General features: G+C 55.1%; 1 protein-coding gene across 2 annotated transcripts; it reads left to right on the top strand.

The window, feature by feature from the left end:
• Positions 1-41,062: 41,062 nt before the first annotated feature.
• LOC114508689 (mitochondrial intermediate peptidase) lies at positions 41,063-122,961 on the top strand. 2 transcript variants are annotated; one of them, XM_028526718.2, is made up of 19 exons: positions 41,063-41,345; positions 44,033-44,206; positions 47,264-47,352; positions 48,089-48,175; positions 51,842-51,905; positions 55,601-55,783; positions 56,332-56,488; positions 60,534-60,582; positions 62,504-62,564; positions 65,279-65,331; positions 71,740-71,893; positions 73,636-73,713; positions 75,158-75,362; positions 77,118-77,227; positions 87,820-87,894; positions 90,868-90,987; positions 107,133-107,254; positions 109,494-109,567; positions 122,702-122,961. In XM_028526718.2, the coding sequence occupies exons 1-19, from the start codon at positions 41,163-41,165 to the stop codon at positions 122,800-122,802; spliced, it is 2,139 nt and encodes a 712-aa protein (XP_028382519.1). In that variant the 5' UTR covers positions 41,063-41,162; the 3' UTR covers positions 122,803-122,961. The 2 variants fall into 2 exon arrangements, with proteins under 2 accessions (XP_028382519.1, XP_035867097.1); XM_036011204.1 differs by lacking the exons at positions 107,133-107,254; positions 109,494-109,567 and having other exon boundaries at positions 41,070-41,345; positions 122,702-122,892.
• Positions 122,962-140,658: the final 17,697 nt, after the last annotated feature.

The raw sequence follows: 140,658 nt of genomic DNA, 5'->3' as shown, positions 1-140,658 counted from the left end.
TGATCACAGAGCCGCAGAGCCCGTGGTGGCCATCTAGGCGGGGGAGGGAGGCTCCTCAGAGGAAGAGACGTGCAGACTGAGCCCTGAAGGATGAGCACATGTTTGATAAACAGGTGAAGGGACAAAGGGTGCTTCTGGCAGAAGGCAAAGCAGGAACAGAGGACATGATGCGGGGTATCAGGGGAGTGCAGGTCCTCTCAGCAAGCGAGGTGCATGAAAGGGCGTGGTGAGGAGATGAGGGGGGAGAGTTTGACCACGGGGCAGTTGGCAGAGGCCCTCTCGGGGTGGCCCCAGGAAGAGGGGGGTTGACCGGTGTGAGTCACGTCGCCCCAGAGAACGGTTCGAAGAGAAGCAGCAGTGTGCTCCAATTTACATTTGCGTGCCTCCTAGAAGCTTTATAGGGGATCACGTTTGCAGAGGGGAGTCTCGGGTGGGAGAGAACCCCATGCGTGCGGGCAGACGGGGGCAGGGGCCTGAGCTGAGTCCACTGCCTGGAAGAGAGTCGGGGAAGGAAAGGAACGGCGTGACAGGTGCAGAGATGCTGGAACAGGGTCAAGGAGAGTGAGCCCTGGGGACGCTCCGCGGGTTTGGAAACTAGAGGGTCCTTAGTAAGCGGAACCCAAGCAGCGTTTTGTGCAGTTCTGGGGAGTGGAGGCTGGGGAAACGGCTGAAAGGGGAGGTGGGGGCAGCCAGCTCAGACAGCCCTGTCAGGGGGTTTGAGAAGGCAGGGGATGACGGGGAGTAATAGCGGGGTGGGGCCCGAGTCAGAGGTGGGGGTGGACTTGTTAGCAGGGCAGACATTTTTTACTTAGAGAATCCAGCAGAGAGGAAGGTTAAATAAGGAAGTCAGAACCCTAAATCCCTCTCTACATTTAGAAAGAGGAGGGGGTGGCATCCGAACCACACTTCCCAGATTTTAATGACATGCATATAAATCTGGGGCTCTTAAAATGCAGATCCTGATTCCGTGCGCACAGGACAGAACCCAGCGTTCCGCATTTCTAACAAGATCCACGTGATGTCGATGTTGCTGGTGCAAATAGCAAAACCTTAGTAAGTCAGGGGGCCCCTCAAGACACGAAAAAGGCACAAATGTATAAACTAGCACGACTTTAGAACAATTCCAACCAAAATCCCAACAGGGTTTTTGAATGAAACTTCATTCTAAAGTTCACTTAGAGTAAAAGGCGGAAAAGAGCCAAGAGAAATTTGAAGAAAATAAGTCACAATGAATTGCTTGCCCTCGGCGCCCAGCCGTACATCAGGGCTGCTCTGACGCTGTGAATGCTGGGGGGGGGGGGGGGGGGGGGGGGGGGCGGCGGGAAGGCTCACACACGCACCAATGCCCGGGGGACTCAGGCTCAGACAGTGGGCCCTCCCTGTGGACAGGGATGGACTTGTATTCGGACTGTCCACCACACGTGAGAGTCAGTGCACGTACAATGAAGAACAATTTTTTTAAAAAAATAAATGTTTAGAAGAAAATACAGTCGAATATTTTCACAAACTTATAGTAGGAGAAGGCTTCTTCTGCAAGATATAAAAGGGTAAAAACTCCTGAAGGAAAAGATTCTCGAATATTTAAAGCATTTCTACAACAGAAAATACCAATGTTAAAAGACCGGCCACCATGTGGAAAAATATACTTAAAATATATATAATGGCAATGGATTAATATCCAGATTATTTATATCCCAACCTCCTACCATAGGAATAGACAAAAAAAAAAAAAAAAAAACAGAAAGAAATATGTGAAGGAGGAATCTCAGCCACTCAGTGTACTTTTCTAAAAATGCTCATCCTGATTAATGATCAGGAAAATGCAAATTAATTCAACCCAAAACCTCCATCCCACATTGCACCATTAGAAGGTGGGAAGGGGGCTGCTAATAATAACAGCTGGGGAGCCTCCAGGGGCCATGTAGGACCAGCGAGTTTGGAGATCCAGTTCAGCCCAGTGGGTTTAAATGGGGGCATCTGCCATCACCCTGCAGTCCCACTCCTGGGCGTATACCCCAGAGACTTGAGCACATCAGCCCAAAGAGACAAAAAAATCGTCTTCGCAGCCCTGTTTGTAGTAACAACAAAGCAGACATTAGCGACCTGTTCTTCCCTGGGGCAACGAAGAAACCGACTGTGATTTCCACACAGTACAGTTTAAACGAGTCAATTAGATTTTTGTTCCATCCAGTATTCGCCTGAAAAGGGAAAGCATGAAAAAGAGCAAGTTTCAAAGTTATACAGACAGCCTGAATTTATTTATGTTAATTTTATGGAGCTGAAATGCATATAAATGATACATAGCAACTTCAAAATAGTCGTTGCTTCCGGAGAAGTGACAGAGGCCATACGATCTGCTTTAACAAAGAGAACGTCGGACAGGAAATCGGCCCGACGGGCAGTGGAAGAGGGACGAGAAGGCGAACCCCGCCCTGTCCCAGGAGCGGGGAACAGAGGACGAGATGGGGCAGGACAGCCCAGGCACCCGGAGCAGCTGCAGGTCTGGCCCCGGGTCTCCAGGCAGATTCACTGTCCGGCTGGTGGGGCTGCCTCAGGGACTCGGACCCCGAGAAAGCAGCGACGACTAAGGGGTGTTGTCTTGGAGGCGGAACAACGTTTCCAGGGGTGAGGGGACACCCGCGCCCTAAAATCAGCTGCCGGGCTCAGATGCACAGCCATTCTGTCACGGGGCAGGGTCCTGGCCCAGGGCGGGTCTGCCTAGGGCCGGCGGTAGTGCGTGGGCCCTTGCCTTTGTGCAGGAAAGATTTCACAGCACAAGCCCAGGTGGCCGGGAGGGCGCGTTTATTAAAGGTGGTGCCGGGTGGGGCGAGCAGGACCTGTAGCTGTGTTTAGCGCATGCTCAGTGGAGCAAAGGTCTGGGGGCGGGGGTGGCGGTGCGCCGCCTCCCCCGCCCCCCACCTGCCAACCCCGCGGGAACGCACAGGACAGTGTGGCGGACAGCCGGTGCTTATCTCGGAGAGCGACGTGACACAGCACGTGCCTGCTGGCACTGACGTCAGCGTGTGCCTGTCGGCACCGAGGAAAGCCGCACGTGCTCATCCAAAGAGAAACGCGTTCAGGAGACACGGTGCAAAAAATCATCCCCTCCGGGGCCTGGGTCCTCAGTCAGGGCCGCTGGGCCTGGCGGCGCCCACCTGGCTTTGCTGCTTGTCTGGGCCTGCGGCGGAGATACAGCAGAGGCCTGGGTGTCCTCTCCCGGGAGGCGACCTTCCGTGTCTGGATGTAAGTCGCCCGGCCGGCTGGCTGCAGTCTCCCTGTCCCACCTGTCCTGGCTCACCTGCCCATCTCCGTGCCTTTCAGAGAGGACTCGTGGACAGGGGCCTCAGTGGGGTGGGTCGGGGGAGGGTGGGGTATATATAGAGGGGTAAATGGTGATGAAAAAATACAATAAAAATAAAATTAAAAATAATAATAACCAAGTCCCTAAACTCCACACAGGCTTTTTCTTTAATTGCATGAGTATATACCCACAACCTGCATGGAGAACCAGCATTCTTAGTGATGTGTGCATCACGCCAAGATGCCGGCCTCGGATTGTTACTTTAAGCCGGTCTTGTAGACATCCAGCCGGCACCCGTCGACCTGGTTTTCACACCTCCTTCATGTGTAATATACTCATCTTACACCTCATAAGATGAGTATCTTATCCGTAAATATTATTTTGTGGACTAAATTAAATCTGGTGACCACTTTTGACCACTGAAAGGGCGCGTGTTAATATGATGCTTTTTCTAACCCACGATCAAGTTTCAAGTTCTTTATCTCTCCCCTACCTTCAGCGTAAGTTTTAAACATGCCGAAGTTATGGAGCTTTCATCTGCATTTTCCATTTGGTTTCATGTACTCATTTTCCTTCAGCTGAATCACAAGTTACAGGAAACTAATCTGTGTGCATCCAAAGTTTGCAAAAAGTTTCTGACACGCTGCTAGGTGGCTCGACGCTCTAATTAGAGTGCTCTCCGCCACACGGCCTCTGACGGCTTTCCATATTCTTTCCACGCTTTCTGCGGTACCTGGCAACTTTTCCACCTTTAGTTGCGTACCTTGGCACGGGGTTGGCAGTCCTTGCGTACCTATCTCAGCAACAAAACAGGACACCCTTTCATGTCCTTGTGCAGGGCCCCGCCCTCCCTGAGGTCCCAGGACACCTGTGAGGCTTGCTTCTCGGGAGAGCGTGGCAGCGTGGTCAGTGTGCCTCCGGCTGCGGAGTACCCCCTGCGCTGATATCCGATGCCCACGTGGCCGCTCCGTTTCCTTATCTGTTTGAGATCCCAGTGCGTCGTGTAGACGCTGATCAATGGAACGCAGTGATCACAGTACTCATGTAATCGTTACGGAGGCAGCCGAAGCAACAGCCACACCAACAACGTGTTTAACTCAGTCACGGTGACAATAGCATGGACAGCTGTGACCCAGTCCATTTGCGCGTTGATGGGCAATGACAACCACCTCACAGTCCCCACTTGGCCCAGGGCAATGGTAAAGTGCCATCGAGTCTGAACTACACGCTGTTTTTGAGATGCGTAGTGAATGATGTAGGTCCCAGAGCCCGTGAAGCGTGGCAGCGGGCGTGGAGAAGCAGCGCGTGTAACTCGGACTCGGAGGCTGTGAGTGAGTCCGCCCAAGGAGCCTGACGTAGGCCTGGATGATGATGGGGAGCCCGGAGGCGGACAGGCCGCCCGCCCAGCCGTGTGCCCCGTCTCTCCATTCCCACGTGTCCTTCCCTCTGAACGCACGGGCGGCACAAACACCTGCGTTCATCTGCGGAGCGGTCCTCGTGTTGCAGAATGCGTTGCCCGTGGTTCCCAGCATCGTATCTGCACGAGCCCTCACAGCACACATTTAACCTCCACCCCCACCCGACAGGGCCGCTGCCGTCATCATCCTCATTTTCTGAGAAAACAGGAGGACAGAGGGCTTAAGCAACTGGTCTAAGGTAAAAAGCAGCAGGACCAGACTCTAAAGCTGGGACATTGGCTCATCATGTTTCTCCTTGTCCCTTCCTGCTCCTGTTCCCTCCAGAGACTGAATTATTAGCCCCTGCCTTCTTTCCCTTCCTCTGCCAAGCTCCCCCTGGGGGTCCCGCAAGGAATGGAAAAACAGCAAGAGTTAATGTTACAATAGTACTTTCAACTTACAAAACACTTAGGTGCATCCTATAATGTCACCCTCGCCACAGCTGTGTGAAGGAGACGGGATTTCCTCCACCCGCAGATAAAGCTGTAGGTGGTGCAGCCAGTGCAGTTGAGACTGAGCTGCTACAACAAAGAGACAGAAATACCGTGGATTGAACGGGACAGGTGTTTGCTCCTCCGACACGGTACAGCACGGAGCGCCCAGGCCCATGCTGGCAGGGCAGTGCCGCGCCACGGAGTCCTCCTGAGACCCAGGATGCCCCAGCTGGCCGGCCTGCCCTCTCCTCGAGTCCTTGCCTCCACCTGCGCTGGGGAGGCCGGGTCCCCCCAGGTCCAGGATCCAGCCCACGGAAGGGGGAAGGAGAAGGAGCCAGAGCTCAGGTTGGACCATGCTGTCCCATGTCACCTCTCTTCACAGGAGGCCACAGCTCTGGAGGAGGCGAGGCGCGTGGTCTCTGGCTGCACAGCCAAGTGCCTGGCACGAAGGAAGGCACAGGTTTGGGAGGACAGCCAGGTAGCTCTCAGGCCTTTCCCAAGGGCACTCAGCTAAGGAACTCAACCCCTTCCAACTGCAACCCCCGGGCGGATTTTCCCACCTCGGGGCGTCTTCAGGGTGGAAAGGCCTGAGGCCCCTTCCGTGGCATCCCTACAGAGCAGACCAGGCAGCTCGGCGCAAAGCCAGGTCGTTCCGGCTTCGGGCCGGGTGGGCGGCCTGGGAGACAGGTCCAGTCTGAGTGGGCAGCAGTGGCCCCGAAGACCGGCCTCTCTCAGCGGTCCCAGCACAGCCGGCAGCCGACACAGCAGCCTCCAAACTGTATGGGAGCTGGTTCCATACCTTATCGCTGACTGATTCACGCTCTTCTCTTTTTCACACCATTCGGAGCGCCAGCTCGTCAACAACCATGTCTGGCTTCTCTGCTTGTCTGACGTTCTGGTAGAGATTTGGCAGAAGGCAGGACAGGAAAGGAACAGCTTAACTGAACAGCTGTTAGGGACAGCAGCACCTGAGAGTGTGCTGTGACATTTTGAGAGAGAGAGGGAGGGAGAGACGAGAGGGAGGGAGGGAGGGAGAGAGAGAAGGAGGGAGGGTGGAGTGAGACCAGAAGACCGTGAGCCCTCGGCCTAGCATGTAAAGAGCACGGATGTGAGGCTCACCAAGAACACGCACACGTGTCACGGTGCCTGACACACGGAGGCCAGTGAGCGCCGGGTAGGAGGCCCCGGGAGAGGCTCAGGAGAGCTCTGAGGACGGGACGGCGAGATGAGTGTGTCGTCCTGGTTACGACCCACAAGGAGAGGGGAAGGCAGCCCGTTCCACCTCCCCCAACACCTCGAGCAGAGGGCAGAGGGGGCGGATGTGACGGAGGCTTCAGACACCCCTGAGAGTCTTCCCCATCTGCCCGTTGCCCCTTCTGAAAACTCCCACGCTGAGGTTTCCATGTTCTCCTGATGCTTAAATCTTCCTTAGAAGACGCTCTCTTCCCTCTTAGACTTGGACCAACTCTCCGGCGGCCCTAATCCATCTCTGGTTCCTTCGTCTTTGCGTCTAACTGGGTCCTGCCCCTCCTGGCTCATTGCAGCTGCTCTGCCTGAGCCCATTCCCTCTCTCTCTCCCTCTCTCTCTCCCTCTCTCTCTCTCCCCTGCCCCTCCCCCTGGACTTCAGATCCCTGCTGCCTAGGACACTGACTGCGAATGTCCCCTGCCACCATCACAAAGACACTCCAAAGGAAAACGTCACCCTTTCCCACATGGCCGAGTGGTTTTGCACACATATTGTGTGTTCCAGGCAGCAGAGTGGGTAGAGTTCAGTGGGGCACTGGCCGGGTATCTGGCACAGACCTAGCCCTCTCCTTTCCCGGGGTCACCTCTGCTTTGGGATGTCTTCAAGGTCAGGAGCAGAACCTAGCAACCAACACCACTCCCCTCAGCCCACGGGTGGGCGAAGGAAGACCCAGGCCGGGGTGGCAGCGCCACTGAACTGAAGCCCTAGCGTGGGCAGTCCTGGGTGGTGCAGTTCACACTCCGATGCGCAGACGAATCAGCTGAGATTTCCGATTGTGCGGTCCTACTACGACGTTCCAGGGTTTGCTGCCTGGGTCCCTATAACTGGAGACTCTAGGGCTCACCTCTCTGTACCCCCCTTCTTAATCTGTTGAATAGATTCGTGGAATTCTGTATTTCAATTCTGTGACAAAATGCACTTTGGACGCATGAGGTGACCCATGAAGGGATGTACACAGGAAGCTAGCGTTTACCTTCCGGTGTCAGGCATCCGAAGTTCATCATTCACTCTGCTCTCCTCCACCACTCCGCGGGTGTTAGAAAGACCTTCTGGAAAGACCTATCAAAAACATTCTGACAATCCGAAGTTCACTTTCTTTCGTTGTCATTTGCCATCATTTTCCTTAGAAAACTCTTGCTCATATCGGTGAAAGCTTATTTTTAAATCTGGGGTTAAAAAAAAAAAAAACAAGAAGAGAAAAAAGAAAACTCCCTTCTAGGATGAATACTCCTAATTACGGTGTTGAGTTTTACAGCCACGTTCAGTCATGCTGATAATTTGCCGTGAGAAGCTAATTTCCTTTGATGGCCCCAGACGACGCACAGCACAGGGGTGTCTTACCTTCCGTTCAGTGCGCTGTCGCTTTGATCTTCTCAAGAGAAAGGACATTTTTCAGTGCCGGCGGGGGTGGGGGGGCAGCTGAGCAACCCCAACAGGTCTCCAAGAATGTCCCTTTGATAATCACAGAGCCTGCGCGGTGACCGCTTTCATAAAGCAAACCGCTACTTGGGACTTTAAATTATAAGTGCGGCTTTTCAGATCGCCTGCGGGTGATTTACAAATGGCCTTGCGAACACGTGACACATTTGTTAAGGTAGATTATCCCGAAAATGCGGCGTGATGCCCTCCCCACACCTTCCCCTACCCCTTCCGCTGGCTGCGTCTCAAAGGGGGATTGAAACAGCAGTTGCATTTCAGCGAAAGCCAAACCAGAAAGGTGTGTCCCATCCACAGTTTACAGTGGTTGCAGGGTAGCACGTAGTACAGGGTAGCACGTACTAACTTTCTCAGTTCAATGGGAATTAACTTTCTCGCCACTGGAAATACTCTGTATAATATCCCTTGGTTTCTTTAAAATTAAAAGCTTTTTCTTCCGAGCAATTTAATCGGCAGATTGTATTTGTTCTGCCCAATTTCAGCTCCTTTTCTATTTCTTCAAGTTTCGTAAGTCGTATCGTCTGTTACTGAGCTCCGTGCTACTAACCCTCTGGCGGCGGGAGGGACACTTCTCCGTCCTGCAGCACCACAGGGTGACATGTAACTACATGCAGGGTGACATGTAATTACATGCAGGGTGTATCTGAGTGCCCACCTCGGCGAAAAGATGTTGTTTAGATGCTGGGTAAATAAAGGTTGTTCATAACAACACACTTAAAATTGTGTTTGATTTCATGAAACAACGGCCAATCTGTTGCCTAGGTCAGTCACCCATTCACGCGGTGGACATTTTTTGAATGCCAGGGGCAGGCCCGGCATCACTTGGGATCCGAAGATAAACGGGGGATGATCTCTGCTGTCAAGAGGTTCACAGTCTACTGGAGAGTGAGACTAGTCATGACCATCATCCTTCCGTGTGGTGAGCGTCGTTGTAGAAGACCGCGGTGGTTCTCGGGGAGCGCGCAGGGGGAGCCTGGGCCTACGGAGGCCACGGCAGATCGCACAGAAGGGACCTGAGCTCGCTGAGCCGCAGCGAGCCAGTCCTAGAGAGGGAGGACAGGAAACGGCCTGCCTGGGCAGGGGAATGGCACTGGCCAAGGTCAAGGATTTACGAGGGCCATGAATACGAAGTTCGGGTACATCCAAGGAGCTGGCAGTGGAGAGTGAGAAGGAAGTAGAAGACATGTGCCTAGACAAGGGCTGGGAAGAGGATGGAGGAAGACTCAACCCCAGTCTTTCCAGCTCTGAACACCAGTGCTCCCACCCTACCAAGCTGTGCCGGGCATGTGTGCGCCACTCTGTGGGAGGCTGGAGGAGGCGGGGGTTGCTTCGGGTTAGGCCAATCAGGGATGGCTCCATAGAGGAGGAGGAACTTGTACTGGGTCCGGTTCACGTTGAACAGCTGGAGACTGATGTCACTGAGTGATCCTGTGTTACTTCTCTCCCTGTCCTGCTGGAGTACTGCCAAGTATGCATAATAATAGTGCTACCCGTCTTTAGAAAACCCTGCTCGACCCACACCCCGCACCCCCTCCCGCTCTACCTGATTTTCCTGATCCTCTTTTTATGCAATTTCCTGAAAAGGTCTTTTACCCCAGAGAGTGTCTACTTCCTTGCTTCCGGTTCTGTCCTCCGTCACTCAACTCCAGCGTCTCATCATCAGCCTCATGAAGTGTCTCTGGTCAAGGTTGCTGGTGCTGCCATGGTTACTCCAGCAGTCAGTAAGCATTCAAAACGGGGGCCACTCCTTCCCTCTTGAAAAACTCTTCTCCCTTGGCTTTGCCACATGCTCTCCTGCTTTTCCTCCCGTTTCCCTCCTTCTTCTCAGACACCTTCCCTCCCCAGCCTCTCCCCGGGAAGGGCCTGAAGGCTCAGTCCTAGGCTTGCTTCTCCGCTCTCTACTTTCCTTCCCTGGATAATCTCAGCAATTATTTTGGACTTAAGTGCATTGTTTTATCGACTCTGACATTTCTACCTCCTCTGAAATCCAGAGGCAAATATCTAAATTCCTACTTGACATCTTCACTTGCAATCCTCAGAGACAATTCAGATTAATACCCTCAAAGCAGAATTCATTCTCTCTCCCTTCTTCCCGCTGCCTGCAGTCTCACCCACCTCGTAAGTTATGCACTCCGGAAAACCATGGAGTAGTAAGAAGTAGCCAATTTACACAGGACCAAGAAAAGCTGGGATTAGAGTCTGCGTATCAGATAGATTGCCATTTAGGGATTCGATAACAAACAAGCCCTAAAATTCAAGCAGCTTAATGCAAGAGAGGTATATGGCACTGTCCACAGGGGTGTTTATGAACTGTCTTCATGCAGTGATTTAAAATAGGCACCTTCTGTCCTGTGGCTCTCCGGGCCCTTGGGGCCTCAGAGGTCCTTGAAGCTAGCCAGAGGTCCTGAGAAGGAAAAGCAGAAAATGCACAATCATTTCTTAAACCTCCAGCTCAGAAGAGAAGAGGCAGAACTTCTGCCGGCATGCTGTCAGGGAAAGCTCGTCCCCCCACCCCTTTGATTCCGGGGGGTCTGAGAAGCGTGGTTTCTGTCTCAGCAGCTGTCCACTGCGTCAGTGTGGGGCTGGTCATCTCTGCCACCGCCAGATGGGTCAGGGGAGCCGGGGCTGCAGCTTAGCCGACACATTTACATTACAAATTAAAAAAAAAAAAAAGGAAAAGAATTTTTTATGGGAAGGAAAAAAGAGAGAAAGGATTATAAGAGATTCCAGAGGGGAAAGGAGATGTTAAAGTACTACCCCCTTTGTATGAGAAGATTTCTTTTCCCGCACCTTCCCCCGTCACTCACCGGAAGCCCTGGCTGTGCAGACCCCTGTGGGCTCTGCCCCTTCGGGACAGGAAGGACAATCCCACCAGGTGACGACAAGGGAAGAAAACTGAAAATAGGATTTCTACTAACTCCTGCTGGTGTGTTTAAACAAATGCACTCACAGATGTGTCCTGGCGGTTGTAAGAAAAGGATAAATAATGAAGCTAATAGAAAAAAAATGTATTGCCAGTTAATTGCACTGTTCCCTGGGGTGTCTATTGCACACGAAGAGTTTAGTAAATGTGGCTTTCAAGGTGGCCTGACACCTTACCTAGAACTCGGTGGCGCTGTGCAATGAGCTGCCAGAGGATGGATGGCAGGCGGCGGCGACCGAGCGCCCCACCCCTCCCTCCCTCTGCTTCGACTTCACGTTGTTATTATGCAGAAGTGGGTCGTACATGTGAGGAGAACTTTATTCCAGGGCAGCAAGAGACAGCTGAAAAAGTACATTCCTGGCTAGAAGACAGAAAGTCACAAGGTCGTGATGAGGCATGCATCACAGGGGGCACATCAGGGTCGCAAGCAACGCCTGGGTTGGCAGTCACAAGCCCTTCTGCCTCTGAGACGTTCAGCTTTCCTGGAGAATCGGGGAACTGAGACGCTGGCCACACGGGAGAAGGGAACAGGGGCCTGAGGGGCAGGCGAGGCCGTGGCAGCTGGAGATCAGTAGGGTCCCCAGTGATGAAGTGTAAGGGTCTAAATCTTCTTCACGATGAAGATTTAGGGGATAATCTGGCTCTAATGAGATGTTCTTTGACTTGTTAGAAATGGAAAGTAAATAGCTGTTGTCAGTTGCCCACACTCCAAGGCAGTGTGCCCTCCCCCACTCTGCTGGCAGGAAGACTTCCGGCTAGGTTACCATGGAGACAGCCTAGAAATCAAAGGCCTGACTTAAATTAGTAAAACCTGCTAATTCAAGAAGGAGAGAGTCTGATCATGTGAATAATTTTCCACTGAGATGGATGATAGTCGTCTTAGGGCCAAAAGGAATATAAATATTTTTCTACATTGTGGATGAGCTGTGACATTAGATTTAACTTGCTATATTCATTATCAGGTAGGTTCCAGAACTTTTTATTGCATTGCAACTTCTGTAGCTTTGTGCTATCAATTCATCAGCGCACACGTGTATGATTTGTTATGTGTATGAGACCTACATAAAACAAATGTGTTAACCACCTTCTTAAATATTCTGTGTTCTATTTCAACACAGTGTTGAAAGATGGCATAAGAATCATTCATTGGCAGGAAAATCTGCCATCTGACTAACATTCAGTGCTCTCAGCGGTGGGGGGGGCTCCGCCCGCAGGGCCCCCCGTCTACCATGGATGAGAACAAGTCTACCAAGACAGGATCTGCTTGGGGAGGAAAGGTGGCTGATCTCTCAAAGGGGAAGGGTCAAGAGCCTTTTCCTCAATGGGCTTTTATTGGGTTCATTTTGCACAGGAATATAAGCAAAGCTCATTAATCATTGTCAGGCAGTGAGGATCAAACAATAGATAACATACCAAGAACTCTGAGGGCCTATTCTCAGTCAGGGGCTATTAGCTAAAGGGTTACAAAACTTTGGGAAACAAACTCATTTCCTGCTGGGACCCTTATTATTTAATTGAGAGCATTCTTAGCAAAGCAGGTTTCACAGGATTTTACATATTCTTTCTCAGGCCTGATCACCCAGGGAACCCACCCTTTCCAGCACAGGGCTGCACCGCCCTCTGTCATTGTTTCAGGCTTAAGTCAGGCAGGGGAAGCAAGGCAGCCAAGAGATTAGGAGACTTCTCACAGACAGAATGAGGACTCAGGCTTTGTCAAAGCCGAGGGGCAAGGGTCCATCACCCCCTTTTGCTATAGCCCCCCAGTCCTTCCTTGGGGACCTCCCATGTGATTGTGACTATCTTAGATCGGGAATCTTACCCGTCATTGGCTAACCAACCAAGCATTGGGGCCCAGGCAGGGTGAAGTAAAAGGAGCAGAAGTGGCGCCCCTGCCAGGGAAATAAGCTTTGTCTCCTTAGTGGCTTCTGGTCCAAAGGTCGCTTCTCAGCATTAGCCATGGGGGAGTTACAGCTTCTGAAACCAGGCAGGGCAGTTCCCAACATTCAGCAGCCTGTTAGTTAAATGTGGTCATGAATGCAGAACAGAAAACTTTGTATAGGAGGCCTCCCTGATGGAAGGCAACTCCCCAGGCATCTAGGGCATTCACATGGGGCCTGGGTAGCCAGTGTCACCAAAGCAAGCTCAAGGACAATGTCTCTGACACCCTTTGACACCCAGCCAAACACCCTTGTGTAAGCCAAGTAGATAATGTCCTGCATGGTGTGATGTGGTGCCTTCCCAAGCCCTGCCTTCCCAAGTCCCACCTCCCTAAAAGTTCCTGCTTCACGGTCTATTGAACTCTGTCTTTCTGAACAGCTCAGCTTGGCACCATCGGCCTCCAGTCCTTGTTCTGCTTAGGCAGCAGGTGTAGGGCCACGGCCTGCAGAGGAATGGGGGGATGGGAGACCAAACCCAGGGAAGCCACCTCGGTTGTTCACAGGGAAGACACAGGAGCACCACAAGGGCCCCGAGGATCAAAGCAAATTGTCACAAGACTCGTTAAGGACCAGGGGGCGCCCGGAAGGGCTCCTTTCAGGGAGGGAAGGCAGGGAAGGGGCCCAGTGTTCACAAAATCCTTACCTCTCAGGCCTTCTCTTCAAGAGATGGAAGGAGACCTTGCCAGCAGCGAGGATCCACTAATTCACTAAAGAGAAAGGGGACCCATCTCTCCAGCATCTGATTTCTGTCCTGGACCATGCCTTCATCCTTCCCCCGTTCCTTCTCCCCGATCCTCAGTCTATCCTTGTTCCTACGCACCAACTTCAACACAACCTAACCCTGGAAAAGGAAAATGTTACGAGTGGTAGAAATCTCCAATATCCATTCATCCTTCCCCCTCACAGAGGACACCCCGACTTGGTTTTGGAAGGCAAGATGACGGGTGAGAATTTCACCTCCCGTGGACGGACCGTGGAACCCACTTCCCACCAACGAGATCAGAGCAGAGCGGGAAGCTCTTGCTTCCCCAACAGAAAGGATAGGAACTACTTGGCGTAAAACTGTTACTCTTACCCTTCCTTTTTTTCCTGCTTCGATGGATGTATAAAGCTGTATTTGGCCGAAAGTTTAGAAGTTTGCCACCATCTTACAATCAAGAGTAGGGGTACGATGCCCTCAGGGTGGTCCTGGGAGGCTGGAGGCAGCCTTGGTCCTCGAAGCTGCCCTCAGGGACTGAGCCCGGACTGACTTTCAGACGACTTTTTACATGGAAACCAAAATGCCCTTTTTGACCAAGATGCTCCATCTGTTTCATGCTCCTGAAGGTGAGCTCGCGTGGTATGCCATGGCTGTCTTCACAGTGTGAGGATTTTCACAAGAGGGGAGAAATGATCAAATGTGAGGAAATAGTGTGAGTATAATGGTAGGAGAGACACTCAGAGATACATGTCTACACCAGTTCGAGAGCTGTGGCTAAGGGTTTGGCAGGATGGCCAGGGACGTGGAAGAGACAAAGCCACATAATCGGGGACTAGGTCTAGACAAGACGTGCGAGGAAAGACATTTCTGGGTGGGCACTGTGTGTAAAGGTATTATGTCCCGCGTGCATGCTCTGGGGGCGGGGAGGGCTGTTAACATTCGGGTGGCCGGGATGGCCCGTCCCTGGTTCGTCATCAGCCTCTTTCCCAGCCACCTCTGGTTGGGCCCAGGGGGCTCGTAAACCAGGGGGCCGTGGCACCAGGGATGGAAGTTCCTCACACACGCAGCAATGGGAACTCCCCCTCGCCGAGGCCAACCTTGCTGTGCCCACTGCCGGGCACCGAATCTTCCAGCAGCCGGCAGCTTGGAGGCAGCTCGGTCCACTGCAGTCGAGGCTTGAGCTGACTGTGGCCCCTGGCCAACAGCTCCCCTGCAACTTCGTGAGGGACCCTGAGTTGGAATCACCCAGTGAAGACACGTCCTAATTTCCGACCCACAGAGAAGCTCTAACCTACCAAATGCTTATTACCTTACACTGCTAAGCTTTGAGTAATTTGTGCCACAAAAAATAGACAGTATTCACCTAACGTGAAAGAGACCCTGGCCAGAGGGTTCCAGGGAACCCAGACGTGGCAATGGTGGGTGTCTCCCAGGGGTGTGCTCCCACCTTCTCTCTGCCCTTCTTCCACCTCGGGCCTTTCGCCAGTTCTCACACTGTGTGGCGAATAGAACTGTGCCTGGTGTTTATAGCTAAGTAGCCGGTTTCTAAAAGTTGCACCCTTGTTTTTACCCCTCCCCCCAGAAAATGACATCTGGACATTAATACTTCGGGGAAAGGGACAGTTACCCTCGATGCTTCCTGTCGTTCACTTGTCAGCTGAAGCACAGCCGCAGTGAGGAGGACGTGTAGAGGGGCAAAGGGGGGAGAGGGGGGTGACCCTGCAGGGACAGCTGCGGGGCGCCCCAACTCGGGGAGAGCCGTGGGAAAAGAACACTTACGGTGGATGTGATGGCTGACGTCGGTAGTTTATAACACTGCGACAAAACGGGGGCGAACAGGGACATCTCCACTTCTATTTTCTGCTTGTCCTGATGGGTTTGCCCTTTTCTGGGGACAGAGCTCGGACGCCTCTGAGTGGCCAGAGGGCTCGGCCCTGAGACCAGCTCCAGCTCCGACAGCTCTGGAGCCAGGAGCAGCTCCTCATTCTCGCCCCCCAACCCCCCCACACACACTAGCTGACACGCAGGAAGGGACCCCCGTCTCCTTCCTCAGGTTTATTTCCAGGGATAAATCTGTGCCTTCGTAATGGTGTCGTTGTTTTTCAGAGCAAGATCAATTCTGTGACCTTTCCATCTAATTTTCCTTTCTAATTTCCTAACAGAGAAAATAGGCTCTTGGAGAAACAATCGCTGGGAACACATTTCTTTCATGAGAAAGCTGTTCTCCTCTCCCCGCTATCTGGTCGGATACAGATCTCGCACCACGCCGGCTCCGGAACCAGAGCCCTTATCTCGAGTCCTAGAGACTGAAGCTGCCTCATCTTCTCCCTCCGCTCTGCAATTACTCCCTCCCAATCACTGCCACTAGTCCCTGGTCACCGTATCCGCTTCCAGAGAGCCAGAGGTCATGCTCCTTTTGACCTCCCTGTTGTCCTCCAGGAGTCGACTTTCATTTGACAACGAGGCCCCTCTCTGCACAGTGGCAGTTGTCACATCTTTGCAAAGGATGTATCAAATTACCCGTTGGCATGGTTTTGAGATTGAGTGGCACCAAGTTGCTGGTGAGCTCAAATCAATTTGCCAAGTAATGAGATCATCTTCTTTGCCCATTTCCCTAATTAGTATTTTCCGTATTTAATGGGAAGGCAGAGCTCACCGTCTTCCTCTAAGCAAGTGATTAAAGACAGAACCCTGACCTTGGGTCTCCAAGGCCCAGTTTTCTAAGTTCTTCAAACTTCATTCAAGGTCGTTGGACCTTGCTCTATCCACGGCCAACTGAGAGAGGCCCCATGGCCCTGCCACCTATGAAGGCAGCGTTACAGTTCCAACAGGAAAGGCAGCTGAGGGTGTTGCTTCAAAGCGCGGAGCAACGTCTGAGACAGGAACCACAGGAGAAGGGAGGCGTGTGAGAAGTGTGACTTTGTATAATTATATTTATCGTGGGCATATAGGGTGTACGAGTTTCCGGAGACGGCAGTAAAAAATTACCATAGAGTGTGTGACTGCAGACATTGTGCATTTGTTCTTTCACAATTCGGAGACCACAGCCTGAGACCTCGGTGTCGATGGGCAGGTAACTCTCTCAGGGGGTCCTACAGGGCATCCTCCCGCCTCACCCCGAGTGCTGGTCCCGGGCATTCCTCGACTGGAGCAAAACAGAAAAAGGACTCGGACAGCAGCGTGGTGATAGTGGGGTTGGGGGAGTGGGGGTGGAGGCAGAAGAGGGGAGAGGGGGGAATACAATAAAAATGCAAAAAAATAAAAATCAAGCTCATGGAAATCCAACCTAAAGAAAGTTTTAATTATGCAAATATTACATGCAGGCACATGAAATGCTCAGTTTCTTACACCCCACGAGACTGAGGGATGACAAGACCTCTTCCTTCTAGCTGACCCTCGATCTTTTTAGAGGGGATCGGTAGTGCTGCTGTCGGAAGTGGATGAAGGTGTTTCTCTCCCCGCCCCCAGCAGCCTGCGTCGGACAACCCTCCCTCCTGTTCACCCAGACTCCATGGAAACGGCCTCTCCAAAGTCCAAAGTCTCTTGGAGAGCAAAGCAGTTTCAAACGCGGAGTCAACCGTACCGGCGACACAGACGAAAACTGGCTGGCACTCCCGGTTTTCCTGCTCACTCCTGGGCTCAGGTGTGTGAAGTGTCACTCCTCTGCTGAGGTGTCACTGAAGCAGAAGGAGGCGTGGCCTGCCCTTTGGGGAGACCCCGGACCAGCAGTCAGAAGCTGTTGTATTTCTACTTTTTCAATTCCTCAAAGAAAACTTGCCTCATTTCCATGCGGACTTGGGCCTAGAATCAGATTCCTTCTCTCCGGCATTTCCAGCACGGAGGCCAAGGAAGAAGGTGGGAGGAGGGATGGGGTGGTTCCAGTTCACACTCGAGAGAGGGTTCGGGGATGCTGGTGTGAAGAGAGGTGGGGGAAGTTGCTCCACAGCCTCTGCCCACTGCTCAGGCCTTGAAGATGCATCACCCCCCGGCAGCTGGCCCCTTCCCAGCTGTTCTTTGAACCCCGGACGTGTAACTCCAAATCCCTCGCCTCTGCGTTTCTCTCCTTGCTCCTGTTCCCTCTTCCAGGAGCTCCGTCCCCTCCCTCCTGGTTTCCACCCCCACGCTGTGTGGAACAGAGAAGAACGGTCCACGCGACCTTCCAGCAGAAGCCCTGTCGCAGAGAGAAAGAGCTGCATCCTCTACGGGAGCGCCAGGATCCCTCCGCAGCAGCGTCAGGAAAGGAAAAGGCCTCACACCCTCGCTCCTGTGGAAGACCGAGCCCCCCGGAGGCCCGAGGATGGGAAGGAAGAAGACGCATCCGTGCTTTCCTTCGAGCTGCACAGGACACAAGCACAGCATGGAGGGACCACGGTTGGCCTGGTCCAGTAGCAAAAAAAAAATATCATCCTTTCAAAACATGGTGCCACGTTGGCGCCACAGAGGAAGCGCTCTCAAGCGTGGCTGGGACACTTGTCCGGGGCACAGGACCAGCCCACCGGCCCTCAGTCACCTTGTCGGTGGCCTGCTCGCAAGTTGGATAATGTGTTGCTCTGGAAACGTCCTGAGGACTTTTTAACGTTTGAGTTCCCGGCTGAGCTGCACTCGGACGTGGCGCGCACAGAGACACGAAGGGGTGCGAGAACATCGTTTTATTTCTGTTCCTGCGGCGAGGGACTACTGCGATTATCTCAGCTGGCACACGTCTCCCCTCTAGGTTCCCCCCTCTCCCCTGTCATCTAATGTGGGTGACAATACAGGGAATCAACTGCAAGCTGAAGCTAATAGCGGAGCTGGCGGGAGCATTGTCGACGGAATGCTGACGCAGCGAGCGCCGTTGCTTTGATTCACGATCTCCGCGCTCCTGGAGTGCTAGCGACATCGGACACGTGTAGTGTCGCCCCACTCACTAACGCTGAGGACTCCAGGGCCTCTGGGGGCCTGTGGCTGACTTCTCCTGTTAAAAGGGACACACGATCATAATGTTATCTGCAGCTGGATGTCCGTGACCATGATGCTTACGTCTATGATTACAGCAACAAAGTGAAGTCTGGACTAGGAAAATAAAATAATTTTTTTTCTTGTATGCAAATGGCTAGGTGCCAGATACTCCGCTGCCAGTCTGGTGTGCAATGCGCACGTTGGCCCCTAAACACACAGGGTGGCGCTGTGCTTACAGGAGATCCCCTGGGAAAGGTGTGGGCATGAGAGGTGAGGCCCATGGAGGGAATGGTAGTGCCCACCCAGACGAGGCCAGTGAGGGTTTTTAAAACACTGGTCATCCTCTTTGTTTCCAAGTGCCGAGGCATATGCGTCATCCAGCCTGTGTAACAAATTACCTTCAACTAGACAGCCCACAGAAGGATCTTCCTGCATTCGGCGAAATGCTCTCAATTTTTAAAAATGTACCTTTTTACTTCTGGGCGAGACAACGGAGTAGGTAAATGCTGTGCTTGTCTCCTCCCGTGACACATCAAAATTACCACTAAATTACAGAAAAGCCAACCCTCAGTGCAACCTGGAGACCCGCTGACCAGCAGTCCTATGACGAAGGACATAAAGAAGGAGGCAGGTTGCCCTGGCTGGTGTGGCTCAGTGGACTGAGTGCCGGCTGCGAACCAAAGGGTCGCCGGTTTGATTCTTGGTCAGGGCACATGCCTGGGTTGCAAGCCAGGTCCCCAGTAGCGGGTGTGTGAGGGGCAACCACACATTGATATTTCTCTCCCTCTCTTTCCCTCTAAAAATGAATAAGTAAAACCTTTAAAAAAAGAGAAGAAGGCGGCAAGCCAAGACTGGTAGGAGTGGCGGACATGGAGAATGGGCTGGTCAGATACCCACGTGTGACAGTTAAGAACCAGGAGGAACATCCTGGCTGCTGAGTTTCCCCTCAGGCGTGAGGGACCCCAGCCCCACCCTGGCCTCCCCAGCCCGGAGAACCCGTTCCGGGAAGAGGAGACCCCCACGACATCCGGCTGTGGCCATCAGCACAGGGACTCCATCTGGGTGACCCTGGGCTGCTGGACACCCAGGGGTCCCGGTAAAGAGCCTGCACACAGATTCACTCCTCCCGTAACTTGGCTCAAGCTCCGGGGATGGACAGCAGCCCCTAAAGACCCAGGGGTGCTTCGGGAGGACCTGAATTGTGTGGCCGCAGGGCCGGCTGTCTCCGGGAGGCTGCACCGCCCCTTTGCTGAGCCTCCCCCCACACAGCTGGCAGGTGCAGGCGGGCGCCTCATCTGAATCTCCATCCGCTCGACTAACACCACTCAACCTCGGCCAACATCTCTCAAAGGCCCACAAACCCCAGGCAAGCTGCCCCGGCCTCCCTGCACCCCGTGCTTCTTGCTAAGCAGCCCCCAAGCCCGGCACGAGCGGTAGCTGGCCTCGGTTCACAGTAGAAGAAACCGCAGGTGCCTCCAAGCCCATCACGGGTGGCTGCCGACCCCAGATAACTCGGCAGCTCCTGACAGGTGGCCCCAGGCTAGACACAGGTGGTGGCTGACCTTGGCCGGAACCAGAACCCCTCTAAGCTCCAGGTACCATCTCTGCCCACAGCACTGCCCGATGGGCCCCACAGAGGACGTGCCCAGACAAGGAAGCCGGTGGGCACCAAAGCCCCACTTCTGTGAGTCCCACCCCAAGGGGTCAGCCCCCACACTGCAGCCCCTCCGCTGAAATCATCGCGTAGTTCTAATCCTTAGTAACTCCAGCCTCTGCTCTTCACTCCGCGATACCCCTGGGACAATGTAGTTTATTTGCTCTCATTTGGTTAGTTAATCATTCTTTAGGTTAATTCTCTCTGCCAAAATACAGCAAGTGCTATGGATTCTACCTCCTGACTGATCGGCTCTTCGAGGAATCACGCAAATGCCCCAGGGAAGCGGTACAGCAGACACTGTACTTTGAAACATGACATTGAGATACAGCCGTGGGGATATGAGCCTGTCCTCACCCACGCTTAGGGTCATTCAAGGTCAGACAGCAAAATAAGCAGTTATGAAACGGGAAGAAATTATAAGCCCAAAGCCTTCAACGGGAAAAGGTAACACTGTGACCGATGAGGTGGTTGTTTGTGTTTTTAAACATCACACCAGACCCTTGGGGAGGCAGAATTCCGCCCAGAGCCGCCCGGGGGGTCGAAGGGCAGCGAGCCCCTCCCCCCCCCCTCAGGAAGAGGCTGGAGGGAAAGCCTGCCCAGCAGCCTGTCCCGTGGCAGCCCCTAGCTGCAGGCCAACTCTGCCCAGGCGTCCCTTGCGTGTGAAAGGTAGGAACCGTGCACCCGGCAATCAGAAGTAAAAACCTCGTGCTCAGCCACCCCGGGGATGACAGGCAGGCTGAAAACCACCCCGTGTCACCTCAAGGTTGACTATTGAAAAAATATGACCTGCCTCCTCAGCCAACAGCAAAGATTTCCATCAAATTAAGGAGCTAATATCCTGAACCAGCACGTATGGATTAAAGAAAAAAAATAAGTTCCGAAATGGGGTAGAAAAGGTAACTCTTATCCGAGTCCCCAAAAAGGCAGGGTGCAGAGAGTAACATATAAGGCTGACTGGTTTCAAGGTTATACTGCAGATGGACCCAACCCTCTGGTTGTGACCCTGGACACATGCTAATAAAGAACTTTCTAGTCTCTCTCCCTTCCTCTCTCTTACTGGCTATGCATCTCACACGCTGCTTTGTTTTTTTATTATTTTCATTCCTTAGATCTGGCTATGATTTACATGTGCATTTTTCTAAATATATTCTGGAGGGTACGAGGCATTGTTACCACAGCTACAAAGTGTACTCAGAGCTACGTCTTTCACCCAGTGTGTAAAAGAAAGACCATAAAACATGAGCAAAGTCGCTGACCCTTGTAAATCCAGAAGTCAAACAAACGGAATTTAGTGTGAGTTGAAAATAGAACGTTACATCAACCATATTAGGGAGTCATAAATATATCCACAGTAACTTCTAGAGAAGAACTATCATTTAAATTTTATTCTTCAAGTGCTTCTTTCGAAATTGCTGGGCTGACACTAAATCAGCTGTTCAACATGGTCAAGTGGTTCTTCGTTTGGGGTGAAATGTTGTCAGAAGACTTCAAGACACTGTTGTCAAATGTTATGAGTTGGATGAACCAGGCTTAAGTGGTAGAACTTGAGGGTGTTTTCAGAAGACCTCATTTGGATCAGGGGTTACTTCTAGAACCATCCGGAGCACCACTCCACCCCAGCCGCGTCAAGGAAAGAGCATCCGCTCAGGGAGGAGCGGCGAGGCCTCACCCTGCGCACCTTCTCGGGGGAAGAAAACGGCAAAAACGAGGAGCCTGGTTTTGGGAGGGAGACAGACTGAGCTGCCGGCTTGGACTAGGACTATTTACTTTATCCGTCTAACCTCAATGTGTTCATCCACCAAATGGGACTATCAGCAAATCCACCCTTCTAAGGGTACCAGGGATGTCCGTGTTACCAAATTAGGTGGCCAACTGTTCAGTCCCGGGCTCCTCAGCTCCATCCACGCAGCTGGGTCTGCCTCCTTGCGGAGCGACTGTCCCCGAGCTTTGCAGGAAGGAAGCCGCGCCCTTTCCCCATAGACCCACTGGGGTTCGCGGTGGGCGGGGCCAGCCCTTCCCGCGAGCACCTGCCTTCCACGGGGCCGCATTTAGTGCGAGGCAGGGGCGCTGTTGTAAAAGGTTATTGGTGCACGCCACAGTCCCCTGCTAGCTAAGGCGCTTCCCAGTGAAACTCTTCTCAGCGCTGGCGCCCATGAGTGAGGCTCCCCCCGGCCCCACCCCAACCCTCAGTAGGACCCCTGCACAGGAAGGGAGCCCACACATCCCTGGTCCTTCCTCTCTCTCTCTCTCTCTCTCCCTCCCTCCCTCCTCTCTCCACACATCCCTGGTCCTTCCTCTCTCCCTCCTACCTCCTGCCTTTGACCAAATGGATGGGGGGGGGGGGCTGTACTTTCTTTTTTTTTTTACAGTTGAAATATTTTTCTTCTTTTTTAAGATTTTATTTATTTATTTTTAGAGAGGGGGGAGAGAGAGAGAGAGAGAGAGATCAATGTGCGGTTGTTGGGGGTTATGGCCTGCAACCCAGGAATGTACCCTGGCTGGGAATCGAACCTGGGACACTTTAGTTCCCAGCCCGCACTCAATCCACTGAGCTACGCCAGCCAGGGCGGGGGAGCTGTACTTTCTGTGAGAGCCGCGAGTCGAGGGGGTGTTCTTGACTCCTGCCACGCTGCAGCCGATCAACACCCAGCTCTGCCCATTTTTTTTTTCAAACTAAAGCTTGACTCCGACCGCTTCTCTCTGTCACCGCAGTCAGCACCCTAGCTCGCCACCACCTCTCACGTGGGCCACGGCAACAGCTTCCACGGTGATTCGTCTCATACGCCAAAGTGGTGGGTGATGGTGCTCTCGGGCCGACGCCAGCGCGGATGTTGGTACTTTTTGTGGGAGAGAGCGCGTGAATCAGCCGACTCTGTGCCAAGCAGATGGTCCCCCCTAACGTGGGTGGGCCGCTGCAATCGATGGAAGGCCTTCAGAGAAAAGATTGAAGTCCCCCAACGGGAGAGGAATCTAGCCAATTTCCAGACGGCCTTTGGACTCAGAATTGTCACATCAGCTCCTGCTGGAATTTCAGCCTTGGGGCCTGTCCAGCAACTTTCAGCCTTGACAGCCCACAGAGTCGCAGACTTAATTCACTAAAATGAATCTCTCCCTCTCTGTCTCTCGCTCATCCTATGCTTGTGTGCGTAGAAACATAGACGGACGGACAGACATTGGGGTCTGCATCCCGTGGAGCCTGTTTCTCTAGAGCAGCAGTTTCAACCCTTTGCATCTCACGGCAAACGTACACTCATTACTGAAATCCCGTGGCACACCCAAAAATATATCTTTTGCTGATGTGACCAAAAATAAGGTATCATTTTAATTCATTCACACCGGAGAGTTATTATAGTGTTGGTTGTTGTCATTTTTCTTTTGTATTCAACCATCTAAAGGAAAGGAAGTCGGGGCCCCTGATGAAATTGTCAGGCACTGCACAGGTACTGCATGTTTTAAAACCTCTTGCGGCGCACCGGTGAACATCGCTGCTCTAGAGAATGCTCACTAGACTAACTCAGCCTCATGACGGTCTCCCCACCCCAGAGTTTTCCATTCTCGACAGGGCAGGCCAAAGGTTCTCTTTTTTTTAGATTTTATTTATTTATTTTTAGAGAGGGAAGGGAGGGTGATAGATAGATAGAGAAAGAGAGAGAGAGAGAGATCCTTATGTGGTTGCTGGGGGCCATGGCCTGCAACCCAGGTATGTACCCTGCCTGGGAATTGAACCTGTGATGCCTGGTTTGCAGCTCATGCTGCAAACCATCCACTGAGCTATGTCATCCAGGGCAAAAGGTTCTTCTTTAAAGCATATGTTGTATCAATGTCATTTTTCACTCGAACATGTGTCTGCAGCTTTCCACTGCACTTAGAATACAATTCAAAATCCTTCAAATGCTCTTCAAGTCCTGACCTAACCCGACCTCTGTTCCCCTCTGGAGCCCCATCCCAGCGCGTGTCACGCGGCGTGCTCCCGATGGGTCCTCCTCCTTTCCCTTCCTCGAATGTGCTGCACGCTGCTCATCTCAGAGGACGTAAGCTCGGGCAGAGTCTCCTCCTGCCGTCCTCCTGGGGCTAACTCCTTCTCAGCCTCCGTGGGCATTTCCTCAATCAAGCTCCCTCCCCGACCCCCAGGGACAATAACAATGATGAAAGGTTTTCTCTGGGCCAGTCTCTATGCTAATCGCTTTACATATATTAACTCATCTCACCCTCACAGCTCCATAAAGTAGGTATTATTATCCCATCTTCCAGATGAAAAAATGTCAAACACAGAAAGCTTGAGTAGTGTGCCCAAGACCACACAGCTGAGCTGGCGTTTGCATCCAGACATTGGGGATCCAGAGTCTGTGAACTTCACTGTTGAGTTGAAAGGTCCAACTAAAGACCCTCAGTAACTCTCTCAGGACCCACTTATTTTCCCTCCCAGTATGTACTGCAATTCAAAGCATACACGTATATGTTTGATTCCTTTCTAGCTCCCATCACGATCTCACCACATGGCGGGAGGACAGTACCTGTTGTGTTCAGCTGTGCACCTGGTTTGACGCCGGGTGTATTAGTTCTCAGTAAATACTCGTGGTTGTATATCCTTGTCCTCCCTTTCCCTAGGTCATCACTTTTAGCTACGAAATTCTCAAAACTCATCCATAGTGCCCTCACATTAGATAGAAATAGTAAGGAGAGTGTGAACGAAGAACTGGACTAATTAATACTCTCAATGTCTGAGCTTGTCCGTGCTTTTCTGTCACCTGTGTTTCTTGCATGGACCGGCCTCCTCAGAGATGCAGACATCCATGGGATGAGATGTGAGAATTCCCTTACTCCCCCAACGTCACACCTCCGTCTACTTGAAATCTAATCTTCCGAGATGCTACTCCTTCTAACCTCTCATTAGATTTCAAGAACCTTCCGGAAGCTGAGAGCTGGCAGTCTTCATTAGTTAATGCCTGAGCCAGGATCGGAGGACAGAGAGCCAGCCCCCTGGGAGAGCAATGCTGAGCAGGTGTCTGGGTCCCCGGGGCGGGGTCACCTGGGGGAGAGTGGGAAGGAGCTCTAAGTGCAGCCGAGAAGACCCACGCTGGTATTTCCTTCTCCACAGTGTCCGGGCGCTTCTGCCTTGGCCCTGCAAGGGCTGCCTTGAGAGATTTAAACAACTCATGGTTATTGTAGAAAATTTAATTTTTACTTTTGTCCAATGCTGTATCCATGCAACGAGAAAGCAGCCAATTTATAAAGTGAAAAATTTGGTTAACCAAGGAGTTCTTGTTCCTTCAAGACACCAGACTGGTTTGGCGGATTCTTCCCTGATTTAATGAAAAGTGCTGGGTCGTGTGGCTGTGATCCAGCAAAACCCTGTTTCTGCCCGCCTCCCCCAACCGGGGACGCTGAGAGACAACTCAGTCCAGGTTTAAACTGGGAAAATGTTGATGACAGTCATGGAAAAGATTTCAAAAGAAACTGGAATTCTCTTTCTACTTCTTAAATTTACACCCGCCTTTTACGGATGCTATGCTAGCATTTTAACATAAACACTTTTGTATTCAAATTGCTTATTTCAGGAAGGAAATACTGACCTTGCACTGACTGCATTAATTACCTTTTAGAAAAGGAAGAGAGCCCAACTGTTTTTGTAAGTGTCTGAGAGTACCTGACCCAAATCTGCTAATCCTGGAAACACAGTGGTTAAAGTTCTTTGAGGTTCAATTTAGGTGGTAAATTACATACAATCAGGTTGTACTTCCTGATGGGTAAAGTAGGGCAATTAGCTGTCTCTCAGAACCTTCTAGGAATGTCCTAGGAAAGGCCTCAACATTGTAGCAGTTTTGTTTTTAATTATAGGGACAACCCTTTAAAAAGTGGGACTGTTATTGCCTTTCATTAACACAACATCGTCGGTTAGGACAAAGAAGTCTAGACACGCAGTCAGGCCTGGCTTCTTGGCGTCTCCACAGTCATCGTTTTGGGTGGGTGACCTTGAAATCGTCACTGCGTTTATCCAAAGCATCATGCAGTCATTTAAAGAAATAGAGGGTGGTCAGCGTACACAATGATCGGACTGCCTCAGCAGGGCAGAACAAGGGAAATGATCCCGATTCTATTTCCACGAGCATCATTTCCAAGACAAAATACACTACACTGAGATTCCATCCAGGCGCCAAGTTCAGAGGCCACTTCGAAGAGAATAGCCTCAAACACAATCGCTCCTCAGAATCCTGCTGTTCACGTCACCTTCCTGACTGGACTCGCTGGCTATATCGACTCTCTCAACTCATCAACCCTTCTTTACTCTGTACACTTAATAATAATGATAATAATAATAATAATAAACAACTTTTCAAAATAATGTTTATGTTATTTCCTCATGACTTTCAGTTGCCTAACCATTCTCCCTGACTTCATCAGGTTATTGAGATCCTTCCTTCCTTCCTTCCCTTCTTCCTTCCTTCCCTTCTTCCTTCCTTCCTTTCTTCCTTTCTTTCTCCTTCCCTCCCTTCCTCCCTTCCTTCCTTCCACTAAACATTTATCGAATGCTTACTGTATAGCTGGCATAATGATAAGTACTTAGTTCTTTGCATGGATATTCTAAAGGAAAAGGGCTGTTATTTTCAATATACAATGCAGGACATTATGTTTAGTGGCTATAACACAAAGATGAAGTTTATTCAGAGTGAAGGAGAGTAAGAGATAATGTGTCCTGATTGTGGTTTTTTTCTAAGATTTCTTTAAACCATCCTCTATCAGTCTTTCTACTACTCGGGATTGAAGTTAAAGGGGAAAATTGTTTAAATATGCTGAACTCAGAAGAAGTCTTGGAACTTCATATGAACATTTTATGTGGCAAAAAACTCTTAGTCCAGTGGTAGGAGGTGAGATTCCACATTAAAATATATCAAGTGGCAGAAAAGAAGGGCTCCGAACAGTGGGAGCATTTATGTTACGGACGGGCTTTAAAACTCGAATGACTGCGCGTTCCTTGAAGTTCCCATCAGAGAGTTCCAGAAAGCTTCAGTGAAGTTTTCTGTTCACCAGGCAACTGAAGGTTTCAAAACAGAATTTGTTGTCTCCTCAATTTTCTCCGACAATCTTTTGACAAGCTGTTTTCAAACAGACGAACTAGTCATTTCACACACGGCAAATGGGGAGGCTGTGCGTACTTATGGGAAGGTTAGGAATGAAACAAACCTGCCAACGCAAAACATCCGTTTTCCCAAGTGTTTGATAAAGAATTTTGCTACTGATTGGACTGGGTTCACATATGTGGCAGTAGCCTCCAAGCTGTGTTGCGTGAAGTAGGGATATGACTGTCACTGAAGACTTTGACAGAAGCCAGCAAAGGTCACGTAAGAGAAGCCCTGTGTCCTAGAGAGCATCCTCACTTGTGTCCTGGTGCTGTAACGGGAAAAGACACCAGCGTTCGGGCTGCCTGTCACTGCCACATCCAATAAGCAATGACAGCGATTGAATCTTTTACGGGCCCGTTGTTCGGATGGCCGGCGATCCGGGAAGATGGCGGGTTCATACCCTAACAAACCATCTTGCCTTCTCTTTCCTGGCCAGATCTTTTATAAGGGGGTGGGGAGGACAAACAAGGTGCGGTGAGGGCTTTGAGGTTCAGAAGCTGCAACATTCCTGTCCTGGGCAGTTAGCTGTCTCCAAGGGGGAGGGGTGGTCGCCTGCTCTCCCTGGAACAAAGGTTTGGATGTCCCCAGGAGGTAATCTTCTACCAGTGCCCCAGGAGGTCGGCTGCTTTTCCCACGAGCCAGGATGGGCCTCATCTATAGTTTCTGAAACAAAAGTTTAACCTACACATCACTTGATACACTTACAGCTTTTTACCTTAAGCTAACATTTTCCAAGTCCTGAGTCCCCTATCAGTGCCTCTGTTTTGACATTGAAGCACATTATTTTTTCATTCTTTTCCGCTGAGCACATCCCATTTTTTCCTCTGAGTGAATGAGTCTCTGTACTTCTGTAGATCAACGTGGTAGATTTTCTTTTTATCCCCAAATATTTGCCGATCTTCCGGTGGGAGGACCTCGTTTCCTGTCCCAGGGACGTGAGCCGGGCTGCAGGCTTGCTTTGGCCGGATGAGGTGGGATGAAAACCATGGCACCGTTTCCACGTTAAAGCTTCAAGAGCGACTATGTGTTACCGCTCTCTCTCCTTTGCCCTCGCCACAAGCACAGCTGCGTCCCCAGTGGAAGCGCTCTCTGACCTTGACCCTGGAGAGAAGGAGCATCCAGCAGGGCCGCCAGTGTCATGAGTGGGGAGCAGAGCTTGCAGGGCCTAAGCCCCTGAAATTCGGGAGTCGTTAACCCAGAATCCCGTAGCCTATAATTGACTGATGTAATCAATGGTCTTCAAATGTTTTACTTCGTAACTCCTAAAATACTTTGAGAAACTAGGGATTGCCTTTACATTGTTGAAGTTGACAACTAAAAATTCTTATCTTATGTCTATAATTGTGCAAAAGTTGTCATGTGCAACAGATTTTAAATTTTAATTTTTTAAATAAAGTCATTCCATTGACTCTTTTAAATGTACCAAAAATAGATAAAATATTATATTATTATAAGACCTACCATCATATATTTTTAAAATAGATAAATAAGTTTTTATGGGGAATTGGAAAACTTATACCATTCCTTTGTGTTCTTGAACTTTTATTTCCATTTTATTTTCTCTACAAACTTTTGAATCCTGATTTTATGAGTTACCCTATAAGTCTGCTCAGAAAGGATACGTATGTAATTTTATATATGTCTATTATTTGAATTTGAATATTCTTATTTTCTTTTATTGTAAGTCTTCAAGTGTGAAATTTTTCAGCTGGACTAAATTATTATTATGACTTTTAATAGCCCAAAATTGATCAAAATACAAATGCGCTATAATTGTGATGTATTATTAAATATAAAAAGTAAATGTCATTGGCATTATACAAGTGGGGCTTTTTAACTAATTTATACAACTATGGATGAATATCCATACGGTCATGAGAGTAGCCCTCAGGGGGTCGGAGATAAGGCCTGCAGCTCTGCGGCCGGTGGGTGAGCCCCAGGAAGGAGGCAGAATAAAAAAAGCAGATCCGCAGCCTCACAAGGGTCTCGGGGCAGAAGGGGGCACTGCCCCGATTTCCCCACAAGTTCATGGGAAGGTTCACAGCAGCCGACGCAAGCAAGGCCTTTGGTGGGTAAACCGTGTTCTTTTGTTTTCTCTTCTTTCTGGCTCACGGTCTCACCAGTTCCTATCAAGTCCACCCACTCCAGCCTCCCTGGAACAGCGTTGTCCCAAGCCCTGCACGTTTCTTGCCTTCATGATGGTGACAGCCCCCCGACTAGCACGGCTTCCCTGCCGCTGCCCTGTCCCTGCCGCTGCCCGCCCTCCTCCGTACGACCTCTGGTGGCACTTCTCCACCAACACATGCAGCCCTGTCTCTCTGAGGCTTCGAGTTCTCTCCTGACTCTCCGTTCCTGACGGAGCAAACTCCACGCACCGTGACCTCGAGGCACTCACTGCGACCTACACGACCGTCCCCTGTCTCCGCCTCCCAGCGTTTCCAGCATCCGTTCTCGCACGGCCTTTCCCCCTGTTGTTGCGCGTATCCAAACGTAAAATAATTAGAAGCTTGTATCTTTTTCTCTTTGAACGCCAGATATTAAAAGTTCTCAAAGTAAGTGACCCTAATCATCTGGAAAGTGTTCTGCTAAGGACGAAGATGGAAACGGCGGGGGAGGGAGCGTGCGGACCGGTTCTCCTCCCCGGTGAGGGTTCTCGGGGCACCACCCCGATGGCCCGTGAGAGGGAAATCGCCCGTGGAGAGCAAGGCTGGGGGTGAAGGTGTTGGGGTCCCTGGAATTCATCGGGGGAGCCATGGGGTGGGGGAGGGACAACCCTACCCTCCAAAAAGTACCATATTTTTTGGCCTATAACACACACACACCCACATTTGGGGGCAATGGGGGTGCGTCTCATAGTCTGAATGCAGCTTACCTGGCTCGCTGTTGGGGGGGGGGGAGGGGGTGGCGGCCTATGTTATTTATGTTATTAAATATTTTACCACATTTTTTTGCTTCAAAATTTGTTTTCCTATTTTCCTCCTCTGAAACCTAGGTGTGCCTTCTGGTCCTGAAAATACGGTAAATGCACTACAACCCTTTGTGGTGCGAGAGCTGGAGGGGTGAAGAGCGGCCTGCCCTCTGGTAAGACACGGGAGATTGTTTCACAGGGAGCAGACCCCATACCAGCTCACAGGGCTCCTGGGGTGTCTGGTACCTTGGAAGACAGCTGGGTGGGCCGAAAAGAAAATGAGTATCCGCCCTGGCTGGCGTAGCTCAGTGGATTGAGTGCGGGCTGCGAACCAAAGCGTCGCAGGTTTGATTCCCAGTCAGGGCACATGCCTGGGTTGCAGGCCACGGCCCCCAGCAACCGCACATTGATGTTTCTCTCTTTCTCTCTTTCTCCTTCCCTTCCCTCTCTAACAATAAATAAATAAAATCTTTTAAAAAAAAGATGCATCCCAGTCTTAAAAAAATCACCTTAAAAAAAAAAAGAAAAGAAAGTGAGTATCCAAAGCCGTGTCCTGGGAAAGTCAGGCGTGGGACACCCTAACCCAAGCATGACTCGGGGACAGCGGCCACCTACCCTGCAGGCTGACCCCCAGGGGTTCCCAGTGGCTCCCACAGACAGGAGGAGCCTGAAGCAGATCTTCAGAACCTGTCGCAAGGACCAGTGCCCACAGGGACATCATGTGGCCGCAGGAAGTAATGGCCCATCTCCGGCTCCCCTTACTAACCTCAGCTTTGAAATCATGTCAATTCCTAGCGTTCCTGAAACATCAGGAGGACCCCGAAAAGGAAGATGCTAAATATCCTCCAAATCCGGGGTGCGAGAGTGCCAGTTGGTTTCATGGTGGTGGTTGCTCCAGTGGAAAGTGCGGGGTTTATAGCCACAACTGTCCTCTGGTTTACACAGAAATTCAAACTGCAAAAAAAAAAAAGAAAATACAACTCATACTGCCCAAAATGGGGCTTTTAATAAAAGCCCGGAAATCATTTTTATAGCAGAAAATGGACAGGAGACTTGCGAACACAAACTGTCAGACTGCTCCGGGGGATGTGGACGCTGGGGGCCCGGAGCCCCTCGGCTCAGACCGGCCCTGTGCTCGCCTGGCCCTGGGTAGCAGCCTCTGAGCCCTCACGATCCTGGGGCCCTGCATGATGTGATCACGTAAGAGAGAATTAGTCTTTGGCTGCCTTGGAAATGGGGTTATTAGAAAGTTCTTAAATTGAACACTTTCCTGTTGAAAAGGTTGTTTCATGCCAGGTTTTTTTTTCTCTCTCCAACTCAGCTTGGAAAAATTATTTTTTTTTAAATGAGCTTAAATTCTGTGGCGAGCTAGAAGATTTAAGCCTGTTGTAATGAAAAGTCATGTTTCTAAGCTAATACTTAGGAAAACTCTAAAAGATATTTTTTAACAGAAAAGTGCAGAGTGCCTGCTGGGATAAAAATGAAAAGAAGTTTTCAAAAAAATACGGTAGAAAACAATGTTTTATCACAAAATGTGGATAAATTTGAGCATGTTGTAATGAATATGCATTTTCAAGCTAGTTTTGAGGAACCGTCTGGGGAAAAATATATTTGAAATACAAATATTTGGAATTTAATCTCCTCGTGTTTTCCAAACTAGTTTTGAGAGAAACTGGAGTATAAATCACATTTTTTATCAGAAAAATCAAGTGCAGAATTTAAGCAATACAATTGCAACAAAGGACACAGACAAACCCGAGGGAAGAACTTTGAAACAGATGAAATTGCCCCAAATGTGCCTTTGTACCGCACCTTCCTCTCCACCTTCCGCAGCCTGTCCTAGTAACCAGGCGGGGGACGCAGACTGTCCCAAGGGGGCCACAGCTCCCCGGAAGGGCCAGCGCTGGGAGAGGCAGGCAGCCTGGGAAACCAGTACCTGGGTCCCCTTTGGGGGCTCCAGCCAAGGGCCTGGCACCGCCATTGGCGGAGGAGCATCTGCGATACATTCAGGGTATCTAGGAGGAGACGCGGACCCACTTAATGGAAAACTGGAAGTCCATCCCAGTTTAACATCTCACCAACTCAAGGACGGATGCCTTAACAAAGAGTCAAGTTCTCCACAAGGCGTTAAGGAAAGAGTGTTTGCAAACATTTGAACAAGGAAAAGGAAGGGAAGCTAAATGAAGTCATTGCATTCACTTGCACCACCTGGAACCCCTGACAAGTTTCCAGCCCACACGCTGTTGAAACGCAAGCGGGGGCTCTGGGTTGCAAAAGCGAGTGAAGTCGCAGCTTGGGAAAAGGCCCTGGACGGCCCTGGTGCGTTTGTGCGGGAGCTGGTACAGGATGTGCGTGAAATGCTGCCCGTTTCTGCATACGCACAGCCACAACTCCAAGTGCATGCTGAGCACGGTAAGAAGGTTTCATCACGTAACACACAACTGGGGTCAGGCAACCCCCCAGAATTCACTGCCCATCCCTCTCTTAGCCTGCAAATGCAAACCTGAGCACCCAGGAAACGCTTGGAAGGAAACTCCATGGCATTCAGTATTCACGATGAGTTCATCCTCCTCCCCATGTCAAGTCCAGCAAGGGGCTAGTCCGGAGAACCACTCTCCTTGGTCGGCAGAGGGATGCTGGAGCTTCGTCCTCTGGCAGGCGATGGTCCCTCTTCTATCTGCTCTTTGGGAAAGACACAAGAGCATGGGGGTGGGGTGCCCGACAAATTAGGGGATCCATGGGGCTTATTCATGTCAAAAAAATTATTCATTGTTGACCTGAAGTTAAAATTTAGCTAGATAGCCTGTGTTTTTACTTACTAACTCTTGCAGTTCTCTTTAAAAGGAACAGCAGGGCAGAGGGACAGGGGACGATGGCCACAAGTGAAGGCCACCAGGCTGGGGCTGCCTTGCGGGTGTTCATTCAAGATTTTAGTGACGAGGAGGAGATTCCAACAAGAGGTGCCCACCGAGCGGACAGTGGGGTGGGGGGAGGCTGGATGAGGGGTATCAGAAAAGACCAAAACTCCTTGGGAAGCTACAAGGGGTTCTTCCTGCAAAGAACTCGCCCACACATATGAAAGATCAGTGTGATGCTGAAATAAAACCAAAGAGGCAATATATATGGGTATGCGCTGTAATCAGTTTCTAAGAAAGACTGAGCACCTGCTGTATGCAAACCACTACCACTAAAATTATGGAGAGCATTCCCAGGACGTAGCCATAAAATGACAACCTATAACAATGCGTAGGTATTTTAATGTGCTCTGTGAATGCCTGATAAACAAAAGAAAGGTTGATGATATTTCTCCTCAAGGCACACACTTACTCAATTTTATAAGGGAAGGAGAGCAGTCAAGTTGCATAAAATTAAAATCCTAATTACTCAGCTCTGGGCTGTAGCTTATAAAAGAGGCTCACGAATGCAGCCCATGATCAGAGCCTCTACGAATCCTGAGAGAATATCAAACAGCAATGAGCAGCCTGAGGATGTTTCATACGGAATTAAAGATTACCCATTTCAGATTAATAAATAATTTATTTACAATCAAAGACTTCGTTAGAGAAAGCCTAAAGCATATTTGTAAAAATTTTAGTTTTTGTCTATGTACTCAGAAAAAAAAAAGAATCATTAGTGGAGAGACAGTACTTTATAAGACGAAAATCCAAAATGAATTCTTTCTTATTCTAACAATGAGGTAAAAAAAAAAAAAAAAGCCATACCCTGTATGTCCAGTCAATGAGCATCTGGAAAGTAGCCAACCCCAAAGAAAGGGAAAATCCTGCTTGGTGACAGCTCACCATTTAACTCCCCCGGGGGGGGGGGGGTTAGATGACGCAGTGTGGCAACTCTCGGCCAGGAAACGGGTCAGGTGAAAGCGATTCTTCCTTGAGAAGCACGGGCTGCCAGGAGAGGTAGGAAAAATGCGTGGGAAATTGCGATCATGCTTACAAAATTACCCTGGCCCGATTTTGCGGTTCTGTGCAAATTAGTTCCCTTCAAGGGCGTACGGGGACCGTGTCCACAGCCTTCGTAACAGATGTATAGGACCTGGCGAGAGAAGGGAGCAGCTTTACCTTTATTACGTATAATGCCATATATAAAATAAACCTAAAACTCATATATCATATAACACACTCTAGTCAAATCTTAAGCATGGAAGAGCCCTTAACACAAACAGCTCATGATGTCCTTCCACCAGGAGAGTTTCCACTTAAATTCCCTGGAAAATGTCTCTAGGACCCTCGTGTTAGCCCTTCAGTTCACGTGTCCCCACCATGGGCAGGACGCAAAACGGGCAGCATCCTGTTCTCATCCTCATACGCTAGCTGCTTCTCTGAGAGGCAAAATGAATGGGAGAGGAAGAAAACAAATCTAACCAAGGGCCAGATCATCTCCGTAGGATTTCGTATCTGAAGTTTTACCTCAGTCATGATTGTGCGAAGAAGGGAAATGTGAAGGTCATGGTACGGAGGTGTGAGCGTTCTGTGTCTCTGAGGGGGACCTGCCCCCACACCCCACTCGGCTGCTAAGAAGGTCCGTACTACCCAATAATTTAACATCTTTCATTCGCTTCTCTCCGAGCCTCAGCCACAAACGGAGCCCTCGCTTAGAAAACGCTCAGAAAAGGTTCGTCTGGAGTCCACACTGAGAAATAACCGGATTCTGCCTCCCCTGCAGCCGCATAGCCCCAAGCGGCCCCCGATGTCCTTTATCAGCAAGTGTGAGCGGGGCCCCACTTTCTTTGAGGGTCTTTGAGGCCCGTGTGACTGTCCCCAGCTTCCTCCATGCACGGGCTGAAACTTAGGGTGCGCTGTCCAGAGGACTTCCCGCTCCGTGCACTTCTCCGAGACGTTTGTCGCTGTGTCGGGTAACTGGTCACGGCAGAAAGGGGATTACATTTACAATGACTGGGGAAGGGGTGCTCACCAGGGGCCGAGGGGCGGAGCGATAATGCATGTGGTTCAAGGGCACAGCCTTACGTCTAGCAGTGTGCAGGTCCTAGGGGTCTAACGCCAAGTGTAGTGAGTGCAGACAACCGTAATGTGTCACAACGTTCAAACTTGCTAGGAGAGTGGAGCTTCATTACTCCGATCACAAAAAAGAAATGGTAATTATAGAAGGTGATAGAGGGGCTAACTCCTACCACAATGGTGACCACATCACAACATATAAATATATCCAATCAATATGTCATGTGCCCTGAATTAACACCGTGGTATATGTCAAATATATTTTAATTAAGAGATTATTGGAGTTTCTCCTGCCTCTGGGTTTGAAACTGCTTAGCCTAAACATTTCTTGGGATAAGCTCAGAGCGAAACCCACGGTTTCGTGGTTCTCCAGAGGGGCTCTGGCCCGGCAAGCCTGGGAAGGCAGGGAAAAAGGGAGGACGTAAATAATTTTTAAGCCTCTAAGTAACGAACACTTTCTGTTCTTGCTTTGTGTAACCTTCAGAGCAAGCCTGTGAGATCTGTGATGCAGTGCTATCGTCTCAAAGACGTGCTCCGACAAGGAAGCGGTTCTGAAGGTCAGGGCTTTGGTGCAAGGGCACGCAGTGAGGAGCTGGGTGGCAGGGCAGGACGGACTGTGTGTGCCCCCCGCACACCCCGGGCACGGCTGGGGAGGGGGAAAAGGGAACCACCTCCTATTTAAAACATCTGTTGTTCCTCACTCCACAGGTTTTCATCTCGCTTCCATGCTGCTTCCTGAGTTCCGTAGGAGTCCTCTTCTGCAGAGGGGCGGGGTTTCCATCGGAAACTACTTGGAGGGGCAAACATTGAAACGGTTTTCAAAAGCCGTGCATCAGCCCCCTGGGCTGTTTCCCAGCGGCCCTCCAGCAGCCCCACTTCAGAGGATTTGCCCGAGAGAACTGGAGACGGGAGCTGGAAGACCTGCGTGCCCTGGCACGGCCACGTCCCTGGAAGAGCCAAGCAGTGCCACACGCTGAACACCTGTGGACAGGTGAGCAGATGGAGAGAGCATGGTGGACACACACACAGCGAGAGAGAGTACTCGGCTTTTAAAAAGAAGGACCTCCTGCCATAGGCCACAAACTCATGATCCCTCAAGACACGGCACTCACACATTCTCGCCACCCACTCCTGTAGGGCAGGAGCTCGGGACAGACACACACGCTGTGTGGCCCTGAGCAGCTTCCGGGAGGAAAGGTCACCGAGGCGACAGACGTCTAGTTCTCTTGAGCCTGGTCGGCCCGAACTGGGAAATGCTAGGGGGACATGTTGTTTTCTGGCAGTCCCTCTCCGTCTAAAGTAACTAGACCCTTCGCTGAGACAGGACTTAGCCTCTTGTTTTAAGCTGAAAAGTTAATTGTCACAGCAAAACAAGTTAGTCCCCTGGAGCACGCGGTAGGTGGCAGGGCCCAGCCAAGCCTCCCCTCTCATATTGGTAAGAAATCAGATGCTCTGTCCTGGCTGGCGTAGCTCAGTGGATTGAGCATGGGCTGAGAACCAGGCATCGCAGGTTTGATTCCCAGTCAGGGCACATGCCTGGGTTGCAGGCCATGGCCCCCAGCAACCGCTCATTGATGTTTCTCTCTCTCTCTCTTTCTCCCTCCCTTCCCTCTCTAAAAATAAATAAATAAAATCTTTTAAAAAATTCTTAAAAAAAAAAAAAAAGAAATCAGATGCTCTGACATCAAACCCCAAAGCAGCAGCTGTCGGACCGCGGACAAAGCCGGGAGTAATGGAAGAGCAACAGCAGGAGTCCACGACCCGAAGAGCCCCGGCATTTCCAGAACTGGGTTCCCTTTCCTGGGTGGGAAGCCAGGCAGAACAATTCTGCTCCAAACGGGAAAGCTGTGTAGAATCTGGCGACAACCGTGACTGGTAACCCACAGAATCCTGTTGTCTTCCAGATGCTGCATCTTCCCGGAGCAGCTAGCCAGTCCTCCTCCCGGGACACCGACCTTGAACCCCGGCCTCTCGCAGGACCCAGCATTTCTGTGCTGCACACAGAGGAGAGCGGTCACGGCTGCTCTGGGGTTCCGTCCCAGTGGGGCTTCGTGATGGAAGGAGAGGCCAGGAATGACCTCTGGTCTCTCTTCCCTTCTGAAGAGCAATGAAATAACTTGGCCTGGCTGCCGACCTTTCTGGGGCCGGCCTCCCTTCTCGCCCCACAGTTTTAGCTGAGCCCCCTTATTTGTGAAGCAGAGCCCCTGTTTGTGAATACCGTCAGCCCCATGAGCTGGCATCCGCCCAGCCCTCTGTGGTTCTTGAAAACACGCCATGAGCATTACTGTTTGTTGGAACAAATAGAATCTCTCTTTGGCCCAGTGAGTGTTTTTTCCCCTCTAATTCCTGTCATTGCTTCCTCTGAAAAGACGATTTCTTGTAATCCTTCATATTAAAATATTGATACAATCAAGAGGGGGACCAAAACAACTCAGACCCACTGTGAAGATTCCTCTGGTGTGAGAGGAGTCAGCGGATGTTTGCACGAAGAGGAAGACAGGAGCACGGCTCTGAGGACCACTAGAGGACCCCGGGGGTGTGTTTCAAGCGTGTCAAGATGCTAAGAGATGTTTAAAGATGAAAGAAAACACGAACGTGTTTTTGTATACAGAGAGAAAACGCCCTTCCAGATACTGGGCGTTTCATTCTGCAGGTTCCTTAAAGGCGGGCAGAGCTCCAAAAGCTAGAATCTGTCCAACTGCAAGTCACAGAAGCTGTGATTCAGCTGTTCCAATGACGAAGGGAGTTTACTGGGTGACTTAAGAGGAAATCAATACACGCTTAACGGGGCTGCAGGCACAAGACAATCAGAGTCCCGCTGCTGTTTGCCCACAATTTGTTCATTCATTTGACTCTGATGTCTCTCCTGCATGCCCCAGGTTAGCTGGTCTGGCGCTTACACGAGGGCTCCCAGCCCGCGGCTGGGACCGCTGTTGACCTTGTGTCCTTCCTCCTGTGGGAAGGAGAGACCGTCTCTCCCTCTGTCGTGGAGGTGGCCTGCTTCTTGGGTCTCACTGTCCCATAAGGCAGCCACTAGCCACATGTGCTAACATCGATTCCGATTTTAAATAACTGAAATGCAAACCAATTCTAAAAATCAGCTTCTCAGCCGTACCAGCCACCTTTGGCCTTTGTGATGCAGGCAGGAAATCCAGGATGTCTTAAGGGTCCTGGTGGGTGAACCCAGGGGTTCTAGAACAGCCAGTTGTATTTCCTTAAGGCTTCTTGTGGAATGCATGGAATTCGTGCCCCTAGTGCACCCACCGTTCTCTAACCGGGGTCCTCGGCACAGGTGTAAGAGGGCTGAGGAACAGGTGTTCCATACCCGATTGGGATTTGGAAATCCTGGTCAAACCAAAGTGCACCGAGTGCTTCCTGCACGGTGGCAATGTCCACCTCCTGTGTCCCTCCTACACACCCCACTGACACCAGGTGGCCGCCGTCTGCCTCTCTCTGCCTGAGGGACTTATCCACAGCCCATGAGGCTGCTCAGCCAGTGGCAGGCTGGAAGTGCAGGAACCGGGGTGGTCCTCCGAGATGACGGAAGGATGTTGTTGTGTGAAGGCCCCCGCCACTCCGTCTGTCAGGTGGGACAGTGGTGAGGTGTGCCCTCCGCGTGGTCTCGCCAAGTCTCCCCTCAGGCGTAAGCCCTAATCAACCACAGCAATGGCTGGCCCGACAACATTCACTTTGTCCGCTTCCTTCCCATCCTTGGGTCACTTTCCCACTTCTCCTCCGTTCTCTCCTAGACCCCCCAGATAAATAACTTGCCCTTGAATCCCCATCGCAGGATCTGCTTGTCGGAAGACCCGAACTTGGACTCTCTATGTGACTTACTCACTTATCATTCCCCTTGTCCGCCTTCAGCAGAGGAAGAGCGAATGCAGTGGTTCCCAGACTTGTAAGAGTGGGCTCCCAGCTCTCGACCCTCCCGAGGAACCTGGGGGTTGCTGTAGACTAGAGCTTGAAGACGTCATTGTTCCCCCACCGCCGCTGCTGAGGCCTTGACCTTCTCTGGATTGTAAGTTCTCTGAAATCAGAATGGAAACAAAACAGAACTTTCTGCCGGCTTCGTTCAAGCCCTAATGCACTCACACGAGGAACTCTGTGTGACGTCCTGCTTTAAGAAGCACGTCCCGGCGCCCGGGGTCTGGAGAAGGTCAAGGTACTCCATGCAGGGAGCAGGAGGCCTGCGCGCCCCCCCTCTGTCCCCCGCAGGGCAGGTTAAAAAGTCAGGGCTTTCCAGTGAGGAGGACAAAAGAGATGCAAGTAATGAGCTAGAAGTGCATACATTCTAAGCATAAATGGGATGGGTGTCTTTGCTCCTTACATTTAAGAGCAGTACGTTTCAAGTGTAGCTTTTAATGCCTGAGAGAAATCAGTGGAAAGTGGAATGGAGACATTTATTGTTACCTCTGATCAGCAGTTCCTATAAGAATTGTGGATTTGTCTTCTATTTCCTACCTCAAGAGTTAAAAGCTGAATGTAAAAATAGAATGGAACCTATCAAAAAAGCCAAACAGAAACAAACTTATAGGCACAGAGAACATTCTGATGGCTGTCAGATGGGGGGTAATTAGAGGGGTGGGTGAAAAAAGGGGCAGGGATTAAAAAGAACAACGTTCCAGTTAGAAAAACAGACACAGGGATGTGAAGTACTGCATAAGGAATACAGATAATACAATACAGATAATACAATAATAATCCCTAGAGTCAAGGTAGTAACTGCGCATGGTGCCAGGTGGGTGGGCACTACACGTATGGGGGAGATTGCTTCGCAAATTATATAAATATCTAATTACTATGTTGTACACCTGAAACTAACCCAATATTGTATGCCGGCTCTAATTAAAGAGTAAAAAAATATTCTCAATAATTAAAGTTAAAACAATAGAAAATGAAAAGGTTAAGTAAACTCGCGGTTGCCAGACTCAATAGAGAAGCCGCATCAGGCGTGAAAACAGACCGGGGCGGAACAGGCACCCCGCTGAGCGCAGTCCTCCGTGTCCCTCGGGACCCAGCAAAGGCCTCGCTCCTTAAACCCCATCCATATTCCTGAGCATCCCACCTACCCGGCCCCGAAAGAACACTCTCTCGATCCCACTTCTTCCAGCCACCTCCCAATTTCTTCTCTCTTCGAAGTAAAATTCCTTGCAAGAGTCACTCAAAGCATTGCGTCTAGTCCTCCTCTCCCCTCCTCCACTGAGCCCACGGTGACCGGGCCTGCTCCCTCCTGCTCTGGCCGAGGCCACCTCCGCGGGGCCAGACCCAGTGTTTTCTCCGGGAACGTGCAGCGATCTTGGGTCAAAACTGGGGTAAAAATTGCACACATGGAAGAGGGTTGGATGAGCTCCGAGGACCCCCCCTTCGCAGGCCTTGTGCTGCAGCTGAGGCTCGGCGACCAGGCGTGGATGCGGAGGACAGGAGGCCAGGCTGAATGGCTTGTGTGCAGGTGCGGACGATGCCACCTCTCTCACGGGCTTCCTGCTGTTCAGCGGAATGACGGAGACGTGTAGCTTGGTGAAGACGCAATTAGGTGACTTTGCTGTATTAATTAACGCTCATTATTGTCATCGTCATGAAAAGGTGAGAACGTGGGAAAGTTATTTCTAAAACCATTTCTGGGTAACTTACTGTTTTTCTGAGAGTCAATGTTTAAATACCTGCATTATTTATTGCAATGCATTTGCAATTTTTTTATCATTTCCGTTATCTGAAGAATCCTCTGCATATGTGTTTCTTGCGGAAAGACACCTTTGATATCATTGTAGTGCTCAAAGAAGCCATCTTATGATTTATCTCTGGTCTGTATTTAGAGGACGTTAGGGAGAAGGAAAGGAAATGGTTATTTCTATTTAGTCACTGGGTGGGAAGGTAATCCTTGGTCATTCCTGACTCCAGGCGCAAGGGGGCGCAAGATCGCGGCGGCGGCCGAGCCAGAGGCGAGGCGACGCTCTTGCCCAGGGCACGCAGACGTGCCCACGTCCTGAGGGCTGCACTCTCCGATTGGAGCGTGAGGGCCTCACGTGACCGGCGTGGCCCGCTGCCTAGGAAACGTCCCGCGCCCGCTCCCCGCGCGGCACCCGTGTGGGGGCAGTAGTGCGGGGTGCGGGTTGCTGTGGGGTCACGATGTTGAGTCAGGGACTGTCCGGGGTCCTTGCCGCCCGGGCCGCGGCTCTGCTGCCCCGGCGCGCGTGCCTGGGACTCCTGGGCGCCGGGCTCCGAGGGGTCAGCACCAGCTGGTCTCCCGTGGGTGCCGCCTTCAATGTCAAGCCCCAGGGCAGCCGCCTGGACCTGTTTGGCGAGCGCCGGGTGAGCGGCGCGAGCACGGGCCCCGCTAGTTCACCCGGGAGAAGCTGGTCCCCTTCTCCGCGGGGCGGGGATGGGGGCAGACTTTGCGGGATCCGGAAGAAGATGGGCTGCGAACACGCGTTGCACAGCGGGGTGGTGTTAGCGCTCTGGGTGACCTCCTGGCCGATCACCTCTTTGAGGGGCTGGGTTAAAGGGAGCACAACGGTCTTTAGGGGTCCCCTCACCCCAGTTTGGGTCCTAGGACGTGTCTTCAGATGATCTCTCGCTCCACGGAAACTTTAAACTGCGCCTCTCCGAAGTGATTTGGTCTGCCCAGTCCCGCCTTCCCTTCGCAGGGTCCCGCCCTCCCTTCGCACGCAGCCCAGACCCTGCTCCAGTTCCCTGGGGCTCCAGCCCTTCGCGTGTGCCGAGGGGCCCGGCCCTGCGAGTTCACAGGGGGTGTCACGTGTTTTTGCAAAAACACACTTGCCTTAAGTGTTGCCATCAGTAATTCCATGATGCTCGAAATTGCATCAACTTGTTCAAAGCTTTGGGCTCTCTTGTATTTTGTTTTTTGTTTTTTTCTTAAATTAAAAAGATCTTTTGAGAAGAGGTTAGTTTCCTTCAGGTCCATGGAGTGGGTCACACTGAGTTCTGCCTGCAGGAAATGACTGGCTGAATTCCTCAGTTTCTACTCATTTCTGTATCCACACTGCTCAGCGTGGTGTCTGGCTTCAGACTTCAGTTAATAGCTTGCATTGAGTGGCCACATTAAAGGCGAAAGGAAGGCAGGCTCGAAAGGGACTCACCTGATACCCGTTCTCCTTTGCTTTTGTGGATGACGATCGTTTTAGGCTTCACTTTGACTTTTGCCTTTTTACGATTTTTTCATTATACCATTAACTTGCATATAAAGTAGCGTGTAGGATATGGTTGCAGTAAACTTAATAGTGGTTTTTTAAACTTTATCTCCATTAGCTTTGTCTGTTTCCAAGTGATTTTTGCCACACCATCTCCCATGCAGGTAAATAATGTTGGTGTTACTATAATTGGTGTGAAGAGGACACAATTTTAAGTTCCGAGCGGAGGGAGTGAAGAGTGAGCTTGATTTGGGGGTGGGTGAAGTAGAACTGATTTTAGATTCGCTGTCCTTGGACGCCTCGTGATTGTGGCTGCTGAACCCAGACTTTCCACTATGTGAATTGGTTTTTGACTGAACACAGGAAGGTTCGTGTAGTTCCCTAGTGTTGCCACGCCTCGAGGTCTGAGATCTGGAATTCCAGAGGGAAGCACCGGCAGGTGCCCTGGGGAGCGGGACTGGCCGGTACTTGACTCATGAAATCCGTGTGAAGATCAAGTTTATTTTTTGGTTCTGGTTCTGGTTCTGCTCTGCCCCCCACTGTCTTTATTTTCTTCAGCTTGTTAGTGTAGTTTGCAGAGAGGTGGACACCTTCGCTTCCCTTCTTGCGGAATCCGTGAGCTTTCTCAGGCCTGAAAGTTTCACCTCCTGGTATTCCCCAAAGCCGGTGTGTGAAGCACCTACAAAGGTAATTTGCCAACTTTGGCATCCGCTCCACTGATGCGATTGGTCCCACTTCCCTGTGTATCGGGCGCTCTGGGGCGCAGCTGGCTGAGTGAGGAAGGGCAGGGTTCTGCCTCCAGGGACTCGACCTCTCGGGAGAAGACAGACCGATGTCCGCAGAGAAGTATGGAGAGGGTGTGGGCTTCTGGGGTGTAGGGGGCCTGCTCAGGCTCTGACTTTGCAGAGGGTGATCCCGGACCTCAGCCTCTTCCTTCCCCCCGAAGCTGTTAACTAACCCGTGAGAGGTGAGCGGTGGTTCCTGCTCTGGGACCTCGGGGCTCAGGGGAGAAACCTGTGTACGGCACACAGCGCACTTGCCGGCTGGCGGCAGATGCGGCCTTTCCTGCCGCCCTGCTGGGCACCGGGGCAGGCGTGCTGCAGCCGGCCCAGGCGAAGGCCCCTCCCGTTGGATGAGTGGCTTTTGGCTTTATCAGGATGTGAAACGCTTCTGGAAAGGATAAAGTTTGCTGCCAGTTTCGGCCGGTGATTTGGTTTATCACGTTTATCCAGTCTTTCAGAACTTTTTGTGCTCGATAATCTGCTCATCGTCCCTGATGTACAGTTGTGGAACCGATCGGTGCTTTGTACTGGACTTCGCTGGGTGCTGGACGGTGTCTTAAGGACGTGACATGTATTTTCTAACCCAGCATTCATATGAGAGCTGGGACGTGTGTACTGGAATCCCCGCTGTGCTCAGTGAAAACACTGAGGCCTAGGCGGAGAGAGCGAGGGCCAGAGTCACTCAGCTGGTGGCGAGTGCAGCGAGCACCTGTCAGTCTCCTCTGGGCGCCGGCGCGTGGACTCGGTGGCGTTTGGTTCTCCAGCGCGTGTCTTCTCATTTAGGCTTTGTAAGTCAGCGCTGGAGTTAGGTTCTGTAGTAGTGCCGGCTTGGTTTGGAACCCTTATCGTTGCATTGTATTGGATTGTGTTTTTTATAAGACAATAAAAAATTGAAGAAAAATGACACTTTTAAAACATGGGCAATGTGAAAGTGGTATCTATGATCACAGGTGTTCAAATATATAATAAGCCGGCAAAACCCAAGATATTCTTTATGAAAAAAATATACATAGTTATAAAAGGTCATATTTTTAATAATAAATTGGGAATACTCATTGAATTTCAGGGTCTTTTTGGAGTTCCTGAGCTCAGCGCCCCAGAAGGGTTCCGCGTGGCGCAGGAAAACGCCCTGAGAAAGACGGACCAGCTGGTGGCGCGCGCGTGTTCCACGCCGCCGGGGCCGCAGACCGTGCGCATCTTCGACGAGCTCTCCGACGCCCTCTGCCGGGTGGCGGACTTGGTAAGGCTCGCCGGGACACGCGAAACGCCCTGTCCGCCGAACTGTGGGCAGTTGACCCGGTTTACGAGGTTTAATGTGAGACTGGCAGGTTAAAAATGTCTGCACTGTCTGAGAGCTGCTGGGTGTCATTTGTTACAGTGAAGTCCGTCACTAGCAATGGGAAAAACGTAGGAAAAGGTGATATTTAGAACTTGTGCTTTTAGATAGACATTTAATGAAATATATATGTAGTATGTCATAAAAGAACAATTAACAATTACTCATATGACGTTTTTCTGCATGACAAAGATACTTCATTTATGAAAACGTCTAACCAAAATTCTAAAGAATTATCTGTTCACTTACAATCAAATTAATCTTATAAAAACAGTTTTTATAAACAGGGTAGGGAATGTGTTGTGCAATTAAAAGTAAGATTTTAACATCAAACCAGTCATATTAAAGAGTTTTTTTCCTTAACATTTGGAAGTTGAAATAGAAACAGACCTGGGTCTCTTCACCCACTGGGAAACCCACTGCCGAGACAGAAGGCGGGACCTGCAGTTGACCCGGGAGGGTCCCACCCTGACCAGTCGTGTCAGCGAAGGGGCCCACCACGCAGGCTCGTGGTGATGCCTGCTGCTGCGCCGGGTGCTGGGCAGTGTGCAGCCCTCCCCTCACATTCCTCACGTCCGTTTGACCCCGGGCCCGGCCGTGTTCTCTGTGTGGGGCACGCAGGTGTGAGTAGGAGGGATGCGGGCTCTGACCTCCTGGAGCATCACAGCGTTAGCTGTCTGTTCGGTCTCGCCAGGCATGAACCCTGATAACCGCTCACCTAGATTAGTTGATTTGACCTTCTCACCGTGTCTGACTTTCAGATGAGCAAAGGAAGGCTCTGAGAGGCCAAGCGACATGTCTCAGGTCAGCCAGCCGTAGGCAGTGAAGCGGGGCGTGAGTCCAGGCAGCCCGGCTGCAGGCTACTGACCCGCCCGCTGGCCTGCACGCCCTCGAGGGGCGGCCAGCTGCTCGGGTCCGATGAGTCTTACCTGGGGAGGCTGGGGAGTTGGGTAGGCTCCCCGCCATCTAAAAAAGTTCTTACGTATTTTAAAAATACCACATGGTAAACTTGACTTGCAGAGTAGTAAGCTCTATGGATTTAGCTCGTTTTTCATGCAGCCACCACCACAGGCAGGATGCGTAAGCTCTCCGTCACTCCAAACCTTCTTTCATTCATTACCCCGCTTCTCACCTCTTCGCTCCGACCACCGCTGTTCTCTGTGGTTTGTCTCTTCTCAAGCGTCAGGTGTTTGGAATCGTTCACACCTTAGAGGTTGAAAACTTTTACCCTCCTTGCGTTCGTTTGTTTTTTGTTGTTCAGTCTTCTGTCTGCACACCCCCGGATCGGGCAGGGACACCTCGCAGACGGCCACACAGGCAGGGCGAGCTCCCTGGGGTGAGGGCGATGCTGGAGCCCCGGGAAGGGCTTCTCCGGGGTGCAGGGAGACGCACTGTGGGCTCCGGGGGTGGGGTCTGGGCTGTAAGGGGAGGGCGCCGGCTCTGACCCCCCAGGAAGTGTGTGCCAGTGCTTTGCAGGGTGGAGCGGACGTGGGGGGGCTGGCACCTCCTCTGCTTGGTCGTGTCACTGTGGCCTGAAGGGGGCGCTAGTCCGTGGTGGTCACTACGTGTGGTCCGCTCCCGCACTGGGAAACGCCAGGGCTCCCCGCCCAGCTGTGGTCTTGGCCTCGTTGCAGGGGAGCCCTGCAGTGCTCCGGGGCTGTTCCCACCGCTTGCCCTTGCTCTTTGCTGACAGATGGTACCTTCTCTGGCCCCAGTTTGTCCCGTTTTTGAAGGCTTTTATGTTTATGAAGTGTACTATCTCATTAAATACTAACATGTATGTAAATCTTTGGGTAAAAAAAAATTCAGAGGGCCTTTGTTTTTGAATTTTGAAGTTTTTACCTGCCAGTAAGTTTGATACCATTAGAAGTTATCAATTTTATAAACTGTATTTTCCAGTTGGTTTCTTTTCCAGTACAGTTGCTATGTAACAGTGTTGTTTTCCTTATCATTGTTGCAAGTGAGTTTTAAATGTATGCTAGTGTTTTAAATTTTAATATGGATTGTAAATTCTGCAACACTGTAAGTGGGTAATTTATACAGTACGTTGTAATGTTACATAGCTCATTTTTCAGGGGCTCTAGTACTAACATTATTGTTACATCAAAGGTTGTGTAAAACTGTATTGAAACATTTTTCATTAAAAACTATTTATTTGATAAAAAAAATAGGAAATTTCACCTGTAGTGATTTTATTTTATAAGTCATATATGTTTTCTTCTTACAGAATGAAGGGAAAAATGTGTAATATTTTGTAGTTTTCCTATGTTTTTCTTTTGCACTGTGCTGCCATTAAGATTAAAAGTAAACTCTGGTTTTTGCATTATTTCTTTAAAAAGAAAGAAGGAATTCCAGCTCGGCTGAGCCCCAGGCCAGCGCAGCAGCCTCCCCAGCACGGGCGGCTGTGTGCGTCTGGCTGGGACCAGGCGCTCCGGCTCCTCCAGGGGCTGTACAGAGAGAAAAGCGGGCCTTTGCTTTCCGCAGGAAAGCTGGGGTGTAGTCGAATGGGTCTTGAAGCTGTAGTGTGTGTCAGTGTGAAAACACGAGGGAAAACCTCCGAGGGCCGTTCTCTGGAGCCAGGTGTCACCTGAGAACCACAGCGAGCCCCAGTTTGATTAGAGTCTTAGAACCTTTGAACAAGACGCCACTTTTTGGAACTACAGAATTTGGAAGCATCCGCCCAGCACGTATTTAGGTTTGAAGGAGAAAGACTCCTAAGAGAAGCTCAGTGAAAGCATCGAAGTCTTCGGACCGAGACCCACCGAGACCCACTTGGTTGCGAGGGAGAGCCAAGTGGGATTCAAGGAGACCCCGCTCCGCCCGCGCGTGCGGAGAGTCTCAGCCACGGGAGTGCGCAGGGCGGGCCGGATGGCACTTGTGAAAACAGGTTCCGCTTTGCCCTTAGGTCTCGGGAGAGAGCCTCCATCCAGCCCCTGTGGTTTTCTCTCCCCTCCCCAACAGGCCGACTTTGTGAAGATCGCCCACCCCGAGCCGGCGTTCAGAGAGGCGGCGGAGGAAGCCTGCAGAAGCATCGGCACCGTGGTGGAGAAGTAGGTTCCGTCCCCCTTGTGACGGCACCGGGGCACGCAGATCCGCAGATCCGTGGCTTTGCGCTCTGGGAACTGTTTCCCTGGGCTTGACCCCTCTGCGGGGTAGGGGGTGGGGGCTGGGGGTGTGCGAATACTGCGCAGCCGCCCAGACCAGGGTGCTGGGCACGGGGTTGCAGGGTGGGGGACCTGGGGGTGGGGACCTGGGGCCGGCCCGCTGCACCCCCTTCCCAGCACGAACAGCCTGACCTGCAGCTCAGTGTTTGTTTTTTCCGTCACTTTCCCCGTCTGTAAGTGGGATAGAATGAATCGCCTCCTAGGGTTGTGATGAAAGTGAAATGATGCATGTAAAGTGCACGTGATGGGGTCAGGACACGGCAGACCCCAGCATCCGCACGTCGTCTCTGTGGTGTCGGGGTTCTCTCGTACCCCAGGGGCCAGCGGGGGTGTCCAGACCCCCCGCCCTGCGGTTCCGTTGCTGCCCTGCGGGTGGCTGCGGACCACCTGGCGGGCGAGAAGCCCGCGGTGTCTCCCTGCAGTGGCCGTGCGGTCCCCGTGGCTGTGATGAAGTGGCTTCTTTTAAAGTGGGTTTAAGGTCAGTTTAAATAGTTTAGGCCAGAGACAAAGGCAGACCTCGGTCCTCTGACCTCTGACTGCAATCTGACATTGTTCCTTTGACGTGAAGCCAAAAAGAAAGTGTTAGGAACTCATTTAATCTTTTTGTTTGTGGTTTTTCTAGGTTGAACACGAATGTGGAACTGTACCAGAGCCTGCAGAGACTGCTGGCTGACGAGAAGCTCGTGGGCTCCCTGGATGCAGAGACCAGGTGCGCGGCTCCCCGCGGGCCCTGGGCCGGGGGGGGGGGGGGGGGCTGGAAGGCCCCGGTGCGGTGCGTCCGGGGGTTTCTGTGCCCGTAGCTCCTCCTCGCAGCTGGGGCGCCCCCAGGGTGCCTCCTCCCAGATCTCCGCGCAAGCCGAGCCCCTCACCCCTTGGTTTTGGTTCTCAGGGCTGCTCTCTCCCCACAGCACCGTGTTCGTGCGCTAACCTCCCATTTCTCTGCCTCACTGAAGCTCCCTGAGAACAGGGGGCTGGTGGGTGGTGGTCACTGCTACGTCCAGGCACCTGCCCCGCGTGGGGTGCAGCGGCTGCCGACCCCGGCCGTGGAGACCCGTGAGCAGGGGCTGTTCACACTCAGCCCTGTGCGTCATGGACGCCACCGGACGGTGCTGGCGGCGGGCCTCGGCTGCTGGGTGCTGCCAAGGGCCTTGAAAGGGTTTGCGTTGGTGACTGGTGGCATTTGTTAACCTGCACTGAGAAGGCTCCACTGCCGAGTTAGTAGACAGAAACACTTGGCCTAGGGCTTGGAGAGTGTATGTCTTTGCTCCCGTTACTTACTTATACAGTAAGTGCCGCAGGGTTTGTCGCTAACCCGCCCGGATATCGTTCGTGTCTCAGCGGGGAGACCGACGTGTTTTCTTACCCGCAGCTACTTGTATTTCTGGGTCACTTTCTCCCTCTGACTCCTTGGCCCTCCCTCCCCCGGCCCCCTTCTCCGTCCCGTCTCCACGTGGCCTGTGATTCCCGGTGCAGCGCCGCTGCTCCAGGGGGGCCGCCGGTGACGGGCGCTGGGGTTCCTGCGGTGTGGCGTGGGGGCGCTGTGATGGGGGACCCGTCCCCCGGCTGCCCAGCGTGCAGGGGCAGGTGGTCCTGCTGTGCTGCTTGGGCCCTGGTGCCCATCGTCAGCCTTTGTTACAACTTTGTGACCCTCAGCTTTAGGTGGCCTGATTGGCAAGACTGGTGAAAGCCGTGGTTTTGAAGCGCAGAGATGCTGAGAAACAGTGTTTGGGACACGGGTGTTCAAGAGAAAGCGGGATGGAGCAGCCCTCGTGGCCGGGTCTCAGTCCCGCTGCGGGAGCGGCGCGGCCCGGTGAACGCAGGTGGGACCCGAGGCCGGGGAGTGCTCCCCTTGTTGGTGTGAGCCGCGCACTGGCCGCCCCCGTTCCGTGTCCACAGGGACAGAGGTGCCGCCTCCGTGTGGGTGTCTCAGGACCAGCAACCCGCCGGGTCTCCCCCAGTCCCCAGCCCACCCGGCCCCGTGCCTGGGGGTGATGGCCCTCCGGGCGAGGGGACACGTGTCGCGCCCCGCTGTCCCCTCAGAAACCCCGCAGGCATTTCCCAGTGCCTGCCGTGTGCTGCGCACGGTGCCCATGCCTCCGGCTTCTGTAAGCAAACGTGGTCTTCACGGCCCTGAGAAAAGAAAATGCTACAAGAATTTCAGTAGTGATTATTAACGTGTTCCCTTGAGTTTTCAGAATTTTAGAAGTCTAATTCCGTTCGTCCAGGGTCCATCAGCACGATAATCAGAAACATAAATACGTAGCTTATGAAAACTCCAGGAGAGCCAGAAGAGTAGACCAAATACCAGGGTAACGTCATTCCAGAAAAAAAGGAAAAAAGTGTTAGCAGAAAGAGGTGTTACACTCGAAATTGGTTTCAGTCCTGCAGCAGGATTAAAAAGAAAACAGTTCTCATTAGCCAGGAAACGCAGCTTGCAGCACAGCCTCGGAGAGTCTACTATTCTGAGTAGCTGTTACTCATTGGAAGGAAAACTGAAAATCTCACGCAGAGGCCTTTGAAAAACTGTCCAAGTACGAACTGTTTGGTTTTAATTGCTGGGGTTTGGACGGAGCTGCGGTGATCGCCCTGGCGGCCTGGCAGACCTGTGCTCCGCAGGGAAAGGGGCAGGCTCGCACGTGAAGAGGAGGTTACAGTAGTTCCCCTTGTTCTGCGTTACGCATGTCGGTGTTTAAACGTTGGTTCGCTGAGGCTGTTGTTTCTTCTTTGCTTGCTGTGCTGAAATGCCCACGTAGAGCACTTCTGGCTGCGCAGTGAAGGCCTCTCGCCCCGTGACTTCGTAAAGACGCGAGTGTCCGCCCCACGGTGTTTAAGGCGGAAATCACGGGTGCCAGTGGAGCGGAGGCACCGCGTCTGGGTGGCGGCAGAGGACAGACAGGGTGAGCGATGTCACCGTGAGGTGTCTGGCTGGTCACGCTGAGCACTTCGGCCTTGAGAGAGGTCCTCTTGCGGGCGTGCAGGGCTGGAGCGGAGGTGGCCCGTCAGCGGGGGCAGTGGGGGGCTGCGGTCAGGGCGAGGGGGACAGCCACCTACAGGACGTCGCCCGTTTCCTGGCCCCGGGATGTCTGGGGTCATGTTGGATGAGACCGGGTTAGCCCGTGGCCTCCTGCAGGTCAGGCTCCTCAGCTCCCTTCCCACGCACGTGGAGAGCGGGGTGCCCAGCCCGTGCTTCTGGGGCGCAGCACGAGGGTCCCCCACTTCGGTGCACACACATCTTCTCGCATGTGCTGCACCTTCAGACTCAGTGTGTTTATCTCCCTGGCGCCTGATGCGAAAGTAAGTGGTGTTGATCAGCGTGTAGTGCAAAAGGGAGAGTGTGCCTCCGAGTGTGAACGATTGCGGGGCTGAGGGGGGGGGAGCCCCTGGGAAGCGGCCCCTCCCTGCAGGGGTTGCCAGGACCCCTCCCCTGCGTGGTTCGTTGTCGCCGCTGCTCGTGCTGGACGTTCCGATGAAGCCGTGACGCTAAGGGAAGGTTAGGGAAACTCGGCCTTGACGTTCGGTTTGCAGCTGCACCTTAGGATCGATCGATTGATGGAGAGTGACCTCTACAAAGCATGCTCGTAGAAAGTCTCGACCCTGTGAGGGTCTTCCCTCCAAGGCGGCAGGACGCTGAGCGTCAGGGGAAGCGGAGGGCGGGTTGGAGCCGAGGAAGAGCCTGCTCTCCAGCAGCGAAGAAGAAGGAGTGGGAGGCGGTGCTTTCCGTGTTGCCGCCACGGAGCGGTCGTCACTGGCGTCCCTCTTTGAGCTCAGCAGACACTCCGTTCGCATCCCTGTTAAGAAATGTATTGCTCCTGTGACCTTGTGTTCGCTCACTCGTCTGAAAAGGACTCGTCCCCTCGGGAGGTCACGCCCCGTGGAACACAGGCAGTTGCGGCCCCGGCAGGTTAGAGTGCGGCTGCGGTCCCCCACCTGCTGGACTGCGCATGCGTCCCAGTCCGACGGGGGCGGGCTCGCGCGGCTGCCGCCCGTCCTCGCCGCACGGGGTGGGGGGCCTCAGTGGGTGCACCGGGTCCGGTAGGCAGCGAGTGCTGTTTGAAGGGAAGGCAGCCGAGCAGTTGGAAGGTTCCCGCGTGCTGTAGAAAACGGCAGCAGGGACGCCTGCCCTCAGTGGAGTGGCCCTTCCTCCTTCGGCTCAGTTTCCGCGCCCGGTGCGGCCAGCACGCTGGGAAGACACGGCCGCCCACGTCAGAGCTTAAAACACCTGCTGGGCTGCGGGTCGTGTGTGTGAGTGCGTGGGGGGGGGAACATCCCGCCTCTTGTCGGTAAGATCGGAAAAGGCCAATTTATTAGCAAAAAATGATTGTCTTGTTGATAATTACCCTTACCTGTTATAACCCGGCACTCGTGTTCCTTCCAGGCGCGTGGCCGAACTCTTCATGTTTGATTTTGAAATCAGCGGAATCCATCTCGACAAAGAGGAGGTAAAACTCACTTCCTGTGTTGTGGGTCTTGTTCCGCTCACGTTTCCTCACCTGAGAAGCCTCTTGGGCCATGCACATCATGAAGTTCTCCGACGGGGGGTTCGAATGCAGTGCTCTCGGGAAGCCGGAAGCCGGCCCCTTGGTCGCGGTGATTCCGCATTACAAACGGCTCAGACAGCAGGGGTGCGTGAGGTGTCTGGGATCAGGTGGGAGAGCAGCGTCGGGGAAGACCAGGCGAGTGGGCCAGAGAGCTGTCCCCACGGGAGACAGATCCGGAGGGGCAGTGCAGGGGCGTCGCCGAGACCTCCTCGCATGACCGGCGTGTCTGGTGGGTGCACAGCTCAGTCCCTGCAGCAGCGTGCATGGGTCCTGCGGGGTTTGAACCGGGACGAGAGGGGCATCATCCTGTGTACCGTCCAGACCCCTCGTTAGAGGATCGTGGGTGCGTGGCATGTGCCATAGCCACTGCCGTTTTGGTGGGTGCCGGGTTTGAGCCTGCCGGGGGCCACTCACACACCAATGTGTGTGTGCGGCCCTGAGGACTCAGTCTGTGGCTTGTGGCTGAACCCTCAGCCACACATGCCCTCCCAGCACCACCAGGCGGAGCGGCTGCACTGCGAACTCACGCGGCCTGCACGGCTGCCGCCCCGTCCCCTCCCCCCGCCAGTGCCCATGTCTCCACGCCGGTGGTGCCCCGCTCTCTGAGCCCGCTCCCACTCTCCCCTTCCCAGAATTCTCCTGTCTTACTCGGTGGCCAGGTCCCTCGTGGAGCTTGTCCCACACCTGTCTGCGTCCCCGAGGCAACTCACCTTGATCCCCATCACCCAGTCTCTGGGCTGTCCTGAGGTCCTGTGTCTCCCTGACACTCCTAGTGAACAGTGATGCAGCGTTTGCTGCTGAAAACACATTTCTCGTCGGACCTTTGTTATGGCTGATGCTGCTGTTAATTCCTGTTTCGTAGATGAGAAACTGAGACCCCCGGGGGCTACGGGAGTTACACAAGGTCACAGAGCTGGTCAGTGGCATGTGACACACAGGATGGGGCAGAGGTGGGCTCATGGTTGTTTGTGTGGAAAGTAATACAATCATTAATACGTAATAACACGGAAAACGCTGTGTTTCACGAACTCCCAACTGTGGACCTACTTTTGCCCGCCCTGCACGTCAGATGCTCTGGAGACCGCCTAGCCTGTCCTTCCCGCGGGCCCCCGGGTGTCGGCGCGTCCTGGCTGCGAACGGTGGGGGCGTTCCCGAAAGCCCCGACTCGGCCGTTCCCTCCTGCCCAGACCCTTCAGCGACTTCACGTCGCCTGCGGTGAGAGTATGAATGGCAGCCGGCACACACAGGGCCGCCCCGCTCTCCCTTGGGCCTCAGAGGAGGCACGGGTGGGGCTGTGATTCTCCCAACTCCCCCCGCCGTCCTGTGTCCCCGCTGCATGCGCTCCGGCTCGGCCTGCTGGCCTTCCCTGGTGAGGCTCCCTCCTCCACCCGTGGTGTCTGCAAAGCTGCTGTGTCAGTCCCCCGGGTTCACTGGAACTCACGTTTACTCACTCCAGGCACAAGGTGTTTACCGGCGGCGGCGGCTGCGGCTGCTCGAAGCCCTGCCGGTGCTGCTACTGCATCGCCTGTCTGCATTGCAGGCCTGTCAGGGGCAGAGAGTGTGAGCCGTGGCTCTAGTGCCTGCCAGTTCCGGGCTCAGTGAAGCCCGGCGTGGGTGCGGAATGAGTCACACCAGCGCCCGCTGGTAGCAGTCAACCTGGGTAGCTTCAGGAGGAAAGGTGCAGCTGGGGCCCCACGGACGGGGGATGCCAGGAGACTCGGCCTGCTGAGTTTCCTCCTGCACCTTCCGTGCTGCTCTCAAAGGCGCTCCACCAGGGCAGGGCCGAGGGAGGCACATTGCACTCTTTAAAGGAAAGCCGTGAAATAAACCCAAGTAGCTACAAATTGTAAAGGCATACATTCTTTCTATATTCTTTCTGGGTTTTTTCCTTATTTAATTTGAAAGTTCTTATTGAGTATAATTTACAAGTTTAAAATTAAGGACATATACATTTATTAGCAATTATATGATAAATAACAATTTCATAGGCATCTCAGAGTTCAGAGAACTGCGCATTTAATTATCTCGGGATGGTGAAATGCCTAGCCGATTGTTGAAGTTGGGAAGTAAACCCAGTTTTTACTTTTCAGGAATTTCAACAGATGACAAATACTTTTGAATAATTAATTTTGTCGTTTTTTACTTTCATGATAATGGCTTTTGGGGAAAATTTTTGGAACGACTGGAATTTTTCCTTGATCATGTCTGTTATTCCACTTGTTACCACTAGGTGGTGCTAGTGGACCATATAAGAAACAAAGTCGACAGAAAAGGTGAGGGAAATCTGAAAAACTGTTCACGTGAAGTTTAAAATTTCTGTATTGAAAATTTGGGGGTTATTAATACATACTTAGTTTTTAGCATCTTATCAGTGCACATCTGCACCTTGTATATTTATTTAAAAAATAGTGCTGCTTAATCTTAATCGTTTGTTAAAATCGAGGTAGACTTGAGGATCTGCCAGTCACTGTTGACGCCGGGCCAGGAGGACTCGCCCGCGCTCCCACCCGACAGCCATCAGTTTGCCAGGGGCAGCGACTGCGAGTTCACCCCTGGCCTCCCGCACACCTCCCCGCCGTGCACGTCTCGCCCGGAACTTCTGCGCTGCCCTTTACCGATGCTCGGTTTTTCAGGGGGGGTGTCCTAAAGGTGCCACTGCAAGATAGAAAACTCTCACAGGCGTGCCTGCACCAGCCCCTCATCATCATCGCGGCCACCCGAGGCCCGGACAGTGAGGGCCAGGTGGGGCCGGCACAGCGCGCAGCCCTGGCCCTGGCCTTGGGGCGCCGTCCTTCCCCAGACACCCTAGTCTGTGCGAGTCCGAGCTTCTAAAGGGGCTCCCTGCCGGAGGTTCTCCACACTCTCGTGAAGAATTGCAGTAACTCCTTTCTCCCCCACCTTTTAGTCTAATCTTCACAGACTGAGTGCATTTTCTCACCTGCCTTTCAAATACTTAATCTTTTCATCTAAAAGTACTTTTAGCCCTGGCTGGCGTAGCTCAGTGGATTGAGCTCAGGCTGCGAACTAAAGCGTCGCAGGTTCGATTCCCAGTCAGGGCACATGCCTGGGTTGCAGGCCATGACCCCCAGCAACCGCACATTGATGTTTCTCTCTCTCTTTCTCCCTCCCTTCCCTCTCTAAAAATAAATAAATAAAATCTTTAAAAGTACTTTTAAGGATTGTATTGACTGGATTCAACTAGTTCTCTTAACTAAGAGGTATTTTGGGGGATAAGAGAAGACTCTGTACTTGATAGTGTTGTTAATTTCGAAGGTCAGTTGCCTAACCTAGACATGAAACAGAACTCCGGAAGTCGTGTGAGTCTTAAAGCATGGGAACCCTGTACAGCCATAAGGGTAACATTCTTCTCTGGAGAGTAAGTGTCTCTCAAAAACAGAATGAATATATTATAGTAGGTTATGTATTTAGGACATTAATGTACTCGGTACTCATTTTATTTTTTAGTGCATTTAGTATCATTAAATTATAATTCAGATGTTAATGTTGAGTTGCCATCTTTATAGGTTATCTATTAAATTAGTCATGAAACACTACTTTAACTGCTGTGCAGTAACTTTCACGGCCCCCACGTACAGCGCAGAAGAGCAGTGGACCTGAACGTGAGAATCCTGGACTTGAGCAGCACGTTCCTCATGGGGGCCAACTTGCCCACCAAGATAGAGAAGCATCTCCTACCGGAACACATTCACCAGAACTTCGTTCTTGCCGGGGACCACATCGTAGTGGACGGGCTGCACGCAGAAGCCCCGGATGACTTGGTATGTGTTCTCTCTGCGGCCCGGGCCCCGTCTGTCTGTCTCCTGCTGCTGCATGTACCCCAGATTCCGTGATGACGCGGTCCTACCATTGAGATCACTTTGCTGCTGCTGCTAAGCCCTAAAAATTGAACTTTGGGGTTATTAATTCCATAAATGCTTTCAATGATGAAAGTGGTTTAATCTTGGGGTACGAAGAACTCGTTTTTGAAGTGTGCTAAATAACAGCAGTTGTCGGCATTCTGGACTGCCCAGACTTCTTAGTGCACATCGGCCCCCGCTTCTCCTGCTTCAGGGTGCCTTGCGCCAGGTGCTTTGGGCTCACTCTGTCTGACCACGCCCCGGAGCAGAGCACTCCTGTCCAGCGTGTTCTTGCGCCCCACACTGGCTCACGGGTCTCAAGGCTGTATTCGCCTTGTGCAAACCGTTACTTTATTTTTATAGTGACCATCACCTGCAGAATACAGTGGTGAGCGTTAGCCTGCATTGTTATTGCACAGGACTTTGTGTTACGGTATTTACGTCTTTTATCGTCTGCTGTTCCAATACAGGTGCGAGAAGCCGCTTACAAAATTTTTCTTTACCCCAACGCCGGTCAGCTGAGGTGTTTGGAAGAGCTGCTCCGCAGCAGAGACCGCCTGGCGCGGCTCGTCGGCTACCCCACCTACTCGCACAGAGCTCTGCGGGGGACGATAGCGCAGACCCCGGGTAAGCCTGCGGGGCCACCTCTCACGGCAAGACGCGGCTTTTGTGGAGCCGAGATTCCAGCCTGAAAAATTATTTTTGAATTTATTTTTAATTGTAGTCGACATCCCGGGTTACATTACTTTCAGGTGTACAATGTAGTGATTCAGCAGTTACTATGTGCCCTACAGAGCGGTCACCGCGACAGGTCCAGGGACTGTCTGTCGCCATGCCTGGTTACTGTGACCCTGTGACCCTGTGACCCTGTGCCCCATGCTGCTCGCTGCACCCGACTGCTCGCGTAGCGGGCCATGTGCGCTGCTTCCTTCTCCTGCCCTTCCGGGCTCAGCCCGCCGCCCCCGTTCCCGGCTCCCTTCAGCTCGCGCTCTGTCTGCGAGTTTGCTCCTGTTTTGTTTTGTCTGTTTGGGGATTCTACACCTGAGTGAAATCACACAGGTCTGGTCTTTCTCTGTCCGACTCATTGCAGCTAGCGCGGTAACGTCTGGGCTCATCCACGCTATCTCAGACTGCAGTGTGGCATTCTTCCCTTCTGTGGCCGAGCTTCGTTCCGTCGTGTGTGTGTGCCACCACTTCCCCCTCTCCCCGCCTCTGTCCGTGGATACGGACAGGTCGCTTCCGTATCCTGGCTCTTATAAACCATGCTGGCGTGGACATAGGGGTGCATATGCTTTTTTGAATTACTGCTTTTGTTTTCTTCAGAGAGATGCCCAGAAGTGGAACTGCTGGGTCGTATGGTAGTTATATTTTTAATTTTTTGAGGAATACCAATGCCGTTTTCCGTTTCCAGCGTGGCTGCACCCATTTCCAGCCCCACCCCAGGGGACGGGGGCTCCCTTTTCTTCACATCCGCACCGATACATGTGGTTTGTTGTCTTTTCGTGATCATGGCCGTTCTGACAGGTGTGAGGGGATGTCTCGTCGTGGTTTTAATTTCCATTTCCCTGACGATGAGTGATGTTGAGCATCTTTTCATGTACTTGTTTGCTATCTGTGTGTCTTCTCTGGAGAAATGTCTGTTAGAGTCCTCTGTCCATTTTCTGATTGGATTTTTGTTTTTTATGTTGAGTTGTATGAGTTCTTTATGTATTTCAGATATTAACCCCTCTTTGAATATGTTAATCTGTAAATACCTTCTTTACTCTTGTTGACGGTTTGCTTTGCAAAAAAGCCTTTTAGTTTGATGGAGTCCCGTCTGCTTATTTTTGCTGTTGTTGCCCTTGACTCCGTAGATGTTTCCCAGCACATGTTGCTGAGACTGACGTCAGAGAGCTCACTCACGGCCTGTGTCTTCTCCTGGTGGGGTACGGTTTCAGGTCTTGCACTTAGTTCTTGAGTCCACTTCGAGTTTGTTTTCCTATATGGTGTAAGAAAGTGGTGTACGTTTGGTTTTTTTGCTTGTGCCTGACCGGTTTTCCTAACATACCTATTGAAGACTGTCTTTACCTCGTTATATATCCTTGTGTTCTTTCTCACTGATTCACTGACCATATAGAAGTATATTGTTACTGCTGGGCTCCCTGTTCTGTTCCACTGATCTATGTGTCTGGTTTTTGCCGGTGTCATGCTGTTTTGGTTACTATGGCTTTGTAGTACAGTTTGAAATCAGGATGCGTAACACCTCTAACTTAGTTCTTCTTTCTCGTGATTTGTTTGTCTGTTCAAGGTCTTTCATGGTTCCATATAAATTTCAGGAACAATTGTTCTATTTTCGTGGAAAAATGCCGCAGGTATTTTGATAGGGGTTGCATCGAATCTGTAGGCTGCTTTGAGTAGAAGAGACGTGTTAGTGGCACTAACACTCGCAGTCCTCGAGCACAGGTGTCCTTCCCTGTGTCGTGTCATCCTCAGTCTCCTTCACTGACGTCCCAGTCTGCAGCTTAGGGAGGGGTCTTCCACTTCCACAGGTAAGTGTGTTCCTAGGCATTCTTTCTGCAATTGCAGATGGAACTTTAAAACTTTTTCTTTGTGATAGTTTATTATGTGTGTAGGGAAACAGTGGATTTACGACTATTATTTTTCTATTCTGCAGATTTATTGAATTTATTAGTTCTGATAGTTTTTTTGGGGGGTGGAATCTTCAGGGTTTTTATGTATAATATAATGTCCTCTACAAATAGTGACAATTTTCTTTCTTTCCAATTTGGATACCTTTTATTTCTTTTTCGTGTCTGATTGCTGTGGCTAGGACTTCTAATACTATGTTGGATGAGAGTGGTGAGAGTGGGCATCCTTGTCTTGTTCCTGATCTCAGAGACAAAGCTTTCAGTTTTCACTGCTAAGTATGATGTTAGCTGTGGGTTTGTCAATTTTGGCCGTTATTATGTTGAGGTATGTTTTTTTCTATATCAGCTTTGTTGAGAGCTTTTATCATAAATGAATGTTGGATTTTTTTTCCCCTGCGTGGTTGCCTCTCACACACCCCATTACCGGGGACCTGGCCTGCAACCCAGGCACGTGCTGTGACTGGGAATTGACTGGTGACCCTTTGCTTCACAGCCCAGTGCTCAGTCCACTGAGCCACACCAGCCAGGGCTGGATGTTGTATTTTTGGCGATACCTTTTGTACACCTGTTGAAATAATCTTACGGTTTTTATTGCTTTGTTTATGTGGCATATCACACTGATTATTTGCAGATGTTGAACCATCCTGCATGCCTGAAATAAATCCCACTCCACTGTAGCGTGTGGTCTTTTTAGCGTATTGCCGAAAACTGGGTTGCTGATGTTTTGTTAAGAATTTTTGCATTTGTGTGTCAGTTGTCATTGTTCCTCTTCCCTTTCTGGTTTTACTTGTACCTCTCTCTGGCTAAAAGTTTATGTGTGTGTGTGTGTGTGTGTGTGTGTGTGTGTGTATTATTGTCTTTTCAAAGAACTAGTTCTTAGTGTTGTTGATCTTTTTATTTATCTTTTATTAGTCTATTTCTACTCACTTTGGGCTTTGTTCTTCTTTTTCTAGGCCCTTTCAGTGTAAGTTTAGATTGTTTATTTGAGGTTTTCCTTATTTCTTGTGGCCGGCCTGTATCCCCCCCCTATGAATTTTCCTCTCTGAGCTGCTTTTCCTGGGACCCGAAGGTTTTTGGGTATTGTGTTTCCATTTTTATTTGTCTGCAGATATTTTTTTAAAATTTTCTCTGAATTCATCATTAAGTCATTGATTATTGAATAGCGTATTGTTTAGCCTCCGTGTTTTGTATTTTTTCCAGTTTTCTTTTAGAGCTTAATTCCCTGTGTCACATCGTTGAGACTGGAGAAGACACTTGATATATGTTCAGTCTTATAAAATTTACTGAGGCTTGGTTTGTGGCCTCACGTGGTGTATCCTGGAAAATGTTCTGTGTCCACCTGAAAAAAATGTGTTTTCTGTTTTCTGTGGAATGTTCTGTGAGTATCTGTGAAGGCATTCTCCTCTCCTCTGCGGGTTAAGGCCGCTGCTTCTCTGCCAGCAGCCCACCTGGGTGGCCCGCCTTGCACCCACGCCCGGGTGCGGGTGCTCTGTGGTGCCCATGGCACCGCCGCTCCCCCTCCCCACTCCCCCCTCGTGTCTGGTGACGCCTGCCCGTTCGCGGAGGTGCTCCTGCCTTGGGTGCCTGGGCGTTACTCGCGTTGCGTCTCCTTGTTGGGTCGGCTTTGAGAGTCCCGACTGTGCTGAGTTTTATCCACAAGTCAGTCTTGCTGTCTCTTTAAAACTCAGCAAAAATTAGGCGTGTCCAAGTAACTTCTTTTCTTGCACATATAAATAGGTAGAAACACTTTGAAATGTAAAGTTTTCTTTTTTAGTTTCCCGTTAACTCTTTTCATTTTGAGGTACAATCTAAGGCTTTGGATTATTACTGTGTTGCTTGAATTGTTTTTCTGATAAAGAGATTATTGTTATCTAGAAATATTTATTACTTGCCTAGTATATGTTAGCAGTGTTGCCTTCTCTTTAAAAACCATCATTTTGAGTGCATTGTAGTATGTAGTAATGATCACCACATTATAACTTTCACAGGTATATTTATTTTTTTATGTAATTAAAGATATTTTCTTTCGGATTTTATTTTTTTAGAGACTGTCATGGAGTTCCTTGAGAAACTATCTGACAAACTTTCGGAAAGGTTAGTTTTTATTCTGCTCTTTAGAGTAGATGTCGTTTGTCTTCTGGGCTTTTCTCCTGGGGACCCGACTCACACAAGTGTTAGGGTGTGGCCTGCGGAGGGCGTTGGTGCCAGAACAGGGGCTCGGGTCCCAGGACTGCGGGCAGAACACCGGGGGTGCCCCGCGGCACCCTGGGCACACACCCCGAGGCTTCCCGGGGGGCGGCGGCCAGCCCCTCTGGTTACCCGTCTTCAGGAGGACATCTCTGATGGGCAGCGGAAAAATTCCCCAACTGGTTTCGAAACTGTGTGTTTTCGTTTGTGCCGTCAATTTTATGGCAAGCTCAGAAAGGAGTGTTTTCCTCCCGTTGGCCTAAATGTGCGCCGTGCACAGAAGTGGCCGACGACCTGCGTTCTGATCTCGTGTGTTTGGAGGACGCCCTGCTGCGCCGGCGGCGGTTTCGGGCGGAAGTGCGCGCCTCTGCACCACGGGGAGTCCCTGCGTTCCAGTCACCCCCACGCCCACGCCACCCCACCCCGAGACGCCCAGCCTGTGCCATCCCCTGTCCTTCTTCCCCCAGCTCCCCTCCCGGGCTGCGCAGCGGGCAGGGCTCCGACAGGGGTCGCGCACCTGGGTCCTCGGAAGGGGCCTGTCGTGGGTTGTCCGAGAGGGCCCTGTTCCGGAGAAAGTCAGGGACCGTATGACTTCACTCGCTTGTGGGGTAGAAAGCTGCAAGTAAATGAACAAACAGGGCGAACAAACAAAAACTCTAAGACACAGACGACAGTGTGGTAGTTACCAGAGGGAAGGGGGTGGGAGGGGGAAGTCGAGGGTAAAGGGGGGCAAATCCGTGGTGCCCAAGGGGTCTGACTCTGGTCAGCAGACCCCGAACACACAGATGGGGTGTGGTGGAATCGTGCACTTGAAACCCGTATCATTGTATTAGCCAGTGTCGCCCCGATAAATTTAGTAAAAGTGAAAGAGGGTCAGGTTCTCTGATTTCTTACAGTGCTGTCTAAAATTTTGTTTGCTTTTTTCACTACACCACCATGTTGAATTTTAGCTCAAATTTCCATTTTCTATTTTAAACTCATGCCTCTCTAATCCTCTCTAATTTGGATTTTATTTATAAATTCTAAACTTTTATTTTTAATCTGGCAAATAACTATGGCTTTGATATAATGAAGAGGAAGCGTTAATTATGCAGTTGTTTGAGAATTTATTCCACTTTGCTTTGTTGGTTAAGTGTTAGTATTCTTTCTGTACTTGTATGTAGTTTACATTTTGAGCAAACATCCTCGGATTTTTAGTTACATATAGTATAGTTAATTCTAACAAATTTCATATTCCACAAATATTAAGCATGCATTTGATTATTGTGCAGCTGGTGTTTTTCTGTAGGGAAAATTATGAGTAGTAGTCTTAAATATAATCTATGTTAATATTCTTTTATAGGAAGTAATATGCTAGATTTTTACCTTTTTAAGATATAGCAGAAAGTAGGTATTTAAAGTTTGTAAATGACCATGCTTTTTGGACCATAAGATGCATCACAGTTTTAGAGGAAAATAGGGGAAAAAATTTGAAGCAAAAAATGTGGTAAATATTTAATAATATAAATAACACAATATTTCACCAATGTAAATGTAAATAGAACTCAACAGCAGCATTAACAGCCATTATTCCTCCCAATGGGGGGGGGGGGGGGTGCGTCTTATAGTCCAAAAAACACGGTAATACTTCGTATGTTTCTGTTATGTCGCTAATTTTTCTAAGCTTTAGTACTTGCAAGACATGTACCTTGGGATCAATACAGGTTTCTATTTGCATTACAAATTACTTCTGATTTTATGGGCATTGGAAAGTAACATAAGCACCTAGTTTTTTGTAATACGATTGCTCAAATTTTGTATAACGGTTAATGACAAACCTATTTTACAGAACTGTCAAAGATTTTGAGATGATGCGAGGGATGAAAATGAAACTAAATCCTCAAAATTCGGTAAGTGACTGTGTTGGGGCATGTTTGCTAATAACACACACAGTCGGCGGAGGTCATTGTCTTTTGACTCCGGGACTGTCTTCTGGGGACGCACCGAAGGCGTCTGTGGGCTTGTGTCCGGCCCTCCGCTGTGGCGATAGAGGCACGGGAGCGTTTGATCCGGACGTCTGGGTCCGACGGTCCCAGGAACACGTGTGCACACGCACACACACCTCCCAGGATCCACAGTGCACACTGCTATCAGTGTGATGCACGCGTGCACATGCACACACATGCCCCAGGATCCTCAGCGTACAGTGTCAGCATGATGCACGCGTGCACACACGCATACACGTATCCCGGGAACCATGGCCCACCCTGCTGTCGGTCGACATGATACGCGTGTGCACGCATCCACACATGTAAATGTGCATCGACACTGCGCACTGACACACACCCCTGCAGAGGCTGCTGCCTCTCTGCAGAAGGCAGGCTGCTCTGTGTGGTGCGGCTTTTACGGAGCCTGGGGGAGGCTGGTGGCTGGTACCACCAGTGTCAGTGCCGCAGTGCACACGTGTGTGCACTGCCTGTGGGAGCAAACACACAGGTGACTGGTGATGTGCGCCTGCCCTGAACACACGTGCTGTTTCCTGTCACAAGATCGAGTGACCGCCTGACCTGACAGCACAGACTGACCCGTCCTGAAGGCCAGGGTGCCGGCTCAGGGAGTGGGGCGCCCGGGGAGCAAGGGGGCGCCCAGCGTGAGGGCCCTGCGGGCACCCCCAGGACTGCCGGGGCTGTCTCTGCCGTTCCTCTGGGGGGGCTGTGTGTCAGCTTCCCAGGTGCTGCCGCCACCACGGACCAGATGAACCCGCCAAAGTCCCCGCCCCCGGAGCAGCAGGCCGCTGTCGAACTTAAGGGAAGGGCTGTGCCCAGCCAAGGCACTAGTCGTGTGCCCACTCGGGCCCGGTGGGCAAGCCGACTTCGCACACTGGGTGGTGGGTCAGAATTGCCTCTGAGGGATATCGGAGGAGGGACTGTGAAATGTGTCGCCGGGAGCTAGTCGATTCCGATCTCACACGACGCGAAACTGCCCTGCCCAGACACCCCCGTGTGGCTGCCAGTGCAGGCTCTCCGGCCGGCGGCCTCCCCCAGTCTGCATTCACCCCACTCCCCGAGCTAGAACCTGGGCTCGCCGTGGGCCAGGGGCTCTCCGTGCATGTCCTCTGGCCACAAAGGGGGGGCGCCCCCGAGAACTGGGCAGAAGTGGGGACTCCGGAGCCCTGCGCCAGGCCCAGTGAGTCTGGGGGCCCGCAGCCTGGGCCTCACCCCACCCCCTCCCCCACAGTCATTGTCAAGTCCGCAGGTTCTGCCTTCCTGAGCAGGCCACAGCCCCTGGGCCCCTCCTCTGTGTGTGTATGCCACAGCCCTGCCCAAGGCCATTGTTACTGCTCCCCCCACAACAGTGGCTGCCAGGTTGGGTTCCCAGCCTTCGGCTCCCAGCAGAGCCGTCCTGGACCCTCGTGCCCGCATGCCGTGCGGAACGCTTCCTCAGTGGCCCTATTTGGGGGGTCCTGCTGACTCCGTACACAGCCGCGCCGGGGCGGGGGGGGGGGGAGATACAGAGTCCCGGGCCACACTCGGGGTGTCACCGGGACATACGTAGCCGGGAACAGTGCCTCCAAGGCCCCTGCTGCCTGCGCGGGGCTTCCGTTCTGGGGCAGGAAACCACGGGAAACGGGGGAAGGACACACGTGCCGTGTCCTGAGGTGATGACGGCTACAGGGAGAACAGCACGGAGGAGGCGGCTACAGCTGAGACTGGGGTGGAGACGTGGGAGGAGGCTACAGTGCGGGAGGGCGCTCTGAGGGGGCGGCGGCAGGTGCAGACGCCCTGGTGGGAGGTGGCCAGGCGAGCAGGGACCACCAGGAGGCCTTTGTGGCCAGAGTGTGGTGAAGGGCGGGGAGTCGCAGGAGCTGGGCGCAGGACACCCTCTGGGCGAGGTCCGGTCACCTGGGAGGCAACCGGGAAAGCTCCGGAGAGCAGAAGGCGCTTCCCCAAGTCTTAAAGCCGCCACCGGAGAGGAAAGACAGGAGCCCAAGCAGGCTGACTGCGCGCCCTGCCTGGTACCCCCTCCGCCTGTCGGCGACAGTGTGCGGGCACGTGATCCTTCAGGGGCTCGGGCCCTCTCCCTGTCAGTGCTCTTCACAGCTGTCATGGAAATTACTGTTGCAGTGTGTTTCTCCGTGACATATTTTCTTTGCCAAGATTAGAGTTAATTCTGCTTTAGTTACATTATAAATGGTTGCTTTCATTTTGGGGATCCACCCTAAGCTGCTCGCTTAGGTATAGAAAGAACCTAATCTCAGCCTTAGTACACTAATCTTACCTGCAGCATGTTGCACGGGTTAGAGCACGGGCTACATGTTGGGAGCAACTTCAACATGGCTGGTTTAATCTGTTAATGTTGACTCTCATCAGTTTACATTTCCGCAGGACATCTGTTTACCTTTCCCCCGGATTCCAGGATCACGCCTCAGCCGGGCCTCCCTGCGCATGGATCACAGGAAACTGAAATAAAGGGGCGGCTGTTTCCTGCCCAGTCGTGAATTCTTAGGGCATCCTAGGACCTCCCTGATTTAAAAACGGGTTTACATTTTATGAGCTAGCTAAACTGTTGATGGGAATTGTGAAGTAGTCAGCAGCTTCCGTAACGGTGGATTTTTCCCTCGTAGGAACTAATGCCGTGGGACCCCCCCTACTACAGCGGCGTGCTCCGTGCAGAAAGGTACGTAAGGCCCTTTGGGAAGGGAGGGAGGGAGGAGGGCATTAGTGTTTACCGAGCACTTAGCACACGGACCCTGCAGCCAGTCCCCACCCTCCACTGCCCGGGCTGCAAGCCTGCGTCTCCTCCAGGTCAGCCCCTCGGCCCCGCCTTTGCAGTTTGGGTCACCACGCTCTGCTCTCAGGGACTGAGCTGCACACGGCCTGTGGGAAGGCACGCGTGCTCTCTGAGTCTCTTAGCGAGGCTGTGTACTGGACGGGGTTTGCTGTGGTCCCTGCGCCGTCGGTCAGGGTGAACGCGACAGTGTCTGCGCCGTCAGTACGGAAGCAGCATCGTTACACGGACTTGGCCGTCTGCGGGCATCCTTCTAGGGCAGGGGCGTCAAACCCACTCTCACTGGGGGCCCCCTCAGCCCCACAGTTGCCTCCAACAGGCCGCAGTAATTTTAGGGCTGGAGACACGCAGCTGCCCCTTAACAGTTAAGGAGTTGAGATGACATTCGGACCCAGCAGCGAGCCGCACTGGCCGGAGCCCGCCCTGGCCCGCGAGCCCCCGCCCCTGCCCCCGCCCCGCTCACCGCCCGCGTGCCGCACGGTCGGCCTGCAGAGACTGCGGGCCCCGGGGTGGCTCTGTTGGACGTGTCTCCTCTGCCGGGGCTCCGAGCTCTTAAGAACAAGTTCGCCCGCGGTGGGATGTGGGACACAGCCCCGGGGCTCTCGGGGACTGCGCACGGGTCGTGTCGGCTAAAGGCCGCTGCTGCCGCCGGCCCAACGTCAGCAGGAGCCCCCGGACTCCAGCACCTCAGGTCACAGCACTTGCTGGCATCATCCGGTCGGCAGCCCGTGTTCGTGTTTCCCCGACGGTGTCAAATGCGTGTTTTCCCCGTGGGCTTGCTGGACCAGGGCCGCAGCAAGGCCTGCCGCCGCGTCCGCCACCTCTGTCCCCGGAGCCTGTCACGCCAGGGCGGGCTTCTGCACCGCAGGCCCTGCCGCGCCCCCGAGTCTCTGGGTCCCGGGCTTGTGGAAGGGACAGGCCTCCCCCGCGGCGCCCACGGCTCTCTGGGGGGCGCCTGGTGCTGGCCTCCGTCGTCCGGTCGGTTCCTCTCCGCCCATAGACCTGCGAGCTGATGTGGTTCCCCGCCGCCGCCTGGCTTTGTGGTCCTGTTTTACGCCCGTGCTCCAGCCCTGGCTCTGCCACCTCCCACAGGGTGTCCTTCCAGAGGCCAGTCTGGCGGAGGGGCGGGGTGGCGGGGCGGTCCCGGTGCTGCACCAAGACCTGGCCCGAGCCTCTGCAAATGGGGCCGCCGCCTGGTGCCCCCTCCCTGTCCCCGCGCCCTGAAGCCAGCCTGCTGGCCGGCCCGCCCACTGCGCCAGGGCAGGGGGGACACCGTGCTGCGCTTGTCAACTCAGTGAGGGTTTGTGTGAACTCTGGTCTCACGTGAACCGTGTAGCTGATCGACCGCTACCGGAAATCAACGCCTGATTACCAGGCCATGCGGGTGAGGCCGTTTTCTCGCCTCAGACTTCAGAGGTCCCAACGGAACCACACTGACAGTGGCTGAGTTTTTACAAAACAGAGAGGAAAAAGACTTTTCTTTTTCATTGATTTGAGAGAGAGAGAAACATTGATGCGTCGTTCCACTCATTTATGCACTCGCCGGCTGCTGCTTGCGTGTGCCCTGGCCAGGGGTCAGACCCACAACCTTGGCGCGTCCGGAGGGCGCTCCAGCCGACCGGCCTGCTGGCCAGAGCCAGTCCCTGCTTCCAGGGCAGTGAGCCCCTGCAGGGTAAACAGGCTTCTAGCCTCACTCGGTCCCTTCAGGCTCCTGTACCACCCTGCAGCCAGCTGAGACAGCAGCGTTCCCTGCGGCTGTGCAGGCTAAACATTGCAGAATGCCACCCCAGGATCCCATCATCATCATGCTTAGATAACCGTTTCTGATGCCAAAAACAGTCTCTCTCATTTCGTTTTGATCAAGTTACAAACAGCGTCTCTGCCAGTGTCATCCCAGGCCGCTCTTGGTCAGTCTGTGCTCTCCCTCCTGCGCACAGGCCCTCCGTCTGGCAGGCTGTGCGCCGGCCGCCCTCCCAGACCAGAGGGGGGAGAGAGAGGCTGTGCAGCCCGGGTTCGAGCCCTGGTCGCAGCTGTGTGTCATGTGCTCACCAAGCCCCGTGCCAGCATCCCGGGAGCTGCGCCCAGGCCCAGTTTCCGCCTGCACCCCAGGTGCGTCAGGAGCAGGAACCAGCCTGACTGGCAGCGGGTGCGTCCGTGCGGTGCGCCGGCTTAAGAGGAAAACGAAAGTCGGGCTGCAGCGAAGAATCCCTTAGCTGGAAATCTCCCGTTGATCATTTCCGCACCCACTTCCCTGATCGTGCTCCTCCTCAGGGTGTTGAGATCTCGCTGAATTCTGTTGTTCTCAATGAGACGTGGTGATACCCCTTTACCACGCTGATTACAGTGTGTCTGGTTGTTTGGAATTGGGAATTTGTAAACCCGTGTGTAGCACATTTTTAAGCAGAACAAAGAGCAGAGCACTTACTAAACTTCCTCTAGCAACAGTGGTGGACAACAGAATTCTCTTCCTGTTCCCTTCTGAGGAGGAGTAATCAAAGGGCTCTTTGCAGACTCAGATCCGTGCAGCGTGGTCACAGGAACAGCAGCAGAACTCTGCTGTGGAGCTGCAGAGGGGTCTGAGGCAGGGAGAGGGAGGGCGGTGAGAGGAAATCCTGCAAATGCACCGAAGCGTTCTTCTTTGGGCCGCGGCTCGGATCCCCCGTGCGGTTCAGTGCCTCTCCGTGGGTTCGGGCTCTCCGGGTGACCGGTAGGGGGAGGGGCTTTGATACCTGGGTTCTGTGCGGGTCAGGGAGTGGTGGCTGAAGGAGCCACAGGCCTGTCTTCAGGGGTGACCTGGGAAGGGGACCTGGGAAGCGTCCCGGGCCAGAGCGCAGGCCCAGGCTTTTGCCCGGGGGGCACGGTGGGGGGGCGGGGGGGGGGGTACTGTGAAGACTGTCCCAGTGCTCATCAGCCCCGCCCGGGCGGGGAGCAGCTGTGTCCTGAGCTGGGGCAGCCGCTGGCGAGCATCGTCGTGGGGCTCCGGGCTGTGTGACCACCGGAACATCTGTGGATCACTGCGCACTGTGCTGAAGGTGCCCGTGGAGGTGAAGAGGCAGGGCCTCGTGGGCCAGGGGGCGCCTCCCGACGGGCGTGTCGTAAGGGACTGCCCGCCCTGCAGGGGGCTCGGCCCGGCTGGTCGCTGCTGGCTGCAACTTCAGGCTCTTGGAACCTCCTGCAGCCTCTGAGCCTTTGCCCGTTCTGGCTGCTCTTCAGGAAGGGAGTTGCTTCCCATTCGTGAGAGTCTCTGAGGGCGGGGTGGGGCGTGCAGGTGCGTGTGCTCGCCTCCTGGCTCCGAGGTGGCTGAGTCAGGTAGCAGGCGATCTGTGCTTGAGTGAGCTTGTATGTGTGCCCTGTTCGCCGTCACTCCCGAGAGCCTTTGCCGGTGCCCGCTCTTCTCCAGTGCCCCCCCCTCGGCCAGGGAACACCCCTCCCTGAGCCAGGGAACTCACCTTCCCACGTCCACCGCAGATGCCCCCTCCTCCGAGCAGCTCTCCCTGATGCGCACACTCAGACCCTAGGCCTCCTGGCAGGCGGGATCGGCCACAGCCTCACTCCCCGTTGCTCCCCAGCGCTCTGTGCCCTGCCCTCCGTTCCCTGATTTCTGGCCCAGCCATTCTCGGTGGCCACAGCGCCTCTGGTCCAGCAGTGGTCGGGCGCCCAGGAGCGAGCGCTCCCTGCGGGGGCTCGAGCCCCCTCACAGGGTTGGGTGGTCTACAGAGCGCCTGCCTTTCTCCCGGCACCAACTGGGTCGGCTGCGTTGTTCACCGGTCGGGCCTGGGAAGTAGCACCCCGTTCTCCCAGCGAGGCAGTCGAGGCCCCAGCAGGCCCAGCCCTGGTTCCAGGCACAGACCCGGTGAGAGAGACGTTCCGGAGCTCAGTTCGGGCGCCGGTGGTCTCTTCCCCCGGGCTGCTCTGCACGGGCCGGAGCCTCTCTGAGCCTCAGTCTCCTGGAGTAAAATCAGGTCGCGGTTCGAGCTCCACCTGCCTCGCAGAACCAGGTGAGGGACATGACTGGAGTAAAATCAGGTCATGGTCGCGCTCCCCCTGCCTCCCAGAACCAGGTGAGGGACATGACTGGAGTAAAATCAGGTCGTGGTTCGCGCTCCACCTGCCGCACAGAACCAGGTGAGGGACATGAAAGGCTCTGGATGTGAAAGTGCTCTGCGTTCTAAAGTGCTGAGCAAATACGAGATAGCATTGAGATAGCATTATCTCAGACCAGTCCAGGGCTTGCCTCCTCCCCTCTTTGTAATGTGCCCTTAATCCCCCCCTTCCTGTTAACTTCTTCCCATTTCCTGCAGAGGACCCGAGATACCCTTATCTCAGAGCACAAACAATTACCCCTCGCAGGACTCCGGGACAGATTGCGGTGCATTTTTTTCTTTTTGTTTCTTTCTTTTTTTTTTTTTTTGCCAGACCTTCCCCAGCAATAAGTAGTCTGGACCCTAATCTCCGTAGATTTACAGCCGCCAGTCTCTCAGACTGACCTTTTGGAGCTGTCAGCCACCTGCCAGCAATAAAACTCAGTGACTGTGTCGGCACGCCACGCCCCTCTCCTCTGCGGCCTGTGACACTGCTCACCCAGTGTTTCCTAGCGCTTCTCCTAGGTGCGCGCCGTCCACCTCCTGCTCTCCTCGTCCTCGTCGCCCACCCTCTTCCTCGCCCGCCGGGCCCTTCTCCATCTCCTTTGCCTCGTGAAGCTCTGGTTTCCTCGGTCCTCTCTGTCGCGAAGGCACTTGGGGACCCATGCACGAGAACAAGGGGTCCAGGGCACAGTGCCACCTTCACCTCGAAACAAGGGTTGGTGCCCCCGAGGCCCTCCTCCCCTGCAGGGGGCAGATGGCACCCCTGGGCACCCGAAGCCGCGGTGACGGCGAGCCCGGTGTCTGCCGTGTGCCTCCCGTCGCACGTGCCTCAGATGGAGTGGAGCCGCCGCCTGGTCACCGGAGCTCGCAGGCTACTGCGTGTCTTCGTGCTGCTGTCTTGGTGCTGCTTCCGCCCAGAATTCCTTTCTCCCTTCTCCCACCCCTCCCCCCCACCCTGCAGTGCAGCGGACGCCTGCGTCCGGACGTCCTTCTGTGGGCCCCTCACTGTTTCCAGCCCCCACTCCCCAGCTCACGCCACCACGCCCAGGTCCTTGCCGTCCACTCCCCCCGTCCACAGTGTCCATTGAGTGCCCGCCCCGCCTGCTGCACTGGGCGTGGGGGACAGTGTGGTCCACTCACGTCTGCCACGTTCACTGTGCGCTGCCGGGAGACAGACCCTCCCGCCCTCACCTGCAGCGCCCGGCTGGTCTGCCCGCCGCCTGCGGGAGTGAGCGGGTCAGAGGGCAGCTGCCAGGAGACAGACCCTCCCGCCCTCACCTGCAGCGCCCGGCTGGTCTGCCCGCAGCCTGCGGGAGTGAGCGTGTCAGAGGGCAGCGGACCACGGGCGTGTCTCTCCGCACACGGATGCCGTTCTTCAAAAACACTGACGGCAGCTAAGTCGCACTTGTGGGCGTCTAAGGCCGGAATCTCCTCTGCGATGCAGCTTACGCTCGCTCACTAGAGCCAGCCTCCCAGCTAGTAGTGAGCGTGAGTCTGTGTGCGTGTGGTTTGCGTGTCTCTGGTTTGCTGACCCCGGAGAGCGGAAACAGAGTGGGTGCTTACTGTGCTCTGCAGCCGTCCTCTCTGGCGTCGGTTCTAAAGCTCGGCTGGATTCAGTGACTCGGAAATGAATATTCATGTCACACATTAGATGCTCCTCGGTGTGTAACTGTAAAACAAGTAAATTAAGATTTAATTGTTTATATTACAGAGATTTTTCCATTGAAAATATTTTACCAGGTATAAATTTTCAGCTGACTTTGTATGTCTCAGGATTTGTCTTTGTTTAATATTTATGGGATTTAAGTCACAATTCTTTAAACTGTAACACGTTTCGTAAAGTCAAGTTTACCGTCGTAGCTCACATTGGTGAGATTTTGTGCATGAGTACATATGTGTAAGATGAAAACTGTGTACGGTGTGGTTCACGGAGACCGACGGACTGCCCAACCGCGTCGGTGGCAGACTGCGCCCGCGGGGACGGTCCGCCTGCCGTACCTGGAGGGTCACGCACGACCAGGAACACGTACCCTGCTCTTCTGCAGAAAACCGAGTCTGGCGTCCCCTCCAAAGGTGGCATCACACCACCTTTGTGTTGTAACCCGTTTCAGATCGCTAGGACAGTTCTGCATTTTACGTGGGAGGGTCCCCGAGTCTGCCTTAAGGAATGGAAGCAGACAGAAGCGCCTCTCACCCGAGCTGTCTCCCTTAGGTACAACATCGAGCCCAGCATATACTGCCCGTTCTTCTCCCTCGGCGCCTGCATGGAGGGCCTCAGCGTCCTGTTCCACAGCCTCTTCGGGATCTCGCTGTTCGCCGAGCCGCCCGCAAAGGGGGAGGTGTGGTGTGAGGACGTCCGAAAGCTGGTGAGCAAGCGTCCTCCCCGCCCGAGTCTGAGACGGCCCTCTCGCTTTGTCTGGGGGGCTCCGTTGTCGTTGGGCGGCTTCGCCCGGGTGGAGGGTCTCCCCTTGGTCCCGTTTCACGGGACCCTGGACGATCACTTCCCACGCCGGGCACTGGATGAAGGAAACCTGGTTCTCGGCAGCCGGTCTGTGCCGGGGGTGGATGCCGGCACCCAGCCGCGGGCTCAGTTCTCCGGGAGAGCGTCCGGGAGCCTGCGGGGGCGGGTGTGCACATGGACAAGTGGTGTCAGAAGGAAGACTGGTCACCACTCCCTCCCGTCCCGGCCATGCTGCGTGCGGTCCCTCCTGGCGCTCCCCGCGTCCGCTGCACCGGTCACCTTCCTTCCGTCCGCACCTCCCCGTCTGTCTGCGGGGGCTCTGTCTGCATCAGACTTAGCTCAGTCCTGGGGCTGCCGTGACTTCGGGGGCGACACTTTCCTGGCCCAGACTCCGCCCACCTCCCACTAGGGCCGCCGTGCTTGGGGCCTGAGTGCGTCTCCGTTTTCCTGTGGGGTTTTGAGGGCTGTCGGCCCGTGGCTGTCACGGAGACTTCGTGTGGTCACACGTCTCATGTGCTGTGTCTGTGCCACCACGCTGTGCACTCGCCGCTGTGTTTCCAGAAATGAACACCATCCCTTTGTCCCCGGCTGTGCCCACATGGGATCGTGAGGTGGAGGAACTGGTAGCACGAGTGGGGGCACGGTGCTTCCCCACCCGGGGCTTCCTCTGTCTGCGTGGAACGCCCTTCAGAAACGGCAGCGGCCGGCGGGGCGCAGAGGTGCGGTGGGAGGAGAGGCAGTGGGAGGAAGAGCCGGTGACAGACGGGGAGAGGGCAGCGTGCAGAGGGTGGGGGCGTCCCCCCACAGGACGCGAGCCCCGTCCGGCCGCACCGCCGGCCCACTGCTCACAGCCATCTCCCTGACACGGGGACGCCCCGGGCACCTGGGCCTGTGAACGGACGGACCGTGTTGGTTTTGTGAACACGGGCTTGCAGGAGGTTCTCTGTGGCAGCAGCTCTCAGCCTGTGAAAGGACACAAAAGACTAGAGGGAGACCAGTGGGGGAGCCCCCCCCACCCGATGGAAGCGGTGCCTCTTTCATGGGCTCAGTGCGGGGGTGGGGGGGCGTCAACGGTGACCGCACCGAGCGTCACCTGGAGCCGGAGCTATGTGCTGGCGTTTCCGTGGTCCAGGGCTGCAGTCCGTATGGACGTGTGTTGGTACATTCTGCGACTTGAAGGGGAAACCTCTTTGCCGCACACATTTGCAGCTTGCTCCGGTGGTCTGGGAGCAGTCCGGAGAGCCGGGTTTGGTGCGGCTGTCGCGGGGAACGGGCAGTCGGGGCGAAGGGCCCGAGCAAGGGGGGCGGGCCTCCTCCCACCCCCGGCACGGAACCCCCTCAAACCCTCCGAGAGCTGAGGAGAAAACGGGGCCCGTCTCGAGACGGCTCGGGCGGGAGAAAGCGCTGAAATGTTGGTGTCCGCCGCTGTGCGTGACTCGTCCGTGGGCGGGCACACGCAGGCCGCAGCCGTTGGCGTGGGAAGTGACACGACTGACCGTTGGTGCATGGTGACACACAGAGACCTGGGCCACGCGCTCACACCTGCAGACCCCCTTGCTGTGCCTCGGGCAGACTCGGGTGGGGGTGCTCTCACGCGGCAGAGCCTCTCGGGGACCCTCCCAGGTGACCCGCCCCCGTCTTTTCCAGGCCGTGGTGCACGACGCGGAGGGACTGCTGGGCCACATTTACTGCGACTTCTTCCAGCGGGCGGGCAAGCCACACCAGGTGACGCCCCGCACGCGTCCGTGCTCGCGTGCGCGTTAGGGCGCGCTCCGGCGTGCTCTCCTGGTCAGACGGCGCTAACGCTGGTTACTGGAGGTAGAAGTTTGAAGTCAGCGTAGAATTACAAAAGAAGCAGCATGAAAGCCATCGCACGCGTCTGTACAGGTCACCTCTGTCCGGGTCACGGTAACGGTGACAGTAATGGTGATGGCCGGCACCTCATTAGCCTTTTATGTCGTTTCCTACTTTCGAACGTTCACCTCAACCTGTTGAACCAGACACTGACACGAGGAGGAAACAGGCCAGAGAGGCTAGGCTACTTGCCCTGCATCACACAGCTGGAAGTGCTGGGGTTTGAACCCGAGCATCCCGGCCAGGGCCGCAGCTCCTGGCCACCTCCCGCACTCATCGGTGGGCCCGGCTGCACATCGTGGATAATACCGTGGCCCCCTCACCTGTGGGGGGCCATCCCAGGACCCCAGTGGATGCCCGAAACCACCGACAGCCCCGCCCCCTGTCTGTGCTGATGCACTTGGTGCTGCACACGCACACCTGGGCGGAGTCTGGCTCATCGGGAGAGGGTAACAACCCCCAGCAGTGGGCCGGGCCGGTCAAACCCTGTGCCATAACAAAGCTCAGGTGAACGTGGTCTCCCTCGCACTCTGACGAGGCAGCGGTGACGCTCGTACAGGCACGCCGGTCCGTGCGCCCGGTGGGCCCAGGGTCCCGGTTGCCTGACGCCAAGTCCTGGCCTCTCCCTCCCCGCCTGGACGGCTGGTGGGGGGCAGGGCAGTGACCAGGAGTGCTGGCTCCTGGGGTCCCCCTGGGTGCCCGCCCGGGAGGCAGCCAGCCGGCCTCGCCGAGTGTCCTTGGGTGCGTGGCAGCGTCCCCCGTCTTCCGAGCTGCCCCGTGGGTGGTTGTGAAGAACCAGCAGTAAGTGTAGGTGGTCTCAGCCTGTTCCAGGAGTTGCACAGACCCCTCGCTTTGTGCGAGTGAGAGCTCACCGCTCCGAGTGGTGAAGACGAGGGCGCGGAGGCGTCTGCTCGCTCCGTGCAGGGCTCAGTGCGCGTTAGGCCCCCGCCCTCAGGAGCCCAGTGTCTGTCGCCTCCTGTGAGCTTGTGACCGTCCGGGGGCACGGGCCTCTGCTCCCTAAGGGCAGCGTTCCCAGCACGCGGTGCAGCGCCCGCCCGGCACAGGGTCCCGGAGTGCGTGGACCAATCCACGTAGTAGCTCAGCGTGTCGGTGGTGGTTCTGAAAGGTAACGTGTTAGCACCACGAAGGGCTGAGAGGACTTTGTGTCTGTCACTGCTAAACAGAGTAAGAACAGGGTCAAGGTAAAACTGGAACCCGAGAGCACAGTTTGTTTGATACGGTGGTGTGTGCGCTGAGACGGCTCTCCCCTCGACGCTGCCTAACGCCGCCCTCCGCTCTGCCCCCGATTCCCAAGGACTGCCACTTCACGATCCGCGGGGGCCGGCTGAAGGAGGACGGGGACTACCAGCTCCCCGTGGTGGTCCTCATGCTGAGTCTCCCCCCGTCCTCGAGGAGCGCGCCGACGCTGCTGACGCCGGGGATGATGGAGAACCTGTTCCACGAGATGGGGCACGCCATGCACTCCATGCTGGGGCGCACCCGCTACCAGCACACCACCGGTGAGCCCCGGGGGGCACTTCCACTCCGCACGGCTCTTGGGGAGCCTGCGTTTCACTTTGAATGGGAAGGAAGCTCTTTCTGCAGGAAACTTGACCCTTTGTCAGTACGTTGTCCTGTGGTCGCTGACCCCAGGTGGCCTCACCCTGTCCTTCCAACTGCTGGGCAGCCCAGTCCCTCACGCTGCTGTTCTTCCTGCCGACCCTCCTCCCTGAGGGGTAAGCTCAGGGGTCTGTCTGCTGAGTTTGTGCCTTTGTGCATTTCGTACTTCGTAAGTTTCAGCTGAGGCTCTGTGTGTATGCGAGTACAAGGGGGGGACCCAAGAAAACACCAGAATTATCTCCTGGAGGGCGGCCCTTGGAGTCCAGGCGTCCCCTGCTAGGCAAGTGCTCTAGGACCCCATCAGGATCCGTGAGCCAGCTGGCGGTGTTGTGAGAGGCTGCGTTCCGGCTTCGGTGAATTGTTTCTGAAGACGTAATGCATTTGCCTGTTTCAGGATGGGTGATTTACCAGCATGCCTGCCCACACCATGCTTGGGTGTTCAGCAGTTTCTGACCAAAAACTGCAAGACCCCCTGTGCCCCACCCTCCCTGTTCATCTGATGTCACCCTGGGTGACTTCTTTGTTTCCCTGATGAAACAAGTCCTTAAAAGGAAATGTACTGTCCACGTGGAAGAGGTGAAAACAAAAAAATAGCAGAAGCACTAAAAGGTATCAAGATCGGTGAGCTCAGAACATGTTTTGAGCAGTGGGAAAAAGTCTCATTGGGTGTACTATATCCACTGGAGAGCACTGGAAGCTGACTGATGTTTAAACATGTGAGAGTGAACACACAATTTTTTATAAATGCACTCCGGGTTTTTGGGGTCCCCCCTCATAAATATGTATCTTCTTAGTGCCTAGCACAGAGTAAGTGAATGCATGTTGCCTTTTTTTCCCAAAGTCAGGAGACATATTAAAAGCATGTTGGAAAAGTGTGATGCATTAGTTTTTATTTTTCTTGTGCTTCCCCCTGTGTGAACTCCGTCTTTCCTGCTCACCTGCGCCCGCACCTGGTGGCACGGTGGACTTCCCCTTGGTCCTCTGTCTGCACAGCACGCTGTCCAGTTGGTCTGCCTTCCATCCCTGGCCCGTCGTTCCCGCCCCCTCCTGGTTAACTGACTTCCCTCACACAGTAGGGGCGGGGAGGAGAAGACAAGTGAGAAGACTGTGGAAGGGCCGGACAGAAGCATAAAACGTCACCAAAAGAGTTCTTACGGGATTTGTGGCTTTGAGTACTCTTGCTTTCTGTCTGCGCTGAGGGTTGACTTTGTTGCAAGAAACAATCCATGGATAAAACGAAGTTCTATTAAAAGAAGTGACGGCTGAAAGTTTTTGGTGGTGGAACCCAGTGAATTAAATACAAATGCTATATCAAATGTCAGAATGGTTTAATGTGCATTTCACGTGTAGCTCAGCATAGCTGAAGACAGGCTTGTTTGTAGAGGGTTTGAGTCACTGCTTTACAAGGTGTTTTATCCAGCTGTGCAAATATTTTCTTTTACTTTCGATATACAGGAAAACATGTAGGATTATAATAAACTTTTATGCAAATATGTGCATTGATTTTATAGAAATAAAATATTGATCTAATGAATTAAAACTTATCATAGTTCATCAGAAGTACAAATAAAAATTTTAAAAGAACACGTAAAAAGTAAGATAAATATGTTGATTTGATTCTTGCCAACGCTTTCTTTCTTTTCCCCTCATTTTAGGGACCAGGTGCCCCACCGACTTCGCTGAGGTCCCTTCTGTCCTGATGGAGTACTTTGCCAATGACTACCGCGTGGTTAGCCAGTTCGCCCGGCACTACCGGACGGGGCAGGTAGGGGGCACTGGTGGGTCACGCCGCCCCCCTGAGCTGCGGCGTGGGCCCTTGGGACCTGCCGGCTGACGCCGAGCTCCACGCTGCTTCACCCCTCTGTTACCCTCGCTCAGTGCCCGGATCTTTCTCCGGGTCTTTTTTTTCCTGATGCTCTTTTCCTTTTTGGGGGAGGGGTGGGGGGCGGGGCTAGCCTGTAGAATCCCCGAGGCAGTGCACGATGTGTGGACAGGTAGCTGCCCTCGATGGTACGTGCCCCGTGACATCCTCCTTCCTCCCCGGTGCCGTTTCCTGGGGAGGCACTCTCCCCAGTTCCCCGGAGGCCGCAGCCGGCTGTCCCGCCGCGGAGGCTGCCGGCCTGCCCCGCTCCAAAGGCCTTTCCTCCTCCCCTCCTCCCCTCCTCCCCTCCGCGCCTCCCGAAGAAGTGCGCGCGCTCGGTCTGAATGTCCACGGCGGTTCCTACCACAGAACTGCGTGGCCGTGTTTTCCCAGTGTGCTTAGCATCTGTGTGAGGATACGTCTGCACATTCTTCAGTGTCAAGTTTTGGGTGTAAATAGTGCGTTGTCATTTTAAGTAAATTAAAATTCCGTGAGGTAGGCTCTGAATGAGAAACGCCGTGCAGCGAGCGAATTAGCTGTGCACCCAGCCCGTGCAGCACCGTGGGGCGTGGCCGCGGCCGCGGTGGGGGAGGGGCTCTTCCCCACTCCAAGAACTGAGTGCAGGCCACGGCGTGAGCCGGCCATGCGCCCCTCGGGCCGTGCCGCTCGGGGTGCGGGTGTAAGCGCCCGCTCCTCTGAGAGTTGTCCGCCTTCAGAAGCGCGCGCCTCGCGCGGGAAAGGCGCGAGAAGAAATTAAACGAAGGAATGAATGGAGTCGGAAAAAAGGGCCCAGACCACCTCTATCTGGGACTCTTCTCTAGTGTCGTCCCCATGCATAACCTGACTTGGCCATGCCTGTCTTTTCTGGAGGAATTGATTTTTACCGAACCATTATTGTCAACTGCAGAATAATGGGCGAGTTTCTGGATAATTCATCTGGGTTAGTCTTCCTCATAATCCATTTCAGGGACTGGATGATGGCATTGAATATCAGTGATCCAGTTAGCTGCCTAGTGATCTGCAAAGAATTACTCGGGAAGTTGTGCAGGTTCAGCCAGTAACATGGGTGCCCACACAGCCCATGAGGAAACAGCATGACCCATCCATGGCTCCACATCTGGGGGTTGGGAGTGGTCGGGACCCCTGGTCAGATTCCTCCTTTTGCAGTGAACTGGTCCCTGCCAGCGTCCCAGGCAGCAGAGCAGGACTGGGGAGCGGAGACGCAGGCACAGGCACGGGGCAGGACGGAGGGCCCTTGGGCCAGGACGGAGGGCCCGGCTCGCTGGCGGGCGGCAGAGGGGGCTTCGCACAGGGTGTGCCAAAGGGTTGGGCTCTTGAGGAAGCTCTGAGGGGGGCCCTCAGCCCGTCAGCCTGTCTCATAAACAGTGTGTGTTGAGGAGACCCTGAGGACACATCCAGGTCCTTCAGTTGGGAAATACTTCCTGAGTTTTTACTGTGCACCCAGCACTGTTCTGAGCATCTACGAAGCAGCCAAACAGAAGACACAGTGCAGCGCTCACTGGGCCTTCAGGCTGTGGCGGGGGAGCTGGGCGGGGCGGCTCACCGGGGGGTTCCAGCCCGAGGACGAGGATGGGCTGTGCAGAGGGCTGGGGTGATCCCAGCCGGTGGTGAGGTGCTGGCTGAGGCCAGGGCCGGGGTGGCCGGGGGTGGGGGGCGGGAAAGGGGCCCAGCATGGCCTTTGTTTTAGAACTTGCTCCCAGCCTCAGCGTGCCTCTCCTCCCGCCGCCCACCCCTTCCCATCCCAGCCCCTTACCAGACCACCCTGGGTGAGGGCAGTGAGTTTTCTGAGCTTCTTTCACACTGGGCTTTGCTGCCACCTCCCCCCGTGGGAGCTGTGTGTACTCCTTCTGCCCCCACCCATTTTCTCCCTCGCCTCTGGGGGCAGCTCCTCCGGGCTCCCCTGTGACTTGGGGGCTTTCCGCAGCCCTTAGCAGCAGGATCTCAGGGAGGGCATGCCAGCGCGGAGCTGAGCAGGGGCGAGGGCCGGGCCTGGGGGCGGCAGTGTCACAGGAGCAGCAGAGTCCGGGGCTGTTGGAAGCGTGGCTGCAGGCCCTGGGCCTGGTTAGGGGACGGGGAGGGAGCGGGGAGGCCCAGCTCGAGGTGGGCACGCGCGGCCCTGTTTCTGGACGTGTGGGTGGTGGTCGTCGTCCGTGCGGGCGTGGGTGGGGCCCGCCTGACATCCGCAGCCCGCTGGGCACCACAGACGAGTGGGGACAGTTGGCGTGGCGGTGGCGTGGGGGCCAGGGGGGTGAGACTTGCCCGTGAAAGAAGCAGCAGGCGTCCAGAGACACCGTGTGGTCACCTGGGAAGGGGCCGTCCGAGCTCAGCCATGCCTGGGACCATGTGGTGACAGGGACAGCACGCAGCCCGGAGCTCACAGAGCTGTGTGGGCCCCGGACGTCCCGCAGGGGGGCGGCCCCTGCGCAGGGGCCGAGGCCAGTGTGGGGGACCCTGCTCACAGAGCGGAGGGGCTGGGGCCTGGGTGCCGTGGGGTGTCCCGCAGAGGGCGGCTTCCGTCTCGTTCCTAAACCTTCCGGGAAGAAGAGCCGTCTCGAACGAGACGGTTTCATGAACACAGTCCCAAAATGCCCTTCAAAGCAGAGGAGACAGGAGGAGAGTGGTGAGCTGCTTAGAGTTCCTTCCGGTGCCCGGCTCAGAAGGCGCAGCCGGGGCCGGGGGCCTGCAGGCAGCCGCTGAGGAATTCCAGGTAATCGCGCGGTTCCTCGGAGAGCGGGAGGCTGCCCCACGGCCGGGGACGGGCGGGGACGGGCAGTGCCGGGAGCTCCACGGCCGCCCGTCTCCGCCTGCCGCTGATGAGGCGCCAAGGCCCTTGATGTTTCATTTTAGGGGCAGTTCTCGCCTTAAGGACAAGGGGCTAATTCCCTGAAATTCAAGTCTCATAAATAAATGACCCACACGAACAATAGCAGGATCACATTTCTGTGCTTCGTTTCCTGTCCTGCTTCGCATCAGGAAAGGTTTTTTGGTTGGTTGGCTTTGGACCATCCTGTGGCACGCTCCAGAGAGCTGTCGGTGGGGAGAATGTGTGGGCGACTTCTTAGCACCTGCAGGCGTCGTGTCTGAGGGACAGCAGAGCGGTGGAGCCCCGGGTGGAGGAGTCGGAGGGGTGCTGCCCGTCAGGGCCTCGGCTGCGTCACGGCTGTCAGAGGTGACAGGCGCCAGGGGTGCGTGCTGGAGGGGTGGGCTGTCTCAACAAGCTGCGACATCAAAGCCGAAGCAGGTTATTGTAGGCTAATCTTAAGATCTCTGCCACAGGTACAGAGGGAGTATGGATTGATTGGGGAGCAGTTCGTGTGAAGAAAGTGCCTGTTTTTAGACATCACAAACTCAGTGTGAATCAGCACTCTGATGGCGTTCCCCCGCAAGTCGGCCGGGCTCGGGCGGCTCTGGGGTACCTGCCGTGTCCGGGGAGCTGGAGGCTGCCGTCTGCCTTCTCGGTGCCTGTGGGCTCTGGCCTCCAGCCTCGCCCCTGTGAGCCCGAGAGGTGCGGGCTGTCGTGCAGAACAGAGGGCACTTTCCGGGCAAGACGGTTGCGGTCGGGAGAGCCACGTCCCGGGACCAGCCCGCACTGCGCTGGGGTGGGAGCAGAGAGGTGGGGTCCGGAAAGGCACAGGCTGCGCCATGTAGTTCTCCCGCGCCGAGGAAGGCCTGCTGGCAGGGAGCCAGGGCCTGGCCGCTTCTAATATGCAAGGAGAGGGGTCAAGTCCACGCCGCAGTTTTTCCAGCGTGTCTACGGCTGAGCCTTGACCTGAGCGTCACAGCCGGCTGGCAGCTGAGCGGCGGCGCAGAGAACCCAGGCACAGGGTCTTCCTTTGTGGCCTCCCGACGGCCGACCGGACCCTCGCAGCAGTCCCGGTTCTTCCCCTTTCCCTGCCAGCGCCCCTGCCACCACTCCCTGGGAAGCGGGAAACCCTCCCCGGGGCGCCGCACTCTCCCGGGGGCGCGATCCCGGTCCTCCCTTAACGCCCTCGGGTGCAGCATTGGGGCACGGTACACGGAGCCTAGGGTTTGCCGCCTTAACCACGCGTAGGGGCCCGCCCGGCCGGTGGTACGGAATGGCTTCCGGTTCTGTTCCCGTTGCCGCCGTGTGTCCACAGACCCTCCTCGTCTTTCAGACCGAAAACTCGGTTTCCGTGAAACACTGACTCCTCTTCGCCTCCCTCCCCAGCCCCCGCAGTGTCCGCAGCCCCCGCAGTCCCCATGCACTCGCTGTCTCCGACGTTGACCTCTCTAGGCGCCTTGCCTGAGCGGAACCGTGCGGTGTTGGTCCTTTGCCCCGGCTCAGGTCACCCAGTGTCATGTGTTGAAGGCTGACCCCTGTGACAACACTTGTCAGAACTTCCTTTCTGTTTAAGGCTAGACAGTATTCCATCGTATGTATGGGGGGGCCAGAATAAAACCAGCATTTATTTATAAGAAGTTGTGTATTCTTACACGTTGAAGTTTCAGCCAGCTTCAGAGGACTCTTCATTTGATGCAGCACGCCTGTCGAGATATTTTTTCCACTGCTCAGAACGCTCCTTGAACTCATTGGTTTTGATGTCTTCTAGTGCTTCTGCCGTTGTTTGTCTCACCTCCTCCACGTGGACCGAGTGTTTCCCTCTGAGGACGATTCTCACCCGGGGAAACAGAAAGGGTCGCTCGGGTGAGAGCCGGTGGACAGGGAGGGTGGGGCCGCAGGGGTCACGCTGGTTTTCGGTCAGACACAGCTGCACACTCGGCGCGCTGTGGTGCGCTCGTACGTCACCCGTCGTGGAAGGGGCAGACACGTTGCAAGAGTCTTTCTTGTTTGCGCACTCCTGTGGGTGGGCACTCAGGGTGCTTCCACCTCTTGGCGGCTGGGAGTCACGCTGCTGCGAACCTGGCTGTACAAACACCTGCTGGGGTCCCTGCTCCCAGGGGCTCTGCCTGTGTGCCCAGAAGCCGATTGCTGCTGGCTCACGTAGCAATCCTGTCTTAGACTTCCTGAGCAGCCGCTGTGCTGTTCTTCTCCACAGTGACTGCATCTTTTACACGCCCGCCTTGTGCGTAAGCGTTCTGGTTGCTCCGCATCCTCGCCAACACTTGTTATTGTCTGTTTTTTTTTTATTGTAGCCATCCTAATGGGTGTGAGGTGCTGTGTCTGTCTTTATCACTGTGGCTTTATTGAGTTTTCTTCTAGTCTTCAAAATCTTGTCTATTCGTGGGGTTTTGTGTTCTTTCATGTATATTTGAGAACTAACATTTAAAAAAACAACTCTGATTAGAGTTTAGTTGAGGTTACATTAAATCCATGGATCAGTTTAGGGTGAATTGATATCTCTGAATTTGGACTCTTTCAATCCTTCAATGTGACATACCTTTCCAACTGTTAAGTCTTTTTAAAAGTCTTAAAAATTTCTTTCTACAGTGACTAGCGGGGAGTGAGGAGGGGATAATGGGGAGAAAAGGTGAAGGGTTTACAGGAACAATTTAAAAAAAAAATGTCTTTCTAAGGGTCTTACTCATCTTTTGTTAAACTTAGCTCTTAGGTGCCTTACCTTTGTGAAATTGTAAGTAGTATATTTTTAATTTATTTTTATTTTTTAAATTCTATTTATTTTTAGTTTCTATAGAGAGGGGAAGGGGAGAGGGAGAGAAACATCAATGTGTGGCTGTGTCTCACACACCCCCTACTGGGGACCTGGCCCACAGCCTGGGCATGTGCCCTGACTGGGAATTGAACCAGCAACCTTCTGATTCACAGGCCTGCACTCAACCCACGTAACTATACCTGCCAGGGCGTAAATAGTATATTTTTTAAGTGATAATTTATAATCGTTTGTTGCTGGTGTTTAAAACTGCAATTTATCCATTTTTGTATATAGACTTTTTTCCAACAACCTTGCTAAACTTTCTCATTAGTCAAAACAACTTGTCTGTAGGATTTTTAACGTTTTAACTGGACAGTTACTTCTGCTGCAGATAATGGCCGCTTCCCTTTTTTGCATTTATATCGTCTTTGTGTTTTTCTGGCCCCACTCAGCTTACGAGAAGAAGCTGTGAGGTGGGCACGGTTTGCTTTTACTTTGATTTTAAAGGAATTTAAAGGATTTTTCCACTGTTTTATCATAAAGAAAGATGTTTCTTGTAGATTTGGTGGATCTCAGGAAAAGGAAATTCCTTCCTGTTTCTAGTTTGCTAATTTTTTAAATGTAATTATTAACAGGTATCACAATTTATCAGATTGTGTATGCATCTCTGAAGGTAATTGGTTTGTTCTCCTGATCTCTTAAAGCAGGGAATGTGCCTGCCAAACGCTAAGCCACCTTTGCGTCCCACAATGAGTAACCTTGGTCCTGACTTCTCGTTTTTTAATACAGTGCTGGCTTTAGAGTGCCCGTAGTTCGTGCATGGAGGGTTTTGCATCTGCACTTGCGAGAGAGGTGGGCTCGTGGCCGCCCGTGGCCGTCTTGCTCTTGGCCGGCGTGGGAGCTGCGTGCACTCGTGGGTGGAAGGAGCTCGTGAGGGCGCCTTCCCCGTCTTCTCCGCACCGGCACGGCGCTTTCATGAAAGCGCAACGACCTGTTCCTTGAGACGTTGTCGGAACCCGTCCATAAAACCACCCAGAGTCTGTTATTTTCTCTGTGGGAACGTTTTTTAAGTGACTGATTCCTTAACAGTCAGGAGTTTTGGGGCCTTCTTTTCTAATTAAGTAAGCTTTGCTAAAGTGTAATTTTCTCGAAGTTTACCCTCTGAATCCAAGTTTTCAAGTTTATTGGCATAAAGTTATTTATAGCATTCTTTTATCCCTCAAATCCTGCTCAACGTGTGGTTATGTGCTTTTGTGCTTTTCATTCCTAATATTCTTTCATTTTTTTTCTATTAATCTTGGTAGAAATTTGTCTGCTTTCTTGGTATTTTCATCAAACTAATGCTAACTTTGTTTATCCTTTCTGTTTTGTTTTAGTTCATTAGTTTCTGTATTATTATTCCCTCCTTCTTCTTTTTCTGTTCTTTCTCTCCCCAATTTATTAAGGTGGACACTTAGCTAATTTTGTCCTAACACGTGCATTCAGATCTTTGTATGTGAGTTTTCATTTGCAATGCTGAGCTTTGACTGCATTCCACGACCTTCCTACAGAGTATTAGCAACGTAGCTAATTTCCGTTGTCACCTTGTCTTTACTGACTACCGGTTAGAAGAAGTGTGGTTCAAGAGTTTCAAGCCTCTGCAAGGGAGCTAGTGGTCTTCCTACAGTTGGTACTGCACTGGTCTGACTGTTACTGATTCTTCGCAGTGTGTTGGTATTTATTTTACGGTTTTGTGTGTCATCACTATTTGGAAATGTTTTATTTGTTCTTGAGTACCCTGTATATTTTCTAATTGGTCTGAATTTTCATACAAATCTCTTAAGTCAGTGTTAAATTGTATCGTTTAGATTTTTGCTACATAACCAATTTGCTTGGCCAGCAGTAGCTGACGGCTGAACATCTTCCTCCAGGATCGATCACAGCTCTATCATTTCTCCCCTCCTAGTTTTTTTTAATTAGGAGGGCCGTTTGGGGCAGGTTTCGGTTCACGGAAGAGTGCAGGAGAAGGGACCGAGATGTCCTGTGTGCCGCCTGCCCCACACCTGCCCCACACCTGCCACACACCTGCGCGCCCCCCCACTACCCACGTCTCGCACCCAGGTGGCACCTCGGTCACCCCTGCAGCGCTGACCTCTCCTGTGCTCATCGCCCACAGCCCGTCATCCCTGCCACGGTCCCCGCCCCTGGGGCGCCAGAGCAGGCGCGGGTGACCCTGGAACCCGCGGGTGTGCAGCGCGTGGGTCACCTACGCACACTGTCACACAGACCCGAGTGGTGCTGTCAGCGCGCCTCCTCTTCCTCAGGGTCTTCATGGCGTCTCCTTGCCTCCGGCTCCCTGCAACGTGAGAATGTGGTGCCCGTACACGTAACACACAACATGCGTGCTGACTGTTTACTGTGTTACTCCTGGCAAGGCTCCTGGGCAACAGTGAGCTGTCTAGTAGCTGGGGTTTGGGGGGTTACAAGTTGTACGAGGCCGCTGACTGGGGTCGGTGCCCCTGCACCGTGTTGTTCGAGAGCCAGCCGTGCTTTCGCCGCCCGGGATTAGGAGGTCATCCCACCCGCTCTGCTCTGTGTGGTTTGAGAAAACTTATGTGCATAAATGTACAGAGTACTTGCATCTTCCTGGTGCACCTCTGATTGCCCTGAGTTTCTCGGTGCTTTGTCTCGGAGGGTGTTTTTCAGGAATAATTCTGCGGCCTGAACTGCGTCACCACCAGACACAGCCGCACCTCTTGTGCACTGCTGCCGAGAGTCGCCTCTGGAGGGCTGCTCCGGTTGCCCGGATGTGGTTGCGTAACAGATAATAGAAACGAGCACTGTTGTATGTGTCTTTTATGTCGTTGTGTCTGGTAATGTATGAAGTGGGTCCGCAGCTGCCCATACTTGACAGAAGCTGAGCCGGATGGCTGGGGGATGCGCCCGGGTTCGCACAGTAAAACATGGGGTGTCTGGTGGGTCCTGCCAGTGACGGGTCAGGAGATCGCATAGTTTCACGTCAGAATCCCCTTAAGGGTCGTCAGACTTGCTAACGTCAATATTATACAACATTGTGGGTGTTTTCTTTTCTCAGTCTTTGCTACTGAAACATTCCTTGACACGGTGGGAAACGGCCATTCTTCTCATACAGCACGTCTCACGGAGCCACAGGCCCTTTTCTACAGTGGTATTTTTAGGAAAATTCTAGCGCTCTCATTTCAGAACTGTTCTGTGCTGCATCATTATAGGATTTAGTCTGTTGCCTTCATGTGTGAAAGTCAGCCCAAGGCTACAGCCGCTTAAGATCTATTTCCAAGGAGCCACGGAGCCTTGTAATAAATCTTCCCCTGTCATTCTCTTCCAGGAGACATGAATGAGGATTGAAGGTAAAAATTACAGTGTGACGAGAACTAGATTAGTTTTGGCAGGTTTAACTTGTTTTGAAACTTTTCTAATTTTCCGTTTTAATGCTTCTCAATTAAGTCTAGACAAGAGCTTTGAACTGGGAGGCAGAGGCAGGCCCGACCTCGGCCCCAGCGGCGCACTCAGGTGGGCCGGACCAGTCGCCAACTCCTCTGCCCCTTTCGATACAATTCAAGTTTCAGAAATTAAAAATGAACGCCTTCATACTTACCTCAGAAATCTTAGTCGGTCAAATTTAATAATGTGTACAAACTGTGAACATGGTATTACAGGAATTTTTAGAGAAAAAATGGAACCTGAACCTCTTTCACTCATTAAAGTGTTCGGTGTTGAACCCTGTAAAACGCAAAGCACTCTGCTCCTTCCAGCTGTTGGGGAGCAGTTCGAGAGAATGTGGAAGCATCTCTAAAGGTTGGTCTCACATCATCTTAGTTTGTTAGAAAACCACACTGAGAGTCAGGTTAGTGAAAAGTAACGTTATCTCCTACGGGTTTCGCTGTGAGAGTGCCTAGAAAGGTGCCTTCTGCTAGGAGTTGGTTGATGAATGGATGAGTAATTGGTCGGTGCTTTTTGCTCATAGTGAGATTTACCACTTGCATATCTTACCATTTAACTTCCTTTGGAATATGTGAATATGCATTATATGCTCCTCAGACCCTCATTCACTGTTTGTCGACGGCCTGCTTAAGCCTCAGAGGCAGCAAAGCTCACAGATGAGCTCACCCGGAATGAAGGTTGCACTCAGGGCCGCCGTGTAGCTAGCACGGCCGGAGCCTTCGGCCGGCGCGGAGGGGCGGTGGCGCAGAGGGGCTGGTGCTGCGGATCTCCGTCCTTTATTCCGGGGGCCCGCAGGGGGTGCAGTAGCGAAACGTGTCTCTTTTTTTCTTCTCAGTGGTAATTTTAAGGAAGTAAGAAGGTCTCCTAGAATACAAGCTCCTTGGGAACTGGGATTTTTTTCCTCTGTTTTGCTCATTGACACGTCAGCTGTGCCTGTCACACAATTGGCGGTCGGCGAATGTCTGTTGAGTGAACTGTCCTTTGGCCGAAACCCACTGGTACCCACAGACGTCGGCCTGACAGCAGCCAGACAGACTGCCGCTGCTGCTCTGCGGCTTTCCTGGGGGGTGGGGGGGGCAGCCACCCTCTGCAGAGCTTTCCCGCCCGGGTGTCCTGTGGGAGCTGAAGCCGGGCGAACGGCGTTAGTGATGGGGCTGAATGTCGGGGGCATGGAAAGCTGGAGAGGGCGCCGCTCCCGAGCCCACTCCAGGGAAGAGACAGACAAAACCCCAGCCCCTCCTGAGCTCTCGAGAGCGCTGAGGTCCTCATCCCGTGTTATCTCCTCAACGAAAACACTTCAAAGTTGTTAGTTGTAAACCACAATGAAACTCTACTCTTCTTTCACTTGATGTTGTTCTCAACCTTCCTGCCTCACAAGCAGCGTAGTGCAAGGACTTGCTAATGAAGCAGCTCACCGGCGCCCGTGCCCTCTTGTCTCTCCAGGCGATGCCCAGAAACATGGTGTCCCGCCTGTGCGAGTCCAAGAAGGTCTGTGCCGCGGCCGACATGCAGCTCCAGGTACGTGCGCACCTTTGTTCCGGAGTTTTCGGGCCTCTTTCAAAACACACACGTAACTTTAAATTCTTGCCAAAGCTACACCTTTATTATAACAATTATGCTTCTAAGACATCTTTCATCTGAGTTCAAAGAACTGGACCAAAATTGACTCATTTGATCCTCACACAGTCCTTACGCAGTAGATGTGAAATTAGGTTATTTTCTGTGTGCAGTCTGGGAAATCAAAGCTTGGAAAAGTGACATCATTCTTTCTAAATCGTACATTTTCAGCAATGGAATGATCTATTATTCATTTTGTGTCTTCTTTAAAATGTTGTGATTTTAGATGCGAGGTTTCCAGAGGAATGACTGTTAGTTTTCGGTGACATTCAGACCCAGGTTCCTGGGTCCCCAGAGAGGCCCGGAGCACGGGGTGTCGGGGCTGCGCGACACCCGGCCCCCCGTCCTGTGTGCCTCCTGAGCTGGCGTGGCGGTCTCACGCTCCCTGCCTCGGACCCCGAGAGTCACGTAGCCGACGCACCTGTCTTTCATCTCAGGCCTCTCCAAATCGTCACTTCACGGTGACCCAGTTACCTGTTCAGAGGAGTGGCCACTTCTTAACTGCTTTGTAGATTTGTAGAACTCAGTCCCTAGAAAGCAGCGAAGGAGCTCTGGTTTCGTGGTGCCTTAAAAATACATTCCAGTGAAGAAAACACCTGCCAGACAGACAAAATCACGCTTTACAGTTGATGTACGTTACTTACTATCTGTTTACATCAGTGTAATTAAAAATGGATTTCTGAATTGTTTGAAACAGTTAGCATTACTTGGAAAAAGTCTTTTGACTTGCTGATCATTTTAGTAGAAGTCTTCATTTAAAAGCCTTTTATTTTGAACAGTTGTTTCAATGATGTACTTTTAAACTGGCAAACCGACCTTCCCCTCCTACTGCTCTCCGGACAGAATAACCCCCGGAGAGAGGGGAGAGAGGGAGAGGGAAAAGGGGAGAGAGAGAGAGGGAGGGAGGGAGGGAGAGGGAGAGAGAGATTGATTCTCGTCCCCTGTCTCAGGAGTCCCTTGTGCGGAGACCAGCAAGGGTGGGAGGAAGTGAATTGTTTCAGACTTCTAAGGGGTATAAGCAGTGTTTTAACATTTGGGAGCGATTTTTTTCTTTTTACAGTGCATTGTTTTGCAAATAGGCTCTTATTTTTCTGTGGCCCCAAGGGTCATGGTCCCAGGCATCTGTGACCCCCTGGCTGAGCAAAGAGGCTCATCCCTTTAGAGTTGTTTCATCAACAAGGGAGCATGAAATACAGGCATTTATTTTACTTTGCTCTGTTTTCATAATTTAAAAATAGAAGTCTTCTATACGTACGCCTTTGTGTGTGTGTGAAAGGTATAATCAAAAGAAGGAAACTCTTGAATTTTTATTTGTTTATAGATTGTGGGAAAAGAATACCTACCTCAGTTGAGGTTGGAGTTTAAGAGTTTTAATTCATAATAATTTATTCTGTTAGAATACAGACAAGTATGAGTAATTTTGGCTCCTCTGATTGCTTTATGCATTGTTATTCATTATAGAATATAGAATTGAAAGAGCTATATTTAGCTATATGTTTAGATTACAAATTAGAATAAAGCAATATTTATATTTAGGAAATGTCTGTATTTTTCTAGGGAAGGTTTAAACTTGACTTTATAATTTAGAACCATAATTCTATATCTAGATGAAGCCAGAAGCTAGAAGTCATTTAAATTTTTTCTTTTATCCAAGCTAATCCTCATTTCTTTCAAGTCAACAGCTGCACATTCTCTGTAAATTCCATTTTTGAGTCAGAAAGATACGTATCGGAACCAGAATTGCATATCAGAATTTTTCCTTTAACATAAAGCATTTTCTTCTCTTTTATTTCAGGTGGTTCCAAATAGTGCTCATAGCTAACTCAAAAAGCATTTTATCTTTACTCTAGATTTTATGCAAAATTTAGTTTTCAGAGCTCTATATCCACATTTTTCCGACCATAAGATACACCTAGGTTTTAGAGGAAAATAGGAAAGAAAATTTTGAAGCAAAAAATGTGGTAAAATATTTAATAACATAAACAACATAATATTTCACCAATGTAAATGTAAACAGAACTCGGGAGCAGCATGAACAACCATCATTCCTCCCGAATTTGGGGGGGGGGCGGGGCATCTTACAGTTGGAAACATGCCGTAAGCAGCAGAATTCCCGTTTAAACTTCTGCTGGTGGCTTCTTCCCCCCATCTGTTTCCGTGGCCTGCATCCTCTGCTCAGAAGTGAGCGGTCCCTCCCTCCCGGTCACCGCCCCAGGCCAGCGCCGCCCCTGCGCCGCAGCTGCTGCCTGGAGCTCCTGGCACCAGGTGTGGGGCTGGCTGGGCCCTGGCTGCGGACTGCCCAGCAGCTGCACCAGAATGTTCTGTGCCATCTGTCTTCTGCAGACATGGGGAGCTGCTCCTTTGTCCACCCTCCTCCACCTCGAGCTCTTCTCCCGCCTCTCCTCCCAGAGCTGGGATTCTGGCCATGTTGTCCCTCTCCTGTGAGCCTTACTACGGGGTTACAGGAATGAACCAGACAGGATTTGGTAGGTTCTGGGCTCACGGTGGCAACTGTATTTTTTTTGTATTTCCAACTGTATTTGTTGCCTGTGGGGAGAGAGGCAAAATTTCAGTTTTGTAGTCACATATTTAACTTGCTACGTTATTATATTTAAAGAGTACCTTACAGATAAGATTTAAAATTCTTTAATATCTTTAATCGTGAAAGGCTGAGAGCTTTCCTTTTCATCAGTGACATGGTCTCAAGTGTTGAACAAAACACCTCCGAAGCTACACGTATCTATCTGTCCGGGATGTTTTCAGCCGCGATGTAAAATCGCGTCTCGGGACCCCTGGGGGCGGGCAGGTAGCCCGTGGAGGCGTAGGGCCGGGCAGCCCGCACAGGTGTTCTCCTGCGTCTCTGTCCTCCTCCAGGTCTTCTACGCCGCGCTGGACCAGACCTACCACGGGCGGCACCCGCTGAGCAGCTCGACCACGGCCCTGCTGCAGGAGGCCCAGGAGCGGCTCTACGGCTTGCCCTACGTCCCCAACACCGTGAGTGCCGTGCTTGACCCCGGCCGCACCCCCCACCCCCCCACCCCCCCGCCGCTGTGCCGCTGTGCCGGTCGGGGTGGGTGGGCCCTGGCGGCCAAGTGCCCGAAATAGCCCTGTCCCTCAGCCACTCCAGCTGCGCGTTCACGCGTGCCTGTCCTCTTGCTGGAGGCACTTGTCCAGCTTCCTGAGCCGGGGGGGTGTGGGGGGGTGGCAGAGGGCTGGTGTCAGTGAGAGCTCAGTTCCGTTCCTTTCCCTGCAAGGGGACGTGGTTATCGGCCCCGAATCACTCCGCCCCAAGGAGAACCGGCGTTCACTGAGCACCCGAGCCGCATCGGCGGTCGCAGTAGATGTTTCTTGCATCGTCTCTCGGCGCCCCGTCAGGACAGAGGCAGGACGGAAGCGCCCTAGTACTGCTGCCATTTATTGAATACTCGGTGCCAGACCCTAACCGCCGTGTAAAAAAATAACCCAGTTCAACCCTCAAATCAGCCCGTAAATGAGATAATAGCCCCGTGCCCGGGGCTCAGATTGCGGCTCATCCGCATTGGATGTCCTGCCCAAGCCCACGTCGCTGGCATGTGATGGTGCAGGGCATCCAACGCAGCCTCCCCAGCCACGCTCTCCCGGTGCTCCGGGGTCCTGTGAAGAAGCTGGTGTGGTGGGCGGGGGTGGGCGGGTGGTCAGCAAGGTAACAGACTTCTGCAGGTCGCTCGGGTCTCCTGTCTGTGAGCGGTAGCAGCCCAGCCGTGTTGGCTCAGGCGGACGTGCGATGCATCGCGTCTCCTCGGTGCAAGGGCAGGTGTGCACCTGGGTTCCGCCGGGCCGGGTCTAGCTGGTGCTCACGGAGGGCTGGCAGGGGCGCTCCTCTTCCTTTCCTCGCCTCAGCTCCGCTCCCTGGGTGGCCTGGCGTGGCGGCTGTGCCGGAGGGTCCAGGGTGACCCCCTGACTCAGCCCGTGTCATAGAAGAAGGGGTGCACTGAGAGTGGTCTGTCCCCTGTAAAATGCCCAGCAAGGGACTTTTCACTTCTTCCCGTGCTGGGCGCCGGCACATGCGGTGCTCAGAGGATAAATGAACCAGTGACTTCTAAGTGTCCTTGATCTTCAGGCCCTGGCACTCAGCCCTGCATGGGAACCGTTCCTGTGCACCAGACGTGTGGCACCAGGGCAGCTGACCCCCACAGGGCTCTTGCCGGCAGTTGCTGGCTGTCTCAAAAGCCTGGCCCTCCCAGATGTGTGCCACTGACCGCGCTCCGTGCCGCTCCTTGACCTTCCGTGTGCGTCACCGTTCTGATGGCGTGTGCCATCACGCCATCACAGATAAGCTCTGGATTATCTGTGTTAGTGGACGTCGGTAGTAAGAGTAAGCTGACTGTTCATTTGTGGAATAAATCATCACGGTTGCCTGGATTTTAATATAATAGCATTTCCTGTATAGAGAACATTGCATGGTTCTCATGCTTTTGTGCTCATGTGTTTTTGTGCTTTGTGGTTTTCTCTGCTTCTCTGCTTAGCTTTGCGATGGGTGTGACTTCTGAAGCAATCAATATGGACATAAAGGGAGAATTCATAGTAATAAAATAATAGTAAGGGATTTTAGTACCCACTCACATTAATGGGGATAGATCAACCAGAGAGAAAATTAATAAGGAAATAATGGCCTTAAATGTCATATTAGACCACATCGACTTAATAGACTTTTTTAGAACATTTCATTCAATAACTTCCAAGTACATATTTTTTCACATGCATGTGGAATATTTTCTAGTGTAGATTATATATTAGGACACAAAAACAGCTCAATAAATCCAAGAATATTGCAGTCATATTAGCATCTTTTCCAGCCACAATGGCATGAAACTAGAAATCAGCTACAGGAAGAAAACTGGCAAAAAAAATACATCGAGACTAAACAGCATGCCACTAAACGACCAATAGATCAAACAGAAACTCAGAAGCTATCTTGAAACAAATTAAAATGAAGACACAACTTTTCAAAATTTATGGAATGCTACAAGAGCAGTTCTGTGAGGGAAATGCACAGGCAGACCTCAGGAAACAAGGAGAGCCCCAAATAAACAGTCTAACCCTGTGCCTAAAGGAACTAGAAAGAGTACAATAAACAAACCCCAAAATAAACAGAGGGAAGGAAATAGTGAAGATCAAAGTGGAAACAAATGAAATAGAAACTTTAAAAACAATAGAGGACATTAATAAAACTAAGAACTTGGTCTTTGACTGGATAAACATATTGACAGAACTTCAGCCAAACTCACTGAAAAAAAAAAAAAGAGAGCGACTAAATAAGTAAAACTGTAAATGAGGAGAAGTTGTGACTGATAGCACAGAACTGCAAAGAATCATTGAAGAATACTCCTGACAATTATAGGCCAACAAACGTGACTATCTGGAAGGAAGGGATGGATTTCTAGAAGCATATAAACTTCCAAAACTGGATCAGGAAGAAATGGAAATTCTAAACAGACTGATTACTAGCAATAAAACTGAAGCGGTAATTGAAAACTCCCGACAAATTGAAGTCCAGATGACTTCACAGGTGAATTCTGCCAAGCATTTGAAGAAGAATTAATGCCTGTCCTTCTTAAACTATTTCAAAATATTGAAGAGAAAGGAACACTTCTAAACTCATTCTACAAAGCCTGGACTACCCTGATACCAAAACCAGACAAAGAAATGGAAAAAAAAATGTACAGGCCAATATCATTGATGAACATAGATACAAAAATTCTCAACCCAGTATTAGCAAATCAGTTTTAATAATACAGTAAAAAGATTACACACCGTAACCTGGTGGAATTCACCCCAGGGGTGCACGGATGGCGTGACATCTGTAAATCCATGTGAGACACACAGCAACAAAATAAGGATGACACCTGACGATCACCTCAGTACCTCCAGAAATGGCATTTGACAAAATCCAGCGTTCTTCTGTGATTTAAAAAAAATCTCAACAAAGTGGATCTAAAAGTAACATATCTCAACAAATTAAGGTTATTTGTGAGAACCCCCCCCCCACACACTCATATACTCAATGGTGATAAGCTGAAAGCTTTGTCTCTGAGATCAGGAACAAGACAAGGATGCCCACTCTCACCACTCTCATCCAACATAGTATTAGAAGTGCTAGCCACAGCAGCGAGAGAAGAAAAAGAAATACAGGGCGTCCACATTGGAAAGGAAGAACTCTTACTATTTCCAGGTGACATGACACTATGTATGGAAAACCCTAAAGACTCCACCAAACCCTGTTTTAGAACTAAGAAGTGATTTCAGCCATGGTGTAGGTTTCAGAGTCAATGTATAGAAATCGATTGTATTCCAATAATGAACAACCAGACAGAGAATTAAGAAAACAATCCTATTTATAATTGCCTCAAAAAGCATGCAGTGCCTAGGAAAAAATTTAACCAAAGAGGTGAGAAAGAGCTGTAGTGTGAAAATTATAAGACAGTGAAGAAGTTGAAGATGATACAAACAAATGAAAGGGTACACCTTGCTCTTTGATCGAAAGAATTGATATTGTTAAAATATCCTTACTTCCTAATGCAGTATACAGATTAAATGCAATTCCTGTTAAAATACCAATGGCATTCTTCTCGGAATTAGAACAACTAACATTAAAATTTACATGAACCACCGCAGGCCCCAGCCAGCTAAAGAAACCTTAAAAAGGAGCCGAGCGGGAGGCGTCACGCGTGCTCCCTGACATGCAGGTCGGCAGGGTAGAGCTGAGAGCCCAGATACGAACACACACGTGGTCAGTGAATGCACGAGGAGGAGGCAAGGCTGTGTGGCGGGGCTCAGACAGCCTCTTCAGTGTGTGGGCCCGGGGAAACCATACAGATCCGTGCAAGAAAGTGAATTTGGACCACTTTCTCACAACACATACAAAAATAAACTCAAAACGGATTGAAGACTTAAATGCAAGACCAGAAACCGTAATGCCACTGGATGCAGACACGGGCAGTAAATCCTTTGACAAGGACATTATTCTTGGCAGTGTCTTTTCGGGTGTGTCTGCTCGGGCAAGGGCAACGAAAGCAAAAATGAACAAATGGAACTACTTCAAACTAAAAGATTTTACACAACAAAGGAAACCATCAACAAAATGGAAAGGTAACCTACTAAATTTGGCAAGATATTCACAAAGGATACATCCGATAAGGGGCTAATATCCAGTGTACATAAGGAACTCATACAGCATAACTCCCAACCCCCCCTCAAAATAATCCAATTAAAAAGTGAGCAGCAGATGTGAGTAGACATTTATTTCTCTAAGGAGGACACACAGATGGCCACCAGACGCGTGAAAAGATGCTCAGCGTCAGCAGGCGTTAAGAGAAACGCAAATTAAAGCCATGAGTTAGTGCCTGCCGCCTGTCAGAACGACTTTCATTAATAAGGCAAAAATAACAAATGTTGGCGAGGATGTGGAGAAAAAGGAACCCTCACGCACTGTGGGTAGGATTGCAAGTCAGTGCAGTCACTACGGAAAACAGTGTTGAGATTCCTCAAAACATTAAAAAGGGAGATGCCATATGCAATTCCAGCAGTTCCACTTCTGGGTGTTTACTTGAAGAAAGCAAAATCACTAACACAGAAAGATGTGTGCACGCGTGGTGCACAATCATTGCATCACTGGTGTTTAGCCAAGTCATGCTAGATGTCCCGTCAGTGGGTGCATGCATGCAGAAGGCGTGGTGTGTCTGTAGAGCCGAGTGGTATTCGTCAGCAAAGGAGACTGATCCGGCCACTTACAGCGGCACAGATGGACCTGGAAGGTGGGGTGCCAAGTGAATAAGACGGAGAAAGGCAAAGGCACACTGTGTGATAGCACTTACGTGTGGGATCTAAAGCAAACGAGACCAAACAAAACAAATAAATAAAGGAGAGACCCATAGAGAGCACATTTGTGGTTGTCAAAGCCGGGGGGGGGCGGGGCCGGGGAATGGAAAAGTGTAAACAGACGCAAACAAGAAACGAAATGGCTGTGACTGGAGCTCCCTGAGCAGGGAGGAAGCTGCACAGTCACGCAGACCGACACAAGGGGTGGGAGGGGACGGGGACACCTTGTCCTGTAGCTGCCGCACTTCAGCTGCAGGGAGCGGCCTGCACCCCGCCGCTCTTTGTCGTAAGTCTTACAACGATGGACCTGTTCCTTGCTTTAGAAGAGAAGTAAAGCTTCTGTACCACCCAGGTTTCCTCATCAAAGTAATCAAATACACGAAAATAAGGTGACAGTGGCAACTGAACTCTAAGTCAACTATCAGTAAGTTATTTTGCATTTAAAAGCATGGTCTTATTCTTATGCTCACTAGTTTCTTGCCCTAGTTCCTATTTTTTTAAGGTTTTATTTATTTCCAGACGAGGAGAAGGGAAGGAGAAAGAGAGGGAGAGAAACATCATGTGTGGTTGCCCCTCGCACGCTCCCCCCCTGCTGGGCACCTGGCTGGAAACCCAGGCCTGTGCCCCGACTGGGCACCGAGCGGGCGACCCTGTCATTTGCAGGCCGGCACTCAGTCCGCTGAGCCACGCCGGCCAGGGCTGATTTTGAGAAAATACAGACATTCATCTTTTCACGGGGACCATCTGCCCCATGTGTGGTCAGTACCCATAGCTCTGTACGGGTTGTTTCAAGAGGTCTTCCCAAGAAGCTTGGTTACATTTAGAGAAGAAGGACCTTCTAAGGCTTTTAATAAAGCCTGAGGGTTGTTCAGATTTACATAGATACTCTGTTTTTCCTACTTGTATGCATTAATGCAGTCGTACTGTTTATATTCTAGATGAGATTAGTTTCAGTAACAAACACACTGTGTGTGTGACACGCACTGCATCAGCACATACCCCGTGCTGTGCACCCTCCGGGAGACGGGGGAGGCCGGCAGTGGGGGGCCCACGTGCCCGGCCCTCGCGGGGCCTGTACTAGCGACGGCCTGTCGGGGAGGGCGGGCACGTGATCATCGTCACAGCCCGCTGTCTGGGAAGTGTCTCGTTACTGAGCCGCTGACCCTGGGGCCCCGCGGAGTGCTCCGGGCCGGGCGCACGCGGCCGGAACCGGAAGTCTGAGAGCTCTGGGCCTTCCGGTCTCGTGCAGCCCGTGCACGCGCGTGCCGGAGCCTGGCTTTTAGTGGCCTGGGGGGAGTGTGCCCTGAAGAACTCGGGAGGAGAGGAGGTGCCCTGGCGTTCTCGCCTGGCCCCTGCCCGCTTGCTTCCTCCTCATCCCCGTCCTCGGGGCCTTGGCCTCGGGCACCGGCCGGATGGCCCGAGGTGAGGGGAGGTGAGGCGAGAGGGTGGGAATGGGCTGGGCGGGACGACAGGGGCCGGAGGCGCTAACGGAGGAAGGGGGGTCCCACAGTTTGTAGGGGCCCGTCCGTGGGGGTGGGGAGGGGGAGGCATTCGGTGGAAGGTGGAATAGGGAGGGGCCGCGGCTTCATGGGGAGGGGGCTGCAGAAATGGGTGAGTGTGGTTCGAGGTGACGGTGGGCTGTCGGAGTGGAGGTGCCAGTGAGCACCGGTGGCCGGCAGCCCAGGGAAAGGCCGAGGCCGGAGCTACGGGCCTGGGGAGCCGCCGGCCTAGAGAGGGACGCCCGGTCAAGCGCTGAACGGGACGTGGCAGGGGTGTCTGGGACGCGGCTGCAGGACTGCACGAGCAGCGAGGGCGCGCTCGGGTCGGCGGTGCGGTGGCAGAGCCGGTCGCTGGAGCAGCGTTTTCCAGGCGCCCGCAGAGAACACGCTGTAAATGTCCTCTCGTCTCTTCTGTCTGTGCGACTTCAGCCGCGGCACCCACTGCCCCACGTCCCTCTGTTGCGTGAGGGCTCCGCTGGCTGTGGGGTGGCTCGCAATGCCGTTTCCGTCTGCAGCATTTACTCCGGGCGCATGTTCCGAGTGCCCAGACAGCGCAGCGGACTAACACATGAACTCGGACTCACCCCCACCACCACCTACGCGTCATCATTGGAGAGCTGCTCACGTTGAGGTCGCGCAGGTTTTAGAGCTGATTCTCAGACTTGACCTTGCTGGTTCACGACCGTGTGAGCAAAGGGGAGTGACCTTGGAATCACGGGCTGGAGGATTCGCGGGCTGGGAGGGGGCGTGTGGCCCACGGCGAAGCCCAAAGTCCCGTAGACCTCCAGCCGAGTGCCCTTGGCCGTGGGGAGCGGAAGCCAGAGCAACAGGAGAGAGCAGCAGGCAGGGCTGGGAGAGCGCTTTTCCCGAGTTTCCTTTACTGCGTGGCGTCTTCTCTTGAATAGCCGGAAGAGAAGGAAAACAAAAACACCCGCCACGGGAACGCGCAGTGAGCGCTGCACACGGTTCGGGTGTTACAGCTTTGACTAGTTGCTGCTAGACTTTCTTTTCTCTCCTGCTTGCTTGACAGACAGTTTTGACTTCTTTCTTCAGAGTACGTATGTGGGTCCCCATATGTAAGCCCTTGTGGATATCTGGCACTAGTGCACAAAGCAGACTATTAGGTTTTCGTACTTTTGAAGTATTTCAAAGCTTTTCACCGGATATCTGGTCATTGTAGTTCTCTGATTAATAGAAAACTGGATCACAGCTGACTGACCTTACATAGCATTCTGCTGATTTTATTTTAAAAGCTTTCATCTTAGCATGATTTATAAAACACTAAGATAAGAACTGCGTATCTACAAAATGATTTCTGCCATCAAGGTTAAACGGCAGGCGGAGTTTTTCCCTCACTGGTGAAGTCTGGAGTGAGGCGAGCGAGAGGAACTAGGGTCACGGGAGCCCGTGTGCAGAAACCCGGGGTCTGCTTCGCACCCGGGCTGTCTTTGCGCCTCGCGCCGGGCCCGACGTCAGCTTAGAGGATGGCACGGAGGTCTCTGTTCTGTAATGCGTGAAGAAGAGCCACCTGTTAAAGAACAGAACTGGAGCCCAGTGTCCTTAAAAGTTCCTCCTTCTCTCCCCAGATGATTCCGTTTATCTTATTTGTTCGTAGTCCTCGTCCCTTCTGCTTGGTCAACTGCTTTTTCCGTTTTGTGGTCCTTCCTGGGGGAGAGGTGGCATCTCCTCCTCCTCTCAGGCCCCAGCGCTCGCAGGGACGGAGGGACTCGCCAGGGGCGCGGAGGTGCTGCCCAGGTTGCGCCGACGGGACGTTGCTAAGCAAATGTTAGATGGAACAAAACAATAACTTTTCTTTATCTTAAACACAACCATATGGCGAGCATCTCAAAAACCCTAAGTGGTTAATTGCATGTTAAATTCCTTCCCTCTTTGGCTACATAAACAACTGAGAAAATATTTACCTTCTCTGTCATGGTAGATTTATTTATGGCTTTGTAACTAAAACACAGAAGTGTTATAAATTGAAACTTTAATCTCAAGATTGACTCATTTTCTAAAAATTTATATGGTTTCGGTTTGTGGGACAGCTGCAACTCCAGACCCTGCTGATTTAAAACAGGAGGACGCTACAAGATCGCCTGGGCTGTTTCTGTAGTGCACGGCTCCATGCCGAGTCCCCGTCTTCCGTCCGTGTCTTGGTTTTCACGAGCAGTGCGATTTTATTTTATTTTACTTTTGCCTGCAAAGTCACAGGGGCTAGACACAATAAGACAAAAATCCAGGATATTAGAAGCTCTTTCTTTACCAAGTAAACTGTGTTTTAAGGGATACGCACGTGTCTCTCAGATTTTAAGCTGTTTCTACGTTAGGAAGGTTCTTCTCCGGCAGTTCTCTAAGGCACCGATTTTCAGCCCTGTTCGTCTCATGGCGTGGCACACGTACCCCAATTACTAGAACCTGTGACACGCCACAAATATATTTCTGCCAATCTGAAAAAAAAATGTGATTTCTATCCATGCACACCGGACACCTATTGTTGTGTTGGCTGCTGTCACTGTTTACCCGACAGCCCGAGGCGGGAGAGGCCTGTGCCCCTGGCCCCGCAGTTTGGGGGGTTGCACGTCGTGCAGACCCCCGCCGTGCTCCGGGTGGAAGCTGACACCCTGGGGTAGGTCACGTTCTTACCGCAGGCGAGCATGAGCTGGAAGCAGGACGGGGACCTCACTGTGCCTCCCGGAGCAGTGGCACCCAACGGGGCTCGTGACCATGTCCTTTTGCCTCTGGGCCTTTGAGGCCCCGGGGCAACACGAGGAACACGAGGCAGCCTGCAGCATGTTTCCGTTGTCTTTGGAGTAGGAGGGGCATGTGCGTGAGTGAAAACCACAAGGGCCAACGGGTTTGCGGTGTGAAGGCCCCCCTCCCCACCCCCGTGCCCTCCCCCTGCCCCACCTGCGCCCTGTGCCACCGTTGTTCTCACACTCTGACGTGAAGGTAGAGTTCCTTCCCCTGGACGCGGAGAGACCTCAGGCCTGCCGTTCCCACCAATCCTTCCCCTCATGCTCCTCCTGCCTTTCCTGATCATTTGCAAAGTACAAATACAGAATTTCTGTTTGCTTATTAGCTCCCGATACCCTGGTCGTGGCTGAGGCCAGGTGGCCCATTCCGTCCTATAGCGAAGCTCAGAAGCTTTGCAAACAGAGTGAGTGAGGATGAAGTGATTCACCCAAGGTGGTGCGGGCAGAATTAGTAGACGTGTTGCCTGACTCTTGGACTGGGGTTCTGTTATCCTAATTTACTGTCATGAAATAAATTCCAGATGGAGAGGACACTTACATAGAAAAAATACACCATTAGAAATGGCATCTATTTACAAATATGTTTTTCATTTAGAGAAAGATAGTAAGTAAAAAAAGAAATGGAAGAAATCACAAATGAGAACAGTAAGAATTCGATCACAAAAATTTGAATCTCAGGAAGCGTGAATAAAATTCACAGGCAGCAAATTAGTTTTTAACAGCTGTAACATTTATGACAAATGGTCTACATTGTTGCCGCATAAGAAGCTTATACAAACAGAACAAAAGCAACAGAACAACAATAAAATAAGTTGACTCGCTTGGGATACAAAAATAGGCGGTGGAAATAACAGTGAAATGACATATTTACTGATCAAATTAGCAAACGTTTTATAGAAAGACAATATCCTAGCACCAGTATAGAGACACTGAGATAAAGATTTTTATGTCTGTCTGTAGGCAGATAAGCGGGGAGGCATCACACAGAGCTTCTGGACCTTTTAAGCCAATAATGTAACATTTAGGAATTTAGCCTAAAGAAAGAAATAGAAAACCAAATAAAGCTTTCTACCTATTAATCACCGCATTTACCAAAAAAAAAAAAAAATGCACAGAGTCCAGCACTCCAGGTCCTGACCCCGCTCACCCACATCAAGGCGGGACTGCTGGCCACCCCACGGAGGCGTGTGTCCCCTGGTGCTCGGGGCTGGCCGCTCTTCGGCTCCTGGGTGGGATTGCTCAGGCGGAGCCGTGCGCCCTCGCGGGCCAGTGCTCGCTGCAGAGTCCGGGGCGTGGTCCCACGACAGCCTGAGCTTTTTGTGTGCCTCGTAGTCGTGGCCAGTTTGATAGACCACAAACGCTGTGGCTCGTTTCTGCTCGCGTTCTTTCACGACCAGTGAATCAGCACCTTCCCCCCTCGTGGTACTTTACAGCCTCGGTGGAGGACTGGGGACGCATTGCCTGTGTTTGTCACTTTCCCGTGTCTGTGTTATGTTATATTTTTCCTTACAGGTTTTGTAGGCATGTTAGCCTTTTACGATTTTTTAACATTCAGTTTTATATTTATTAGTTTGCTTGATGGTTGGAGCGGTTGTATTTTAGTTAAATCTGTCAGACTTTCAATTTCCTGCCATGCTTAAGAGGAACTTCCTAAGAGTATCTAAATGTTTGCCCATATTTTCTTCTAGTACTCCTGTGGTTTTATTGTTAACTTTTAATCTTTGGTTGTTTACATTCACAGTGGTATGAGGCGTGAGATGTAGAGCCAGCTTCGGCTTTTCCGGTCGGCATGTGCATAAGCCGTTTTTGTCTGCTAGTCCGAAAAGGCTGTCTTTGCGAGCGGGGGAGTTGCCGTGTACGACAGAAGGTGCGTCTGAGCCTCTGCCCGTCGCAGCGGCTCCTGCCCGGCCTGGACGGTCATCGCCGATTGTTGGTTTTGTGATGCAGGCGCGTGCTCTGCCCGCTGTTCATTTCTCTCCCTACTCCTAGCACACTCTCTGTATCTAGACTGTTCTTAGAAGTCTCTCCCACGTCCTATTCAGTGTATTCCTGTCGATGAGGAGGAGGAGGAGGAGGATGACGGCGATGGCTGTTGTGAACGGGGTGTATGTCCCCCCCCCTTTTGCTAGCTGATTGCCATTGGTACACAGAAGGTACTTTCGTTGTTGATTTTGGGGCTCGCATTCTTAATGTTCATTTACTGTATTTGATATTTATTCACCAGACGTAAGGGGTTTTCCAGGCATATCTGTATGTTTATGTATACACACATGATGTATCTCACAACCTGTATACTTACACTTTTCTGCCCCTTTCCTATATTTACACGTTTCCATGTGTTCAGCGGGGTCGGTGGCTGGAGACTTCCGGCGTCCTTGTTTCCTCTGTAGTTGTGCTGGGATGTTTCTGGCCGACCTGTGGTCTCAAAGGGGGCTAGTGCGAGGGTCTGCGGAAAGAGAACGTTGCAGAGCTCTGGAACCAGACGGCCAAGACTGCTGCGGCTTCAGCCTCAGTCTCAACCCTCTGCCTGCCTGCGGCGGCGACCCCTGACCCGGAGGGTCGCTGGGGGTTGAAGGAATACATGCGCATCGGGAGCACCGCCCACAGCGAACGGACAGCAAGTGGCAGGTGGTGTTGTCACTGTTGTCAGCGGGATGACGATCGTCAAAGGGGGGCATTGGAGTGGCGAGAACTGTGTGTGGGAACCGTCATTTCGTCAGCTGCACGTGAGAAGGTGGGGAGCAGGAAAAACTGAGGACCTCACTGGAAAAGATGGGGGCCTGTTGTGCATGGTTCTGCCGGTGGCTTTTGCGGGGGCTCCCTGCCCCTGACGGACGGTGGCCCCCAGGCTCCCCGGGGCCCGTGTCGGCACGCAGCCAGCTGCGCCAGCCCCACGGTGGCGGGCCGGTGCCTTCTCCCCACTCCCTGTGACCATATGTGGTCACGAACGGGGCGGGATAGTTTATCTCGGCGTCTCTCACACGTCCTGCTCTGCGCTGTGTACTTTTAATCTTCGTGAGGGGGCGCCCCGTTCGCTGCCGCCTTTGATGCCCCCCCCCCCAGACGCGCAGCTCGGCGGCGAGACCCTCGCCCGTCCACGTGTGTGTATTTTTCTGTGTCTCGGGGAAGCTTTGAAATGCTCGCTGATTTATGGGGAGTAAAAAGGGAACCAAACTCTCTCAGAACATTTAGAAAAAATGCAGACACTTAAAAGCTAAAATCAAACAATATTTGAAGTGATTTATACAGTTCCAGCAATCACTTTTTTCATGTAAGCCAGAGTGCAGTCTGAGCGGCCTTTCACGGCACCCGGCCCTGGAAAGGGAAGCGGCGGAGCTCCGTAAATCAAGCGACGGCTTACACTCCTTCACAGCCACTCTTTTCAGCTCGTTTTCCCTCTTGAAACTTGGTACAGCCGCTAAAAGGTTCAGCCAATTCTGTATTGACTTCAAAGTGAGTAAGGAAGGAGGTGAAAAGGTTTGGAGAATGGTAGGCAGCACCGCTTAGTTGAGCACGGCACGGCGTCGCGGGACGTGGAGCGGTGTCGGAGCCGGCTCCCCTGGGTGAGAGAGTCCGGCTGCAGACGGGTCTGTGGCAGCGGCGGCTGAGCGACAGGCCGTCTCCGTGCTAGTGCAGGAGTGACCTCAGGTTTGCCGCTTGGCACGGATCCTGGGATGCCACCAGACACTTTATTCCTAATTGTTCTTAATAACCTCTTACTTTGAGTAATAGATGAAAACAAGTATAAAAGTACAGTGATTTTACCATAGAAATAAAAAACATCCATTTTCACTTTTAAAAATTATCTGCCCAATCATTTTGACTGTATTTTATTCTCTCCTGCCTTAGCAATGCATTTACATCTTTTTCTTAAAACGTGTGTTTTGCCCTGGCCGGGTGGCTCGGTTGGTCAGAGTGCTGTCCAGAAGCTGCCGAAGCCGCAGGTTCGAATCCCAGTCGGGGCACACACGGGAACCGACCAGTGAGCGAGTCAGTCAGTGGGACTGCAAGTCGATGCCTCTCTCCCTCCCTCCCCCTCCCTCCTTTCTCTCAAACAGACAGACAGACAGACAGAAAGTCTCTCTTGTCCAGCACTTCAGGTATTCCATGTAGTGACGACAAATTTCAGCTAACGCTGTTAATGTTTGACATTCTGTTTGAATTGCAGGAATACGTCCCATTTGGCGTTGTCCAGGTTCTCCATATGGTTCAACCATAACTGCAGCACTTTCTCTCTCCCCCTCCCTCTCTCTCTCTCTCTCTGGTAAGAAATCACTGAAGGCTGTTGCTCCAGGAATCTTGGACACTGTTCAGACAAGGTGATCAGGGAGGATTGAAGACCTGTTGACAGAGAGCAGGCAGCCCTAGTAATTTTGGTGGATCAGTCACGTATTTTACTCCTGTCAGTTGCCCCACACAAAACACAGGCAGTGACATGCCCGGCCAGTGACACCCCCTCCCGGGCCCTGGGCTGCACTTCGGAAGGGGCTGTTCGCTCGTGAGCGGCCGGCGCCCCCGCAGAGGTCCGGGAGGGCGGGTCCGGGCTCTTCCCGGAGGTGGAGGTGTTCCTGCCGTCTCTGTTCATCCAGCGTTCTCTCCCCAGGGGCGAGGCCGTGACCAGACGGACTTCTGGTGGCACGGGGTGACTTTCCTGCCACTCGGGCAACACAAGTGAAAGTTAATACAATGTACTTCTCAGTGATCTGGAGGATTGTGTGCCACACAGATTAGAAAGTAAGTTTGAAAGTGGCGCCTGTTCAGGCCAGTGAAGCAGTGTGAACGCTGGAAGTCGTCCGGTAGGGGTCGGAAGGTGAGAGCAGTGGAAAGGAGAGGTCACCGTGAGGCACCAGGTTTCACAGAGAACGTGGCTCTTAGCGTCTGGTACCCGTGGTGCCAGTCAGGGTGCCGGGGCCTCATTCGGTGAGAAGTTCTTAAAAGTAACGATTGTGTCCTAGTTTTGTTGTGTCGCCTCGGAAACTCAGGTGTGGGTACAGTCGGCAGGGTAGTCAGTCATGTTTTTCCTGCATGTTCACGTCTTTACAGTTTCAGTGATGACTGAAACAAGTCAAGTTTGGAAAGAGAATTTGAATTTCCAGATGTCAATTGTGTCTAACTCATAGCAATTTGATTCTAATGTTTCTACCCTGTTTATCATCTGTTTATGGATGCTCGTTGAGCATGCTGTTGTAGGCACAAGACAGGTGCGTGTTACATCCCGGCTTCTGTAAGGGAGGGGTCCGTTGTCCCTCCTGTGCACCGGGCCGTCCGGGTTTCCCCGCACCGTTTACCGAAGGACTGTTCCGAGGACAGGAGTGGGGTGGTTTCTGTCCCTAAGACAGAGAAGAGTCTCTTCGGAAAGTAGAAGCTGTTGAAGTAGCTGTGAACAATTATGAAATATTTATAAAAGCCTTTTTCCCAGGTAAGACGTTCACGCGGTCACTGGGTGTGCGTTTGAGGGCGACAGGCACCCTCCCGAGCTCTCAGGGGCGTCCCGCTGCGCCGTGTCTCTGAGCACGGGCCTCACCTGGAGCACGGATGGTGGTGGTCGCTCTCCACGGCCGTGTGACAGCGTACCGCAGGCTCGGTGGCCCAAAGCAGTCCCGTCGCGCAGTTTGGCAGCTCAGGAGGCCGGGTCCGCTCGGGCACAGCCCCCACCCGGGCTGTCACCTGCACAGGTGGCCCGAGGGGTGCCAGGCAGGGAGGAAGGGGCGCATCTCCTCCTTCAAGGACGTGCCCGCCTCACTTCCAGTCACGTCCTCGTTGTGAGGGGTGGTGGGTACGGGGACAGTGTTCACCCCGCCCTGGCAGTGTGCACAGCCCTGGGGGCGGGGGCAGGGCCCGGAGCGCATCCTAAAACCGTCACGCCACTGCGACCTCAGGAGCATCTCTGTTCTGTCCGTGTCTGTTCCTTAATGTGTTATGCGGCGCCTGCTTGTGCAGCTTACAGGTTGTGGTGAGGACTGTACTTTGCACGGTGTTTTCTGGGGAGTTAGAAGCCTGACGGAGTAGTGAGCATCTTAGTTAAAACCTTAGTTAAAACCTGAGGCTTCGGCGTACTTTCTCAAGTCTGAGTGCCGGTCCAGCATGCGCTGGAAGACCACGGGTGTCTGCACACCAGGGTCGCCCGTTTCAGGACAGTGAACGTGTTTAGGTCCTAACTGTCGCTCTGGCTGTTTCTGGAGCTCGGGCCTTTGCCGCAGCAGGCGCCACCAGGAGCACGTGCGCTCCGGCGTTCGCCCTTGGGGACCCCCTCCCCCGAACCCTCACCCCCACCCCCGCTCGCGGTCGGAATGCCCAGCAGGCGTCTGCAGCTCATAGAGACGGAAGAACAGCGCTTACAGAAAAGGGGTTTTCCAGTGAAGGGTGTTCGGGCAGGAACACCTGTGTGGCCTTTCTCAGCTGCACCGTTGTCCCCAGGAAGGATGATGGCACAGGGCTCTGGCCCGCCGTGTCCCCTGCTGCAGACGACCGGGTGCTCCCAGCGGGCCCAGCGGTGTGCAGGGGCAGCCCTGCTCCCTGCACTCCTGCCGCGGGGACGCATCCCAGCAGCTGCCCACGTGGGCAGAACTGCTAGTGTCCGGCCTGCCCCCCAAGGCCTCCCTCCTCGGCCTGCAGACGGCCTCAGCCCTGCCGTGTCCCCCTGCGGCCTCTGGTGTGGCACCCTCCCCTGGTGTGGCACCCTCCCCTGGTGTGGCACCCTCTGGCACCAGTCCTGTGGGGTGGGGCCACCCCAAGTTCCTTTCTCACCGATCACCATCTTCAAGGCCCCTTCTCCAAACGTGGTTACCTCGTGAGGTGCCAGGGTGGGGCTTCAGCGCAAGAGTGTGGAGGGTCCCGGTCCAGCCCCTGGCGCTGTATGACACGTGGAAAAGAGTTACCGCCGCGAGTGGCGTGGCGTGGCCCGGCACTGGGGCAGCGGCGAGGGAGGACGCCCGCAGACTCCGGCTGTGCCGGCTCTGCGTCCTCGCCCGCACCCTCTGCAGCCCGGGGCTCACCCGCCCCCGGCGCTGTGCTGCTGTCTCCGCAGGCCTGGCAGCTGCGCTTCAGCCACCTCGTGGGCTACGGGGCCAAGTACTACTCTTACCTGATGTCCAGGGCCGTCGCCTCCATGGTCTGGAAGGAGTGCTTCCTGCAGGACCCTTTCGACAGGTAAGGAGCGGGCAGGGCCGGAGACACTCCGGTCCACACCCCCACCCTCCACCAGCGTCCGGCCCTGCGGAACTCAGCGGAACCCAGCCCATGCCCACAGGCACGCGGGGCTCCAGGGGCATTCTGTCCGGCCCGAGCCCTCTTCTGCTCCCAGAGCCTTCCGCCCCACTGCACAGTCCGCCCCACTGCACAGCCCTGGGTGGCAGCCACCCGCGGGTGGTGGCCTGGCGCCCTGTCCCCGCGCCCCCAGGGACCTGCTGTGTGAGCACTCCGAGCTCCCGCCCCAGGGGCCTCACGGACACATCCACCCGCTCCCTGCGGGTCTGCTTGGCTCCAGCCCCCCCCCCCCCCCCCCCCGTGGTCAGTGCCCGCTGCTCTCGGCACCCCCGTCGCTGGGACGGGTGTCCTCGCTTCCACACGCGCCCCCTGTCCCGTCTCCTCTGTTGCCTGAGGGGGACCTGGCACCTCCTCCAGCCGGGGGCCGCGCCGCTGGAACCTGGGGGACGGTCCTTAGCATCCCGCTCATTCCAGAAAGCTCGCCCTCTGCCCGGCTTTGAAAGACAGTGCAGTCCGCCCTGCACTCAGCTGAGAGTCCCGTCTGCTGGTTCCCAGGCGCCCCCCCCCCGCACCCCCCTCCCCCCGGCCTCCCCTGCAGCCTGACACCGGCCTGGGCTTCCTCAGCGGTTAGTGACCGCCTCCAGTGCCCGGTCTTTTGAACTGGATCTGACGTAATAGAATTTTTAAATGTTTTACAGCTTGGTGCCCACATGCTATTTTGTCTTCCGCCCTCTGCCTGAGCAGGCATTTGGTCTGCGTTTCAGATTTTATTATTTTCACAGGACCTAGAGCCAAAACTGACTACAGTTTGCGGATTACATTTTTTTTACTGGAGATTTTTATAAAATGGACAAAATATCTTGTTTAAAGGAACTACACTTTACTAGAAAACCACATACTATTAAATACACATATTTCCAAGTATTTATATCTTGTTTATATACGCATTCTTGCCCAGACACGCACCGGCCGGAGTTTTACAGACACATGAAAAGGGAGCTCGGGAAAACGCTCGCCGACTCAGAACGGCTCTAACCCCCGTCAGCAGGCCCGTGTGGGCCCCACTTTGAAAGAGCCCCGGCTGGAAGCTGGCATCGGGGGCCAGGCAGCCCCGAGCTGAGCGGGCAGAGAGCCGTGATGTGACTCAGGCCGGCGGCGCAGCTGGGAGGGGGGCCACACCCCCGCCGGCGTCGGGCCGGGCCTCTCCCCTGCCTGTCCCCTGAGGAGGCCCGGCCCTCGTCCACATCTCCTGCTGCGGGACACGTCTGCCGGAGCCCCCGCTGCCCGGTGCGGCGGGCCGGTTCTGAGATGAGGAGCCCGTGTCCGGTGGGCCCCGCAGCCCGAGTCCTGGTTAGAGGTCACGCTCCCACAGCCGCCCGTGTGGAGAACTCCGTGGGGCGATAGCGTCGGACTTTGTGTCGTCACAGGGCACGGTCGTTTGCTGTGAGAGAACGGCGTCTTTCGTAAAACAGCAGAGCCGCACCACGTAGCCTGTTGTCTCCGGGTGCCGCCGATTTGCAGGGCTTCTGTCTCTAGAAGTTCTCCGACACCTGCCTCCCCGAGGCACAGACCGTGTCCCCCACGGGCCCTGCTGGCTGGGAGCACCTGCAGGTGGACCAGCTGCTCCGCCCCCCTCCGGAGCCAGGTTCCCGTCCCCTTGGCCGGCCCCGCAGCCCAGGTCTCCGGGGAGTGACTCCCCCCTGCCGGCTTCTCCTCTTCCCTCTCACTTCAGAATGTTAGTTACTTTTCTCCGCGGCAGGTGCCCTCTCCGTCCGTCTGTGAAAGTCCGCTGGCACAGACCGTTTCAGACCTCTCGGTAGACCACCCCAGCTCTCGGGTGGTGATGGGGGTCGCAGTGGAACCCTGTGCAGCCCGCAACACGTGAACGAAGTGGTCCTTTCCGCGAAGGGATTGCCTGCTGCGTGCAAACCAGCCAAACAGACTGGTAGCTCTTTACAGCGAACATAGGGTTCTGCTCATTAGAATAATTTAAAAATTGGAATTAGATTTTTAGAAGCAAGAAAGTAAAGAGCTGAATGGTCTTGCGGTGGCAGCTTCCCGGACTGTGACATCAGTGTGACCTCTTTTGAGAAACCCCGGCTGGTGTGAGTGGGGCCCAGCAGGGTCCCCCCCCCCCCCCACTCACGCACGCAGGGCCCCCAACGGCCTCTTGTCTCCGCAGGGCCACCGGGGAGCGCTACCGGCGGGAGATGCTGGCGCACGGCGGGGCCCGGGAGCCCATGCTCCTGGTGCAAGGTAAGCCAGGCGGGGCCGGCCTGTCCGAAGGGTCTGTGGGTCATGCGTTGGCGTACCAGCAGGGCGAGTGTGCACCCAGCACGAAGCTCTTTCACGTTGCCTGTGCACGTTGTTTCGGTTGCAGAGGTGATGCTTCAGCTCTGCTGGGTCTCCGAGGGTCTGTTCCATTGTATCCCCAGTAGCAGTTTTATTGTATCTCTGTCCTAACGTTCATTTCCATTTCATCTCCCCCAAAGTAACGTTGACGTTTAGTTACCGTGTTTTGTTTAGATGCCAGGATGCCATTTCAGCCTTTAGCTTTCAAAACCTTACTGGCACTCTAACAGGAAATGGTTAAATTCGTCACAAATTTGTTTATTTGTCATCAGTTCTCAGAAAATCTGCCTTTAGATTTTAATAGATCTCAGTGTGTTTCTTGAGGCACCAGAATTCTCTTATTTCTTACTCCTTTGTTTCTGACTGAAAGTTTAGCTCCACATTGGCTAGAAATTTAAAGCATCGGGCTGGACTTTTTCGGCTTTGAAAACTCAGAACCTAGTGAGCTGTTCCCTGGGCATCTCCGAGCTTGTTTGTGTGATGTTTTTGGTAACCTCTTAAGTTCACACGTTCTCACTGAAAGTGTGGTTGTGCATGGAAGTGACCGTCACGCCTTCCTGTGTGACGTTCTCACAAGCCTCTCGAGCAGGAAGGCATGAGCGCTCGGGGACCCATCTGGCTGTGGGACGGGAGTGGCACCTGGGAGCTGGCTGCCGGCCCAGGGATGTCGTCGTGTCTGTCACCGCCGAGCGGTCCTGAGAGGGCCGGTCCTGGCGTCGGTGTTCTCCGGCCCAGATCTCTCCGGTCGGACGCCCAGACCCTCCGCCTGGGCCGTGCGTCTGTGCAGCAGGAGAGCAGGCGTGTGTGTGCCGAGCGCTGACTGCATGCCCGGTCGCACCGTGCGGGAGGCGCAGTGGAGACCGACCGGCGAGACGGGGACCCAGCTCCGGCGGACTCCTGCCCGGCCCGCGCCACGCAGGTTTCTCCAAGGGCCCGGCCAGCCCAGGGTCCTATGTCTGCGGCCGCACGGCGCGGCTGTGCCGGGCCGGCCACACTTCGGTTTCCCGCCAGCGGGCTGGCCGGGAGCTGGCCCTTGAGGCAGAGAAGGCGGGTGACGCACCTCCCTTGGCCCTCGGTCCCTTCCTGAACGCCGCCCGCCCGGCCCAGGAACTGTCTCCGACGTCCGTGGCGCACTGATTCGCCGTCCGGCAGCCGTGAGGCGGGAAGCGCCCCTGCCCCGGTTCACGGTGGATGAGGCCGGCGGCTCTGCCCCGCCCTGAGGCTGTGAGTAGGGACCCGGGTGCAGCCTGGGCCTGAGGCTGAGATGGGCCCTGTGTCCTCTCTGCGGCTCCCCCTGCGTGCGGGGCAGAACGCCCCGCGAGGCTCCCTTGTGGGCTCTCGTGAACGCGAAACTCACTGGCTCTCGCGACAGAGAGCCGCAGACGGGGGAGCCGCGTGCCTGTGAGCGGGAGCGGCGGTGCTGGGCGGTGCTGGGTGGTCAGCCATCGGAGAGTGTCCGTGCCGCCCCCGCTGGGGAGACTGGCCGTGGGGTCTGCGCTTCCGGGGCCGCGCTCACCCGGGGCTGCCCGCGCCGGGCCTGGGTGCGCTCTGGGTGCGGGGGTCATCAGCACGTGCATGCGTCCAGCGGAAGGGAAAAATGGAATCTTTTCAGCGTTTGCCTTTTGGTTGATGTGTTTTTCTACTCTAAGAATGATGTAAAAAAAAAACTAAAAATTTTGATGTTTGTGTGAAACCTTTTCACATTAAGAAATTTAATATTTTCAAAACTGAAGTTCGCACACGAGAGAGGGAGAGCAGAGCGCGGTTCAGGGCAGAGACGGTAGAGCGTCCAGGTCCCCGTTCACACCGACGGGGGGCGGCTCCGCTCGAAACGCCCGGCTCGCCCCGCTGCTGCTCGGTCCTGCGTGTGAACGCACGGGATGCACCCCTTAACACACGGGATGCGCGGTGTCGGACACGAGTGGGGGCCGCCTCATCCAGCCCCCGCTCCCGAGACGGGGCGACTCCGTCCGAGTTCACGCCCTTGCCGTGCTGGCTGTCCTCCGACTGCCACGGCTGACCCAGGTCTGCAAGCCCCCACCTGAGGGTGCCCGGGCCTTCGGAGCCCGGAAGGTGTAGGCGACGCGAGCTTGAGGCCCCCGTGCCCCAGGTCTGCAGTCTGCCCCCCTCGACCCGGGAGAGGCCGCCTGCCCCCCGCTGACCCTCAGCGACCTCACCCCTGCGCCGTGTTCCTGGGAGCCCTTCGAGGCTTCTATGGGTAAGCGGCCGGCGTCCCCCGCGGTCCCCGTCTGTCCTGGTGGTTCTGACGGAAGGGTTCCTGCCACGGTGGGAGGAGTGGGGCGTGCGGCAGGTCTCGCATCCCTGAAGCCTTCCCGCGCGCCCCCCTCGGCCTCCGCACAGCGACTGGGGGGAGGGGGTGGTGACGGTCCAAGATGTTAGCGTTCCGGAGGTGATCTGCAGACATCGAACAGCTTTGTTTCTCTGCTCCTGCCCGGAGAAAGAGAAGCTCTTGGCTTCATTTCACGTCTCTCTAACCGAAAGCAGTGTGCGGGCAGAGGTGCGAACTCGCCGGAATTCAGAAAGGAGCGGCATCGGCATCGGATGAGAGAGCAGGTGAGCGAGTCGGTTCGCTGGAGACCCCCCCAGCTCTCGGCGTTGCCAAAGCGACACTTGGACCCGCAGCCAAGGAGCCTCGGGGCGCTCGCCCCCGAGAGCCGGTCGGAGCCGTCACACCGCACCCCTCGGACGAGCCTTCTGGTGTCAGACACACGGGTTTCGCATGCTCGTCTTGTCGCATGTTGCAGACCATCTCTCCCAGCTCCTCACGCGTTACTTCCGTCCAAGAAGGAAACCAGGGAATTGTGGTTTGTGTTCCAGAAGGTCCCTAAGGCGAGTGATACAGTCTACAACTACTCTTCAATTTTTTTTTTTAATCCTCACCTGAGGACATTGTTTTCATTGCTTTGAGAGAGAGCGAAGCATCGAAGCATTGGTGTGAGACAGATATTGTGAGATAATATTCTTTCAGCTCTTCTGACTGCTGGATGAAAACACCGTAAAATCTTAAAATGCGCCCTTAGCACGTGGTTGCAGGTGTGGGCTGCGGGCACTGGGCTACAAACAGGCTGGAAGAGCCAGTCAGTCCTCCAGGGCTCCTGGTCAGCGTTCTGAGCCCCGCCCCCGAGGCTTGGGGGGGGGCAGGGAGGCAGGGGGCCAGCGGTGTCGGGGGCAGGGGGCCGGCGGTGTCGGGGGCAGGGGGCGGGACCGATGAGTTCCGTTCCAGAACTGCACCCGTGGCAGTCAGATGATGACGAGGGTCGTAGAGGTCATAGCCGCTCTCGGCGGAAGAACTACATTGGGCCGAAGACACGTGGGTGCTGACTCTGCCTGGAAACGCTGCCAGGGAGCAGGGCGACAGGGAAGTTCTCTTGCGTTGGCTGCACCATTTCCCAGAAGATAACGTGACAGGATTCCTTCTCGACTTAGTCTTTCCAGCTATCTCCAGAGGAAACTTTTCCTTCTGACTAATAGGTAACTTTGCTAATAATGAAACTAGATTTAGATCATGCCTAAACCTAATTTTCTTTTTTACTTAACAGTTTATCTTTACATTAAAGTTTCTAGTGGAATAATTCCTCCTTTATCTGCGAGTTTGCATATCTCAGATATTTGAAGAACACGGGAAAGTTCTGTTCCTACCCCATCACGTCCTCTGTGGGATGTCAAGTAACACGCGTTTGGTTTTTTAATCTCTTTCTTACAGTACTGAATGTGTGTTTAGTTTGATTAAGCTGTAGGGTTGGGGGGGGAGGGGGCTAAACTCCATTTACGTTTTTCCTAAAAGCAGTTTAAACAAAACGGAGTTTTAAAAAATTCTTCAAATCTTAAACCACACACTCACAGTCATTGAACTGCCTGTGTCGTGTCCACCTGCTCCGTTCTTGTGGGCAGGCCCTGCTCACTCCAGGGCCCGGGTCTTATTGAAACTGCTGCAGCCTGTGCACTGGTTTTCCTGAGGGAACTAACACTTGGTTGGACAGGAACCGGTAAGACTGATTTCTGCTGCTTTTATTTATTTATTTTTATTTTTTTAAGATTTTATTTTTAGAGAGAGGGGAAAGGAGGGAGAAAGAGAGGGACAGAAACATCAATATGTGGTTGCCTCTCGAGCGCCCCCTACTGGGGACCTGGCCCGCAACCCAGGCACGTGCTCCGACTGGGAATCGAACCGACAACCCTTTGATCTGCAGGCTGGCTGGCACTCAGCCCACTGAGCCACACCAGGCGGGGCTCATCTCTGCAGCTCTTACATGTGCCGCATTGAACAGGCAGGAGACGACAACAATAGCAGCAGCAGCCGCAATCACAAGAACACTGACAGCGACCCCGCTGAGACCTGTGAGGGGTGCTCTGGGCGGCCGGACAGGTGCTGGCACCGTGCACGCCTCACCTCGCTGCGTGCTCTCAGCGGGCCGGGGGGCTCCATTCGGTCGTTGCCCCGAGGTCCCGCAGCAGCGAGAGGTAGAAGGGACCCCAGTGCAGGCGCTCCCGCCGGTCTGCCGGGACTGGTGGGCAGCCTCGCCCTTGGTCAGGGGTCAGGGGTCACCGGGCCCCTTCACTTTGGAAGTCGTCGTCGTCGTGTGCACGTTCCACCGCGTGCCCCCCCCCCCTTCGCTCTCGAGCAGTTTTCCGTGACTGAGGTGGCTTGCCTAGATCACACCGAAGCCCAGAGAAAACAGTTTTGAGTTCCCGGAGCAAGGTGCCATGGGGACAGGTCCCAGGTGGGGTGCATGCGAGCCAGAGCCAACCAGGTGTCTGTTGCACCAAAGTGCCTCTGCACCGAGTGCGCTCTTTGAGTGAGCGCGGGAGCACGGAGTCGGCCGTGGTCTTCACGACGCCCGTGGGCGGAGCCCGGCCTTTCCTGCACGGCGTGACCCGGCGTGACCCGGGGTGCGTGAGGGAGGCCCTCCGCGGGGTCGGGCCTGGCGTTCAGGGGCTCAAGGATCACGGCGCAGTTTCTGTCGCCGAGGCAGATGGCGGCCCACGGGCGCAGCCCGGCAAACAGCACCTCGACCTGGGACCTGCCGGGCTGTGTGCTCAGCGCAGCCTCTGGCGGGCCCAGAGCTCCCCGGGGGGCAGGAATGGGGGAGAGCACCTGCGTCCTCAGGGCTGGGGCCGCCCTTCCGAGCGCGCCCTGAATTTTTAAGAGGGTGTGTGCCTGTTTAATGGGCGGGTGTGTTTGTTTAAGGGAGACCTTGAACTTCAAAAGGCACAATGTTTTGGAACCCAGAAATGCAATGGTAACTGGAATTACTCAATCGGACAATGAAGTTAAAATAAACTAATTTGTAAACAGCATGTCTGAGGCCCCCGCTGGGTGGGCCCGCCCAGCCCAACCCCGCCCCATCCAGTCCCATCCAGCCCCATCCAGCCCCGTCCAGCCCAGCCCCAGCCAGCAGGAAGCTCAGACGCTCTGCTTGGGCCGGTGTCAGCAGCCCCAGGGGCAGCAGCTCCCGTGTGCAGGGCGGCAGGCCCGGCCCGGCCCAGGAGCCAGTGCCGTCCTTCAGCTCAGAGGAGGAAGGGAGCTTCACCTTCTGGCCGGCGCCCTCATTTTCTCAGGAGCCTAGGGCGGGCAGTGGGAGTCCACCCCGGGAGTGGGTGTGGGCAGCCACAGCCCAGCAGCAGAGAACTTCAAAGCAGAGAGGGCGAGCCCTGCGCAGTTGCCCTGGGCGTGGGAGGGGCGGATCTGGAGCGCGGCCTCTCAGACGGCCAGGCCAGCCCTGTACCCGCGTTCTTGACCCGTCTGAGCTGGGGTCGGCACGTGTGTGGTTATCTCAGCAGCCGTGCACTCTGAGGTGGGCTTCCAGAACCGTGTGCCGGGTGCACCCGGGTCCTCCTCCAGCCCCCAGCCCCATGCTGTCGTCGGGTGCAGAGACCGTCGGTCGTGCCTGGCCGCAGAGGGCGGGTGGCACCCCGCTGGACGTCTGGGTGTGGCGAGGCCCTCGTGCCACTCTGGTCTCTTAGAAAACTGGGTGCGGTGTCTGTGACGCACAGCTCGGCACGTCCACCTTTCCCAAGGGCGCGGTTCCGGGCGCCCACAGTTCTGTGCGTCCACAGCCCTTGTAGTCCCTGTCTCCACCCCCCGCCCCCAGGGCGCTCTCGGCACCCCGTGCTCGCTTCTCCGCGGCCTCTCGCACAGCTGCCCGCAGGTGGAAAACTGGGTTTGCTGTTGTAGTGCATCTCTGGTTTCCTTCCCGTGGATGGACGGTTGCCCTGGAAGAAGCAGATGGCAGATCACAGGGGAAATGAAGCAAGCGGTGACACGCTGGCTGGGCACTTTGTGACTGGGAATGTGATGGTAGCGCCCAGACACTCACGGTGGTGGCACCCCGGGTTCAGGAGCTCCACCTGCGGGGCGGGGGGGGGGGGCGGGCGGTGCTGGGCCGCCTCCTCCCCCGGCTCCTGAACTGGGGCAGCTCTTCGCAGGCCCCGGCCCTGGCGTGCGCCGATCAGGGAGCATTTCCTGCGTGGCAAACGCACTGCGTCACTTACTCCCGGTGGTGGGCTGGCGGAGGAGATGACCGTGTGCCGGTTTTGTGCGCTCCCGACTCGGCGCGTCATTGTGACTCTCGGCCTGCCCTCAGGGAGGTCCCCGGCCGCTCTGCGCAGCCTTGGGTGGACCTGGGGCCTCGCTGCCCGACCCCATCCCCCCACCCCCCAGCCTGCGCCCAGAGCGCCTCCTGCAGGGGCATGAGACCCTCAGCTCGAAGAGGAGGGGTTTGTCTTTCCTAGCTCCCCCCTCGGCAGCCCTTCAGGGGAAAACCTTCCCACGGTCGCCAGAGGGAGCGAGACCGGAACTGTGAGTCACTGGGATGCCGTGCTGAGCCAGGTGGTGACCCGTCCGACCTGGAACTCTGACTCGCCCAGCCCTCGGGGCTGTCTCTCTGGCCGCAGGCCATTCGTCCGCTGGGCTGCACCACCCCCGGCCGCAGTCCCCCAGGACACGTGCCCTCCGAAGCGTGAGGCCCTTCCAGGCCCACCACGCTGTCCCCTGAGTAACTGCCCGTGGGCTGCAGTGTCGGAGTGTGATGGGCCTTGAGCATAACTCCCAAATAACCGGGGCCTCCCCTGCTCTAGGCCGCCCTGGGCTCCGAGCACCTGGCTGCAGCCTGCGGAGCCTTGGGGCCTCGGCCCCCCTGCCAGCCTGGGGCATGCACCCTGCTCAGGACTTCCGCTGCGCCTTTGAGACCCCCCGGGGTGGGGGCGTGTCTCCCGCCAGGCCGGGGAGAGGGCATGTGACGGCGGAGCCGGCCCTGTAATTCACCTGGACTTGAGGAGGAAAGACATGGGACCTTAATCAAACAAAATGACCCGCCCCGGTGTCACCAGACGCCTTGGAATGGCTTGTGAGCTGATCCTTTCTCAGCTGGGGATCCACCTGAGAGAGCCGGTGCTGGCTTCCCAAGCAGGAAAGGGAGTCGGGGGAATGGGCAGTCCGGGAGTGGCCACCACGTGGAGGGAGGCGTCCCAACAGGGTGCACACCCCGCGTGGCAGGAGCGGGGGCTCCGCCCCGGGGCGCTAGGGGTGGGGAGCCCCGTCTTCCGCAGACCCGCCTGTCCGTCATTGTGCTCTGGGGGCACACCGCAGGGGACGGCCCGGCAGCAGCTGTCTGCTCCTGCGCCAGCTGGCCTCTGACCCCGCGCATGGCAGAGGGTCCAGCAGCTTCCCCGGCCTGTACCCACTGGACACCGGAAGTGCTCCCCACCCCACCAGGGCGACACCCAGAAATGTCTGCAGACATTACCTAGTTCCCCCTAGCGGGCAGGGGCGGTGGGCAGAATTGCCCCCGTTGAGAAACCGTGACCTGAAGGAGACGCGGTCCTCGCACCAGAAGGGAAGGGGTGCCGGCTCGCAGGAACAGGTGGTCCCCACGGCTTCCCTCTGTCCACTTGTCCCCAGGTTTGCAGCCCGGGCAGCGTGCTCCCAGCCTGTGGGCTCGCCGTCCTCGGCACTGCCCACAGGAGACGCGGCTTCCTGACAGCCAGGGAGCTGCGGCCCCCCACGCCCACTCCTGTCCACAGGCCACCGGGCCGCCCTCGTGTGAGCCACGCCTGTGTGCGCGTACTCTCGCTCTGCCTGAACAGGAACGCGTCCCCACGGTCCTCTCCCCAGACACGCACCTCCCGTCCAGCAGCCAGGTCTCGCTCGCGCCTCGCTGCGTGCGGACGGTGCGGCTGGTGCACACCGCCTGGCACCGGGGACTCGGCGCGTCTGTCCTTCGTCCGTGGGCGAGCACACGGTGAAAGCACAGAAGTGGCGTGCGGGGTCGGAGTCCCTCAGACGCGTAAGGGTTTCTGCGCGCCCGGGGTTGCCACGGATACCTGGAGGGCACCTTCTGCTCCCGGCGCTGCGCCGGAAGAGGACGCCCGCCCCAGCTGGGCGTGGCGAGTGTTGTACCCTGAGAGGAAGACGCTTTGGTCACGGCCGGGCAGGGACCTGTCACCGGCCGGCCTGCGGCCTTCTCGGCCGAGGCTGCTCCCAGTCTGCTAGGCGCCCTGCCTCCGGGTGGCGGGGCACAGAGGTGGGGTGCACTGTGAGCTCCATCCCCAGAGGGCAAGGCGCGGTCGGCTGTGTCCCCGAGGCAGTTGAGGGACAGGTCGTGAGTTGGGTCCCTGCAGCCACGGGTGGCACCAGCAAACTCCTGGACTTTTTTCCAGAATTTCTCCACACATCTGGTGTTTGTCGTGTTCTGGATGCCGGTGTTTAATTGCGGGCCTCTCTGACCGCGTGCTGTCGTACGGAACCTCTGTGCGCCCCACGCTCTGTGGGCACAGGCTGTGCGGCCAGACGCCGGGGCTGGACACAGGGGCTTCGAGGTCCCGTGACCTCTTCTTGCCCCCCGGCCTCACCTGTAAGGTGGGCTCCTCACAGGTGTGCGGTAAGGATCGGGTGAGTCGGTCCTCGTCCCCAGGCGGCAGCCCTCGTCACAGTGGCCTCTTCTGTCCGACGGCCCCGTCTGGAGCGGCTGCAGGTGGCCAGGCCCTCACCCTGCGGCTGTGTCCCCACTGTCCCTGGCTCAATGTCCACAGTCACCAGAGAGACGAGGACACACACAGCTTGGAAGCCTCCAGTGCCTCGGAAGTGAGCCCCGGAGCCCTGGTGACAGCGTCACTCACTGTCCCCAGGCCGACAGTGAAACTGCTCCGGGCCCCCCCCCCCCGGCCTGGATCGGCCCTTTTGCCTCTCGGGTGAGAAGAGGAGAAAAGTGCACGGAATCACCCCTCTTCGCCTGCTCGTTACGTGTCCGCCACGCCCGCAAGGACAGGCAGACGGGACCGCACGATCGGCCTCCGTGCAGATGGACTGACTGGCAGGTGCAGCGGGGCCTCGTGCCTCTGCCCCCACCGCGGCACTGCCGGCCCTTTTCCGCTCCCAGCGGTGAGGTCGTCCTGCGTTTGTTTCCGTCCTGCTGGAAACAGGAATCCAGGAAACCCCCCGCCCCCGCCCCCGCCCCCCAGTTCAGGTGATTTCCACAGTGAAAGGCCTTCGTGAGCCCCGCCCACTCGCCGGCTGAACAGCCCGGCCCTCCCCCGGGGCCCCACGAGGGCGAGTCTGGTCTCACCCTGCTGAGATTAGGCCTGAAGACAAAGGGGGCATTTTTGTCAGCTTTCCAAAAAAAAAAAAAAAATTCAAAGGGTTTTCGGGACTTTTTTTGACTGCACGCATATGAGAGCTGACTTTACTTTCCTTTACTTGTTGAACGGCTTGAAAACACCGGGCTCTTCCGTTCAATTCCGTGCCGAAGTCAGTTCATGCTGGCGCTTGCAGAACATTGAAACCTAATAAAGCGAGGACGCCGGGACAGTGTGCCGGGCGGGCTCTCGCCCCGGTGACTGCCCTGTCAGCCCCTCGGCCCGACTTCCTCTTGTCTGAGCCTTCTTCATCTTCAGCGATCGCCTCCCAGGAAAAATCACCGACCACTGGGCTCTCTGCCCGGGTTTTATTTTAAAACGCGCCGAGTGTGTGTGTTTTTCTTTTACTGCGGCCACGGTCGCCCTTCTCCGAGAGGCGGCAGCACCCGTGGGCGGGGAGTGGGGGCGGGGGAGAGCTGCTGGGGCGGTCCGCCTGGAGGGGCAGAGCGAGGTCACCTTGGCCTTGGCAGCCGGCGGAGCCGCAGGAGCCACATCAAAGGCCCGGGAGGGCCGCACGAGCTGCACACATGTGCTCCGCACACGGTGGTGGGGGCTCCTGGCAGTGCTCATCCCTTAAAGTTACAGGACGTCTCGCAGGCTGAAGGAGCGCGGCGTGCTGTGCGGCTGGGCGCCTCCTGCGACCCACGGCCGCCCTGTGCGTCGGGCACCTGGCCCCCCCGCCTCGGAAAGGCCTGAGGGTCCCGTCGGACCGCACCCACTCACGGGACGGCGGGGCGTGGTCAATCAGCGCTGCCCGTGAGCAGGGCCCACCGTCTCTGCCGTCTACGCAGCCAGCGGGGCCAAGGACAGACAGGCCTCCTCCCGTCCACAGTCGGACGGTTTCCCTGGGAGAAGGAGGCTGTGTGTTTGGGACTTCAGCGCCGCAGCTGAAGGCAGAGCAAGCAGCGGGGTTTCCTCCAGCAGCTGCTGCTCCTCTCAGACTCACGTCCTGAGCTGCAGGCGCCGGAGCCGGGCGCTCCCCAGCCTCCTGCCTCTTCAGAGTCCTCTCCCCTGGGAGCCCGCCCCCCCGCTTTCGGGCCTGAGCCTTCCCGTCAGCCAGGGGCCCGCCCGCCCAGGCCCCAGCCGCTGGGCCCGGCCTCCGGATCTCCCATCTGGGTTCCTCCTGCCCCTCCCCCGCCCCCATCCGACTGCGCTCGGTGTGTGCCTCACGCCCACGATTTATCCATTGTCCGCACGTTCGGAGCCGAGAACGCTCCGCTGCCCACAGACGTGCCCTCCGGGCCCCACGGTGCACGCCCTGCTGTGTCTGCTTCCTCGCACACGCAGCCCCCCACCCTGCCCGCCCAGCGGTCCAGCGTGCACGCGCTCTGGGGCCGTGCACGTGTGTACTTTCCAGAGCGGGTGGCAGCCGGGAGTCCGTTTCACCCCCGGACACTGGACACGTGGCGTCTGCTAGAGCCGAGGGTCGCCCTCACACCGGGAAGCCCCCGCGCCCCTTCCCTGCCACTCGCCGTCTCCGCTCTGGAAGGCAGCCGCTGTTCGGGTACCCCCGCCCCAGACTGGTCGACCCATTTTTGAGCTCCGCGCGAATGAAAACACACGATACGCCCTCCCTTGCGTGAGGCTCCCCGCATTCAGTGCGCCGTCTGAGGCCCGTCCGCGCCGGCATCGCGGAGTCGTGCGCCAGGGCTCGAGTCCACCCCCACGTTCAGCCGAGTCCTGTGCCCGGACAGATGCCCTCGGGCTCCCGGTTCGGGAGGCCGGTTCTTCCTCCTGCCTGCCGCTCTCGCTGCCTCGGGGTCAGTGCCTCGGAGGGTCGCTGGTCTGCGCTGGGTTGTGCGCGGAACTGTTCGACCTTTTCCAAAGGGGGTCAGTTCAGCACGGACGCGAGACAGTCGGGCGCCCGCAGCCTGGTCGGCGTGTGCCGCGGTCGGCCAGGCTTTCGGCCGTGCAGCGTCCCCCCCACCCCCGCTCCTGCTCGCTCTTCCCTGCGACAGTGATGACCTCGGTCTGCTCGGTGCCTGTCCCACTGCTGTGTTTGGTGGGTGTCGTCCCCTGTGGAGGTCTGCTTCGCTCTTCCGTCCATTTTGTTTTCTTTTTTTATATATTTTAATGGTGAGTTTAAGGATCCCTCTATGTATTCTGGGTAGCAGTGTTCTGGGAGGTATCTTTAAAGAGTGGAAGTTTTTAATTCCGATAAAATGCATCATTGTTGGTGGTTATTCCTCTGTGTCCTAAGAAATCATTGCTTCCTTCGAAGCCACAAAGCTGTCCTGTATTTCCTTCTGGGCACCTCACAGTTCCACCTCCACCATTAGGTCTGTGCCCGTCTCAAGTTGACTTTCCTGTACAGCATGTGGTGGGGGTCAAGGTTAGTTTCTCCCGCCATCCGGGTGTGTCCAGTTCCCCAGGTTTCCTTAGTGATGTGTCCTGCTTGCCCTCTGGGGTGACCCTGACTGTTCCTCTTTGCACTTTGACCCATCGTGACCCGGCCTGGTTCTCAACACCCAGCAAGCGCTCACGACGTGTTAACTGAGTGACATTAAGGACTTGGAGGGTAATCGCGGACTCGGGCGATCTTCTCAGGCCTCTCGAGGTGTTGGAATTAGACTTCCAGGCTCCATCCCCCGCATTAAGTGCCGGGGTCAGAGCCCTGTTCAGCCCTGAGTTAGCGCTGCCCGCCAAGAACGGGGGTTGGGGCGGCAAGGCTGATTGATTGGGTCCCTGTCTCCGGAGTGACAAATGGCGGTAAGTCCAGCTTTTACTAAACGTTGGTACGTGGCGGACATGGTGCCTCCTTGCCTCCCACTGCGCCTCCGTGCTCTGCCCCGGAGCGGCCTCGTGCGTCAGACGGGGACGGCTGAGGGCGGGAGGCTCCGAGTGACTTCCACGGGGCTCGGAGTCGCTGAGTTGTGAAGCGAGGAGTTCTCCGGGAGAGGAAAGTTGGAGGGAAGCCAGCCACTTGACTCTGTAAGATTTCTGCCAAAAAATTAACACTCGATTGCTCTTAAAGCGCGTAAAACTGAATAATAAGACTCGGTGAGTCGTTAAACACGCTAAGTTCTGAGTCAGCCCAGTCCAGGATAACCTGAAAACTCAGTCTTCCCACGTCACTGCGCGTGCGCGGTGATACCCGCAAGGCGGAAGCCCTCGGGAAGCAGGTTTGGGCCCGAACCTCTCTGCCACGACCTGGCTGGAGAGGCGCCGAGACCGCAGCCTCCTGCAGCCCGCATGGGGCCGTGACCGCGCGCGATGGCCTCGAGGCCGGTCGGGTCAGAGGGGCACCCCCCCAACTCTGACTGCCCACGCCGGACGTGCCCCGGGAGTGTGTGCAGCGGGAGCCTACCCCCTCCCTCCCCGTCCCTCCCCCATCCCTCCTTGCCGCCGGGCCGAGGCGCCGGCTGACCTTGTCTTTGTCGGCAGGGATGCTGCGGAGGCGCCCCTCCGTGGACGACCTGGTGAGCGCCCTCGTGTCGGACTTGGACCCGGACTTCGAGACTTTCCTCCTGGACTCCTCCGAGTGACTGACGTGCCTGCCCCTCCCAGACCCCAGTCGCGTGGACGCTGACCTTGCCGTGAATGCTGCCGCTGCCAGCGCTCACTTCCGACCCCGGCGGTCTTCGCCTCGGTGCCGACCTCCGGAGAACCTGAGATGGGCGGGACGTGAATAAATAGTGTGTATGAAATAACCCCGCTGTCAGTCCGTTGGGCAGATCTCTGGACGCGCGGAAATCCACTCCAGAAGCCAGTGAGAACTCACACGTGGGGTTCTTGGGCGTCCGGTCCGGGCGCTCCCCGGTCCCTCCGCGTGCAGCACCGCTGTCCGAGCTCGGAAAATGCGATGGGGGGCGGGGGCGGGGCTGTTACAAGGACCAAGAAACCCAGTGTGGTCCCCAGAGTCCTTGTCACCGACGCCCCTGGCTGTTCCCTGGGTGTTTCCGCACACTCCGCGGACTCAGAGCCGACAGGGCCAAATCGCGTGCTTCTCCTGCTCGGTTGCGAACGCAGGAAGGAAGTGCCGGCCGGTCTGCCAGCGTGCGCGGAGGCACGGCCTCCGCTCGGCAGGAAGCCGGGGCGCACGCCCTGCCCTGCCGGTGCTGCTCCAGACCCACCTGCCGCCCGAGGCTGCACACCGCGCCCCTGTGTGCTCGCCGCAGGGTAATTTCACGGGGTTTTCCCACCATCAAAGTCAAGAGTTTAATTACAGACTTTGAAGTGGCATCTGCTAGAAGCTCCCTCCCGCTTCTCGCTGGATAACCAGTGACGATGCAAAAAGGCAAGGTCAAAAATCCCCCGAACTAGGACGCACGTGCACCCTGTTCACAGACTCTGGGGGAATTTGTACACGCTCAGGGAAAGAAGCAGAGCCCACTCGGCCCCTCCGGCGGGAAGGGGGTAACTCAGGGTGTTCACTGTGTCTGCTCCCCCAAGGGGAGACCACAGACGGGGCGGCTTAAACAAGAGACATTTCTTCCGCACTGTTGTTTCGGAGGCTGGTGGTGCATGATGAGGGGCCTGCAGGGTCGGGTCAGGGGTCAAGTCCGGGGTCAGGTCAGATGCAGCCCCTGGCCCTGCAGCCCTGCTGCCCCCCCCCCCCCCCGTGTGCTCCCTCCCACCCAGGGACCTCCACTCTCCTGACTTCAGGGCCCGCAAAGGCCCTGCCCCCACACCCACCCGGCACGTTGTAACTGGTGGTGCGGGACCCCGGCGTGAGCAGGCCCGTGACCGGGTGCTTCCAGACTGGCAGGACGGGCTCCCGGGAGGAGACACGTGGCACCGCTGTCCCTGACCCTGCCGCCGGAGCCGTGTGGTGGAGACCACGGGCCCGAGCACGGGCTCCAGCGATCAGGGAGCCGACCTCGGCGTTCCCGAGGTGCACAGCTGCTCCTGACCTCTGGTGTGCGACTCGGGACCCAACAAGGCGACGGTGACCGACCCCTGGCCACCCCTCCCCACACACAGCCGACACCGGGCAGAGGGGTCCAGAGGGCGGCTTTCAGCGCACTTGGCCTTCCAGACGCGCAGGCCCGTGTCTCCCCCGTGGTGCCTCATCCACAAACAACTCGGGCAGGGGCTCACTTGTCCCGCATTTCCACGTGAAAGGGCCCGACCTCCTCCCTGAACCCACGTTTCCCAAACACACGGAGCTTTTTTGCTGCCATTTCCTGTAAAAGTGGCACCTTCTCAGCCAGCGAATTCCCAAACCGGGCACCTTCCTGACTGTCTCCCTCCCTGCGCCCATCCCCCTCCCTCCCCTCCCCTCCCCTCTCTGCCCAGGCAGCCCCACCTCCTGCCACCTGCCCAGGCACCTGCCCAGGCGCCGCCCTCCCAGGCCCTCTGAGTGACTGTCAGAGGGCCCTCCTAAAGCACACTGCTCACCACGTCACGCCACTGCCCCCGACCCGGCACTGAGTCCCTGTCGCACATTTGGTGAAAGGCCCAACTGTCCGGCCTGACCACGGCCCCCAGCAGGCCTCCACACCTGGTGCCCCCGCCCCCGGGCATGCCTGTCCCCTGCAGTGGCTTCTGCCCCGGGGGGGGGGGGCTCCCCTCTCTCCTTTCCCGCATGGCCGATCGGGGCTCGGTAAGGCCAATGTCATTTGCCCGAGACCAAGAGGAGGTTTCCTTCCTTTGATCTTGACCTGTAGCCTATAATTAGACCTTTTTAAAAGCTCCAGGACTTTCTGCTTTATAATGTATTTATTTGTGAACGTGTTTACACCCTTTAATTCCCTAAGGTGAAAGGCCACATCTTGCTTGTTTTAGGGTGGGTCCCTTTCATCGCGCCTTGCTCCCTGTGGAAGCCCAGAATTTAGTTACTAGACAGTGCACATTTCATGGAGTGCTCGTGCAGTCTGCGCATCACCGTGCTCGTCCTTCTCGGCCCCGAGAGGGACGAGCCGGAGGGACGGAGCGGAGGAAACGGGCGTGGCAGTGAGGCCCGAGCCGCCCTGGGTCCCAGCACCACGCAGGGCCTGACTGGGAAGGGCTGGTGAACTGAACAGATGGGAGGCGGAGCCAAGGGAGGGAGGAGGGGATTGGGGGGGGGGGGCAGTGTCCAGCGCTGCCCGGGGTTGGGGGACGCTGGACCATGCTCCCGCTGAACCTGGGAACTCGGAATGGCGAGGGGAGAGAGAAGCCAGACGGAAGAAGTTCGGGAAATGGAAGAAGTGAGTACGGATGGTTCTCCCCAGATCCCAGACCAGACCGTGGGAAGAAGGGGCGGCAGGGGGTGCGCATCCGACCTCACGGCCGCCCGCCGCTGAGAAGCACAGAGCCGGAACCAGTGCACGCGGGACCGCAGCCATGGAGGCCGGCTCAGAGGTGTGCAGGACGGCGCAAGCCCACTCCGCAGCCGTCACAGAGCCCCACAGTCACGCGCCCGGAGCGCTGCGTTCATGCCCGCGCACCGCGTCTCAAGATCGACATGAAGACGGTTCATTTCACGTGGCGACTGCGCTGGGCCACCGCGCCCAGGGGCGTGGTCGAACCCCGTGCTGGCTGTTCCGGTACAAGTGGTTTGGGATGAAATCAGCGTGCACCTCCGTCAATGCGGCGGGGAGCGGGTCATCCTCCGGGACGTGGGCAGCGCCTGACCGATCCGCCGACTTCCAGAACGGAATGGAGGCTGCGCCCTAGAGCTCGCGGGGTGGGGGCAGGGGGGCCTGCCACCGCCGCCGCGGCTCCACGAAGCCTGGACTCACCGGCTTCCGTCATCGCAGGAGCTGGTTCCTGCAGATCTATCAAAATCGACCCCCCACCCCCTGCTCTCCTCCACCCACATACGCCTGTTTGTTCGGTTTCTCTAGAGAGCCCCATTGAAACGGACCTGAACGGGCCTCCTCCCAGGAGAAAGCTTAGACGGGGAAGGGCCGGGCCGGGCCTGCAGGACGGGAGGCGCCACAGCACCCCGTCCCGGTTCCGACGCCGCCCGTGGGAGGAGGATCCCACTTCCCGTGGCCCCCGCGGGCAGGCCTTGCACGACCTAGAGGCCGCCCAGCTTGGAGTCTGTGTAGAAGACTATAAACGTTTAAAAACGTTTTACGACTGTTTTTAAAAAGTTCATGGAATGTACCAGAAACCATGAAATTGTACACCTAAATGGGCGAGTTCTGTGGTGTGGGAGTTGTATCTCAATAAAGCTGTTTGTAAAAATAGGTCTGTGTGTCCACCCCTGAGTGGGCGTGGAGTCCGTGAGCGGGGTCTGGGGTCAGGCGCCCGGCCAGCCGCGTCCCCGTCGAGGCGTCCCTGCGGTTCACACGCCCTCGCTGAGCGACCTTCGGCCCCAGCAGTGTTCTCCCCGACCCCGGCGGGGCCGTCTGCTCCCTCCCCTAGCTCGTGGGGCGGGGGGCGGGGGGGGGGCAGGCTTCAAAGGAGGATGTGTCACCGGCAGTGCAACTGTTCCTGTCTCCTGAGCGCTGAAACATTTCCATTGTGCATGAAATTACAGCCTCCGAAGGGCAGCCAGCGTGTAGTAAAGGCCGTGCTTCTCACTCCCCCCGCCCCCCCGACCCCCCTTCCCTTCCACGGCTGCACCGCCCAGGTGGTGCAGTGTGACCGCCTCAGACGTGGTTTGAATCGTCAGGTAGAGAAAGTCAAAACGAAGATTGATTTTCTCTCGTATGCAAAATAACCCTGTCGGTGTGTCCTCCTCCTGCCTGAGTTTTAATGACACGAACCTCACGTGTGTTCACGCCCTTGGTGGCACCTCAGAGAATGCGGATTGGAACTAGCTCAAGTACAATGGTGAATGTCTTGCAAGGACACCACTAGAGCACCTCATGGCCACACGGGAATGTCCAGAGTGGTGAAGATACTCTTGGCTGCAAATAAGATAAATCTGAAATCAAACCGTGTCAAACTGAAAGGAAGAGACTGTCGGGTCCCAGGGTCCCGGGTGACCACTGAGCAGCAGGGAGGGGCTTTGACCGAGACCCACGGGACACCCACACTTACATGCAGGATCCTGTGCGTGTGTGCGTTTCCCTGGGACGAGAGTCCAGAGTCGGCTTCTGCTTCCCAGAGGGAGCTGGCAGCCCACCTGCGTCCTCCAAACAGAGCCGAAAGCCCCAGCAGCCGCTGTCACCTCAGGGGCCTGAGTCCGTCCTGAGTGGCTACAGCCGGAAAGAGTGGGGGCCCGTCTGGGACCGTCGCCGGGAGCTTCTCAGGGCCAGTGTCTCTCAGACAGAGCCTCGTGATTGTCACGGGTCCACCAAGGACCTCGGGTGACACTGTGGGAGAGGGTGACAGCCACAGGGAACAGAATTTACACCCCGGACTCCCGCCCAGGAGGTCCCTGAAGGGGCGTTGCCGCCACACTGGGAAAAGGAGGGCGGGGAACTGGATGGAGCCCCTCCTCCAGGTGCGTGGGTCGCAGGTCAGTGTGTTCGGCGAGACTTCAGAGAGCCTGTTTCACAAGGAGCTATGCTAACTCGCTCTTCCAAAGTCTGGGGCAGGAGAGCTCCCGATGGCCCAAGGGTGCAGAAGCTTCTGTCTGCTGCCCTGGGGGGCAGGGGCAGGGAGGAAAGAGCTCTCTGGGGTGTACTCCAGGCTCCGTAGAGCTGAGCCCCGGCCTTTCCAGGAGCCAGGCCTCTAGAAGCCTGCAGCGACCCTAAAGTTCCGGGGGGCCCTGTCCATGCCAGCCAGCCAGCCAGCCCAGGGCGCCGGGCGGGCCACAAGGGGCAGGGAGGGGAGCACAGGGAAGGGGCACGGACCCTCGGAGCAGGGGGCACCTTCCCCTCCCCTGGCAATGGCGAGGGGCTCCCCGAGGACGTCACGACCTAGGGGTGGGCCAGGGGACGGGAGATTCAGTGAGGAGTGGGGACTGAGTTGGCTTCTGAAAGCTGAAGGCGGCCGGTGAGGCAGGGGCGGTCTAAGACCAGCGCGGCGTCTGGGGCTGCGGAGGAGCACAGACCGGGCGGGACCTCTGGCCGCGGGGCTGACAGGCTCACAGCCAGTCCCACGGCAGGACCTGGACGATGGGGAGGGCGGGTGACAGAGACCCATGGGGGACAGGTGGGGGGGGGGGCGGCGAGGCAAAACCCCAGAGACCAGTGGCGTCATGAAGCCCTGCACACCTGCAGATCGGACCCCAAGCTTCCCAACAAGTGCCGAAGGCTGCCCAGCTCCGAGTGCGGTGGGACCGCTGCAGGCTGAGACGTCCTTGCAGACAGAGCATCACTTCCGTACCACGCTGAACCCTGTGACCGTGTGGTTTTCCCTCCTTCGCGTGTAATTTTGTTACCCATGGCCATTTTATCACTTTTTAGTTTAGTTTCTAAGTAACTCTTCCAAAGGGAAAAATGAACCCTGCTGGTTTGTCAAGGAGAAAGGAGTGGGTTTTTGAAATTAAAGGTCTGAGAAGGGCATGGCCCCGGGCCGTGTGCAGCCAAGCCTGACCGGGGTCCCTGGAATCTTCTGGGGGGAGGAGAAGGGCGGGGGGAGGGAGGCCTGGCCCCGCAGTCTCCTCCTGCCTCCTTCGGACACCGTGCCCACCCGGCCATGCTGTGAAGCCTCGTGGACTGTCTTTGGACAGCTCGTGGAGATGTTTGCAGTCTCGCGGTCAGCTCCCCGAAGAGTGCAGAGCTGCTCCTGGCGCCGACGGGCACCCCGATGCACGGAGACAGAGACCTCGGGAGGGGCCAACCACGAGTGGAGTGGTCAGGTGTGCTCTGGGCTCAGGCCACGGGTTTCAAACGTGGCTCTCGTCCAGGATGATGGTAACCCACCCCCCCACACACACACAAAGGGCTCTGAATCACAACCCGGAGGGTGTGAGTGGGTCTCCAGGAGTCCGGAGGGGGTGGAATGATTATGGAATCATCGTGGGCGTTAGAGAGAAAGGTCTGTGCGTCGGACGGTAACGACCAGGGTGTTTCGGACCCTGTGAGCGTCTGTGAGAACTGGTGGTGGAGAGCATGCGTGCGCAGGAGTGACACACGCACATCGTCCCGTCCACGGGCTGCTGCAGCCCTGACTCGGTCTGTGTGTGTGTGTGTGTGTGCACAGGCACGCGCACACACACTTTCCTGCTGTCTCAGAGGCAGGTGTGTAAAATCACGCGGCTAATCAACACCAGAGCTGGGGGTTTGGACCCGGTCACTCCGGCTTCCGAATCCACATACTTAACCTCCAAGGGGGCTGCCCTCCTGCCTGCCAAGTGGGGAGCCGGGGTCCCCGCAGACCAGCCCGGTCACCAGCCACGCACACCTCGTCCCAAATCCGTGTTCGCCGGCATCACCCAGCAGGGCCACAGCGGGAGTGATTGCACCTGGGACCCAGCACCCACCGGCATCAGGGCTCCGTGCTGAGGAGCTGGCTGCGGACCCCCCCGTCCGGGCACAGCGGCCCCTCTGGGCATCAGCACTCTGTTCACCCTGGGCTCCCCCTCCCCGGACAGATGCCGCGGCCGGCCAGACCCCCCGGGACCCCAAGGACTCCGGCTTCCCCCCAACACCTGCCTTCCGCACGTCCCCACGGGCCTAACGTCTGCCCGGGCTTTGTGGCCAGAAGTTCACGGCACTGTGCAGGTCTTTGGACGACAGACCCGTGGCAACGGCTCGGACTTCTGGGACTAGAAGACCCGGTTTCAGTGCAGGCTCGGCTCCCGGAGGTCGGCAGCCTCGGGGATGCGCATCCCAGGCCCACTTCCTTCATCCACAAAACAGGGTGCAACCATTCCCGGCCACTCCGAGGCCGGGGTGGGGACCCGACGTGAGGGAAGAAGCGGGCTGTCAGCTCGCCGACCCCTCGCGTGCGTCCCTGGGTGGTCCCTTCGGGGCACTCCTCGCCCCGAATGCCGCGTAGCCTGCCGGTGTGCTTCACGGCGGAGAACGCCTCCCGCGCTTCCGCTCGGCGGCAAAGCGCCGATTTATCTCCCGCCGCCTCCCTGGCACGCGGAGCACCCTGGGGCATCGTGGGCCTCGGCAGCGTTCCCCGCACGGAGCTGGGCACACGGTGACCGCGGTCGCTTGGGCTAGGGATGGGCGGGGCCCATGTGGCCTGAGCTGCCCCTCCCAGCCCCGGACGCCTGTTCCTCCAGGCCGGCAGGGCCCTGGGGGTGCTGAGCCGGAGCGGCCTCGCCCAGTGTTCCCGGCGGACGTGTGACCTGCAGACCCGCAGCTCCAAGGCGCCGGGCCCTGCCGCTCTCTTTCAAGTGGCCTCTGGCGCGGCCCTGCGCTGGCCACGGGCTGGCTGGCAGCAGGAACGTGTGGGCAGAGCGACCGCTGCTGTGGAGACTGGGTGTCGGATTTCCCGAGCTTGGAGCATTGTTTAAAAACCCTTTCCCTCCTTCTCAGCGGCCGCTGTGCGGACAGAAGGGAGGAGACCCCTCTCTGGGGTCGTCGGACCTTGCAGGTGTGCGGACACCCGGCTCCTTGCCTGGCGAGAGCCCTCCCAAGAAGGCTCCCTTGGGAGCCCCCTGCGGTCACTTCTCCCACCTCCGCACTCCGGGAGGCCCCGGGGACTTCCCAGCATGCCTGGGTGAACGATCGAGGCCTGTGTGGCGTGGGGGTGGGGAGAGGCCCGAGGGAGGTCACAGTCTCCTGCTGGAGGTCGAGCAGGCCTTTATTTATTCACCTGGGGCCTGCTGCTCACTCATTCTCCACCTGGACACCAAGCAGGGTCGCCGTCCTGGGCTCAGACAGTGTGGTCACCTTAACCATCGGCACTCCCAGTGCTGAGGGCGTGTGCCGTGTGGCTCCCGTACGATGGACGGCCGAGCGGGTGACACGGCCATCAGGAGACGGACTGAGCTGCCTGGCCGGAGCCAGGAGCCCTGGTGTGCAGAGACAGACTCCGTGGGGGTGTGGGGCTGGACCAGCGGGGTGAGGGAGCCCAGCTCCCCGGAACCCGCCGCGTCCCCCTGCGCCTGGGCCCACCGTAGGTGCCTGGGCAATGGGGGAGGGACCCCATCCTGTGCTGCAGGGACCAGTGGTGAGGGGGACCCAGGTGTGCTGTGGCCCAGGTGGCTGTGACAGCATGAAGAGGCCGTGGTGGCCACGGCCGCTGCAGTACCATGCTCTCCACCAGCCCGGGCAGCGGCCCAAGGAGGAGGCCTCCATCCTAAACTCGGCGGCTGAGTACCGGGCGGCAGCAGGGCATCTGGGGCTCCGAGCCCCGTGGAAAGCAGGCTGGAGCCCACACCCGAGGCCGGGCCGGCCCCCCACTTCCTGAGCCTTCCCCCAGATCGTAGCTGGCTGTTCCCGCTGAGGAGACGAGGGCCTCCGGTGCTGGAGAGCGGAGGGCCGAGAGCCCGCCAGGGCAGCGCAGCAGAGGGGGGTGAGGGACCCCGAACGGACTGCCGTGCTCTCCCGGACCCGGGGCCGGCGGGGGCCTGCTCCCACCCGCTCTCTGGCTCCTTCCTGCAGGAGTCGGGGCGGGGCTGTGGCCCGGTGCAGAGGCCCAGAGCACCCAGGGGCTCGGCCAACCGGCCCTGACCCCTCACGTAGCTGTAGGAAGACGTGTGTGTATGTGAGAAGCATGGGTGAGTGTGTTAGAAGTTCAATGAAAAATCATTATCTTGCCCTGGCTGGCGTAGCTCAGTGGATTGAGCGCGGGCTGCGAACCAAAGCATCACAGGTTCGATTCCCAGTCAGGGCACATGCCTGGGTTGCAGGCCATGACCCCCAGCAACTGCACATTGATGTTTCTCTCTCTCTCTTTCTCCCCCCTTCCCTCTCTAAAAATAAATAAATAAATCTTTAAAAAAAAAAAAAGAAAGAAAAATCATTGTCTTCTCCCTTGCCTGAGAGACATATCGAGATTCCGCCCAGGCGTCCGGCTCAGGTCCCAGCCCAAGCCCCCTCCCCGCCCTCTTTCCCGGCCGCAAGCCGGGCCGGACACTGGAGCCTTTCATCCGGTGGAGGACTTCACAGGCATGGAAATGCGAACTATTTTTGTTTTGGTTACTAATTTTACCATTTTCAGGAACCTCTTTTTTTTTTTGTAGAACTCATTTTTCTCCTTACACTGCCCTAGCATTATCTATTTTTTGAGCCAAATAATTAAACTCTGACATTTGTTTTCTGTTTGTTCTTTTGGCCACAAGTAAATATGTGTTTGAGCAACAGCTCTCGAATTATGCAATATAAAAATACCAGAGCGTTTTAATTTTAGTTTTGTAGGCCGTGTAATTGGAAAGCGATTGCAAATGCCATTTCAAAGGTCGTATATTTTTAAATCTATAAAATAAGAAGTAGAAAGCTCCATCTCCTCCGACCACCCCCCCCCCCCAAGTCCCCGGGCCTGAGCCTGTGGGCAGCGCCGGTCCTGCGGCCCCTCCCCGCCAGCCCCGCCAGCCGGCCTGCTGCCTGCCCGCTGCCTCCTTGCCCGCCACCCCTGGGTTCCGAGCATGAGACGCGGAAGACCTTCGCTCGTCTTCAACGAGCACCTTCTTCGAGTCACGCTGAGTTCCAAGGGCTTTGCACACGTTGACAGTCCTCAGAGCAACCCTGGGAGGTGGATCCTTTTTCATTCAATCCTCATCAGAGGATACATGTATCAATTTGAGAGAGGGAGGAAGGAGAGGGGAGAGCGAGGCGTCAGTGTAAGGGAAACATCGATCTGTTGCCTCTCATACGCACCCCAACCTGGGATCGAACCGGCAACCTCTCGGTGAACCGGAGGGGGCTCCAGCTGAGCTGCTGCCGGCCAGGGCGGAGCTCGCTTTTCACCCTCCTTTTGTGGCAGGGGAAACTGAGGCGCACAGAGAAGGGAAGTCGCTTGCCCAAGGTCACACAGCTCCAGATCCGGACCACGTGGCTCCGGTATCCACGAGTTTCGTCACCACGGGCCACTTCACACCTTCCCAGAGCATCCCTTGGGCCCCCTGCTCCCCCCCACCCAGCCAGACCCCGCAGGTCACTCCCCCTGTGGCATCGTCCCTGCCGGCTCCAGGGGCCCCGGGCGGGCACCCTGGCTGAGGTCTCCTTTCCCACCTCGCTTCCTGCGGACCCCCTTACTTCCATTTCCAGGGGCCCCGTCGTCCCACTGCCCACTGAGGGTCAGGCTCCTCAGCTCTGCTCTGGGAGTGTGGAGCGCTGGGATGGGCCTGCGGGCTCCATCCCTGTTTGCACACGGCTGAGGGGCTCACGTGTCTGAACCGAGCCAAGGAGGCCCGCTTGGGCCTGAGCGCGGGAACAGGCCCCAGGGATGCTCGCTGCCTCCTCCAGCCTGCCGCCGGATGCCCTTGGGGGCTGCTGAGGGCCGCGGGCTCCCTGCCCAAGCCCTCCAGGCCCGCAGGCCGCTGGCCACGGGCCTGGAACCCACGGTCCCCGGAGGGCCCCCCCACTAGGCTCCCCGCTGCCCGAGGGCCTCGCCCCCATCTCTGCCACTGTTGCCGCCTCTGCCCTCCCCTGCTTCCCGCCCCCCTGCTGGCTCTTTGTGAAAACATGGTGGGAAGCACAGCTCACGAGGGAGAGATCCGGTGAGGAGCAACCTCGACCGGGCTGCCACTCACAACCGGCAGTGCCTTGGTGATCAGAGGCGGGAACTGGCAGCCCGGGCCTCGGGAGCTTCAGCCTTTGATGGGGCGACCGTGGTGGTCGTCTGGAAAGGCAGAAGACACCCCAGGCCCCGTCCCGCTGAGCACGCCCAGGCCCTGAGGGGTCCCCTGCCCCGGCTGCAGGCTGCAGGGCGGACCAGCCCTCACCTCGGCTGCCGTGCTACCTGGCCTCTCCGGGCCCCCAAGAGCCATTCCAGCCAGGGGCCCCTGGGGCCGTCCCCTGTGGCCACACCGTGTGAGCTGACTTATGGTCCGCTGCTGCCTCCCTCGGGGGCCTCTCCTTCGCCCTGGGGTGGGGCCTTCTCCCTCCCAGCCGCCACTCTCTCACAAGCTCTGCTGGCTTTCTCCAAAACCAGTGCCCCCACCCGTCCCCCGGCCTGTGCCTTCCCTCCCAGCCCCTCCCTCCCGTCTGAGCCCCCCGCCGTCCCAGGGTCCGGGACTCGGTGTCAGGGTGCACAGGGGGAAATCGCTCTGGTCTTCGTCCGTGACTCGATCCCTCAACTATGCGCTCCAGCATGGCCTGCGTGCCCTGCGGTCGCCTGGGCCCTCTCGAGTTTCAGGCTCACATGTAATTTGCTGGCGTTTTTTTTCACTCCCCTGAGGTCGTGTTCCGTGTTGGTATTTTCCGAAGGCTTTATATCCATGCCGTTAATAACCGTGTTTGGGGTCCTCGTCGTGCTTGCGTTTTTTCCGCCCTGGGCCTCCTTTCGGTCACCGCCCTCCGTGATGGCCTCTGTTGACTTCTGTCCTCCTTCCCGCCTGCAGCCGGGGCCTACTCGGCTGCAGTGAACGGGCAGCCCCCCGCCCCAGAGTCGTAGAGAATGACCTTCCCTGTGGGCCTGTCTCCTGGCCAGCCAGCACCCCTCACAGCAGCTGCTGGGAAGACTCAGAGACAGGACCTCTGACGAAAACATAAGAAAACTGGGCCTTGGCTAGTGTAGCTCATGTGGCTCAGTGGCTCAGTGGATTGAGCACAGGCTGCAAACCAAAGGGTCGCTGGTTCGATTCTGAGTCAGGGCACATGCCTGGGTTGCAGGCCAGGTCCCCAGTAGGGGGCATGTGAGAGGTAACCACACATTGATATTTCTCTTTCTCTTTCTCCCTCCCTCCCTTCCCCTCTCTCTAAAAATAAATAAATAAAATCTTTTATTTTTAAAGGAAAGAAAACGTAAGAGAACTGGGGCTGCTCTCTGGGAAATGGGCGCAGGGAGCGGCTGAGTTCCTTTTGTGGGTGAGGGATTATTACACCAAGGACAGAGATGAGTTTCGTTTGCCGTTTCTTTTACAGGATGAAAACGGGTCCGCGCTGGAAGCAGGAATGTATTTAGGTTTAAGATCAAACCCCTCTGTGGTTAATCCTAAGGCACGGCATGGGGGTGCAGAGAGATTTGCTGGGGTGGGAGAGGGAGGGACAGTGGGCTCCTGATCTTTAAAAATAACACGCGGGCCGTTCTGTGGCTCCGGAGGGCTCCCGTCCAGCCCTTGTAAAACGAGATCCTGAACGCGGTTTAGACTCTATCAGCACCCTCTGGCTCCGGTCCCAGCCCTCTTGGCGCACTCTCAGTAATCTTCTTCTTTCCTTCTGGCCTGCCTTAACCACTTATCTCAGTATCTTCAGAGCTGTATCGGGTTTGGGGCATGCCATAAATTGCAAAAGAGTGGGCTTACAACAGGCATTTAAAAAAATATTTTGTATTGACTTCAGAGAGAGAGAGAAAGGGGAAGAGAGAGAGAAGCATCGGGCTGTTGCCCCACCCACTCTGGCACCCCCCCCCCACCGCCGGCTTCTTTCTCGCCTGTGCCCCGGCTGGGGATCGAACCCACGGCCCTGGCTCACCGGGACGACGCTCCAAACCTACTGAGCCACCGGGCCAGGGCCCCACAGACGTTCCTGACCCTGGAACTTACCTGATCTCCACAGACCGGACCTCAGACTTTGAGAGAGGTTTACACGTGCCCAACATGGATGCTCAGCTCCCGCCTGTGATGGACAGCAGCAGAGACCAGCGCCTTGGGACTCGGCCGCCCTGGGGGCGGGTCCCGCTGTGGGACGCCTCTGACCGGAGTCCCGTCCCTGCCGACTGCCCTCACGGCCCGAAGCTGCCAGCTCCCCGCGGTGGGCAGCGGCAGACGGGCGCTGCAAACAGATCAAGCGGGCAGTGACTGTGTCGGTGGTTTGTGGGGGTGACGACGTGATGAGCAAAACGATCGTGTGCCAATGCTTTCCCTCCCGGCCTCACTTTCCCCTGTTGATCTGCCTCTGTTCTGGGCATCATACACGGGGTCCTTCCGGCCCTCGGGTCCACCCCGCAGATCTAAGTCGGCCTGACAGCGTTCCTCCCCGCACCCCCACCCCCACCCCGGCCGAGGCTCACAGAATTGGGTGAGTTTTCTCGGGATGAGGTGGAGTGTTCAAAATCCCGTACTGTCCCTCCTGTGCTACTTTTTCAGCCTTTTTATGTTCGAGAAAGAGGCAAACTGGGGTAACCCTGGGGCACAGAAAGGTCCCGTGGAGCAGCGGAGGTTCTGGGCGTGCCCTTGAACCCCCCCTGGTCTTTGGTGGCTCCCTCAGCTCCCACACCTTCCTTCCACCGCTGCTGCCCGCCCCCCCCCCCCCCCCCCGCTGGTCATCAGGCCCCTGTGGTCCCAAAGCACAGGGAGCAGAGGACGAACCCAGGCTCCTCTCAGAACTGAGGTTATTGGACGCCCACCGTCGGAGAAAGCGGCCTTGCCAACGAGCCTTTCTCAGGCTAACCCGGACCTCAGACCTCAGGGCTTTGCTCTTCGTCTCTGGAGGGTCCGCTCAGCAGGCCACTTCCTGGGGCCAAGTCCCAGCCCTGGGGCCCCAGGAAAACCCAAGGGGCAAGACTCGGAGGTCTTTGGAGCGTCTGTCCCCGAGAGCCAGGGCAGGAGTAAGGGGGCGCCTTGAAGGAGAGGAACGGGACTCGGGGCCCCACCGGCCTTGTTTTGGGCGCCAGGCACCCGCCTGAGCGAGGGCTGCTCTGCCCAGTCCCCGCCTGCAAGTGGGGGGTAGGGCATTTGGAGAGAGACTCTCCAAAGCACCGGGGTCCCCCGAGGCGCAGGGCCGGGGCCAGGCGCCGGCTGTCCCAGGTCTGAAGGTGGCATCACAGGCAGCACTGGGTCTCGGAACACGGTCAGCGGTCTCTGAATGTCGTCTTCCTCTCGGGACCCTTGGCCTGAGCCACAGTGTGCCAGAGGCCCCGCGAGGGCGGGCGGAGCCTCATCCGTTGATTCGACGTGAGCAGGTGGTACAGCCGAGTCCTGCACACGATGTATCTCAGCCCTCGGGTCCAGCCCGGTCCTCGTCCCACCTTGAGGTCAGGACGGGGCCCCAGGGACCCCAGTGGCAGAGGACAATCTCAGGTTCCCCGTTTTCCAACTGGGACGGAGGGGCCGCCTGTCCCCCAGGCCAGGTGGCCGTGTCCTCTCCATTTCTGGGCTACCTCCACTCGGAAGGACTGGAGGCGTGAGAGGTTCACACTGTGTCAGCCACCAGTGTAAAGGTGCGCACGTTCCCTCCGCGGCCAGTTCAAAGCCCGGGGCAGAGCCCACTAGACACTTGTCCATGGCACTCGGGCGCTCCCTGAGCCGCAGCCGCCCCTGTCCTCAGGGCTCTCAGAGCAAGCCCGGCCTCCCCAGTGCTGTGCGGGCTTTTCCCGCCCCGCCCCGCCCCGCCCCCACAGTGGGGGGTGGCCAATGCCACCCTCAGGGCCCCCCTGAGCGTCAGCACCCGGAGCTGTGCTTCCTGACCTCCCCACCGAGGACAGTCCTGGACCCTAGGTCCAGGGAGACCTTGGCATGTGTCCTCACAGTCGAGACCTGTTGTAAAAACACCTGTACAGGCGTGTTCTGCCCTCCCTGGGCCGGTCTGCCTCGCCCGGGCCTTGCTTTCGCTGCTGAGGGCACGCCCCGCCCGACCCCGCACACAGAGGGTCACCCGTGGACAGTGAAGGACAGCCTCTTACGCGTCTCCTGCAGGGACTCCCTCTTGTACTGGGAACATCACGGGAGACCGTTCCCACCTGAGGCACGAGCGGTGCGGCAGCACCCCCTTGGGGGTTCCCGAGGCTCCGCCAGCTGCGTCCTGTGGGTGGATCCCCCCCCCCCCCGTTTACTGTAAACAGTCGGGCGAGGCGAGCAAACCCCCGCGCAGCGGCCCTCGGGCCCGCTCCAACCCCCCACAGCACAGGTCGGGCGCAGCTCTGTCTGTCTTCAGCGGGGGCCCCTAATTCCGTCGGAAGTGGAGACAGAGACAAGGGAGGCTCTGTCTCTGCACGACGCGCTCACTGCACCTGCCTCGGCCGGCCACCCGCGGGGCCAGAGAGAGGGGTGCTGCCGGTCAGCTGGGAGCCCGGGTCCTGTGCGGGGGCTGAGTGAGGGCAGCCGCAAGGCCCGCTGATTCCGAGGCCGCGGGCGGCTCAGGACGGGACTGACCCCGGCCGGCCCGGTCTCCGCCGCAGAAACCCAGGGGCCTTTGGGGGCTGCACCCCAACGTTGGCAGCATCACCGCGAACTGTTGGCTTGACCCGGTGCGACTGTATCTCGGAACCACACACCGGGTCTCACGGAAACTTCTTACTGCGTGTCGCAGACGGCCCAGCGATCCGTGTAAGCTGCGTCTGCACACTTGTGTATATGCCAGATTCTGTGCCTTCTCCAGTTGCCACGGGACAGATTCAGGACGGTGAGTGGCCAAGAGCAAAGAGATCTCAAAAACAGTGGCGATAATGAGAATAGGCCATTTGTGTGGCCGCTACAGAGCACTTCCGACCGCCGGCAAGAACTCACAAACCTGGGGTTCACTTTCCTCAGAGCTGCCAGCCTCCAGGAGCCTGGCCCGTGCGTCTGCACAGGCTGCTGTGTCAGGGGCTGGGGTGGGGGCGGGGGGGCGGAAGGGGGAAGAAGCCACTGTCCCTCCCGCAGACACCAGTGTCCTGCAGTGCCACACGGGCTCACCAGTGGGGAGAATACGGTGCCACTTTCCAACAACCCATTTTTTCCCAAGAAGTTTAAACTCCCCTCTCAAAGTCTAATAATAGCTCATGTTAGGGTCCCCGGGGGAAGGAGTGGAAGGTGGAATCAAGGGCTTCAGAAGGAAGGAGGGCGAGCAGGTCAGAAGGAAAAAGGAAACTTTCACAGTGGCCAGGGCTGCTCTGTGGGAGTCCCTTCCTTCCTTCTTCCCCCCCCCCCGCCCACTCTCAGCAGGAGCACACCCCACAGCCCCCCCCCCACAAAGAAGGACTCTAAAGCTTCTTCAGTTCCTTCTCTCTTTGTGTCTTAAGACGAAAGGGGAGAAAAGGGATGATAAAATCTTGATACCAAAGCTTCTCAAATGACTCCAAGCATTGTCAGTAGCGCCACACGTCTGAGAAATGTCACCAGGTCACTGGTCGTCGCAGGGACTTCAAATGCCCCCGTGAAGTGCGTGGGGCCCGACAGGGTTTTGCTGGAAGGATCAGCACGGAGCGAGGCCCTCCCGTGACAGCACGTGTGTGCATGTGTGTGCGTTCCCATCGTGTGTCACTTTCTCCCTGGACGTGCACACAGGAGTTCCAGGTAACGATTTTATTGACAAATTTTTTAAAAAAGGCATTACAAAACTATTCATATAAGAAAACTCCAGTATGCGAAGCAATGATGATGAAATCTAAACGGAGTCAAGCTGAACACCTTAAAGCAGTAACAGTTTTTTACTCTTTTTTGTTTTTTTTTTTTTACCAGCTTAACCTAGGTAACAGCGACATTAACACTTGAACATAGAAACATTTATATTTGAAAAGTATATCCCATATTCACAAAATCAGAAAGCCCATGCCTCGGCGCGGTGGCTTCTTAAGCCCTCGCTGCACTCTCACTGATGACGAGTTCCTGCCGCGTGGGCCGTCAGCAGCCCGCACGTGCCCCTCCCCCGCCGCCGCCCGGAGACCCCCGGCACTGGCACCCTCGCAGCTGAGTGTGTCCCTGTGCCGGGGGGAGGGTGTCCTGACGATGCGAAATGCAGAATGGGTTTTTCCTGGAGTGTGTACAAAGAGTGCGGGGTATAACACTGTGTGTTCCTATGGTCGGTGGGGGTAAAAGGTCTTCATCTTGATTTAAAAAAACCACAATTTTTCAAATGCAGTATCAAATCAAACCGATTTCCGACCCTAAGTATTTTTCTGCTGGTCAAAAGTGACGTTTTGGGACTTCTGGCCGACGTCTCGCTCTCGCGAATCCGGCTTCCCCAGCCAGCGCGCCTCTCTCACGGGAGCGAGGGCTCCGCCCGCGGGACGTCCAGTCGGGTCACAGGCAGCAGCGCGGCCTGGCTGCCTCTGATCGTCCCTTTGCCGAAAGGAAAACAACCCGATCGCAGGCGAGGCGCACGCGCGTGGACGACGGCGGAGCCACGCCGCGGGCACGTTCACAAACATCTCACGGTCAAGTCCGAGTGTTTCACCTGAGTTTCCCAAAGGCACTTCTCCAGGAGCTGACGAGCACCGAAGTTCAAGACCGGTTGGCTAATGCTTTAAGAAAGGACAAGGAGAGAGTGGAGATCGGTCACTGACGACTGGGCCCTGGACAGACGGAGGAGCTCGGGAGTCACCCGGAGACGCTCTGCTGCGTCTCCTGTCTCAGGGGAAGGCGCGGAGGTCGTGCAGGGGCCCAGAGCAGGCAGGCTGGCGCACACGTGTCCGGACCCCAGGCTGGGCCAGGGAAGCTGTCCCAGCCACAGGCGGGCGGAGGGCCCCTGAGGGTTTGCTAATGTCTTGCAGAGAGAGAGAAGCATGGGGCCCTAAGTTGGAAGGTAGAAATGCTGAAGGACAGCCAGACCTCAGCTTGGATAAAAGGCACGGATTCGGCTGGGGTCGTTGGGAGC

The sequence above is a fragment of the Phyllostomus discolor genome, chromosome 11 (genome assembly GCF_004126475.2).
Source record: "Phyllostomus discolor isolate MPI-MPIP mPhyDis1 chromosome 11, mPhyDis1.pri.v3, whole genome shotgun sequence".
Lineage (NCBI taxonomy): Eukaryota > Metazoa > Chordata > Mammalia > Chiroptera > Phyllostomidae > Phyllostomus > Phyllostomus discolor.
The sequence above is the reverse complement of the archived record's forward strand: the minus strand, read 5'-3'. Positions and strand labels throughout refer to the sequence as shown.

Bases quoted from the DNA above. Each gene is read 5' to 3' on its own strand.
- LOC114508689 (XM_028526718.2), top strand. From the start codon at position 41,163: ATGTTGAGTCAGGGACTGTCCGGGGTCCTTGCCGCCCGGGCCGCGGCT. The intron at 44,207-47,263 runs GTAAGGCTCGCC...CCTCCCCAACAG, and splicing joins TCTGCCGGGTGGCGGACTTG to GCCGACTTTGTGAAGATCGC. The intron at 48,176-51,841 runs GTGCGCGGCTCC...TGTTCCTTCCAG, and splicing joins TCCCTGGATGCAGAGACCAG to GCGCGTGGCCGAACTCTTCA.